Raw genomic sequence first — 130,285 nt, 5'->3', positions numbered from 1 at the left:
CATAGGAAGCGAACCAATTGTTGTCTATACTCAAAATATACCGCGTCATGGCCCCATATCGGATTAGTTTGTAGCTCGTTCTGGTGTAATAACGAGACTCCCCTGTTCCTCTGTGGGGAGAAAAAATTAGGTCTCCCTGCTTGCTCTTTTCAAGATAAAAAAGTAGAGCTTCCCTATCAGAGCGATTTAGGGTTTTTAAAAAGACTCACATATATTCATTACCACCGCCTTTGAGGGGCACACAACAGCAAGAATTAGATAGCATCCCCTTAATCCGTTTTTTTTCTCAAGCACCTGGTGTGAGTAACTAGAAGAGATCACAACATAAAGAAGTTTCCTCCCCCACCATCATAAGAGAGGGGGGGAGGGGGGGGGGGTTTCTCTAAAAATCATTTTTCTAGGTACCGGTTGTTACCATATGACCTTTCAATTAATTGGCCTCAAAATCCATATGGACCAACAATAGCTAGGATATGCACATAAAATCTGGCAGTGCCATATGGCTAGTGCTAGCTAGTACAGCCGGCTCCTAATAACCTCATACGTGTCGGCTCCTAACCCTCATTTGTGCTGGCTATCCAGTTGTTCAGTATATCCATGTTGGCTGCCCATGCTAGCACGAATGCGACTGTCCATGCTGGCTAGCCTATCACAGTCAGCACAAATAGTCAAAACAAAAATTGGCAAACAAAAATTATTTTTCTAGACCCGGAAGGCCACCCCTAAGCCACCCTCATGTCTTTGGCACGAGTCACAAGTTAGGTGTTTTCACACGAATTGCGCGCACGCGAGGTATCTAGCCTTTAAACTGATGATTTCCCCGTAACGTGATCCCTCCCTACCATTCCATTTATACTTGGTTGCTATATGCAATAGGAAGTTCTACTCCTTTTGACCTTTGCTGTCTAAAGCTTTGGTTCATTATTTAGACATCTGTGGTTTGAAATAAAAAAATCAACAACAAAATTGTAGATCTCGATAACGTATAATTTTTATATAAAGTTTGTCTCCATCCGAGTCCTTATGAAAAAGTTAAAGATTTTTTAATACAATATGAAATCAAAATTGCAAAGGCCAAAACTTATCTGTGCCAGCTCCGGCATAGATGAGCCAATACGGCTGAGTATTTCTCTAATAGTATCCATATATATAAATCTCTTCGAACAAAGGTGAAATTGCTCACCTTATTCTCCTCCGATAAAATTGCTAGATAAAAGGGTGAACATGCTGGTGTCCATAAGTTAAAATTAGTTCATGGTTTGTATATTGCTGAAGTAACCAACGAACCATTGGGATACATCAGCATCCAATACTTTCGTATATGTGGCCGGTGGCCCTGGTCTTGGAAGAGAGATGGCAGATTCAAACCTTATCATAAACTTGGGGATCTTTCACGCTTTAGAAAGATTCTATATTTTTGCAGTGGTTAGCATCAGAAAAAAATATTCAAATATTCCACATAATCTTGCCATGCATGAAGTCGTTTTGAACATTATCTGCTAAGCATGTTCCATCAGCTAGGAACTTTTACCAAATGAACATGGACACATGCATGTATGAAGAACTATGCGTCTATGCCAACATTTATTATCTGGTGATTACATAATGTAACAGTTTTAGAGCAACCCCAACAGATTAAGAAAATCAATCCCCTTTCCCTATATTCTTGGTTAAAGGGGATTGAGGGGGAAAACATAGCTCCAACAGATTGAGAAAATAATTCCCTTATTTTTCTATAATTTTTTCTCAATTGAGAAAACCAACCCCCTCTCCCCTTTAGAAAGGGGATTCTACCCACTCCCCTTTCCTTATCCCCTTTCCTTCTTTCTCTCCCCACCGCAAGATGCCCTACCAGCGAGTCCTCCTGGCCAAACGATGTCGCCACCCCAGGCCACCTCGCCGGTATGCCGTGCCGGCCTCCTGTGCCTCCCCTTCGCGCCGGTGTGCCGCCATGGCTGCCCCCTCCTGTCGCGCCATGGGAAAGAGAAAAGGAAATAGAGAAAGGGGGTTTGTTGTGGTACTTATCCCTTTTATGTTGAAAATATGTTTTCAATCCCTTTTAACTAGTATAAGGAAATGAGATTTTCTCAATCTGTTGGAGTTCCTCTCACTATCTTTTAGGTTAGGGGCAGTGTTAACACTTAGTAGGACACTATTCTGGATTGGTCTGACCCGTGAACATTGTCCGTTAACAATTGAAATTTTAGTGCAAAATCTAGGTCTCAACAGTGATACCAAATTGATTAAGTTATGACTAAAGAAAACTAAACACAAAGACGGATCAACTCTATCACAATTTACCACATATGCTGATGGTTCCAACTTTTGCATTTCATCGCCCTCTTATAAGAATATTATCAGTGCATCACTGCGGACTCCCGTGTGTGGAGTGTGCAAGTAAAATTCAAACCCGACACGTCAAAAAAGAACAAAATAACATAATGAAAAAACAACATTCTCGAAAAACAAATGAAAAGCAGCTAAACGACGACAGAGACAGCATTATGCCCTATAGCACGCTCTAACGGTCGTTTTGAAGGAGCATACGTGTGCAATCCACACGTCCAAGATTCTTATGCTTATTGCCCAAATGGCCACGACCTCGCGAATCTTTGTCCTCTCTCCCTATCTCCTACAAGCACCCACTATTTCTCCTCTTCCTCTATCGGATCGGATGAACTCTATAAAAGGGCATCACACCCTGCACTCGCAAAGCACACAAAGACACAAATTAACATCAACATTGTTTGCTAGCAAGTTCGAGTTAGCTTAGAGAAATCAAGAAAGACGGCGGCGGCAATGGCGGAGAGGGTGTCGAGGCTGTCGACGGAGAAGGCGGTGGTGATCTTCACGCGAAGCCAGTGCCCGATGTGCCACACGGTGTTGAGCCTCTTCTCCGAGCTCGGCGTGTGCGCGGCGGTGCACGAGCTGGACAAGGACCCCCGCGGCCGCGACATGGAGCGGGAGCTCGCCCGCCGCCTCGGCCGTGCGCCGCCCGTCCCCGCCGTCTTCGTCGGCGGCAAGCTCGTCGGCTCCACCGACACGATCATGTCGCTGCACCTCGCCGGCAAGCTCGTGCCCATGCTCAAGGCCGCCGGCGCCATATGGCTCTGAATCCCTGCATCCACCGGCGACAGCAACTATAATCACTCACAAGTCACACCCCTAAATTTTGTACCTTGCGTGCATGCACCTGACCAATTGCAGGCACGTAAATTAAGAGCTATGTATACACATGCACATATTTGCATGGGTATAAGTATACACGATTATAGAGTGTGTTCACTAGTCAAGGATAAGAATAAGATGCACACCTGTCAGGACCGTCCGATCGTAATGGATGGCTAGGATATAAGCCAGTGATAGGGCAAGTTCTAACGTGAAGGTAACAGAGTCAAATGAACATGTGAGAGGTTTTGTTTAGCTGCTAATGTGTAACCTAGCAGTGCTGAAAAGGGTGTAAGGGACTTGTTTGTAACCTCCCCCTTTGAAGTTTCTCCAATGAGATACGAATTTTGGACTAGCGCTCTTCCTGTTCTTGGATTGTTTTCTTTCATATATATGATCAGCGGAGGACATGCCATTTTGTCTAAAAAGTAAATAAACATTTGAAAGTATAAATGACTACTTGCAAAAGATGAAAAACAAGCATATTCTTTTTGTTTGACAGTATGGATCGTGCAATGGAAATTCTATTAAATGCACACTACTAAGCTTGTATGGAGTCTTTTGCTTCTCATACTTGTTAAAGAGAGTTGAAAAGTAAAGAGCGACTCTAAGGAATATTAGTTACAGAAACCTTTCTTTCCTTTTGCTACTTGCCCTCCAATGATGCCTGTGTCTTTTACTGCTGCTCTGTCTTCATTTTCTTTTCTACACAAAACAATTCAAATGAAACTTTGTTACTCAACTTCGACATCACGACATCACGATAAGCTTCTGCATCATCTTTGTTACTCAACTTGCTAGGCTTGTGGTGTGGCTAACTTCAACCCTTTCCTCTTCCCAAAAGTACGATGTTATTGCAGAGGTAGCCACTGAATTGACGTACGACATCGAGCACTTCCAGCACCTAACTAATCATCGGCACGAGATGCTGTACAGGAGGGCCTTGGGCGCCTGCAATAGGTTCCTGAGGGTTGTCAGCTGCCGTGACGGTCGCGGGGACGTCGTGCTTCCACCATGGGTTGCCTAACCCCATTCATCCTCTCCACCTCCTACCCACCAAGCCAGTACGTCCTCTCAGCCACCCGTTCATCCGCCGTACTCGGACCCCTATACTGCACCACAGGCACATGCACCAGTGGCCGGGACGTCCTAGGGCACACCGGCACCACCACCGTTTTGGCGTGCCGCCGCCGGTCCATCCACTCTTCCACAAAACGTGACCCCGACAGGTATGTTAATGTTATTTTGTCGTACACCATTAACGAAATGTTGTCCAATTCACCTTACTAACCAATAATTTCTTAACACAGCCCCACAGATGTACGGAGCTTACAGTGGCGTGAGCTCTTTTCAACTGCACTAGGCACAGAGCTACACCACTACGGTAGGTGAAGAATACATGTTTTCTATTCCATTTTAAATACGCAGCTAAACTAACAATACCATTTCCTTCATTGCATAACAGGGTTCGTAGACCGTGGGGGGGCTTCAGAGGACTCCGTCAAGGAGGAGGGACAGAGATCCAGCGTCCATGCATGGGTGGACAAAATTTTCAGACCCGAGCCTGACGTGATCGGTGCCTCACAGTTGCATGACGCCCCGGAGGATCCTACACAGGACACGACCCAGGACCTCGCGACACCACCTACGGCCGCAACAGGACGTCCGCCTCGCAATGTTGCCCCACGGGAGCCCTTAACGTACGACCTGCAGCAGACCAAAGCAGCGCAGCGAGCAGCGAGGCGTGGTGGTGGTCGCGGTGAGCCTCATTTCAAGCGAGGACACATTTAGGGCGTAGGACCTCTTTTATCTTTTGTACGCCGGTTCAGGCTATCATGTGTACGATTGTATAGCGTACAATGTGTGGTCATCCGCAGACTACTCTATCTAGGCCGGGAGTTAAATCATTTTCAATTATTTCATTCAATCACTCTACCTCTCTCAAAAATGTCATAAAAAATTAAAGGAACCATATTCAAAACAGAGGTATAGCCTCAAATTACGAAGTTACGTATTGCAATGGAACTACATATGTAACACCCAAAATTTCAATAATTCAAACTCATTAAAATTTGCTGAAATTAAGGTGTTATTTAAATTCTAGGCATTTAAATTCATTTTCCTTAATTCAATTAATTCATCATAGGATTTATTTGTGCATTCATGCTGGTGCATTTATTTTGATTGCTTGAGTTTGAATCAAAGTTTGAATTTTCAAACTTGAATTCAATTTCCAAATCATTTTCTATTTCTCTTTCTCTTTCTTTTCCTTCTTCTTCAACTGGGCCGCATCTTCTCTTCTTCCCCTTTCTTTTTCTTCTTTCGGCCCAGCACCCCCCCTTCATTTCTTTCTTCTCCCGCGCGGCCCGTCTCCACCTCCGGCCAGCCGCTCGGCCCGCTCCCACCTTCTTTCCTCCGGCCCAGCTCCTCGCCGCTTCGCCTCCTCCCCGCTGCTCACGCGCGCTCGCGCCGGCCCAGCTCCGCTCGGCCTGCTCTCTTCCTCGGCCCGCGAAGCTCCGCCGGCCCTCCTCCTTTTCTTCCTCTCGCGGCCCAGCTGCGCCGGCCCAGCTCCCCACCTCTGCAGCTCGCCGCCCGCTCGCGCTCCCCCGCCTCGCAGCCCACGAGCGCGCCGGCCCGCGACACCGCTGCGGCCTGCCTTCGCCCGCGTCCGCTGACAGGTGGGCCCCACCCGCCTTCTTCCTCCTCCGGCCGAATCCGGCCGGACTCCCGCAACCGCCGCGCGCCTTCTCCGCCCCGGACTCCATCCGCTCCGTCTCCTCCGGGGGGATTTAAACCCGCGCCGGCGCTATCTCCTAGCGCCTATAAAAGCCGCCGCCCCTCCCGGTCTCTTCCACCAGCGCCCGCGCCCCAAAACCCTAGCCGCCACGAGCTCCAGCGCCGCCGCCTCTTCCTCGCCGTCTACCGCCGCCGTCGGTGAGCTCCGGTCGACGAGGACCCCCAAAACGGGATCGCCGTGTTCTTCTCCTTCTTTTGGTGCAACCCGCGCGTCAAACGGTGCCCCGGAGCGCTGTTTCGGTCGACTCCGGCGACCCGCCGCCGCTCGCCGTCGCGCGCCGACGCTCGCCGCCGCCGCCGTTCTGTTTCCGCCGCCGCCCGCGAGTCATCGACGACCGAGGCCGTCCGATCTCGATCCGACGGTCGAACGCGGGTCAAGTCAGACCGCGTACCGGTCAACGTCGCCGCGCCGCGCCGCTTTTGCTCTTTAGCCCCCGCAGTTTCCGCAAATCAACCCGCGGTCCAGATCGCGTTGAAAATATTTACAGATCTGCCCTCTCATTTTTCGGTTTAACCCTTGAGCTTTCCAGAAATCAACCCGCCGTCCGGGTTTGATGTTTTTACGCGTCAGACCCTCGGTTTATACGCATAATTACGTATAAGCCCTCGTTTTTCGCGGATAGGCCCTAAAAGTTTTGTTTTTCTTACAGAAAAGTCCCTGGATCTTGTTTTAATCATATCTTTTGCATCTTAACTCCGTTTTTCGCGTTCTTTATATCCACATGTTCGTTTTAAAGCGTAGATCATCTTTTCAAGCTTGTTTTCTCTGTTTGACTATGTTTGGTGTACTGTTTTCTTACTTTTGCCCATGTTTGCTTGTATGTGCTCGTGTGACGCGTGTAGACGCCGCGCAGTTCGAGGGAGTTGCCGATCAAGCCTTCGAGGAGTACGAACAGCAGGAGCAAGGCCAAGAAGGCAAGTTGTGTCCTTGATCACTACCTTGTTGACCTATACACCTTTACTTTCTCGTACTCAACAGTTATGCTATGCACATGTTAAGATTAAATTGATGGGTCCCAATTAAGGTTCGCCTAGATTGATTTACCTTTGCCTTGACCAACCGGTTTACTCTATGTTGGGTAGCTCATGCTTAGTGCTTACTTGGTTCATGGTGGTTTAACTTCACGCAATGCTTAATCTTGCTTTACTTATGTTATACCTTTCATTAAGACAAGATCATTATTTGTTAATCGGAACATGGAGAACCACCCAGGAAAACAGTGCTACCACAAGACTAAATGGCTCTGGTCTTGGCTGATTAATTAGAAACCTTAGTCTGGGGTGACCTTACTCGGGATGAGGCAAGAGGGGGGACTGAGTCGTTGCATTTACCTGGGATGGGTGGTGCACGCCAGACACCGAAACCTTAGCGGGTTACCACTGACTAATGAATCTTTGTAAAGGCCTCGTAGCGTCCCTATGCAATCACACCTCGGAAGTGTGGTATGGTGCCTTGCAAACACCGCATGGTTGGGTCCAAAGTTCTTATGAACTTTTACGCGACTTGTGGGTAAAGATGTGCCACCTCTGCAGAGTGTTAAACTGATCGATCAGCCGTGCTCACGGTTAAGAGCGGCCTGGACCCTCACATGATAATATTATCGGAAGATGGACTTAACTTGTTATCATTTCATGCATTTGTTGCTTTATTTATGTTCTTGTTTAATTTCGGGTGGTATGAACTTATACTTAGTTAATTGCTAATAAAACTTGACCAACTTAATTAAAAGCGAATGCTATTTATGCCTTAGCCATACCTTGATTTAGCCTTACACTACACTTTTCCCCACGACTTGTTGAGTACCAACCATAAGTGTACTCACCCTTGCAAAACCGCTGTTCAGACCAAGTTAATTGGGAAGAGGAGTACTTCCACGACTTCGAGGAGTTCTAGGCGTACGTTTCTTCAGTCAGCTGCCTGTGGAGTCGTCGTCATCTTTGGAGTTCTGCTGCGTAATAATTAGGCTTTGTGGTTTATGTGAGACTTTCGGTCATGTAATAATGGTTAATACTCTCTTTATTCGATTTAGGACTGTCTTTGCTATTCACTATTGTCGTACATGTGTGTAACTTGATCCTGGCGCACATGTATTTAATGCACTCGATTTTGTCCTTAAAATCGGGTGTGACAAAAGTGGTATCAGAGCCGTGTTGACTGTAGGACGTTAGCCTAGTTAGAAAATGGTCGTATTTAAGGATTATAATAATCTAGTAGCCATTCCTACCTTTCTTAATTTAAATCTACTTGATTATTCTTAAACTTGATTTGTCTCATCCTTATTGCTATTTTATTATCTAGCTTTGTTCAAAATTTTATTCTAAAAAAAATCTTCTTTCTTTCTGCTAGATGGCTCGCACCCGGTTGACCGCACGCAAGAGCACCCGTCTGCCGCGTCATGGCATCGCGCCGTCGCACGCCCCCGTGGATCCTTGGGACGAGGAAGAAGAGGAAGAGATCTTCCAGCATCCGGGGGATGACTCTGACGAGGACGCCGTGACCGTGGAGCTGGAGACCACGCCGTCACCAGCACCGTCGCCAGCACCGATGCCCGCTCCTGCACCAGCCCCGACGCCCGTACTGGTCGTCGACTTGACGGATGATGAGCCCGAAGCAGATCCCAAGCCCGAGACATGGATCAAATGGGTGAAGGAACATTATGGCCAAGGAGTGCACATGGCCGACATACTCAGGTGGACTTGTCACCGCTTGGGGTACGGCATGAGGCCACTCTACAAGTGCTCCCGGTTCACCCACCCTCGCTATCCTACTTTTTGGGAGGTGAAGGTTGTCCTTCGTGAGGAGCACGAAGGAGGATGGGAGGTGAAGGCTATTCACCATGATGTGACCATAAGGAGGACCATGGAATCCGGCATTGCCGAGGCCGCCAGGAGGGCACTTGAGGTCGTCTCCCACAATGAACGGCCGTGACTGCAGCACACTTACCATCGGTTCCTTCCTTACCGAGCTAGTAGGGAAGCAAGAACCTTCATCGCTACTAATGATGGGGTTGACATGGCTACAAACTTCCTCCGCAAGTACACGTCGGCAGCTCTCACCGCATTGAATGAAGCAAACAACCACATCCAGGAGCTTCAACAGGAGGTTCAGGAACTCCGGTGGGAGAGGGATGCGAATATGGCTGCCGCGACGGGAGCACCCCCGCCGCAGGAGTTTGCTGTTCATCCCGCTTCGTCGCCGTCGCCTAAGCGTCCCCGCTACGACTCGCCCGGCGCCGCCGCAGAAGACCTCTAGGAAATTAGGAGTGTTTTAGTTTAAGTTCTTGCAATCGTTAGACGTCGTTCGAGTGTGTTAGTTAAAGTGTGCTTAGATGTTTGGTTTTGTGCTACATGTTTGAGTTGGATTTTGTAATGAGTGCGGTATGTGGGGCAATTGCCACACGATACTGGTCTTAATAAATAAAGTGCTTAGTTGGGTTCTATTTCTGTTCTAAATCAGTACTTAATCTTCCTTAATCGTGATCTATCCTCTGTCTAAATCTATCTATCATGCAAGCTAAGCGACATTCAATTCTGTTCTCGACATTATCTGACACGCCAGTACTGTTTTATTTATAACTCGAGCTACGGAAGTCCAAATGACATGAAACCAGTGGGGTTAGTTTCATAACTTCGTGGAGTATTTTCTGTAAAAGTTTCAGAATTTTTGGATTATCTGTCTGGGAGACGTATGCAAAATAGTAAAGCACTCAGAATCTGAAACCGTCAACCGACACTGTCAGCTTGTTAATTTTGTAACTCGAGATCCAGAAGTCCGATTAAGATGATTCCAGTTGGGTTGGTTCACAAATTTAATAAGTTACGACTTGGTAATTTATCAGAATTTATGGACACTTCTTCTGACGGCCACACCTAATTAAATGAAGCTAACAGAATCTGTTTTACTTTTACATCTTGTCGCTTTATCTTTCTCAGTTATTCTTTCACACATCTATCTAAATCTATTGTCTCTAACGCTCAGATGGTAAACACCAGGTCCGGATCAGGAGTTGACCGTCCCGCAGTGCCTCGCCTCAGGGACAACAGCAGCAATCCCAACACCGCTCCGCAACAGGATCAGCAAGCACCTGCAGGGATGGAGCAGTTTCTAGCAGCTCAGACTCAGCTTCTCGCCGGACTGACCAACACCGTGGCAGCTTTACAAGCTCAGCTGAATAATAATAACAACAACAACAACCAGCAGCAGCCACCGCCAAGGGACAGGCACAGGGAGTTCATGAGCCACAAGCCCCCGACGTTCTCACATTCTCCGGATCCGTTAGATGCTGATGATTGGCTGAAAACGGTGGAGAAGATGCTGAATATCGCCCAGTGTACTGACAGGGAGAAGGTCCTGTATGCTTCAGGACACCTGGAAGGGCCAGCTGCTGATTGGTGGGATGCTTACACCGCCGCACATGCCAATGCTAATGGCATTACTTGGGATGAATTCAGGACTAGCTTCAGAAGTCATCATATTCCTTCTGGATTAATGAAGCTTAAAAAGAAGGAGTTCCTTGCTCTTAAGCAGGGGAACATGACAGTGGCAGAGTACAGGGACAAGTTCGTCCAGTTGTCCCGATATGCTCCCGAGGATGTTGCTGATGATGAGCAGAAGCAGGAGCTGTTCTTGGATGGGTTGATTGGGCCACTCCAATATCAGCTTATGTCGCACACCTTCCCCAGTTTCCAGAAGATGCTCGACAAGGCAATTGGCCTGGAACACAAGAGGAATGAGCTCGGGGAGATGAAGAGGAAATTCAATTCCCAGTCGTCTTCAGGAAGCAACACTCGCCCTCGCTTTGCTCCACAGCAAGGGACGCCGTTCCGCGCAGGGGGTCCGAGTGGGAATTTTGGGCAGCAGTCATTCCAGCGCCCTAGCCCTCAGTTCCAGCGTCCAGGGATGCAGACTATGCAGACTCCGCGCCCAAACTTTACGCAGAACCGCCAGATGACCCCTACTGGCACTCCAGCAAGGCCCAATGCTCCAGTGGGACCTACTTGCTTCAAGTGTGGCGAGGTTGGTCATTATGCCAGCTCTTGTCCTAAGAGAGGTGGACCAGCTACCCCCGTGCAGAACAACAGTGCTCCTCGGCAGAATCAGATGCAGCAACCGAGGAATGGGAACCAGACCCCACAAGGCAATCAGGGGCAGCAAAGCTTTGTTCGTGGCAAGGTGAACCACATGGAAGCTGAGACTGCTAAAGAGGCTCCAGATGTAGTGCTCGGTATGTTCTTTGTCAACTCTGCCCCCGCATCAGTTTTATTTGACTCTGGAGCATCGCATTCTTTTGTCACTAGTCATTATGTAGCCAAGCATAATATACCCATGCATACCATGAGGCATCATATGCTAGTGAGTTCACCTGGGGGGTCAATGAAGGCTCAATACATCTGTCCACAAGTTAAACTGAGAATAATGGGTATAGAGTTTCCGGCTGATCTTATCGTCCTTGAGTCCGGTGGAATCGATGTAATTCTGGGAATGAGATGGTTAGCCACTTTTGATGCAACGATTCAGTGTGCCAAGAGGACAGTTCTGCTAACAGGTCCTGATGGAGAGAAAGTGGAATTTGTAGCTACTATACCTTCAGCGGCAGATTGTGTAGTTAATCAGTTGGCTGGAAAATCCTTGGAAGATATCAAAGTGGTGTGTGACTACCCGGATGTGTTCCCCGACGATTTACCAGGTATGCCACCTGACCGCGACATTGAATTTGCTATTGATCTTTTACCTGGTACTGCACCTATCTCCAAACGTCCTTATAGAATGTCAGTTGAACAATTAAAAGAATTGAAACAACAACTAGAGGAATTATCAGCAAAACAGTTTATTCGGCCTAGTTCATCACCGTGGGGAGCACCGGTTATCTTTGTGCCAAAGAAGGACGGTACTCAGAGGATGTGTGTGGATTATAGAGCACTGAACGAGGTGACCGTCAAGAACAAGTACCCATTGCCTCGCATTGAGGATTTGTTCAATCAGATGAGAGGAGCCAAGGTATTCTCCAAGATTGATTTGCGATCGGGATATCATCAGATGAAGATCAGGCCGTCTGACATACCCAAGACCGCTTTTACTTCCAGATATGGTCTCTTCGAGTACACGGTAATGTCGTTCGGGCTGACAAATGCTCTAGCTTACTTCATGTATCTGATGAATAAGGTATTTATGGAGTACCTGGATAAGTTCGTTGTGGTGTTCATTGATGATATTATGATTTACTCCAAGAGTGAGGAAGAACATGAGGAACACTTGAGGTTAGTGCTTCAGAAATTGAGGGAACATCAGTTGTATGCTAAATTCAGCAAGTGTGAGTTCCGGATAAAGGAAGTCTCTTTCCTTGGTCATATCATCTCCGATGGTGGAATTTCAGTGGATCCAGGCAAGGTTAGGGATGTCTTGAAGTGGAATCCGCCGCAGACAGTAACTGAGATCAGGAGTTTTCTCGGGCTTGCAGGCTATTACCGCAGGTTCATTGAGGGATTCTCCAAGATAGTAAAGCCCCTCACTACGCTACTAGAAAAAGGAAGGGAATTCAAATGGACAAAGGCATGTCAGGCAAGTTTTGAGGAACTGAAGAAGAGGTTGACCATAGCTCCAGTATTGGTAATGCCAGATCTACATAAGGGGTTCGACATATATTGTGATGCATCTCGACAGGGTTTAGGCTGTGTTCTGATGCAGGAAGGTCATGTGATCGCCTATGCTTCCAGGCAATTGAGGAAACATGAGCAGAATTACCCGACTCATGATTTGGAGTTAGCCGCAGTGGTGCATGCTTGAAGATTTGGAGGCACTACATTCTGGGGACTAAGTGTCAGATCTATACTGATCACAAGAGTCTCAAGTACATTTTCACTCAGAAGGACCTTAATCTGAGACAGCGACGATGGTTAGAGCTCATCAATGATTATAATCTGGAGATTCACTATCATCCTGGTAAGGCTAATCTGGTTGCAGACGCTTTGAGTCGGAAGGGTCATGTTAACTTAGCCTTAGCATTCCAGCTACCTGATGAGTTGATGAAAGAATTTGAGAGGCTCAACTTGAGCGTCGTTGCGCATACCGAGGGAGCAACGATGGAAGTGGAGTCGACTCTAGAGCAAGAGATACGGGCAGGACAACTTGAGGATGCCAAGGTCAAGGAAACTAAGGAGATGGTAAAGGAAGGAAGAGCCACTGACTTCACGGAAGACTCTCAGGGAACCTTATGGGTCAAAGGAAGGATTTGGGTACCCGATGTGGGAGATCTCCGAGAGACGATCTTGAAAGAAGCTCACGATTCTGCTTATTCCATCCACCCCGGCAGTACCAAGATGTATCAAGATCTTAAGCAGAAGTATTGGTGGCCCGGAATGAAGAAAGATGTAGCTGCACATGTAGCCATTTGCGACATATGTCAAAAGGTCAAGGCTGAACATCAGAGGCCAGCTGGGTTACTCCAGCCATTGAAAGTGCCGGAATGGAAGTGGGAAGAAATTGGGATGGATTTCATTGTGGGTTTGCCTCGCACCCGAGATGGGTATGACTCTATATGGGTCATCGTGGATCGATTGACCAAGGTAGCTCACTTCATACCGGTAAGGACTACTTACACCGGATCCAAGCTAGCAGAGTTGTATATGGCAAGGATTGTGTGTTTACATGGTGTGCCTAAGAAGATTGTGTCTGACCGAGGTACTCAGTTCACGTCTCGCTTCTGGCAGAAATTGCATGAATCTCTGGGTACAAGGTTGAATTTCAGTTCCGCTTATCATCCTCAGACAGATGGACAGACCGAGAGAACAAATCAAATATTGGAGGATATGTTAAGAGCATGTGCACTGAAGCATGGAGGTAGTTGGGACAAGAGTCTACCTTATGCAGAGTTCTCCTATAATAACAGTTATCAAGCCAGTCTCAAAATGTCACCATTTGAGGCTTTGTATGGTAGAAAGTGCCGAACACCCCTTTATTGGAGTGAAACAGGAGAGAGTCAGCTATTCGGGCCAGAAATTATACAAGAGGCAGAAAGACAGGTCCAGATCATCCGAGAAAACTTGAGGACTGCTCAGTCTCGACAGAAGAGTTATGCTGACACCAGGAGAAGAGAATTGACCTTTGAGGAAGGTGATTATGTGTATCTCAAGGTATCGCCCATCAGGGGTATGCGCAGATTCAAGGTCAAAGGGAAGTTGTCACCTCGATTCATCGGTCCGTTCAAGATTCTTGAGCGAGTGGGACAAGTGGCCTATCGACTCGAGTTGCCTAACCAGTTGTCGGATGTACACGATGTGTTCCATATCTCACAGCTTAAGAAGTGCCTCAGAGTTCCCGAGGAACAGTTGCCAATGGAGGAATTGGATGTTCAGGATGATCTCACTTACACGGAACACCCCATTAAAATTTTGGATACTATGGAAAGGGTTACAAGAAATCGGACGATCAGAATGTGCAAGGTTCAGTGGAGTCACCATACAGTGGACGAGGCAACTTGGGAAAGAGAGGATGAGTTACAGAAGGAATTTCCCCATCTCTTTGCAGGATCTTCCGAATCTCGAGGACGAGATTCTTCTTAAGGGGGGTAGGATTTGTAACACCCAAAATTTCAATAATTCAAACTCATTAAAATTTGCTCAAATTAAGGTGTTATTTAAATTCTAGGCATTTAAATTCATTTTCCTTAATTCAATTAATTCATCATAGGATTTATTTGTGCATTCATGCTGGTGCATTTATTTTGATTGCTTGAGTTTGAATCAAAGTTTGAATTTTCAAACTTGAATTCAATTTCCAAATCATTTTCTATTTCTCTTTCTCTTTCTTTTCCTTCTTCTTCAACTGGGCCGCATCTTCTCTTCTTCCCCTTTCTTTTTCTTCTTTCGGCCCAGCACCCCCCCTTCCTTTCTTTCTTCTCCCGCGCGGCCCGTCTCCACCTCCGGCCAGCCGCTCGGCCCGCTCCCACCTTCTTTCCTCCGGCCCAGCTCCTCGCCGCTTCGCCTCCTCCCCGCTGCTCACGCGCGCTCGCGCCGGCCCAGCTCCGCTCGGCCTGCTCTCTTCCTCGGCCCGCGAAGCTCCGCCGGCCCTCCTCCTTTTCTTCCTCTCGCGGCCCAGCTGCGCCGGCCCAGCTCCCCACCTCTGCAGCTCGCCGCCCGCTCGCGCTCCCCCACCTCGCGGCCCACGAGCGCGCCGGCCCGCGACACCGCTGTGGCCTGCCTCCGCCCGCGTCCGCTGACGGGTGGGCCCCACCCGCCTTCTTCCTCCTCCGGCCGAATCCGGCCGGACTCCCGCAACCGCCGCGCGCCTTCTCCGCCCCGGACTCCATCCGCTCCGTCTCCTCCGGGGGGATTTAAACCCGCGCCGGCGCTATCTCCTAGCGCCTATAAAAGCCGCCGCCCCTCCCGGTCTCTTCCACCAGCGCCCGCGCCCCAAAACCCTAGCCGCCACGAGCTCCAGCGCCGCCGCCTCTTCCTCGCCGTCTACCGCCGCCGTCGGTGAGCTCCGGTCGACGAGGACCCCCAAAACGGGATCGCCGTGTTCTTCTCCTTCTTTTGGTGCAACCCGCGCGTCAAACGGTGCCCCGGAGCGCCGTTTCGGTCGACTCCGGCGACCCGCCGCCGCTCGCCGTCGCGCGCTGCCGCTCGCCGCCGCCGCCGTTCTGTTTCCGCCGCCGCCCGCGAGTCATCGACGACCGAGGCCGTCCGATCTCGATCTGACGGTCGAACGCGGGTCAAGTCAGACCGCGTACCGGTCAACGTCGCCGCGCCGCGCCGCTTTTGCTCTTTAGCCCCCGCAGTTTCCGCAAATCAACCCGCGGTCCAGATCGCGTTGAAAATATTTACAGATCTGCCCTCTCATTTTTCGGTTTAACCCTTGAGCTTTCCAGAAATCAACCCGCCGTCCGGGTTTGATGTTTTTACGCGTCAGACCCTCGGTTTATACGCATAATTACGTATAAGCCCTCGTTTTTCGCGGATAGGCCCTAAAAGTTTTGTTTTTCTTACAGAAAAGTCCCTGGATCTTGTTTTAATCATATCTTTTGCATCTTAACTCCGTTTTTCGCGTTCTTTATATCCACATGTTCGTTTTAAAGCGTAGATCATCTTTTCAAGCTTGTTTTCTCTGTTTGACTATTTTTGGTGTACTGTTTTCTTACTTTTGCCCATGTTTGCTTGTATGTGCTCGTGTGACGCGTGTAGACGCCGCGCAGTTCGAGGGAGTTGCCGATCAAGCCTTCGAGGAGTACGAACAGCAGGAGCAAGGCCAAGAAGGCAAGTTGTGTCCTTGATCACTACCTTGTTGACCTATACACCTTTACTTTCTCGTACTCAATAGTTATGCTATGCACATGTTAAGATTAAATTGATGGGTCCCAATTAAGGTTCGCCTAGATTGATTTACCTTTGCCTTGACCAACCGGTTTACTCTATGTTGGGTAGCTCATGCTTAGTGCTTACTTGGTTCATGGTGGTTTAACTTCACGCAATGCTTAATCTTGCTTTACTTATGTTATACCTTTCATTAAGACAAGATCATTATTTGTTAATCGGAACATGGAGAACCACCCAGGAAAACAGTGCTACCACAAGACTAAATGGCTCTGGTCTTGGCTGATTAATTAGAAACCTTAGTCTGGGGTGACCTTACTCGGGATGAGGCAAGAGGGGGGACTGAGTCGTTGCATTTACCTGGGATGGGTGGTGCACGCCAGACACCGAAACCTTAGCGGGTTACCACTGACTAATGAATCTTTGTAAAGGCCTCGTAGCGTCCCTATGCAATCACACCTCGGAAGTGTGGTATGGTGCCTTGCAAACACCGCATGGTTGGGTCCAAAGTTCTTATGAACTTTTACGCGACTTGTGAGTAAAGATGTGCCACCTCTGCAGAGTGTTAAACTGATCGATCAGCCGTGCTCACGGTTAAGAGCGGCCTGGACCCTCACATGATAATATTATCGGAAGATGGACTTAACTTGTTATCATTTCATGCATTTGTTGCTTTATTTATGTTCTTGTTTAATTTCGGGTGGTATGAACTTATACTTAGTTAATTGCTAATAAAACTTGACCAACTTAATTAAAAGCGAATGCTATTTATGCCTTAGCCATACCTTGATTTAGCCTTACACTACACTTTTCCCCACGACTTGTTGAGTACCAACCATAAGTGTACTCACCCTTGCAAAACCGCTGTTCAGACCAAGTTAATTGGGAAGAGGAGTACTTCCACGACTTCGAGGAGTTCTAGGCGTACGTTTCTTCAGTCAGCTGCCTGTGGAGTCGTCGTCATCTTTGGAGTTCCGCTGCGTAATAATTAGGCTTTGTGGTTTATGTGAGACTTTCGGTCATGTAATAATGGTTAATACTCTCTTTATTCGATTTAGCACTGTCTTTGCTATTCACTATTGTCGTACATGTGTGTAACTTGATCCTGGCGCACATGTATTTAATGCACTCGATTTTGTCCTTAAAATCGGGTGTGACAACATAATTGAAATAATTGATAAAAATGAAGGAAAAATAATTGATAAAATCAACAAAAATGAAGGAAAAATAATTGAAACGAGTGCTTATAGCCGTTTCAACCAGCTATAACGTCGCCAACCCGGCGGGGGCTCTTACCGCCAGCTAAAACGGCGGAAGAGCCCTTACCACCATTTTGTATGGCGGTAAGGGCCATTCCACCGTTTCAGCCGGCAAGACAGGCCCGCACGTGGCAGCCAGCACCCTTCCGCCGTTTGAACTGGCGAAAGAAGCCCTACCGCCGTTTGGTCTAGCGGCATACATCTATTTTTACAAATTTTTTATTCAACTATTTATTTCTACAAAATCATAAAAAAATAAAAAAAATAAAAAAAGTGCAACAGCCACAGCCAGCCCCAATATTTCCGTGCAGTTTCTCTTTTCTTTTATCAAAACAATATTTGGGCAAAGATGATGATGGTTCTAGTGTGGGGAAAGGAAAGAGTTTACTTTTGCCTTGTGTTTGCGTTCCATTTTTTGTTATCAACAAACAAAGAGATGATTTACAGTCGCATTATTTTCAGGGGAACAAGGTGATGCTCTACTAAGTACTAATACACAAAAGATGCTAGGAAGATGAATTTTCTAGAAAAATGGCATCATCTTCAAAATAATCCGTATGCTCTGTTTGAAAAGAGAGCCAATCACTGGTAGCTGACATCATATTCTTCTTACGAAAGATAAACTCGATCTTCTCGCTCTCGTTTCACTAACCACTAAAGTAACAGTAAACATCAACATGATAAGCATGCATTTGTCGATGAAAAAGATAAAATGAATTCTCTATTGAGTTGCGAAACCATCACACTAGATAAGCATGCATTTGTCGATGAAAAAGATAAAATGAATTCTCTATTGAGTTGCGAAACCATCACACTAAGGGACCACGACACCCTAAGAGGGGGTGAATTGGGTGTTCTAAAGGCTCCAAGCACATATAAAAAATATTACAATTTCTATCTAGATGTGCAGTAGGTTTTTCTATGTATTGCTATCTCTACTGCAAAAGAGTTTTGCACCCTAGGTTCCAATCCTATAAACTACACATGGCAATTCTAGGAAAGGTAAACACGGCATATAAGTGCAATAAAAAATGTGAAAGTAAATAAGGTAGAGAAGTCAAACTCCCGGTGTGGAGACACAGCAATTTTTACCGAGGTATCAGAAACCAAAACTTTCCACTCGTCCTCATTGTTGGAGCCCCTCTCAAGGGAATGCCCACAAGGGCATAACCTTCCCGGTCAAGTAACTTCGTAGGATAGCCGACGGGCCTTCCCCACGCGCAAGTGGATCTCCGCCTAGCCTCTCCCGGATGCTCCTTGCCGCTCTTCACTAGGTAGAGCTTCGGAAAAATGCCTAGAGCCTCTCCTCCCTATCACAGGCACCGGCGGCCACTCCACAAACGCAGTTGGAGGGTCTCGCAAGGCGTACAATCCCCAGATTTACAACTCTTGGTGCGTGCAAACACCGATACAAAGGAGGAGTGCAAACCTCACCTAACTCTAGGCTATTCCCTAAAGCAATGCGCTAATAGGCCTAAACTAGCACTAATCAAGACCTAAGCCTTATGCTAATTGCCTTAATCTTCTCTTTAGCGCTTTGGTGGATAGAGCACTTGTGTGTATGTGAGAACCAAGCCTATAGCTTCTCCAAGCTCTAACACACCTCAAATGGCCGGGCGATGGGGTATATATAGCCCCAACTCTAAGAACTAGCCGTTACATAGCCGTTGTAACTTTCTGCATATCAACGACTCATTCGTTGCCCTAGTCACTGTAGCCACCGTATGAATCGGTGAGGCCCAATTATACTCCAAAACTTCCAAAGCCGATTTTGAGCCGATCTGAGCCGAGCCGACGATCGCTGACTGATTTGGTGATGGTTACTATTACCAGAGTATGAATCGGTGGCAATAGTGCACGCACCTACCTTGGCCCTGCCTGTGGTCACCGACTGATTCGGTGACGGTTACTATTACTAGAGTATGAATCGGTGGTAACGGTGCACGCGCCTACCTTTATCCTATGGTCACCGACTGAATCGGTGATGATTATTGTTACCAGAGTATGAGTCGGTGGAATGTGTCGGTGCATATTTTCAGTAGGATTCGCTTCAAATTTCACGTGTCTTTCTCCCGACTTCATTACCATCATTTCTAAGCCTTAGAATAAGACTATTTCTAGATTTCTTTACTATCATTTGGATGTTGTAGAATTCTTCTAAGTCTTTCTTTTTCTTCTCATTTTGATGGTTTTGTAATTCATCCTTGGGACCTATAAAACACCTACTAGGTACATCTTGCAAACGCATTAGTCCCAATGACTATATTGTCACTAATCACCAAAATCATTATAGCCTAGGGCTATTTTCCTTACATTGCCAATCTGTCAATCATCTACATCCATGCGCTAAGATGCATTTGAAAATGTGGGTGAATCCGTAGCCCTTGATTTCTTTTTTTTCGAACAATATCGGGGGAAGATCCCCACCTACTTTCCATTGATCGAGGAGTTGTTTTTACAACAAAAATTCCCGGCATACTAGGAAGAAATTACAGAGGCCGAGAGGTGGGAGGCCTCAAGAGGTTAGCAACAAGAGAAGAGGAAATCCCGCCATGCTAGCGCATGCGGGGTCATTCTTCAGTCACGGCAGCTCCGTATGTCCAGGTCCCGTGCCGACCCGACAGATCAATTCTTGAGGGGAGATATCCAGCTGCTCAAAAATCTTTGCATTTCATGCCTCCCAAATATGCCAGAGGAGAAGGAGTGCAATGTTAGTGCGGGTGTGATCAGGCAACGGCAGAGTACAACCGATGAGCCAGGGAGTTTTGTGTGACCCTTCCCCTGCAACGATGTTCAGCCTCGACCAGGTGTCTTGCGCACACAGGCAGTGGACAAAGATGTGATCATCCATTTCCAGGATACCTTGGCAAACCTCACAGTAGGACTCCTGTAGCGGCCGGATATGTTTGTGGAAGAGATTGGCTCTGGTGTTCAGGAGGCCATGATAGAGCAGCCAGCCAAAGAACTTTACCTTCGCAGGAAGCTTAGTGTTCCAGATTCGAGCAGCATCAGGGTCCGGATTGTCATTGGCATGGAGCGTAAGGTAAGCGCCTCTCGTACTAAACTCGGCATTGGGCTTGCCATCAAGAAGACGGCTGGGCTTGCCACCAAGAAGACGGCGATCGTCCCGGTCATTGAGAGTGGTGAACTGGAGACAGCTGCAAAGTATGTCTAGTTCTTTCATCGCCGCCCACGTCAAGCGCGGTCTGAGGTGGCGAGAAAGATTTCCAGTCATTAAGGCAGACACCGATCCATCTGCCTGTGTGTAGTGTGAGAACAAAGCAGGGAAGGTATCAGCTAGGGGGTTCCGAAGAGCCACTGATCATGCCAAAAGGAGGTGAACTTGCCGTTTCCAATTTGAACCGTTGTAAGAGAGCGATAGCGGGGCACCTTGGCTCGCACCACCCAACCAAGGAAAGAATCGTCATCTCCTGCGGTGTGCCTAAGGAACCAGTCTTTCCAAGGCAGAGGGAGTGGGTCATGGAGCTTGTGGACAAATTTCAGGAGACAATGATTTTGATTTTCAAGATTCTTAATCCCCAACCCTCCACAATCTTAGTGCAAACCCTCTCCCAGTTTTGTAGGCACTGCGAGCCATTGCATTTGTCCTCTCCCGTCCAAAGGAAAGCTCAACATCTAGCATCCAGAATTTCTCTCACAGTTTTTAGGAGGAGGTGAGAAGACATGAAGTAAATGGTGAGCCCTCCAAGAACTGCATTGACAACGATAAGCCAGCCACCTGTGCTCAACAATTTAGCTTTCTAGCCAGAGAGGTAGCGGTCGAAGCTGTCAATCAAAGGTTTGTAGTCAATCACTTTGAGCTTGTGAGGGGAGAGAGGTAAGCCAAGATATGTTTGGGGGAAACTAGAAATTGAGCAGCCTAGAATGGACGCAATGTTCTCAGCTTCAGCCGACGGCACATGCATTGGAACAAGAGTAGATTTGTGAAAGTTAATAGCAAGACCAGTGGCGTCAGAGAAGTCATCCAAAATGGACTTAAGAACAAACATTGAGATGGCGTCTCCTCTAATAATGATCAAGGTATCATCGGCGTACTGAACAACAGGGCAAACACGAGATTGGTCGATCAGGTGACACAGCTCATCTCTGGTTGAAGCACGTTTTATGAGGCGTTGAAGAACGTCAGCCACCACAATGAATACGTTGGGGGAGATGGGGTCCCCTTGCCGAAGTCCGCGGCAACAGGTGATCCTGTTAGGATTGATCTCTTTCCAGATTTAGTCCAACGGCCAAATCCGAGAAGGATCCCAGTCAGCGCCCTGATCGGGGGCGTCCCAACCATATATGGTTGGTGGGCCCCGTCGCGCAGCGCTATAGAAAGAGATGGCAGTCGGGGCACGCGAACCAACGTTCGCCGTGCCACCAAGCCATCGACACCCAAACCCTAGACCGATCTAGAGGGAGGCACTGAGAGCGACGGGAAGCTCACTGCCACACCCGCCACTCTCCTCACCGACAGACTGCGCTTCACTACGCACCTCTCCTACCCCGACAACGCCCAATGGCGTCCTCGACGACCACTTCACTCAAGACCGACGGTCAGTGTCTCTTTCTCTCTCTCCAGGATGTCACCGTGTAGATCTAGTACATCATGTTGTTTATCTAAATCAAGTAGTAGACCCGCTAGATTAGTACCTAGAAGTTCCTGTTAATTCTATCAGATCCAGCACCCAGGGACGCCGTTGAGCATGACAACTGTTCGACCACTCGACAAGATCTCGCCAATCCAACCACACCACAGTTCGTCGAAACCATGGGATTGTAGAATAGCGTCAAGGCTGCTCCATTCGATTGAATCAAAGGCTTTTTTGAAATCAAGTTTGAGCACATTTGTGACAGCAACTAAGGAGATTCGCAGCATATATGAAGTTTTCAGCAATGCTGCGTCCATGGATGAAGCCAGTTTGGTCCGCATCCACAATTGTCGGAATAGCCGTTCGGATCCGGTTCGCCAGTACTTTGGTGAAGAGTTTCATTGGACAGTTTTGAAGAGAGATCGGCCTAAACGCGTCCACCATGCATGCGCTATCTTTTTTGGGCAGAAGAACAAGGTGTGCACGGTTGAGGCCATCCAAATCCAAGGTGCCATCATGGAAACAGCTAAACAGATGTAGCCCGTCCTCACGGATTGCAGCCCAGAACTGTTTGTAGAAAGAGGGCCCAAAACCGTCCGGACCTGGGTTTGCATTCATGTCCATGGCAAAGAGGCTTGCGAGATTTCCTCAGAAGAGAACGGCATGGAGAGGAACAGCCCAGCAACAGTCATTGTCGGATAAAGATCAGAGAGATTGAAGCGCCATTCTACCTCCCGCTTGGATCCCAGAAGCTCTTTGATAATTATACAGGATCAGGCTCTTAGCATGTGGGCAAGAAAGGTCTGCCCATCATGCTCCAGGCAGTGTATCAGATTTTTGCACCGGCGCCCGGAGGCAGCAGTATGGAAGAAGCGTGAATTTTCATCCCATTCCATCGCCAGACGGACGTTGAATTGTTGGTGCCAAAAGGCAAGGCACTCGGTGTTGATGGACTGTAGAGCCTGAGCAGCAATACATCGTAGGGCACCTTCACTGGAGCTGAGCGTGCGTATTTCCTCCAGAAGATCAAGGGCATTAACTAGAATCCTTATCATTTTCCCTTTGGTCCAGAGGCCTCAGACGGAGGGACCAAGAACGGCACTCCCGGCGGCAATTCTTAATGCGTTTAGAGAAGGCTTTAGCACCATCCCCGTGAACAGGTTACTCAATAGCTGCCGTCACGGAAGCTTTAAAGTTGGGCTGTTGCATCCAGGAATTCTCAAAGCGAAAGCAAGAACTGCGGGGAATCTTCGTTGATGCAGACACATCCAGTGGCACATGATCTGAAACGTAATGCGCCCTGGATGACAGAATGGTGTTTGGGAAGGCGGCATCCCAAGCCGTGTTGACAAGGCACCGATCAAGCCGCACCAGGGTTGGATCCTCTCAACGATTACTCCAGGTGTAAGCACAATCCACCAAAGGAATCTCAATGAGAGCCAAGTCATTAATCAGTGAGTTAAACATAGCGGCTTCAGTGTTGTTGAAAGCATCGTTGTTCTTATCTTCAGGAGCACGGGTGAGGTTAAAGTCGCCGAGGATGATCCATGGACCAACAACCGTTTCAGCCACCATCGCAGGCTCTAAAGTTCTCTTTCTCATGTCACGAGGTTGGAGCATATACGTTGGTGAGGGTAAGCTCTGTGCCATCAGCATATAGTAGAAAGCTGGTGGAGAGGAAGAAATTCTGCTCTACCACATACGCAGTGAGGCCCCAACCCCCCCCCCCCATACACACCATTGGAATGGTGAGCAGTGTAGGAGGATAAGCACATATGGAGAAAAGATCTCTGTTTGGCCGTAGAGATTTGTTCGAGCTTCGTTTCCTGGATACAAGGAAAGGTGGGACGAGCAGAAATAAGCTCAGAGAGAACATCATCGAACCATCGTGTTTGTCCTAAACCACGGACGTAGAAGAATGAGATGAGCTTATTTAACATAGAAACAAAGCACCACGTCACAAAACAAACTTAACATTAATGATGGCACAAACGTGAGAGTGTACAAGTTACACCGGCCACCTCTAAACCGGGACCCCAACCACAACACATAACAACCTAACACAAGACACCCTAAGAACAAGGACCTAAACAATGAACAAAGCACCCCAAACCCGGGGGGGGCGGGGCGGGGGGATGAGTACCAGCACAAACATCGAACACAAGCTAGTGACAGACACATCGCTCATCTAGGGAGTGCAACATCACACACATGAAGCCACCTCATCTTCCACCTCAGAGAGGTGTGGAAGACCGCAAACACACCCCAGGAACCCCAGCTTGGAGGAGGAGATGGGGGCGATTGGAGGGCGTTCCAGAACGCCAGAGTGAGCCAGCGTCGTCTTCATGCGCTCCGATGCCTTGGCGAGGTCAAGCTGCACTGCCTTCACCTTGGAGGCCTTGGAAGTAGCGTCAGTGTAGTAGGGCACTGAAGGGTACTGCGGGACCCCCAGAGCACGGCATGTGCCCTTCCCCCCGCAGGCATCCTACCACATGCTCCGAAGCACGGGAACGTTGAACGAGCACTGGAGCCCGGCCTGGCGTCGAGGCCAGACCAAGCCGGGGAGAAGCCATCACGTTGTGGGGCGTCATCGTCGACAAAGGCGGGTGCAAGATTTGGATCATGGGTATTCAAAATTCCAGATGGCAAAAAAAATTAACAGTCTAAATTATAGTTTTATAACACAGAATTAAGTGGTAGAATCATTGATTAATAAAAATTAATCACAACTTGAAATTGTCCAGCTACTAATGATCAACGTATCAAAGTGGCAACATGTGAAATAAATAGAGGATAAAACAGCAAAATGGTAACAAGGATTACAACTTACAAGCTACAGGACAACTTTCCGATCCTTAATGCTTTGAAAATGAGTGATGATGTCCTTACCCTTAACTTGCAAGAAGAATTCCCTTTCAATCAATGTGACCAAGTAACCATTCAAATATTTCTGACCCATCTTGCTTCTTCTCTAGTTCTTTATCAAATTCGTTATAGAAAAGATCCTCTCAACACCAGTAGTTGCAACAGAGAGAACAAGCATCAATTTGAGAAGTTTATAAACAATTGCATACTAAGGAACCTTTCCCTGTTTAACTAGCATCATAGACAACTCTGCTAGACTTCTCAAATTTTTGAAGTTTTCATCATTTCTGACATCATTGATATAGTGGTGTGGCTGAAAATGAAGCTGGTTCATTTCTTCAAATTCAAAGTCATGTGGATAGAACCCAGCAAGCTTAACCAAGTTCTCAACATTAAAAGTAGAAAAGGAATTGGTTGGACTGAATGATGTCATGCATCTAAGTAGCTCTGTGTTTACCTCATCAAACTTATTATTAAGCTCTTGAACATGCCTATCAATGACACCCAAAAATATATCAGCATGAAACCGGTGATAATTCATGGCACCTCTGTAGAACTGCTTTGATCTTTGCTTAGGAATATACTTCCCATTCATGTCAACAACTTTAACATTGTGCTTCTCACAAAAAGAAGTGACCTTAGTAAGGAATTATTGCCATCCAGAATCTTGTCTCAAAACATCCAGTTCTACCTTTGTGAACTCCAGAAGATCCATTGCATTTACGATATCTTGCTCCCTCTTTTGCAAAGCATTGCACAAGTCATTTGTGTATCCAAATATTTCATTCATCAAGTGTAGTAGGAAAACAAACTCAAAGGACTTAAATACGGTGAGCATAGTTTGAGCTCCATTAGCCTTAGCCCCTTTACTTTCATTCCCAATCCTAAAGAGAACATTCTTGATTGAAGGATACAAGAACATAACATGCATTATAGTTCTGTAGCCATCGTGTATCACCTAGCCTTGCTAAGCCCATCTCTTGATTCAAACCTTGCCCGGTTTCAATTTCACCCAATTTCAATGCTTCAATCATGTATTCAGCTTGAGCAATGCGAAGCATGCAGATCTTTTTACAAGACATTCCTAGAACATTCAACAAATATGAAAGTTGCCCAAAGAACCAATCACAATCAATATTCTCCTTAGCAATTGCTACAAGTGTTAGTTGAAGTTGATGGGCGAAGCAATGAACATAATAAGCAGAAGGGGACTCATCCATAATTAGTTTCTTCAAACCATTAACATGACCCTTCGTATTACTAGCTCCATCGTACCCTTGACCACGTACCTTAGATAGGGGCAATTGATATTTGATAAGCAAGGACTGAATTGCTTCTTTAAAAGTCAATGATATAGTATCTTCAACTTGGACAAGACCTAGAAACTGTTCAACTGGTTCTCTTGTTTTATTGACAAAACGCAAACAAAGAGCCAATTGTTCTTGTAGGTATGCATCACTTGACTCATTGGCAAGAATTGCAAAACACTCATCACCAAGTTCGTCTATGATAAATTTGGTTGTTTCATGAGGACAAACATCAATGAGTTATTTCTGGATCTTATGGTCTATCATCTAACAGTTTTGTCGTGCATTCCCTAGTACCACCAGATTAACCTCTTCAAAGTTTCCTGCCAGCCATGCTAAAAGTTACCGAAAATTCTCTTTGCTGAGTGAATCCTTTATTTCATCATGACCACAAAAATCCAACCCTTGACGCAATAGAAATATTATGCACTTAAGTGACCATGTCAAGCGAGCTAGATACTTAACCATGAACTGTGCAGTGTTTGATGCAATGGATTCATGGATTGATGCCTTAGGTCTTATGAACAATCTATATTTCTCTTCAGCTTCACTATAAGCACTATCGATAGCACCAACATGCTTACGAATTCTCCTTTTCATATTCCAATTTCTAAACCCTTCATCAACAAAAGCATCTCCACTAGCAAACTTACAACTATCCTTGAATAAATAGCAAACAAAGAAATATGCAACATCTTTTTGCACGCTATACTCAATCCACTTGAATTCAGCAAACCACTTATGTTGGAAGCGGTGCATACCTCCACACATATATTGCGGAAAATTCTGCATCATCATGTTTGGTTAACATCACCCCATTGCAATGTATACTCTTCTAACTGAATCTTGGTCATTGATAGGATAGCTTGAGATAGGAGCCCTTAGTCCAGGATCATGCTCAAGGTCATAGTCATCATTGTCTTCATCACTGGATTCCAATTCATCAACTTCTATTATTGGGGGGCTCTCCTAGCTGCCGTTGCGTAGCTCTCACTGGTTCAAGTGGTATTGTGCTTGTTCCACTATCAAAGGTTTGTCCATTACCACTCTGCCCTTGGAATATCACCATCTGCATCTGGCTTTCATTGCAAGACTGAGGAACACTCTCAAGTTCAGGTTGTCTCTTCTTTGCAGTAGCTCTTTCCAAGAAAGCTCTCAAATCAGTAGTGGCACTATTCTTCCTCTTCATGTTTCAGACCTAAAATTAAAATCACATAAGTATCAATGCTACTGCTGACTGCTGTGACATACTCACATTGTCATGAATTTACAAGCATTGGCAAATTGCAATAACAAATCAACCAATTTAACAATTTCTATGCAATCCCAATTCCCAATTTTACAGACAACAAAAAATGCTCACCTATATCTTGTTGTAGTCCGAGGCTTGAATGCTTGATAGAGTGCTCCCTGCTCGGCTGCTCCCATGCTCCGGCACCAACCACCCACTGCCCAGATCGGCAGACCGCTGCCCTGCCGCTCCGTCGGCTGCTATGGCACTGCGCGCGCGGACCACCATGCGTAGTGCACCTGTGCCAAGAGCGCCGTCGTGGCGCCGCGCCTCCACCTCCATTGTCACCGACCGCCGCCAGCTCGTAGTCCAGCCTCCCCGCTGCTGTCGGCCTGGCACCGTTAGGGTCACAGTGGAGAGTGCGTTGAATCAATTGAGGAATGAGGAAGAGGAGGACTGAACAAGCAGCTCTGTGCTCTAAGAGGAGGGAGTTGGCCGACTGGGCCAATTGGGTTGTTGGGCTAGCGCAGGGTACAGGGAAGGAAGAGCGGTCCAGGACTCCAGGTGGATTGAATTTGTTTTTACTTTTTGATGCATATACATAGGATACACTATATATAAAAAAATTGCAAAAATAATGGGTATTCAGTTGCATACCCTTGAATACATGTGGGCCCGCCCCTGGTCGTCGACATCGTTGGAGAAGTCGTGGTCATCGGGCTCCAGAGCATTAGCGGGATGGTCCCACTGACCCACCACCCGTAACTTGGTAATACCGGCAATCTCGCCCTAGGGGTTGCGGATGAGGAGCGGCGTGACCTTCCGATCGTCATCGAGGAGAACAAGCGCCCGGACAACCAAGTAGTTGGCGATGTCATAGTCATGGTGCTCGTTCACCTCTCGCGGTAGCTCTTGTTGACGCAGCACACCTGGCCAAACACCCGGAATGCGGTCTCGATGCCCATCTTGTTCCAATGCTTGGGGGGAGTTGGTGGCGGCAATCTCCACCAGGTGCTAGTAGGGACACACAACGTTGAATTCCATCTCCTCATGGCAAACGAGGCTCAGCTGGAAGCCCCTAATATTGATGGGCCCCCGACGGATTGTCACCTCCTGGAAGAAGGGGTGCCTGAACACCACCATCATGGCCCCATGTGATGAGGTAGCCAGTCAAATAGGAGGATCGCCGCCACACTGCTCGAGGGAAAGGCGGATGAAGAGCCCAAGGTCGGGGCAAGCTGGCTCCACAAAACCGTAGGTGAGGCGCCTGCTGGACTCCATGTCCACGAAGGGCATGTAGACCTCGGTGATGTTGTGTTGATGAAGGGTAGCATCGGCAGGTGGTGGAGAAGCACGAGCGGGAAGGAATGGGGTGGCAGCGCACCAAGCATGGGGGTGGTGACTGGTTGTGGTGGTAGAAAAAATGGGGGTGGGGTGAAAGTGGACAGTAAAGGAGCGATTGCGTGCAAGGCGGGGGGTGGGTGAGCGAGAGTGTTGGTGAACGAGTGACGCGAGGTGTAGGCACCTGTCGATGGTGGGCGAGTGCCAAGATGCGATGTCATAGGATGGCGAGCGGGGTGTATGGCGGGGCAACGACGCTGAGCCTTTATCACCTGATAAGCGACTAGTGGTCCTCGACCAGAGCAAGCGTGAGAATGGGCCCGCCATCGAGCAGGAGATGCTTTGGTGGCCGTTGCGGAGACACGTCCGGCACCGAACGAGATCCCGGCAATCGGTGATGAGGTGATCAGTGGTAAGCACCTAAAGCACTAGGTGTGGAGAGAGGGGAATGATTGAGCATGTCAAAGCTTGTGTTCTCTTGTCGTCTTTATAGGGGTGGGAGCAGCGAAGAGTAGTGCATGAAGGTATGGTCGTGCTGCGTACAGATGTGATGGATGAAAGGAAATGGCGACGGGCGTCGTGTGCACGCCGGCCTAACTCTGACCACCGTTCGACGCGCGAAGTGACATGGCACATCTGCGCGATGAATGCACTTAGGCGTCAACGTCAGTGAACTCCCTGCAAGGTGGTTAGAGGTGGTTAGAGGCTTGAGAGATCATGTGGGGACTGTTGACATGAATAGTGCTATCATCCTACGCAGGGAGAGCATATGGGTAGAAGGGGGAGAGGAAGAGGAGTGGGGAGAGAGGGGCATCTGGGAAAGCCACCCTAATTTCGGCGGTCGGCCCATGATAATGGGATGGGCCGGCCTGGTTGCCGTGCTCAGCCGTTTGAAATTTGAATTGCCCCGCTATGATGTCAGCGCTTATGTCATGCTGGTTGGAGTTCTTCTCGCCGGCAGCCATGGCTGCGGCGAGCGAGGAGAAGAGGAGGAGGGATACTCTTCCAAGACGACATCACCCCCTAGTCATGATGAATCTATCAATGTTCCCACTAGCTACCACAGTCGAGAAAACTCCAGGACTAACCTGACGAACCTCGAAGCGGAAAGGGGGACAGAGAAACAAAAATTCAACACGTTCTTGACCTCACAAATAGAAGCAGAGTGCAAGTCCGGAGCCAGCCGTAACCAGAAGACCGCATCCTCGCTAAGCTTGGCGTTGCGAGTTGCTGAGACAACGAGGGCGTGGAAGTTCAGCAAAGCCGAGCTGCAAAAGTACACACCTGAAGCAGTAAAGGCGAGATATGGTCGCGGAGGCGTAGGCCTACGCCCCACGGCAGAGAGGTTACAAGCATCTGTGCCCGTGGTTGTGGTCTAGGAGGGCGTCCGCCATTCAGCACCAGCACACGTCGCCGAGCCTTTCTTGGAGATGGACGCCTGCTTCAGGTGGTGCCGACATGGGACCGGAACGTTGGCAGCCAGCGAGGTGAAGCAGGGGAGGATGTCGCTGAGAAGCCAAAGGAGAGACAGGAGCTTGGATGCGAGGCGGGGATACGCGACGTCGGCCCTTGGACGGAGGGGAGGAAGGGATACGCGGCGTTGGCGTATCCCTTGATTTCTTTTGAACTTTCAAAGATTATATGGTGGTCTTATTGCTGCCAAAAGATGTTGATCTCGTTTAGTGGGAAAAGGAAATAAAGGTGTAAACATTGTTCCGGCGAACGAGAGAAAACTTCATGTGGGAGCATGTTTGTAAAAGTTGGAAAAGGGAAAGGAAAATTTTGACCCTCACGCCACGGCGGGGATTTCTATATACCTTCCGTAAGGTAGATAAGCAAAAATCTTCTCTAAAACCTATATTTTAAACCTATGTACAATATTTTTTTTAACATCCATCAATATTTGTTGATATTCCTCAATATTTTTTTTAAAAATCTGACTTAATTGTTACCGACATTACGTTAGCCAACATTTTTTTACACTTTGTCTTTAACTTTTTTTTACGTACCAACATTGTTACCAACATTTCTTGACGTAGCAACATTTTTTCTTTAACTTTTTTACACTCACCAACATTATTGCTCAACAATTTTTTACGTGCACCAATTTTTTGTTTGCATTTACCAACATTTTTTTCCTTAATATTTTTTTGATATTCATCAACTTTTTAATGTAATAAATGTTGAGATGGTTCATCTAAAATGTTGAAATAGTTTGTTGGGTTGTTGTGGGCCAATTATTGGGCTAATGCTAGGTTATAGATGTTTTGTTACCTGTCTACGAGAAGACGGAAGATATAGGAAACCGGGCCACGGCCCCTATACGAATAGGCCCAGTAGACTGACTGGCCCATGCGAGCAAGAATTTAGTCTGCAAACCGATGGGCCGATGGCCCAAAGGAGAGAGTTGAATACCCATTTTGTTCAACAGGCACAGCCAGCCCCCAAATTTTTTTTCTTTTTTTGAAACGAAAGCCCCAATATTTCGGTGCAGTTTCTCTTTCCATATCAAACAATATTTGGGCAAAGATGATTCTAGCGTGAAAAAGGAAAACGCTTACTTTTGCCTTAGCTTGTGTTGGCGCGTTCTATTGTTTTATCACCAAACATAAAGATGATTTACAGTCGCATTATTTCCAAGGGAACAAGATGGTGCTACTAATATAAAAGATGCTAGTAAGATGAATTTTCTAGAAAAATGGCATCATCTTCAAAAAAAAAAGGACACGTACTCTGTTTCGAAAGCTAGCCAACTACTCGCTAGGATAAACTTATCTCGCTCTTGATCGTTTCACCAACCATTTCAGTAACAGTAAATGTCAACTTGATATGAATTTTTTGTCGACAAAAAATTAAAATGAGTTTTATCATTGAGTTGCAAACCATCACACTCCACGCCAGCCTGTCAATCATCTCCATCCATGCACTAAGATGCATCTGACACTGTGGCTGAATCAGAACCTTCTACCCCAGCAAGAATCCAGAATGATCAAAAAAAAAACGTGCAGAAAACAGGTGAGGCAGCTCACAAACGCATATACAATCTCAAGTAACATGCAACCGCCCACCTCAATTTGGAGACCATCCATGTGAGTTGGTAGTACGTGAGTGCTGTCACACAATCCAGTACAGAGAGTGAAGCAGTGAGTGAACCACACATTATTGAACAATGTCAGTAGCCCATGCATGCCCAGATCCAGATGGGCCAACAGAGACCTAAATTTAGACGGCACAGCAGCTACCCTAGCACCATACACAAGAATGCAATGGTCCATCATCAACCAACTCAATTCGTTGGGCCGTCGGATCTTCGATCGGACGGTTCTGTGAGAGGTTGAGGATGCATATGGGCACTGCATTTCGTTCTGATCGTTGTATTCATTGGCACCGAATGGTACGTACAGTGTTACTGTGCTATGGTCATGCTTGGAGGGAGTTTCTGGACCATATGTGCTTGCACATCGTGCCATGGGTCATATGGCATTGAATTAGTAGGCTGGCGCCCTGGCCCATCCTTCATTATTGTGATAGTAACCTCAGTTTGATAATTGATTGTACTTGTGTCATTGTGTGATGATCTAATATACATGCGCATGCTTTGTGATTATTTATGCATGATTTAGCATGTGGATTGTGGTGTCGTCATCGGTGGAAGTGCTCATGTATGACTGTAGAACAAGTATTTTTGGGGTTGTAAGGAGATTTTGTGATATAGGTACAGGTTCATGTATGATTTGGCTTATGGTTGATGTGGGTACACATGTAGGTGCACTTAATGCCGTTTTTCCTTTATGTGACTAACAACAAATGGTGGTGAAAGCTGTTGAGAAGGAGAATGCCGGAGTTGGAAAGCATGTCTTCTTGGCACATGCATAAACACCTATTCCCAACACCTGTCACTATTAGAGCAACTCCAAAAAATTGATTTTCCCCTTTCTTTCCTTATAGGGAATCCCCTTTCATAATTTTCTTATTTTGAAGATGAGTGCTACAGCAGGTCCCCTTTCCCATTTCTATCCCCCTGACATGTGGGACCTAGATGTCAATGAGAAAATCAATCTTCCTCCTCCTCCTCCTCCTCCTCCTCCCTCTCTCTCTCTCTCTCTCTCTCTCTCTCTCTCTCTCTCCCCTCTTCCCTGTACTCTCATGGCAGGATTGCAGCGGCGCTTGATGGGGCAGACGGTGGCAGGCGGGCAATTGGCCAGCACATGGGCGGCCAGCACACGAGCGCGACCCGCTGGCGTGCAGGTGAACGCAGTGGCGGCCAAGGCCGAGCTCACGTAATCTAGCCTTGTGGCGCACGGCGTCCAATCGTGGAGGTCCCAACTACGTCGGCACGGGAGGTAGCCCTCCGGTGGAGTTGGGCTAGGAGGCGATAGGCGCACGGGAGAGGAGGCGTCGGGCGCACAGGAGAGAGGAGCGGGAGGATAAAGGGGAAGAAAAGGGAGAGGAAAGGGAGAGGAGTATTTCCCATTTAGAAAGGGGAGAGATGAGTTGCCACCTGCCAGCAGCTTGCCGGCCAGGCAACACCATCCAATCCCAATCCCAGGAATCAAACGCTTGAGATTGCTGCCTAAGCCAGGCAGCTTTTTCAGGATCTCAAGCAAACAAGTTCTAGAGGGGACTGAGAAAAAATAAAGTGGAATGGAAAGGGGATCTATTGGAGGGAGATTTTTTCCTCCAAAATCTATTTATGGCTAAACAGTGGAAAGGGGTTTTTTTTTAAGTTGCTCTTAGGCCAACAGGCACTAGTGCCTATGCCCCACCATGTCAACCAAGTAGCCAGGCATGAGCGTGTGCTAGAGGAAAAAGTGCCAGCGTGGATAAGCACAAGTACTTGGACTATCTATGATGGCACTAATGCGGGTCAGAGTTGATACTGTTTCATGCCAACCCACTTTAAGCCTAAAAGGATTTTGAGGTACCGTAAGGGGTGAATAAGTTTTTATGAGAAAAAACAACTCCTATGAAAATTAAATCAATCAATAAATAAAATATTACAAAGATCACTCGTGAAAAAATATTATAAAAATATTTCAATACATGAATATCAATCAATAAATAAAAATATCTACATTAACATAAATAAAATAAAAGCATATAAGTATTTTAAATTAATAAATTTAAATTAAATAAGGTATTTGAAAATAATTAACATTACTAGATATATCAGTTTGAAACTAAAAATATATTTATAGGATGGTTTAATAGGTGTTTATTCTATACGAATATGATATCGGATACTAACCATTTCCATATTTATCTCGAATACAAATTCGAATCCGAATTCAGGTCATGAAAAAATGAATTCGAATAAATCCACTTTAGCTACTAAATTAAAAGTGGATGCATACGTAAGTATCCATATTTACATTTTAGTGGATACAGATATCCGATAATTTGGATATCTACACACCACTTTCCACCCCTACGGAAAAGTTAAGTGCTACTGCTATTTAGGTAACACGCAGGGGCGGATCCAGTATGTGGTTGCCACCCCCCCCCCCCCCCACACACACACACACACGCACACACAAAAAAAAATTAGCCATGGATGAAAAGGAGGAAGAAGAAAATGAGGAGGAAGAAGAGAAAGAGGGGAGGAAGGAGGAAGGAGGAAGAAGGGGAAAATAAGCCCCCTCCCTTCCAATCCTAGATCCGCCACTAGTAACACAGTGATACTTTAACCTGGGTAACACAAGAGATGTACTCGGCAGGAAATGAGAACTTTCATGGATACTATTTCCTCCGTGCCAAAAAGAATGCAACTCTCGCATCACGAGAAGTCAACTAATTTTAAATTTGACCATATTTATACAAAATTACTAATATTTATAGTATAAAATAAATATCAGTAGATTATTCATTTCATACTAAATCTATTTGGAGACGTGAATGTTAGTATTTTTTATAAATTTGATCAAATTTAAATGATTTGACTCCTCAAGAAGCGAGAGTTTGCGAGAAGTTGCATTCTTGAGGGTACTTGTATTCTTGGGAGTACCCCGCACAGAAGATCCCGGATTGGCCGCATACGGTTGGCATGACTGCGCGTGCGTAGTCCGCAGGCAGGATTTGCGCCCGCCAGTTTGCTACGCTCCAAGATCCTCACTGAAAACGTCGCAGGTCGCACCCACTCTTGTCTCCATTGCAAGAAAGGAGACGAGTCAAACAGATTAGCCCAAAGAGGTTCAGGTGATATGTTTCAAAAAAAAAAAGTTCAGATAGACAAGATTATCGTGTACAAAATGTGCTTAAGATGCCCTGGGTGATAAACCATATACCGCACTTAGGATAAGGTCCCGATCCTACGCCTATAGTCAAGAGAAAACTCTATGGCAAAGGTGGGCCACGTGGAGTTGAGATCCACATTTGGAAATCGGAAATTTTACTGGAATTTCATGAGAAACAGCTAAATTCCTAGTGATGGAGTGAAGTTTGCAGAGATTTTATCAATGCAAATCCAACGACCGGAAGTCAGAACGACCTAGTGAATTTCTAGTGTCATACTCAGAAGGTAGGTGCACTTACAACTCAAGATTTTAACAATCAATCTTAATTTACACATTATACCATATAAATTTGATATAATTGAATTTGTACGTAAGAACACTTCCATATAGCGTCAACCTTACGGTTATACACATTATATAATATATTTAAGATATCGATAATCAAAGTATGATATGAAAACCCTTAGATATCGATACAACACCTATTAACAATTTATAGCTTCGTGCAACTAATTCATTCAAACAATTGTTCGTAATCCGAGTGCCAAAATTACCAAAGTTGAGAAACGTAGATGCGTTTTCGCACGGAGTAGAACTGTAGAAGATGACTTTACGGCCACCTTCTAGAAACTGTCAACGGAGTCGAAATGCGTTGCGAATTGCATTCGTTCATGATTCCTTCATCCCACGGTCCACGGATGAGACTATTGACTGTGAAGCGGTGAACAGGAGTGAGTGACTGACTAGCGAGGAAGGAACAAAACCGGCCACCTCAGCTGACAAGCTCCCCTGTTCATCCCCCGGCCCGGCCAGAGAGGACGAAAAGGCTGCCTGCCTGCCGCCGCCGCCGCTGCTGCAGATCGCACAGCCTTTTCGCAGCCTTTCTGTCTGCAGCCTCTCTCTCTCGCCCACAGACACACTTCCACTCCCTCTCTCTCGGGCCACGCCGCCGTGTTGCAGCGTGGTGCTGCTTCTGGGAATCTTGGTGAGCAGTAGTAGGCGCTGAATCCTGAGAGAGCGAGAGGTGGAAGGGGGGTCGCATCGCATCCATCGTTTTCGCTGCAGATTTTGGCTGCGGCTCTGCCCCCCGTGCTCCGCCACCAACCCAACCCAATCCCAAGAGGTACGGCTCCTCATCTTCTTCCCCGTCTTCCTCTCGAGATCGTTCTCGATTTCTTCTCCGATTTCTCCGCCATTGCTGGTGGCTGGTTGCTGGCACTACGACGCGATCCGTGTGGTTTTCGTAAGCGGATTCCTCGGTTTAGGGGGCAAAAGAAAAAAAAAAGAGTCAGCATTTTCTCTGAATTCTTTCTACTGCCCGTCTGGGATTCTGTCTTGTTGGGAATGCTGCTTCTTGGATTCCGGAAAATGCGAAATGCGTCGCTTCCTCCCGAACAAGAGCCTTGATTTCTCCTCGATTCCTGCCCCATGTCTTCATGATTGAGCTTTTTTACTCCCCTTTGCGGTTTCTTGGTCTTCCTCCCCTGCTTGGTGGCGTTTTGGGGACGGATTTTTTCCGCTGGATTTATCTGCGCTTCTTGGTCTCAATCCCCTGTCTTTCGCCATGATTCGGTCTCTCCACCAACTCCACGTACTTTTTTCCAACTGAGTTTCGCATTGACTTGACTTGTTTGCAGCTGACACAGGCTGATGTCCTGTCCGGCGGTTCGATTCTGAGCTGAACGGAACTGGAGAGAGAAGCGCAGTACTGAATATGTTTGGTTTCTCGCGGCGCCGGGTGAAACTTGGAAGGTGAATCTTATGCCCAAAATTCTTTTATTTCATCGTGTGATGTTTCCTTTTCCTTGTCCACCTTTTGTACTCTTTTGTACCTGCTGTGCTGTGTGATGAACTGATGATGACAGGGGGAGGGGGAGCTTTTTAACCCTGAAACTTGCTTTCTTGTGTACTTGAATATTAATAAATCAATTTTGTTTGGGCACTTAAATCAGCACCTTTACCTGAACTGCTATGTTTGATACTTATCGTCTTCATGATTATCAGTACATCTTGTGAGCATTTCATTCTTTTGGTAGGCTGTTAGTTGATTTGGTTTTACTGACTACCAAACTGCTATGTTCAGAGTAGTACTGTAGAAAAAAATTGATGGGATACATTTTAAGTTCATGAAGTCATACAGCTTCCATATTCTTTTAGCATTGCATCCAATGAACGTCAAATTTCCTTGTTAAATTTTGATTCTAATCAGTCCTATTTCCACATTTGCTTCTATTGCTTTATCCTTTGTCTTGATTGTTTTAACCGTTGGGAATTTGATTTTCTTTTCCAGGTTGAAGGGTGACCAGAGTGATCCTTTGAACAGCTCCAGGAGTACTACTGGTCCTGCGAAACAGCTCAGCTTGCCCAATGTAAGCTTTTGTGACTGAAGCAATTGTATCTAGTATTGACTTTCTTGGATTTTGGGCACATCTGGACTGTTAGCTACTGGAATTTTCTTTTCAGGGGGATGATGCTGTTACGACATCAGTGAGCGGCCGTGCAGATGACCTTTCCTACCGCTGCTCTTCTGATACTTTTGATCTCGATGGTCGTTCTTTCAATATTTCTGAAAATTGGACTGTGTTGTCTACAGAGGGAGAGAAACCTATTCCTCGTTTCTATGTAATCCACTGAAAATATAACTAGAATAAGTTATATGTCTTGATAAAATTTCTATGTTTTTAATTAACACATCTATAAATTTGTTTGAACAGCATGCGGCGGCAATTGTAAGTAGCAAGATGGTAGTGTTTGGTGGTGATTCTGGTCATCACTTGTTAGATGATACAAAGGTAGTGGGATTGTTTCGATTGGAAGTCTGCACTGATTATCATGTTATTGTCAATCATTTTTTGTTAATTTACTGTTCATGTTAATTAGATACTGAATTTAGAGAAGCTTATCTGGGATCCTGCACCACCTAAAGTCCGCCCATCACCAAACGGACATTCTGCGAAGTTGCCAGCCTGTAAAGGTCATTGTCTGGTATAGTTCTTGTAAATCACTGCTGTTGTGCGGTTCTCAAAACCGAAGTTACTGATATGGTCATTCCTTCAAGAAGAAAATTTACCTGTATAACATTATCAGTTATATTTCTACTTGTCCTCTAGTATTTTTGGTATGCATTTATATTATCAGACAATGTAGCCATTGTGATATACTTTGCTGAAATTTTTACACTGGATGCTATAACTTGCACTTGACATCATCTGAGACTCGAAATTTGGAGCACTGGTTAGGGATCGATTATCCAAAGAAACAAAGGATTGTTCTGAATGATACATTGCCGTACTCACTCATTTTAACACTGTAAGAAACATTTATACATGTTGTGTGATATACAGGTTCCATGGGGAAATAGTGTCATTCTTGTCGGAGGTAAAACTGAGCCTGCTTCTGATCGTTTATCAGGTTTGCAGACGCTAAATACATATAAGTATATGATGTCTTCCTCTACCAGATAATAATTAATAACTCCGTTTCTGCTGCAGTGTGGATTTTCAATACTGAAACAGAACTTTGGTCGCATGTTGAAGCCAAGGGTGACATCCCTGTAAGTTATTTGATATTGAGAGTTATGCTTTGGCAAAATTTCATGTTAATTGACGAATTATCTTCTGGTCCTGACTTAAGGCAGCAAGAAGTGGCCACACAGTGATCAGAGCTGGTGCTACATTGATACTTTTTGGAGGTGAGGACACAAAAGGAAAGAAACGGCATGACCTTCACATGTTTGACCTGAAGTCATCAACATGGCTTCCATTGAACTATAAGTAAGTCATCCTAGAGTTTTGGCCACTAAATTTTTTGTACCAATCTATCGTTGTCCCAACTCTCAACTCTCATCATCTACATGCATCTGATTTGTTTTCAATTTGTGGTTAGATTTAATTTGCATTTTTGGGTTACTGATTAAAGATCATTGTTGTAGAGGCGCTGGGCCTTCTCCGAGATCCAATCATGTCGCTGCACTGTATGATGATAGGATCCTTCTGATATTTGGAGGCCACTCAAAATCCAAGACCCTTAATGACTTGTATTCTTTAGATTTTGAGACAGTAAGTTCGTGAGCTTCTTTTATTCAGTTCATCTCAATAAATTTTCCATGTTGCAGGCTACTTATAGTTTTCTCTTCCTAACAGATGGTATGGTCAAGAGTGAAGACTCATGGTCATCACCCATCACCCCGAGCAGGTTGCAGCGGAGCTCTGTGTGGAAATAAGTGGTACATAGCTGGTGGTGCGAGCAAGAAAAAACGTATGTCAGAAGCTCTCTACTTTGGATACAGTAACTGGAAAACGAGTTGGTGGTTTTATTAAGAAAAATGCATGTACTGTTAGGATGATGTCCTATCGCTTTTGCGATTTCTAACAAGATATTAAATTCTCAGGACACGTGGAAACCTGGGTTTTTGATATCCTACAATATAAGTGGTCTGTTTGTGTAGTACCCCCTAGTTCATCAATAACTTCAAAGAAAGTAAGTCCAATTGGTTTCTGACTCTTATTTAATTTTGATAGTGTTAAAATATTTGAGGAGTACTAAATAGTGCAAAAAAAAGTTAACCTTCATGTTTGAATTCTTGCTGATAACAATCCAAAAGATTCACTTCAAAAGCCTTCTTTCATTTCCATTGCGCAAAGTGCGGTTCTAGTGTCTCACTACTTTGTTACATTATTTCAGGGTTTCAGCATGGTTCCTTTCTACCACAGGGACAAGATTGCTCTTATTGCTTTTGGTGGGAACAAAAAGGAGCCATGCAACAAGGTTAAACAAATGAACTTCTTTTAAAGAATGAATTGTCATTTTGAAAAAATAAATAAATTGAAGTGTGGCTTCTCATGATTTTGGGATCTGAAAAAAAATTTCATTCCGTGTCTGGATCATTTATGATTTACGTTTTCCACTTCATCATGTGCAGTTAACTAAAAAAGGTTTTGAATGTCAAAGCTTCATATCAACTTGAATTGCATTGCTAACCATATGACCTTTTGCAGGTTGAAATATTAGTGGTACTGCAAAATGAGCATTCTTTTAGTTGGCGGTCAGCCCCAGAAGTAGACCGCGTGCTGTATGAGTATTCCCCAAGCAATAAGGAGCTTGTTGATCATCTCAACAAATGTGCCCCCTTGTACTCTAACAGTTCTGTCGCAAGGCATAGTCTCACTTCTGTGATAGAACACCCACCTAGAAGCGAACCCCTCTCCGAGTCATTGTTGAAGCAACCTGATTTGGGCACTTCACCCCATGGGCATTTGGATCAAGTAGAAGAGTGCAGCTTAGCTCAAAAACTGCAGAAACAGATCGATGATGACAGATATGATGATGGTGATGACTCTTCTTCCTGTCAAGAAAGCACTGTAAGTACTGCACCCACTAGTCACTTGACAAACATATTATGTGGTTCGTTGCATGATAGATTGTCTTACAGCCGAAAGGGCATCGGAGCACAAGGACTGGAGCTGGTATTCAGAATGACATGGCACAGGTAGGAACTATGGTGACTGGGGGATCAAATGTAAGAAGGATCGCTAGATGCTCTTCAGACGTGAGCCAGAGTCATCTATACAACACAAAGATAGCGGATTTGATACGAAGAAACGCCATGCTTGAAGACCAGCTTGTGGCAGCATTGGCAAGCAAAGACCAGCTGGAGAAGAGCCTATCTTCGGTCATTCACAGCAGGGAGCAGCTGGAGAAGATGCTCGCCAGCAAGGATAAGGAGGCGGAGATCTTAAAAGAGAAGATAGCAGGCCTAGAGCTGGCACAGGAAGAATCGAACAGCCTCTCAAACACTGTCCATGCTGATAATGTGCGCCTTGAGCGTGAAGTGGCGTTCCTGAAGGCCGTCACAGATGAGACCCAGAAGGCAAGGGAACTTGATATTTACTTGTAATGTTTGGTTATCTTGTTGTGGTCTGTATTTAGTTGGTTTTGTTCTCGCAGGAGCTGCATTCCACTCGCAGAGTTTTGGTAGGAGAACAATCACGCTCATTCCATCTTCAGGTAATCCATTTGAAACATATTTGACACATGCATTGAGAAGTTAAAACATACCAAAATTGTTTGTCATGCAACTCAACAAATATACCAACATGCAACTCCCTTTGCCAGGTTGAAGTGTTCCATCTCAAGCAAAGGCTGCAGATACTGGAGGGAAGATCAGGGACGCCCACTAAACAACCCCATAACATGTAGTGGTCACATCTCTACATTTGCAGACCGCAATCGTTGCGAGTCTGTAATATTGCTTTGTAAATCCTGTGTTTATGCGACAATAAGTTTCGATGTGCTACCTTGTTACATGAGTTGATATTGATATGTAATTCGCGGGGATAAGATAAAATTATAAATAGCTGATGGATTGAACGCAAGCTTTACTTGATGTTTCAAGTGCATATCGCATGACTTATACTCCTAAGGTATTACTATCATAACAGAATGACAGATAGATGGTATCTCCTTTCTCAAATCCCAGTTTAAATTAACGTTGTTTTTGCACCACGACGACACAACCTGTAATTCTGAATTTACATCTGTGTACAGTGTTCATTACCTGGACTAAATTCTAGTATTGTATCCGAAAAGGTGAAGAGAATTTTGTTGCATTATTAGGTGCTCGAGCAAATGCCCGACTACAATATCACAAACTGGTTTCAACAACCCTAACTATAAAATTGGCTTAGCTACTTGAGTAGATGCATTCAGAAAGAAGGCAAGTCAGCAATTTAATCCCATCCTCCACAAATAACTTAGAATGAAATGATGCCTTTGTCTACACATTATCCACTGTACATTTGCCATCACAACATCATGACCCAACATGAGGGCGAATTACACCTGGAGACCACAAAGTTACCCAAGCATCTATTCATCTTCTTCATCTTCATCATCGTCATCTGGTATGGCTGTGTCATCGCCTATTCCTTGCAGCAGTGTATCCGCATCTTCGCCGAGCTCTGCCAACCTTGCACTTAGCTTCTCGACCTTAGTTTGTTCCTGGCCAAGGCAGACGAGAAGATCATTCAGTTCCGCCTCGCTGTCTTTCTCAGCCTCTTCCTTGGCTTGTGCTTTGATCGCTTCCACGTCAGGATAGGGCACACTGCCTCCCTGCCGCAAGGTTTTCACCTCGGCATCCAAGCGGTAGTTGGCCTGCTCTAGGCTGTTGTACGCGTCTGATAAGCTCTTGAGGTCAGACTCCACTTTTACTGCAAGGTTTCGTTGGTTGTTAGCTTCAGCTTCAATCTGGGACTTTTCAATTTTGAGTGCCTCTATCTGTCGTTTTGCTCCCTCAAGTTCTTGTCTGAGGGCTTCGATCTGGACCCTTTCTCGGCCACTGCTAGGTTTCTGGGCTGTATCTGCAGTGTTACCGCCACCAGTTTTCACTAACTCCTCTGCTAACATTGCATTTCGAGCCAGTAACTCCTGGAAATACAATTAACAATGTCATTGCTACCTTCTTACTTTATGACCATATATTGCCAGGTAGAGCAGTGTCTAAAAGCACCAGCAACATCAGTCGATCAGTTTCAGAAATCTGTCAATCTATATGCAACTATTTATAGCCATTTAAACAAGGATATTATACAATACAAGGATGGCCACTCAAAAGTTATATTGAACACAACCATGCTCCTAAAATATTATCCAAAAAGAACTTTTTCAAATGTCAAGTTAACTTTGTTTGTAGGAACCAACTCTACCTAATTAGAATATTAAATTAAGAGTATTTTTACAACTTAGAACATAGTGAATAACCTAGTTTAAGAATCACATGCCAAAAGACCCTTCATGTTTGCTAACTGGCTCAATCTTTACTTTGGATTAATGAAATATAAACTATGTTCAGGAACCCCAAAAAGTACTTTCATTTCCTTTTTATTGCGATGCACAAGAGATTATTTCTTATCTTCAAACTTTTGAAGTATTAAGTAAATGGGAAAGTTTTTTTTTTCTGAGAGCGCACAGCAAATGGAAGCCTACCTGCATCTCATTGCACTGTTTCTCTACAAATGACTTCAATCGCTTGATATACTCTCCATCAACCTCCCCATTCTTCTGCTCCAACTCAGCAGGTAGAACTGCAGTTGCAGTTTTTGTCCGACTAAATATGTCCATTATGTTTTCTCTAATATCAGCCTCAAGCTTACTAAGGAAATTAACAAACTGTGGATCAAATATTTCTGAGAGGACAGGGTGTTGATCATCTTTATTTGTTTCATCCTCCTCAATCTCTTGGAAATCTGACATGCTATTTAAACTTGATCGAGAAAGCTCCTTGCGGTGCTGCTGCTCTGATGATGGATGTGCCAAGCTTTTTCGCAACTCATCAAACCTCAAAAAGTATGTTGTGAGGCCAATCTTTTGACTTATAGCATCTGCAACAGCAAAGGCATCACGGCCCTTCTCACGGCTAGCATTGTACAGGATGCAAGCACCTAGAACAACAGCAGCTAGTCCACGAACACAAGCAGTGTAACGTTTACTTGAAGCAAGCTCTAATACGTAGTTCAGATGCACTGCTGATTCCAAAAGGCAGTTGACAGCATTTGAACAATCAACAAGCCATACGATGAGTAGCCGAAGAATAACAGGTTGAATGTATGATTCTTCTGGGTGGCTACTTTGGTCGTTTTCTCCATCTGCAGAAGCTGCAATGGACAAACATGTAACAATGCGGTGCAGTAGCGGCTCCGTGCGTCCCAATGATGGTGTAGGTGTCTCAAGCTGGATTTGCAGTACCTGAAGAAATTTCAGCTATTACAAAACCTTCTGTCGTGTTATACAGACAAGGGATATAAAAGAAATATACATATCAGACATGCTATTGAATCTTGCCAGTTGGCATACAATTGGCAAAAACAGGCACTGACGCCCGCGAATAGTTTAGAGCAAGAAAAGTAACATGAGTAACTAGTAGTTACTTTAATATCAAGAAGAATCATAACATAGTAAGCAACAAATTTAGTAACTCTCAACAAAAGCAAGGAAGGATATCATAGTACTATGAACAACACTAGAAAAAAAAAATCATGTATCAACTTAGTCCAATATATTTTTTTTTAATATAAACAACAGTACTGAGTCACTCAATAGTAAACTTTTAGCAGTTGGGTAGTTGCCTCTCTACATACAGGTAGAATGACACTGAAAATAAAAGGTTGAAGGCTACATACACGATCCTTGCTTTGCAAGTTTTCCTTGATAATGTGAGAAAGAACGCTAGATGCTCTGCAACATGCCTGCATATTTTAGGTTCAAATGTCAGTGAAACTTGCTTACAACAAAGCTAAATAGAAACCACTTGTAGAAATTTCCTGTAAAGTCGAGTTTTTGGATTACAAGACTTCACCTCCATATCTCCATTAGCATCACTTGAAACCAGAGCTTGCAGAAGTATACTGTCATTAAATAGTAATGTAAGTCAATTTTGCAATTGATGAATGATGAGATCAATACTACAAAGAGTCACGTAAGTGCGGCAGAAGCAACAAGAGCATTGTCAGAATGGAATGACAAAATTATCTAATAGTGAAGATATATGTTACTCTACCCTTGGCCAGGCAGTAATTTATAAATATAACAAAAGGCAGCAAAGTGTAATGTTCCCTGTAATGTAAACTGCAACTTCTGTATAACCAAAAGACCAACCTTCCAAAAGGCATGTCACTAGCAGGCCCGTGCGTATCTCCTTGATTCGGGTGTGGAACAATAGTTGATGCTAATAATGCCTGGCCATTGGGATTTTTCTGTTTCACAAATGGCAAAACCACAGATTGTTATGCACTTTGTCAAGGAAACAAACATTGAAGGCCAATAGTTTAACACGAATACTAGCCAACAATTTCATGTCAAGACTTTAGAAGCACAAATTATTATAAAACTTAACAAGTATTCCTTGATTACTAATAAAACAAAAGCATACCTTGTGTTAGTCATATTTCTAGTTTGTCTATAATGTTATGTAGTCTTATGCTAAGTCTTCCATTCCCACTTTTCATATTTTATTTCTGAAAATATATGTGCTAGCAACGACTACTTGTGATCATAATATCATAAAGTGAACATTTACTTCTATGATTCCCTGCCTTCTTAGTACTTGCTATAGTTTAGACATAATTAAAGAAGTCAGACAAATATCAGAAGAATAATCACCTCACAGAAACACTTGAATACATAATCAGCAGCAACAAATTCCTGTGCTATAGAGGTCCGCAAGACTATAGACAAGATTGCATTCAGTGCAGGCTGAACATGAGGCTCTTCTCCAACTTGCTTTTTCGCAAGGGAATCAAGATTCTGAGGATTTCTCAACACCAAATTGCCAATACATCGCAGTGCCTAGAAAAAATACATGGTCAGTGCCGAACAAGGTAGCATAATTCACAAGTTGGAAAAGACAAATACATGGACCAAATAGTAAGTAGGAATGCAGTCCTAAGAGAATTACCATACAGCGGAGAGCAACAGGGGCCCACTGACTCTCAACGCCCAATAACAGAAGATGGTCCAGAATATTTTTCTATCATTAAGGGGGATCCATATGAAGCTTAGTTCCAAGTCATATAGATGTCACATAAATAATATGAAGGGACAAAAGGATACCTGAGCCAATGCAGCTTGATTGGCGTTCTTGTTAGCATCTTTACCTGATTCGCCGGATGGGCCCCCCATCAAAAGCAATTCAACAGTATTTAAAGCACCAAGAAGATTTACTGTCTAAAGAGACACAGTTTATGGCTCAAGTAAATATGTAGCTAAAGCAAACTAAGACAGAACTTGACATATAATCCAAGAAATCTATCATCAAAAATAGATAGGTGAACCATAATATAATACCTTTTGTTGAGTAAAATTAAATGCACTGCCTCTCCTGATCTTTAGTATTGATATCAATGGATCAAAGCCCATTGTCTCTTTTAAAAGCATCTGATTGTCGGCACGAAGTAAAGAAATGGTGTCAAAGAAAGATCTGAAGAGTTAAAACTTTTCAGAAAGGTTTTTGGGAAGGACGAACCTGGTTGGACGAACTGTGTCGAATTAAATTATTAAGCAATTCAAGGCAATCCTGCTCGAATAAGGAACATATTAGCACTCACTAAACTTTATATACCTATAGAAAATTAGAAATATCTCAACTGAACAAACAATGCAGCCAATTTCAGACAAACACCAATAAACAAATTTTCAAAAGGCCAATCAAGATAATGACCTGAACAACTACACCACCATCAGAATAGCCCTCCTCTCTTATAATGCTAAATATCTTCTCAAACACACCCTCAAATACAACAATTTTTTGAATTTCCTGGAAGAAAGAGAATTGATAGTCGATTTAGTTATACAAGTGTAGAGAAAATAATTAGTACCGTAACATTGAATATTAAAAAGGTTTAACCTCTGCATCCCGGGTCAGATAAGTAAGGAGCAACAGTGCTTCATTCCTTATGACCTGCAAAACATAACCAAAAATAGGAAACCATATGAGTAGCAAGATACCAAAAGGACTGGTGGTGCTTATTATTACAACAAACTTGGATCAAAAGGATAGAATAAAAAGTGCACCTCATTAGAAAGTAATACGCTGTTATCATTTACAAGATAACTGCATCTTTCAAAATACTATCCCATACTTGAGAGTCTATAACAGAATTAGCCGCAAGTAAATTAAATATTTTGCAGTATTAATGGAATGCCTGAGTGCACTAGACCTTTAGAAAAGGATATGTCAGACTAAATGACCGAATAGCATTGATTTAGGACCATTTTAGTCAGAGGCACGCAAATGATTTTTCATACAAAACAGCATACAGCCTTCCCACGGAGCTTTAGACTGTCCTAAGGCATATATACAAGGACAAATAATAAATAAAGCACATAAGGAATGTCATGAATGGCATGTGTTCTTCCAAAGAGAATGTGAGAAAAAATGTGTAGGGGAAGTTACAGATGAGACCTCACGATCCATAAGCATGTCCATTAGAACTGTTATACCACGAGGAATCAATAGAATTGCCTCCTGTAATCTGAAACACCAAAAGAAAAGCAGTTACATGGGATTCTAATGTAGTCATGGCATCTCAACAGGACACAAAAGACTTACTGGGCACCTTTTCAGCGAGTTTGTAAGTAGAGCTGTTAAAAGCTGGATTGTGTAGTATCTCACATAAAAGTCTTCCTCTGACTTCAAACCAAATAGGAGAAGTCAGGACTCAGGACACATGAAAGGTGTTGCCAGTTATATACTTTGAAGGCAAAAGATGCTAACTCACCAGTAAGCTCAAAAGAAGAGAGATATTCTCTGTTTCTCGGGAAAGCAAATCGGAGTTGACAGACGCAGGTTGAACCTCAGTCTTGGGCCCTTGTGACGTCTCAATAGGAGTCAACGCGCTCACAAAGGTCTCCAAGGCACCTCTCACAAGCTCCACATCCTCCCGGCCCTCTTTCAAAACATTGAGGAGGATAGGAAAACCTATTTTGCGAATTAGATAGAAAATGTAATCATACGCCAATCCCATCAAAACATCTAGAGAACAGATAGCTTGGCTCTAACAGAAAGGAGGTACCCATTGCTCCAAACGACATCTGTGCAGAGCGGCTCTCTGCCACGAGCGACTGCAGCTCAGTCATAGCAGACCTCCGGTCGTCGGGTATCGTGCCATTGCTTATCCGGTCAAGATATTTCTCGACGTAGCTGCACCCACAGGGCACAATGATAAGATTAACTGGCAGTATAGGTGATGTACAGCAATCAAGTGCTACTTTCACTGGGTAACAACAGCCAGCACGAGTGAAGTAAAAAAGCAAACATGGAATTTGCAACTAAACCCACCTATCTTCCTTGGACTCGGGACCCTCATTGCCGAAAACGAATTTCCCCATGCCCTGCGAAGACACACGCCAACAGAAACCGGAGGTGAGCAAGCATCAGAACGGCTCGGCCAGCCACTAGGCACCGGGAGACTGAACTTGACTGTCACTACGACAGATCATCCCGTGCAAGAACTGAAAATTGGTGGCGCGGTGGCCAGCAAGGCAGTGACTCGTCCCCGCGGCCGCCGCAGCGGGGAACAGGTCGTCGCCGGGGGCCACCCCGGGGCGGGGTTCGGTTGAGGGGGGCGCGAGGGAGGCGGACGCGCGCACCTGCATGATGTTGCCGGCGCTCCCGGCGATGCCGCGGAAGTTGATCGACCGGTCCATGGATCGCCCCTTCTTCGGCCACGGCGGCGCGCCCTGCGTGGGGTTGGGGGAGCGACGAGGCCACGAGGGAGGGAACGAAGGGAAGGAACCGCTCGGGCGGCGGCGGATCAGCTGCCGCGGGGAAGGTGCTCGGCGGGAAGGGGGAGTCGCCGCCGCCGCCGCGCGGCGGAGGAGGAGATCGGAGCGGGGCGGTGGTGGGGTCGGATGCGGCGGAGGCGAGTCGGGGCAAGCTGGCTTGGCTCGGGGGAGACGAGGCGTGACGGTCGGGTTCACGGGGGGATTGACGTCTTTGCTTAGCGGGATGACGTGGCGCCCTCGCGGTTTATGATTAGAGCAAATGGTAAATGCCTCCCTTCAAATCAAATGGTTTAATCTTTTATTTACTTTCTTACGGTTTAACAAAAATTACAAGTTTTCCTGATAGCGTTGACCGCCTGACAAGGCTCTCGCCAATCATCCGGAACTGCTTGAGTACCTAGCAATCCGATATACGGATTTGACCTCAAGAAATTTGTGCATGGGAATGAGTTTTAAAACCCATAGTTGGAGAAGGTTTAGTTTCTTCAACTTCCCTTTTCCTATCTTAAGTAGTATGTAATAAAAAAGTATAAACATACTAACGCTAATAGACGGTCTCCTGCATTGACACGTAATCTTAAGATGACTTAACAGGTTATCTTATAAATTGTCCGGTAGAGTTATATAATTTCTTAATTTGTGTATATGAAAAAAGAAATATTACGAGTTGGATGTCAACAACAACTCGTACAATGGTTGTTGAGTTGTCTCGTAGTCCTACAATTTAGCTTATGAGGTTAAAAAATCTACGTAGCACTGCACCATACGACCTACGAAGCAGCGGCGGAGGTATAGATTTGTAACATTTGATCGGATGTACTTGTTTTTGCTAAAAACGAAATAAAGAGATTAAAAAGCTCGCAAACAGGAGTAAGCCCATCATCCGGCTTTCTCGGCATAAGCTTGTGCAAAGTCGAAGAACCTGATCGGTAATCTCCTCCAGTCCTCCTTTCCGGCCATCTCGTTGATATGGCATCCGCCGCGGCCGCCCGTTCGACCGCTGCCGTAGCTGCTCGGGCAGCCGCCGCCCGTCACGTTGCTTCGGGCACTGGCCGCTCCAGTCCTCTCTTTCCTCGACGTGGGTTCGCGGCCGTCACCACCACCACCACCCTCCCAGCCGCCTGGACTCGCCCGCTGCCGTCCCACGCCGCCGCCGCCCCCATGCCGTCGGCCACCCGCCTTGTCCGGCGCGGCCTCGCGAAGATCTCCGACAACTACTTTATCACGGATCCCTGAACTACGTGCCCCTTTGCTGGGTTGACCCCGATGCTCCAGGTAACCAACCACGCCTCCTCCGCGACCTCGCTCGGCCCTGCTTTCCTCCACATCGCATCACGAACGATCTAATAATCCTTGCTGCTTGTTGTGCGCCGCCGCGCCACGGCAGTCGACCCGGCCACCCACTTCAGCCACGGCGAGGAGGACCTCGCGTCGGAGGAAGCCATGTGGGCGCTGTACGAGCGGTGGTGCGCCTTCTACGGCGTCAAGCGCAGCCGCGACGACATGCTCCGGCGGTTCGGGGCCTTCAAGGAAATGGCGCGCCGCATCCACGAGTTCAACAAGTCCGGTGCGTCCTACACCATGAAGCTCGGCGAAAGAGCCGATCTCACGGCAGAGGAGCGAGACAGGTTCTACCGGTCGAACTCTTTCTGAAGCTGGAGAAAATTCATCTTATCCTCACTAATCAGCCATTGCCATCGATCCAATGACTGATGCTAGAATAATAATCTTATGCGGTTATGTATCATCTCCATTGACTTAGCGTGTGTTTAGTTCGCTTGCCAAACGCCCTGCACGATGATGAACTATGTGCATGCTTTAGATGACTTAGCAAAATGTCAAAGATGCGCTTATTCATTTGGAAAAAAAAAATAATGACACACTACAAAATTTCCACATCTATGATTTTTAGCAGTTTCTATTGAAACTCTCAATTCTTAATTTAGGTTCGTATACTTTGAGGCTGAGGAATAATGGTGCGCTAAGGCTTTACTTGACAGCTCTTCATGGTCAGTTTGTTTTGATCTGTGGCAATATATGCATTCTGCAATGAAAACTGGCCGGTGTTGGTGCCCCCGATGCAGGGTAGTGGTAGCAATGTTGGTGCCTGGAATGAAATCATCTTTAGCATAATAAAATTAAAGGGACTGAATACCAAATTAGCCCACTTCTCATGAGTTGGTGAAGGGATGGGCTGTTGATTTTGTGACATTTGTTTGTCAAACGCGCTCAGGTTAGCCTAGACACTAGAGGTTCGTGGGAGACATTTCTAATTTTGTTTGATGATGCTTTTTTCTTTTTTGCAAAAAAAAATGTTTCATCTTGATATTTCACTTGCCAATTCAACCTTCCCCCTTCCCAGCAGAAATGCAACTTGTGAACTGAAATGTCAGTAAAAGGAATTTCAGCAGTGATCAACCAAGATGTTACCTTAAGGCACCTGGCTTATTATTGCACTTGTTTACTGTGTACAGTTGCCATGGACAATGGCACTGCATGGTCTTAACCCTGGCCCTATGTGCCTAATCATTATTACAGGTTTAGAAAATGTTCGAGTTCAAGGATCATTGGTTGATAAGGGGCTATCTGCCTAACCATTCTCCTCGAGATTTTTGCTCTTTGCAGCAGTGTTCGTTTACTACCACACTCATCATTTTCAGTGAGTTTAGGGTTAGGAAGTCGTCGGTTTCGTTGTTGTTTTGCATACAGACTGAAACATTTCAGCCCGGGCCCTAGGCTAATTCTGGGTCCACCCCTGGCATGAATGGTTGCCTAGAACTAGTTTGCATTATGCAAAAAAAGGGTGAAATATCTGGGCTGTTTTTTAGTGTGTGTGCTTTTTGTTATGCAACTGCACCAAAGGTGTTGGCGTCTGTTGACGGTGGGCGAGCGCCAAGACGCGATGTCAAAGGATGACAAGCTGGGTGTGCAGCGGGGTGGTGACGTTGAGCCTTCATCGTCCAATGAGCGACCGGTGGTCCTCGACAAGAGCGAGCACGAGAACGGGCCCACCATCGAGCAGGAGACGCTTCAGTGGCCATTGCGGAGACCCGTCCGGTGCATCCCGGCAATCGGCGATGAGGTGATTAGTAGCTAAGCGCCTGAAGCACTGGGTGTGGAGAGAGGGGAACGATTGAGCACGTCGAAGCTTGTGTTCGCTTGCCGTCTTTATAGGGGCGGGAGCAGCGGAGAGTAGTGCATGAAGGTATGGCCGTGCCATGTACAGATGAAAGGAAACGGCGACGAGCGTCGCCCGCATGCTGGCCTGACTCTCACCACCGTTCAGCGCGCGAAGCGACGCAGCACATCTGCGCGATGAATGCACTTCGGCATCGGCGTTAGTGAACTCGTTGCAATCTAGGTGGTTAGAGGCTTAAGAGATCATGTGGGGGCTATCGCCATGAATAGTGTTGTCATCCTGCGCGGGGAGAGCAGATGGGGTAGGAGGTGGAGAGGAAGAGAAGTAACTGTTGGGGGAGAGAGGGGCATCCGGGAAAGCCACCCTAGTTTCGGCGGCCGACCCATGAGAATGGGATGGGCCGGCCCGATTGATTGCCGTGCTCAGTCGTTTGAAATTTGAATTGCCCCGCTATGACGTCAGCGCTTACATCATGTTGGTCGGAGCTCTTCTCGCCGGCGGCCATGGCAGCGGCGAGCGAGGAGAAGAGAAGGGAAACTCTTCCAAGACGACATCGCCCCCTAGTCACGATGAATCTAGCGATGTTCCCACTAGCTGCCACAGTCGAGAAAACTCCAGGACTGGCATGACGAACCTCGAAGCGGAAAGGGGACAGAGAAATAAAAATTCAAAGCATTGTTGACCTCACAGATGAAAGCAGAGTGCAAGTCCGAAGCTGGCCGTAACCAAAAGACCGCATCCTCGCTAAGCTTGGCGTTGCGAGTTGCCGAGACAACGAGGGCGTGGAAGTTCAGCAAAGCCGGGTTGCAAAAGTACACACCTGGAGCAGCGGAGGCGAGAGATGGCTGTGGAGGCTAGGCCTACGCCTGGCGGTAGAGAGGTCACGAGCATTCATGCCCGTGGTTGTGGTCTGGAAGGGCATCCGCCATTCAGCACCATCACGCGTCGCCAAGCCTTTCTTGGAGACGGACGCCTGCTTCAGGTGGTGCCGACACGGGAGCGGAACGTTGGCGCCCAGCATGGTGAAGCAGGGGAGGATATCGCTGGGAAGCCGAAGGAAAGGCGGGAGCTTGGATGCGAGGTGGGGATACGCGGCGTCGGCGTATTCCTTGGACCGAGAGGGAGGAAGGGACACGCAGCGTCGACGTCTCCCTTGATTTCTTTTGAACTTTCAAAGATTATCTGGTGGTCTTATCGATGCCAAAAGATGTTGATCACGTTTAGTGGGAAAAGAAAATAAAGGTGTAAACATTGTTCTGGCAGACGAGAGAAAACTGCATGTGGGAGCATGTTCTAAAAGTAGGAAAAGGAAAAGGAAAAAATTTGACCCTCACGGGCCGGGGCTCCTTTATACCTTCCGCAAGGTAAAGCTTAATATCATATTAAGGCTATGTATAATTTTTTTAATATCCATCAATATTTGTTGACATTCATCAATATTTTTTAAAAAATCTAGCTTCATTGTTACCAACATTACGTTAGCCAATATTTTTTTTACACTTTTTCTTTAACTTCCTTTTTACGTACTACCAACATTTTTCTTTAACTTTTTTACACTCACCAATGTTATTGCTCAACAATTATTTACACGGCCACTTTTTTTTTGCATTTATCAACAGTTTTTGCTTAATATTTTGTTAGTATTCATCAAATTTTTTATGTAAAAAATGTTGAGATGGTTCATCTAAAATGTTGAGATAGTTTCTCGTCGTGGACTAATTATTGAGCTAATGCTAGGTTATAGATATTTAGTTACCTATCCACGGGAAGACGGAAGATATAGGAAACCGGGCCACGGCCCCTATACGAATAGGCCCAGTAGACTGACTGGCCCATGCGAGCAAGAATTTAGTCTGCAAACCGATGGGCCGATGGCCCAAAGGAGAGAGTTGAATACCCTTTTTGTTCAACAGGCACAGCCAGCCCCCAATTTTTTTTCTTTTTTTGAAACGAAAGCCCCAATATTTCGGTGCAGTTTCTCTTTCCATATCAAACAATATTTGGGCAAAGATGATGGTTCTAGAGTGAAAAAGGAAAACGCTTACTTTTGCCTTAGCTTGTGTTGGCGCGTTCTATTTTTTTATCACCAAACATAGAGATGATTTACAGTCGCATTATTTCCAGGGGAACAAGATGATGCTACTAATATATAAGTAAGATGAATTTTCTAGAAAAATGGCATCATCTTAAAAAAAAGAGAGGACACGTTCTCTGTTTCGAAAGCTAGCCAACTACTCGCGCTAAGATAAACATGTCTCGCTTTTGCTCGTTTCACCAACCATTTCAGTAACAGTAAACGTCAACTTGACATGAATTTTTTGTCGACCAAAAATTAAAATGAGTTTTATCATAACCTAAATTACTTGGTCAGGTGCGTGTCGAGGAGTGGTACTAATCAACCTGAAGCCCTTTCTATTGAGCACCAGGTGTCAAGTGAGCAAACTGCTACTACAACCAAGGCAAAAGGGAAGAAATCAGCTGCTGCAACCAAGGCTAAAGGAAGACAAAAAGCTGTTGCAGCTAATGCTAAAGGCAGACACAAGTTGCTGTGATGGTGTTTTCTTGTACTGATGCTGAACTTGTAATGTGGGCCTGGAGACCTTTGCTTAGTCTGGATTATGTCTCTATGTACTGCTTGTGACATCTCTTCTCAAAACTCATGTATTGTTGATGAAATATCTATGCACTGATGTTCCTTTTGTGAACTTGTTTGCTTTGTGTACATAGAGATAACATGTGACCCTGTATCAAAAAAGGGGCAAAAACGTCTTTTCGTGTACCACTTGACAGCAGCTTAATGTGAAATGGAACTGAAAACTTTCCGTTGGCAAATACGGCACGAAGTAATCTTTGGATGGCAAATCAGGAGGCGGCAGAGAAGTAAATAACGCTGAGGGGTAATGATGTGCAGTATTGTGTTCCTCCAATGCAGTTGGCCCGCTCGTCAAGTGTGGAGTCCTCGTGTTTGTGATAGAAATGTACAGTGGATAATCTGTAGAGACAAGGTGTCATTTTACTCTATCTATGGAGAATGAGAGTGAATTGTTAATTTACCTCCATGTTGGATTTCTTTCAGAGGAAATACAACTAGTTGAGCCACTTTCAGCATAGTGTGGCATTTTGTCTCAATCACGCATAATCAATTCAGAAGGCAACTTCCCGTTTATTTTTGCTCTTTCAATTCACAAGGCAGAACAAAACTTGAATCTAACCCTCTACACATGCAAATTTAAATTTGAAAGATTGTGCCAATGGGAGGCAAGCAACAATATTGCTATGTTACATAGTGCCACAGAGAATACAAGGAAAATGAAAGATATTTTCTGCACAGAACCTTTGCACTCTCTGAAACGTAGTGACAGCAAAGCCTACTATCACATAAGCACTAGCTGTATAACTGACATCCAAAGCGATGTTACAAATTCAAAAGTTGCCATGAACCAGCAAAACAACTTTGTTTGTTCAGCTCAGTTTGTGGGATTTCAAACTTTACAGCAGTCACTGCAGTAATCCAGCCTTTTCTTGGGAGGAGGCACTTCAACCTGGCAAAGGCATCATCACCAATCAGGATCCATTGTAGAATTGCATCATATGGGCACTAAATGCCACAAAATATTGCTTAAAAAGATAGAAAGAAATCAGATATCATCGTGGAACAAACTGTTTAAACATGACTTAAGAGTACTGGCGATGAGCACACAAAGCATAGAACACAGTGAATGGAAATTAGGGTGACCAAGTTCGTTTGTGTTACAGCTTTCTAGTATGCTCGTCTTAAGTCCATAGCAGGCTGAACCATTTGGACAATGCATTTTAGTTCATGGCATCTATGAGTACTGCAGGTATAAATTTGAGTTCCATTTGGAAGACCTTTAAACAAAAAAATGATGCAATCTGACTTGACCCTATACACTCTTAAGTCTCTAACCGATCCATAGAAGACCTAACCTAAATTATAAAACCAACAACAAGTAGAAATAATAGTACCATCACTATGTTGAAAGAATGTGATAGGCACCGATATAGAAAATGCAGCTTTTGTAAGAAAAATGCTAACCTTCCATCACATCAGTAAGCATCAAAGAGTGACCTTATGGAGTTCCAATGCTTGAATCAATCTGATCTGATCATGCACCTTTTATGGCTCAATCTTTCCTGTTTAGTATAATCAGAACAAAACGAAAAAATATATATTAATTTACTTTATCAGCATTTTAACTACAGATCAGGACTTCGTTCAACAGATGAAAATAGAGAAACATCGATATCATGTGCCCCGTCCCTGCCGTAGGTTGTATTGTATCAATCTATGATGTGACAGTCAATAAAATCTTCAATTGGGCAACAATGCACTGGGTATCATCTGACACTTCAAACTGTTATACCTGGAACAAACTATGAAGAGGATTGAATATCACATATAACATTGTATCATCTGGCATATTAATTTCGCTCCAACATTCTAAGCTATCTTAACAGAAAACTCATAATGGCCAGCCACTTTTAATGCCACAAAGCCCTTTATCCACAATAACTCATAAATGGAATTGTTAAACTTAGTTGATAGCTTAGATTAGTGTAAAGAAGCACTTGAATGGTTTCAACAGCATTAAAGATATACTAGTGAATAAAACTTACCATACATCTTCAACTGAACCATCACAATTAGGCGATATCTTCACCGGAAAACAAGCACTTTTTGCTATTCCAAACGCCCCGCCTTTGCTCCCAACATCACGAGCAATGAGAATAAATTTTCCCGTACCCGAGTCTTTTACGACCCAAAACTTTTTCCCTTTCGATGTTTTCCCGTATGCGGTCAAAAGGACTGAATGGTTCAACTTCCCACAACTACCCATATCATCGGCAATTCCCTAATGTGAAATAGAAATACGTTCGTTTAGATTTCAAAAATACATTTGGTGCTTACAAGATGTTGATAAACTAATCAGCTATTTGAGTTAAATATGCAATAACATTAATATCAGGATTGAATTGATTTCAGTGGAATGGCAAGTATAATCTAAAATAAGTTTTCAATATTTTCTATCTAACTACCTTCAAAATGAATGAAAATTTCTAATTGCATTTATTCTCTTGTAATATGTAGGTTAATCACTTACACCACAATAGTATTCTAGACGTTCATCGAAACATATGTCAACACAAATTGGTTGGTTTGCCGCAGCTTGTCTTAGTGAAAATTCACAATTTTTAGGCACAAATTGGTAGCCATCAATAGTGACCTTTTCAGCCTGCATAGAAACAAGAGAAAATATAAATTCAGAAGTCATAACTATGAATTAAATATTTAACTTGTTAACAGTAGGCATACATGAATTTTTTGACATGGGCCTCTCCTGCCAACATATGGATAAAGGGCCTCAGGTACTATCCCACCATTTCTACAAATGTAATCAAAGGATAGGTGTGGATATCCACGACCATAATCATAGAAACCATTACTTAGATTGTTGCGATCAAGAACTTGTTGTTCTAATAACTTAACCAATTCTCCTGTTCTTATAGCATTTATTCCCTCCGTAGCTCCAATCGCTGCATGCGCCCAGCAATCTAGAGACAAACAAGCACATATCAAGTAAAAAAGCAATATCAAATATGCATTTATTTCATAAGGCACCATATAAAAGCAGTACCTTCAAATATTTGTTTATGAGGTGCAGTTACTGCTCCCTTTTTGAACCAGTCAATCGAGTCAGGTGGAACATGTTAGATGTATATGTACAGTTGATATTTTACCTTTTCTACTATGGGGTTATATATATATATATATATATATATATATATATATATATATATATATATATATATATATATATATATATATATATATATATATATATATGGGCCTAGTGCCCCTATTATGAATACAAGTGCTATTCCTAACATGGTACGGAGCCAAACTAGGGTTAGATTTCTTCTCGATCTGCCCTAGGGTTCCTTTTTTTTTACTCGCACGTTGCACTTGCGTGTTCTTTTCTGCTAGTCTCCCACCGCTGGCTCGTCTCCCATTGCCGCCGCCCCTCCGCCCGCCTGCACCCGTGCGCTGCCGTTGCCGGATCTCCCACCTCTCGTGCGCCCGTGCGCCGACGCCGCCGGATGTAACGACCGACCCCTAAGCCTTTCCAGTTAGTTTTGATCTCAGCCCTTAAGCTTAGCCAGCTGTCTTGCTTGACCACACCTAAGTGCTCAGTTTTCCACCGGTCCCGACCCCTGAGATCCGACCCCTTTCCGCTTCGCTCCTCTCCCGACCCCGGCAAGCTCGGCCCACCGTCGGATTCTGCTGATCTTCCTCACCCGTCAGATCTATCCACAGGTGGACCCGTGAGATCTTTTTCCAGATCCCCCGCGACAGCTGCACTCGAGTTGCATGGCCGCCTCAGAGCCTTCCTGCCGCGTGGCTCGTCTTCTCCGACGCCTGCTGCTCCGTTTTGTCTCTGGCCAGCGACCGAGTGGGTTCCCGCGCCCCCTTTCCCCAATAGCAGCGGAAGCCCTCTGCACCCCTTTCTGCAGAGCCTCGTCTCCCGCGCCCATCATCACGCCACCAGATCCCGGCCCCAGAGCCCGATGTCGCCCGTCTTTTCCGTCCTTTCAGCCACAGTTGCGCCGCCCGGTCGTCGCTACACGACGATTCCTCCACCGCCAACCCCGACCGCGGCCGCGACAGTTCCTTTCCCCGCTCTGTCAGAAGCCGCCCGACAATCTGTTGTTCCGCGCTCTCCCCCGCGCCCGCGTCCGCCTGTCTTCTCACCTGAGCGCCCTCGTTTCTAGCGCCGTTAAGCCGGTCACTTCGATCAAATCTTCCGCACGACGACGCCCGCTTTCCGCCAAATCTCAACCACCAGTCTACCCGCCCCTACGCCGCCCTGACGGCAGAACGCAATGATCGCTGGCGTCACCCCGGAGTTCTGCCGCACCGCCTCCTTTGCTCAATCGCCGCCCCGGCAGAGCACTCCATTGCCTCTCCCCGGCCTTCGCGCCGCTCCCCTTCTCTCTCTCCGCGCCGTTTCCTTTCCTCTGCTCCAGCAGCTATAAAAGGAATGCCCCCGTCGCCGGAGTTTCCTCCGCCCTTGTTGCCTTCAGCTTTCTTTAGCTCCCTGCTCAAGCTCCTAGCACCACCCACCCAGCTCTTGAGGAGTTCTTCTCTCAGTTCTCTCTCAGTTTTCTCCAAGTCACCCAGCAGCTTGCTCCTCAGCGCTGTGTAAGAGCTCTCTTGTGATCCGCAAGAAGCAGCGCCGCCGCCGGAGCATTGCCAGTCTTAGCCCTTGCTTGAAGCTTTAGTCACTCCGCCCAAGTTCTCTTCTTCCCGACCCCAAGCCTTCCTTTCAGGAAGAAGGTGAGTTGCCGACCCCAAGTCCGCCTCGCCCGACCCCTCCTATCCGCCCGACCCCAGTTCCGTCTCGTCCGACCCTGTCTGTTCTGTCGACCCTTATCCGCCTCGCCCGAGGGCTTGGCTGTGATCTTTTTCTTCAACTCGAGGGTGTATGTGTAAAACTTGGAAACCTTCAGCGCTTGCGTCTGAGGATCCCAGTTATCACATCCTCTAGTTCAAGGATCAGACCACTAATTCCTTCCTACCCTCACCTTTTGTTTATCCTCAGCTCTCGAACCACCATCACCTCCTGCTCCTTGTTGCAAATTTCTGGGCTCAGGCAAGCCAGTGTTGCTGTTGAACTAACCGTCTAAGCTAACCCTTGCATTGCATTCGTGTAGAGCTGCACCTCGCCGACGGCTTCTACGAGCTTCACCCAGCGCCAGAAGAAGAAGTTGTAGCCGAGCTCCTGCCCTCCGAAGTCGAAGTCGCCCCCGAAGTCGAGCAGTTCCCGTCCTCCTTGCTTGAAGGCAAGCCCCGGTTGCATGAAAGTCCTATGTGTTTTACCAGACTTGCGCATGCCTTCTGTAACATGCTTGTGCATTTACGTATAGGAGTTGTGTGAAACCCTAGATGCATGACTAGTTATCCCAGTGATCTGAGCACTAGTTGTTGGACCGAGTAGCTGCATTGCTTAAGTAGGAGACGGTAAAAGTCGAGTGATTTCCTGTCACTCGCGAGTTATAGGAGTTGCATGTTACTCTCCTGTCAGAACTATAAGGACGACGGACGGGGCAGGGTTTTGGGTAACTCTTTGGTGGTCGGATGGTCGCCCCGTCTGTCTATGCAATCTTGCTAAGGCCCGACAGCGGTGGTGTTCGTGATCAAGTGTTTGAAAGTACTAGCCTCATACTTAGTATGGGATGAGGAAGCCTAGTATCGGATTGAACCTAGACGTGAGCGGTCGCCCCATTGTTCTTGGAACGGAGTTTCCCCTGCTGGTTGTCGCACGTGGTGGCAATGTGTGGTCACAGGACGGTAGAGGCCGGGTCTGTGGAACCTTGCACCAAAGGAAATGGGCCCGACACGGGTTAGGGGATTGATGGGGAAGGCCGACACAGGAAGCGACCTCCGGGTGCGTGGATGTCGTGAGGCTAGGTTCACCATGCATGGTTAAGGAACTCGAATCGATTCGTCTGCCTCTCACAGTTTGAGACTGCTTGATCGCTATGTCACCCTGAGTAAATAAGGAATCTGATGATGGCAATGTTGTTGTTACATCTACACCTTTTGTTGGTTCTATGAATGCTTAGAATAGGTCGCACAACCTAGACTGGTAAATGAACATAGAACCTGAGCTAAAAACTGATATAGTGTTAATTAGTGCTTTTGGCAAACAAACCCCACAGCCAAAGAGCCTTGCATGTCTAGAAGGAGGAGTAGCCCTCACTCCCATCGGTTAAGTCTTGTTGAACTTAGTAGCTCAGCCTTGTTGTGGCTTCTATTTTCAGGTGAAGTTGCTGCTTCCGACCCCTCTCTGGTTGGTGCTTGGCCGCCCCAGCTCCCGCCAGGCTGGACGGTCGAGTGGGACCCCTCCTCGGACGGCGAGGAGAGGACTCAGTGATGTTCTGGCTGGTCTCGCCCGGACATCTGACCCCGACGAAGTCTTCCGCTAGTTTTCTCTGTTGTTTTCTTGAATCTTGTAAAACTCTGATGTTGGATTTTATGACCGAACCAAATGGGTAAAACTTGTTTAACTCAGTGGGCTTGTTGTATTCTCTGTAACCGCTCACCTTTGTGTGGGTTTGCTGAACTTGATCCTGTTTAAGTGGTTAAATCGGATGGAAATCTGACGGCACTTCGCATTAACTCGGTTTAGGCGGGAGTGTCGCATGTTAGGCGACTTAACTCTGCTTAATCTAGTTAATCCGAGGTGGTTCCGCCACAGCTGGTATCAGAGCCGTGTTTAGCATTTCAGAGAACCCAATGAGCCCTAAACACTTCTTTGAAAGGATAAAAGCTGCAAGAAAGTTTTGAAAATCTCATACGATCGTTAAGGATGACTTAGTGCGAGAGGCCCTAGGGGATTTTGGGGTTGTTTCAGGTGACTAATAAGTACTTGGTTATTTGCTAACTCCTCCAGCACTTCGCCACATCTATCATACGTGTGCCGAGTTCCGCATCGCGAGTATGCGAGGGTTGATAGGGAGCTCCATTCAAAGGACCCTATCTTCGCGGTTGTTTTCGCCCACGTCTATTACACGTGCGCAGGTTCCGTATGTGTTCCCTACGAAGGTTGGTACGGTTCGATTCCAACGAACCTATCAGCACGGTTGTTTCGCCACGTTTGTCACACGTGTGCCGATTCCGCATCACGAGTATGCGAAGGGTTATACGGATCCATTCAAAGGGAGCCTATTTCCACGGTTGAGTGCTGTCCATGCAGCCTTAAACGCATGGGTGCCGTTCCTATAGTGAGCGGTAATGTTTGGGAACGCTTTCGTGGGTGCTGGCACGGAAGGTTCGTGTGTGGTGTTTTTCTGCAGGTTGCTAACCGCGTTCGTTTAAGAGACGTTACTAGAACCGACTAGTTATTATAGGGAGAGACGTATTGTTGCCTTGTCACCGGCGCTGACCGCGTAAGACCCAAGGTTGGGCAGTTGTATTTGGTTAAGAGTACGGTAGGTCGTGCATGCGGCATATCTAAAGAGGTTGTACGGTCCCTTTTCTCAGCAGCAACCCTGTCCGAAAGAGTTCTTTTGATCTAAGGATTTCTAGCTTCTCTTAGTTGCTCTCGGTGAAACCTGTCTGCTTTTCTATCCGACCCCTGATCCTTGAAGTCATCTCACGTGGTTTCGGTTTTCTTGGTTCCAGATGGCTGTTCCCGGACATGTTGTTTTTGGAGCGGACGGTACATTCCAATCAACGTGCCTGCATTTCGAGGGGTTTCCCGCGATTTTGTGGGATATGCTGAAGTGGTTTGGGTATCAGTCCCCGCCCCTGTATGCCGGACGATTATATATGGAACAGGGCATTCAGACGTGCCAGGTGCAAGCGTTGGTACCACCTCCCCTTGTACGGCCCGACTGGCCCTCTCTGGGCATAATAGCCTATGGTCTTTCTCCGGAAGATACATGGGAGTCCGCCGCCCTTCAGTTGCTCACCCAGTTCTGTCAGTTGCACCCCGTGGAGATCACGCTGGACCCGATCGGTCTTTTCCCCGTCAGGAGTCGGCTGGACCCGGCCTGGCTTGACCGCGTCGGAAACATCGAGGTGTTGGCCACCACCTGTGCTATGGTCACCATCTCCACCAACGTCCGGTGCATGGCTGCCCTCTACAGGTTGATAGAGCTTCAGGGAAGAGCCATGACCCTCTTCGCCTGTACGGCTGCATATACCCACGGTTACCTCCAGGCAGCAAGAAGAGACCTGGTAGGCCGAACTTACCAGCTGATTCAGCGTGGTATCCAGATCCACGATATGCAAGATCGGATCTCCGAGCTAGAAGGAGAAGTCGCCGACCTCGTGGACGGCATGATAGAGCTCTCGGAGGAAAAGATGGAGGTGGAAATGGAGCTAGCAGTCGCCAATGCCCACCTGGAGGAGCACCAAGCCGAGCTCGAGGATATGCATGCCCTCAACATGCAGCTCGAAGCTCAGGAGGACCCTGAGGAAGATGAGGGAGCGTCCAGCATGGACATAGAAGAAGATGTCGCCCCTTCTCCGACTCATAGTGTCCATTGGTAGCTTAAGGGTTCTCAGGGAACCTTCTTTCTTTTTGTTGTACTCCTCGGCAGCCTAGATTTTGGAAAAGCTGTAATAGGTTAGCCTTGAGTTGAGTACTCCCTGTGTTGAAACGTTGTTGTGTATAAAGTTAACCCCGGTGCATAGTTCTCTCCTCGTATGGTGTGAATGCTAGGGTTGAGTAAGTTGCGCCGTAACCCTATGCTGTTTTCGGGGAGCCTGTTCAGTTGGCCGACCCTAGTTTGCGAGCCAGAGTGCGCCGACCTTGAGGCAGTCTCCGCCTCGTCCGACCCTTTTCAAGAACGGACCGTGTCCGACCCCTTGGTTTGAGTGGATCAGATCCTAGGAGTCTGTATGTGGCATGTGTTGCCTGAAGTGAGGTACCAGGTCAAGTAGAGGTTACCTATGCCGAGAATGCGAGGAATGTGCTTCCCTACGAGGACGTGTGATGCACCACTGGCAAGAGTCGCATTAAAGGATTTAAGCTATACGTTCCATTTGTTGGAGTACACCTAAGATTATGAAATTAATGGGGCGTTAACTCTTGCAGATGGCGCACCGCACTAGGTCTAGTTCTGGACCCAGTGGTAGTGATCAGCGCCAGGATTTTCCCCCGCCCCCATCGCCATTGGAGGCAATCCTAGCTACTCAAACCGAGCTGCTAAGGCATCTGGTGCAAGGACAACACCAGCAGCCACATGGTGGAAGAGCACAGCAGCAGCCGCATATCGCGCGGTATGAGGACTTTCTGGGGACGCAGCCCCCGCTGTTCCAAAAGACGCAAGAACCGCTCGATGCTGATGCATGGGTTCGCACGATCGAATCCAAGTTCGAGCTCCTCACCGCTCCATGCCCCGATCACAACAAGGCGCGGTTTGCCGCTCAACAGCTGCGTGGCTCCGCACGGCTTTGGTGGGACCACTACCATGTCATGCTGCCGGCTGGCCACGTGGTCAGTTGGAGCGAGTTCAAGGGCCACGTGGTCAGTTGGAGCGAGTTCAAGACGGCGTTCAAGGCGCATCACATTCCCGAAGGTCTCCTGGAGCGCAAGCTCAACGAGTTTCTGGCCCTCACCCAAGGAACTCGGGATGTGCTCCATTACGCCCAAGCGTTCAATGACCTATGCCGTTATGCTGGCTATCATGCGGACACAGACAAGAAGAAGCGGGACAGATTCCGCCGAGGACTGAGCTTGGAGCTCAGGGAAAGGCTGAACCCCATCAGGGTGGATACCTACAACGAGTTGGTCAACCTGGCCATCTCTCAGGAGGACTGCATGCAAGCTCTCAAGACCGACCAGAAGCGGAAAGCCTCTGTGGCATTTCCGAGTCCACCGACTCGAAGGTTCCGAATGACTCCTCCACAAGCCCCTGGCCGACCCCAGCAGTCAAGGAATTGGATCGCCCGACCCCCGCCGGCGACAATGCCTCGTTTTCCAGGCTTCCAGCCGCAAGTGCCCCGGCCGATCCTGCCAACGCCACCTCGCCCGGCAGCCAGCAATCGTTGTTTTACCTGCGGCAATGAAGGACATTTTGCAAGGGACTGCCCCAGGAACAAGAATCAGCAGCAAGGTCAGAACCCCATGGCAGCCAGAGGAAGGAGGCCCAAGGTGCAAGTCCGACAAGGCCGACTCAACTACACCAGCTTGACCGAACTTCCCGAAGGTGCGCCAGTAATGACGGGTACTTTCCTTGTTTTAAATCAAGCGGTTGTTGTGTTGTTTGATTTAGGAGCCTCTCATAGCTTTATCGGGAGTAAGGCAAGGGAAAGATGTGGGCTAAGTGTCGGTCACACTAAGGAACCCTATGTGATCGCCACTCCTGGAGGAAGGATAACGTCGGATCAGGTCGTTATTCTTGTGCCTCTCCAGCTAGGCCCCACCCTCTTCAAGGAAAACCTTATCATCCTTGACCTAAAGGGCATAGATGTCATCCTTGGTATGGACTGGATGGCCCGACATCATGTTGTTTTAGATACATCAGCCCGATCTCTTTACATCAGCTCGCCCTCTCATGGCCGTTCTACCCTATCTTTGACCCATCCTGAGTCTCCGACTCCTTGTGCCTACCCTCTGTTGGGAGCCCGTCTAGAAGACCTCCCTGTTATCAGTAAGTACCTTGATGTGTTTCCAGAAGATTTGTCGGGTATGCCCCCTGATAGAGAAGTGGAGTTTTCCATAGAGTTGATTCCTGGCACAGCCCCGATATCTAAGAGACCCTATCGGATGCCACCCGTTGAGTTAGCCGTGTTGAAGACCCAGGTGCATGATCTGTTGGAAAAGGGCTTCATTCGACCCAGTACATCATCTTGGGGTTGCCCTGCCCTGTTTGTGAAGAAGAAAGATGGCAGTCTACGTATGTGTGTGGATTACCGACCCCTCAATGCGGTAACAGTCAAGAACAAGTACCCACTGCCACGTATTGATGTTTTGTTCGATCAGTTAGCCGGAGCAAAAGTGTTCTCCAAGATCGATCTTCGTTCTGGTTATCACCAAATAAAAATTCGACCCTGTGACATACCCAAGACAGCTTTCTCTACCAGATATGGACTGTACGAGTATCTAGTCATGTCCTTTGGACTCACCAATGCACCCGCTTATTTCATGTACCTTATGAACTCGGTGTTTATGCCTGAGCTGGACAAGTTTGTAGTGGTGTTCATTGATGACATCCTAGTGTACTCGAAGAATGAGGAAGAGCATGCCAACCATCTTCATATAGTTCTCCAACGGCTGAGAGATCACCAGCTTTATGCAAAGTTCTCCAAGTGTGAGTTTTGGTTAGATAGTGTCAAGTTTCTGGGACACATTATCTCCAAGGATGGTATCGCCGTGGATCCCAGCAAGGTACAAGAAGTCATGGAATGGAAGTCTCCTACCTCAGTACACCAGATCAGGAGTTTCCTTGGACTTGCAGGTTACTATCGGCGTTTCATACCGGATTTCTCCAAGATAGCTAAGCCGATGACCGAGTTGCTGAAGAAAGAGGTCAAATTTGTGTGGGACACCAAGTGTGAAGAGGCCTTCAAGACCCTGAAGCACTCGCTGACCACCGCCCCAGTTTTGGCTCAACCCGACCCCTCTAGGCCGTATGACGTATACTGTGACGCCTCTGACACTGGACTCGGATGTGTTCTTATGCAAGACAGCCGAGTCATTGCCTATGCCTCACGTGCGTTACGACCTCATGAACTAAGCTACCCGACACATGACCTTGAGTTAGCAGCAGTGATACATGCCTTGAAGATATGGAGGCACTACCTAATGGGAGCTCACTGCAACATCTACACCGACCACAAGAGCCTCAAGTACATCTTCACTCAAGCCGACCTCAACATGCGTCAGAGAAGATGGCTGGAGTTGATAAAGGATTATGAGTTGGAAGTGCACTATCATCCTGGCAAGGCAAATGTAGTAGCCGATGCCCTCAGTCGCAAACCCCATTGCAACTGCTTGTTGTCAACAGCTTTCACCAAAACCCTGTGTCACGAGATGGGAAAACTAAGTTTGGAAATTGTTCCTCATGGAACCCTTAGTCACATCATACTTGACTCAGTTTTAGAGGACCAAATTCGGTCAACACAAGTTAAGGATGAAGAAATAAAACGGATCATCAGTAAGATATCAGGAAAGGATAAAGGATATAAGCAATTCCGTCAGGACAAAACGGGAGGTGTGTATTATGGAAACCGACTAGTCGTACCCGCTGACCCCGAGTTGAGGAAGCAGATCCTGGATGAAGCTCATCTCTCCAAGTTCTCGATCCATCCTGGCAGCAATAAGATGTACCATGATCTTCGTCAAACCTTTTGGTGGAGTGGAATGAAACCAGAGATAGCTCGTTATGTCTCAGAATGTGACACCTGTCAACGTGTCAAGGCCAGTCATTTGAAGGTAGCAGGAACCCTGCAGCCGCTACCTATTCCCTCTTGGAAATGGGAATACATTAGCATGGACTTCATAGTTGGGTTACCCCTTACAACTCAACGGTGTGATTCCATCTGGGTTATAGTGGACCGTCTGACCAAGACGGCACATTTCCTTCCTGTTCGTACCACCTACACAGTCAAGCAATATGCAGAGTTGTACCTCGACCGTATCGTTTCCCTACATGGTGTACCCAAGACCATCATCTCTGATCGAGGAGTCTAGTTTGTGGCCCGTTTTTGGGAGCAATTACAAGCATCTATGGGCACCAAGCTCATCCGAAGCTCAACGTATCATCCCCAAACCGATGGCCAAACCGAGAGAGTCAACCAGATCCTTGAAGACATGCTAAGAGCCTGTGTCATCCACTATGATAAAAACTGGGACAAGTGTCTGCCCTTAGCAGAATTCTCCTACAATAACAGCTATCAGGCCAGTTTGAAGATGGCACCGTTTGAGGCCCTGTATGGTCGAAGATGCAGGACACCCCTGAACTGGTCCCAACCAGGAGAAAGACAGGTATATGGCCCTGACTTAGTGGCAGAAGCCGAAGAGCAAGTGAAGGTGATTCAAGCAAATCTCAAGGCCGCCCAATCCCGACAGAAGAGTTACTCCGACCGACGGAGAAGACCCCTGCAGTTCGACCTTGGTGATCACGTGTACCTTCGAATCTCCCCGACCAAAGGAGTGCAACGGTTTGGAATAAAAGGCAAGTTAGCACCCCGCTATGTTGGCCCTTATGAGATTGTGGAGATATGTGGACCCGTTGCTTACCGGATCCAACTCCCAGAGCAGCTATCAGCCATACATGATGTTTTTCATGTGTCTCAACTGAAGAAGTGTATCCGAGTTCCAGCAGAAATCATAGAGCAAGAACAACTTCAAGTAGAGCCCGACCTGACCTACGCCAAGTACCCAGATCGAGTTCTTGACCAAAAGGAAAGGCACACCCGACGCCAAGTGGTAAAGATGTACAAGATCCTCTGGAGAAACCACACCGAGGATGAAGCCACATGGGAAACGGGCGAGTATCTGAACAAGCATTTCCCAGGTTTTCTATCCCATCAAGGAGGTAAGCAAAGCACACCCCTTTTGATCCTTGAATCTCGGGACGAGATTCTTTTTAAGAGGGGTAGGCTGTAACGACCGACCCCTAAGCCTTTCTAGTTAGTTTTGATCTTAGCCCTTAAGCTTAGCCAGCTGTCTTGCTTGACCACACCTAAGTGCTCAGTTTTCCGCCGGTCCCGACCCCTGAGATCCGACCCCTTTCCGCTTCGCTCCTCTCCCGACCCCGGCAAGCTCGGCCCACCGTCGGATTCTGCTGATCTTCCTCACCCGTCAGATCTATCCACAGGTGGACCCGTGAGATCTTTTTCCAGATCCCCCGCGACAGCCGCACTCGAGTTGCATGGCCGCCTCAGAGCCTTCCTGCCGCGTGGCTCGTCTTCTCCGACGCCTGCTGCTCCGTTTTGTCTCTGGCCAGCGACCGAGTGGGTTCCCGCGCCGCCTTTCCCCAATAGCAGCGGAAGCCCTCTGCACCCCTTTCTGCAGAGCCTCATCTCCCGCGCCCATCATCACGCCACCAGATCCCGGCCCCAGAGCCCGATGTCGCCCGTCTTTTCCGTCCTTTCAGCCACAGTTGCACCGCCCGGTCGCCGCTACACGACGATTCCTCCACCGCCAACCCCGACCGCGGCCGCGACAGTTCCTTTCCCCGCTCTGTCAGAAGCCGCCCGACAATCTGTTGTTCTGCGCTCTCCCCCGCGCCCGCGTCCGCCTGTCTTCTCACCTGAGCGCCCTCGTTTCTAGCGCCGTTAAGCCGGTCACTTCGATCAAATCTTCCGCACGACGACGCCCGCTTTCCGCCAAATCTCAACCACCAGTCTACCCGCCCCTACGCTGCCCTCACGGCAGAACGCAATGATCGCTGGCGTCACCCCAGAGTTCTGCCGCACCGCCTCCTTTGCTCAATCGCCGCCCCGGCAGAGCACTCCATTGCCTCTCCCCGGCCTTCGCGCCGCTCCCCTTCTCTCTCTCCGCGCCGTTTCCTTTCCTCTGCTCCAGCAGCTATAAAAGGAATGCCCCCGTCGCCGGAGTTTCCTCCGCCCTTGTTGCCTTCAGCTTTCTTTAGCTCCCTGCTCAAGCTCCTAGCACCACCCACCCAGCTCTTGAGGAGTTCTTCTCTCAGTTCTCTCTCAGTTTTCTCCAAGTCACCCAGCAGCTTGCTCCTCAGCGCTGCGTAAGAGCTCTCTTGTGATCCGCAAGAAGCAGCGCCGCCGCCGGAGCATTGCCAGTCTTAGCCCGTGCTTGAAGCTTTAGTCACTCCGCCCAAGTTCTCTTCTTCCCGACCCCAAGCCTTCCTTTCAGGAAGAAGGTGAGTTGCCGACCCCAAGTCCGCCTCGCCCGACCCCTCCTATCCGCCCGACCCCAGTTCCGTCTCGTCCGACCCTGTCTGTTCTGTCGACCCTTATCCGCCTCGCCCAAGGGCTTGGCTGTGATCTTTTTCTTCAACTCAAGGGTGTATGTGTAAAACTTGGAAACCCTTCAGCGCTTGCGTCTGAGGATCCCAGTTATCACATCCTCTAGTTCAAGGATCAGACCACTAATTCCTTCCTACCCTCACCTTTTGTTTATCCTCAGCTCTCGAACCACCATCACCTCCTGCTCCTTGTTGCGAGTTTCTGGGCTCAGGCAAGCCAGTGTTGCTGTTGAACTAACCGTCTAAGCTAACCCTTGCATTGCATTCGTGTAGAGCTGCACCTCGCCGACGGCTTCTACGAGCTTCACCCGGCGCCAGAAGAAGAAGCTGTAGCTGAGCTCCTGCCCTCCGAAGTCGAAGTCGCCCCCGAAGTCGAGCAGTTCCCGTCCTCCTTGCTTGAAGGCAAGCCCCGGTTGCATGAAAGTCCTATGTGTTTTACCAGACTTGCGCATGCCTTCTGTAACATGCTTGTGCATTTACGTATAGGAGTTGTGTGAAACCCTAGATGCATGACTAGTTATCCCAGTGATCTGAGCACTAGTTGTTGGACCGAGTAGCTGCATTGCTTAAGTAGGAGACGGTAAAAGTCGAGTGATTTCCTGTCACTCGCGAGTTATAGGAGTTGCATGTTACTCTCCTGTCAGAACTATAAGGACGACGGACGGGGCAGGGTTTTGGGTAACTCTTTGGTGGTCGGATGGTCGCCCCGTCTGTCTATGCAATCTTGCTAAGGCCCGACAACGGTGGTGTTCGTGATCAAGTGTTTGAAAGTACTAGCCTCATACTTAGTATGGGATGAGGAAGCCTAGTACCGGATTGAACCTAGACGTGAGCGGTCGCCCCATTGTTCTTGGAACGGAGTTTCCCCTGCTGGTTGTCGCACGTGGTGGCAATGTGTGGTCACAGGACGGTAGAGGCCGGGTCTGTGGAACCTTGCACCAAAGGAAATGGGCCCGACACGGGTTAGGGGATTGATGGGGAAGGCCAACACAGGAAGCGACCTCCGGGTGCGTGGATGTCGTGAGGCTAGGTTCACCATGCATGGTTAAGGAACTCGAATCGATTCGTCTGCCTCTCACAGTTTGAGACTGCTTGATCGCTATGTCACCCTGAGTAAATAAGGAATCTGATGATGGCAATGTTGTTGTTACATCTACACCTTTTGTTGGTTCTATGAATGCTTAGAATAGGTCGCACAACCTAGACTGGTAAATGAACATAGAACCTGAGCTAAAAACTGATATAGTGTTAATTAGTGCTTTTGGCAAACAAACCCCACAGCCAAAGAGCCTTGCATGTCTAGAAGGAGGAGTAGCCCTCACTCCCATCGGTTAAGTCTTGTTGAGCTTAGTAGCTCAGCCTTGTTGTGGCTTCTGTTTTCAGGTGAAGTTGCTGCTTCCGACCCCTCTCTGGTTGGTGCTTGGCCGCCCCAGCTCCCGCCAGGCTGGACGGTCGAGTGGGACCCCTCCTCGGACGGCGAGGAGAGGACTCAGTGATGTTCTGGCTGGCCTCGCCCGGACATCCGACCCCGACGAAGTCTTCCGCTAGTTTTCTCTGTTGTTTTCTTGAATCTTGTAAAACTCTGATGTTGGATTTTATGACCGAACCAAATGGGTAAAACTTGTTTAACTCAGTGGGCTTGTTGTATTCTCTGTAACCGCTCACCTTTGTGTGGGTTTGCTGAACTCGATCCTGTTTAAGTGGTTAAATCGGATGGAAATCCGACGGCACTTCGCATTAACTCGGTTTAGGCGGGAGTGTCGCATGTTAGGCGACTTAACTCTGCTTAATCTAGTTAATCCGAGGTGGTTCCGCCACACCGGATCTCCCGCTGCCGCTCGTGCGACCTTGCGCGTCGTCCGCCGTCCGCATCGTCAGTCGGCCGCTAGGCCTCCCGCTCGTCCGCCGGATCTCCCGCCGCCATCGCCGGCTGCCTGCCCACCAGAGTCTGCTTGTCTGCGAGAGAGAAAAAGAAAAAAAAGAAAGAAAGAAAAAAACTTGCTGCCTCTATTTTTGGGGCGCCTCTGTTTTTTTGGCGCCCGTGAGGCTCTCTCTGCTCGAGGGCGCCTCCTCCGGTGAGGTTTTGTAAAAAAAAAAACCCTCTTGCACCACTGTTTCTCTGCGCTCTCGCTCTCACCGTCGTCTGTCGTTGCTTTACTTGCACTCTTGCTGTCACCATGGCTCTTTCGACTCCTTTGTCTGGTGGTGTTCCAGTGCTACAACTACGTTGTCTGGTGCTATTCAATGGCACTAATTATTGAGATTGGGTTCCTCATCTACGGATTCATATGCGCGGTCTTTGTCTTTGGGAGTTTCTAACTGGCAGGTTGCCTTGCCCACCTCATCCTACTGCTCCTACATACCCGGTGATTCCTGAGAAGCCTGTGATTCCAGAGAAGGCTACGGCTGAAGAGATGGATCGGTTGCTTGCTGCTTATGATGCGGATGTGGTGAAACTGCTTGCTGATTATGATGATGGTCATGCGTCATATGAGTCTCAGTTTACTACATATTGGACATGGGTTGATGAGGATGCTCGAGCTGCTTCTATTCTTGTTGCTAGCATGGAGGATAGGGTTTCGGCTGATATTGTTGAGCTTGACTTTGCACATCATATGTGGGCTTTTCTTCGTCAGCGTTATGAGTCCACTGGTCACTCTACTTTTCTTGCAGCCATTCATCAGGAGCAGCTTGTTCAACAGGGTAATGGTACAGTTGATGATTTCTATGCTCAGATTTCTGCTATTTGGCGTCAGCTTGACACTCTTGGTCTTCAGTTGTCACCTAGCACTTGTCAGTCCTGCCTGGGTTAGCAGCAGGCCCTTGAGCTTCGCCGCATCTACGACTTCTTGATGCCTCTTCGGGATGAGTTTGAGCCACTTCGTGCATAGTTGCTGACTTCGGCTAGTTCTGAGACACAGGAGATCATCAAGGTGCTCAGTCGCCTTGTTTCCTCTACGCCACCGGGAGCTGCGGGTTCTGTGACTCAGCCTTCTGCACCTATAGGTTTTGCTTCTGCTCCTCAGTCTTCCACTCTGGAACCACCTTCCACATCTACTCCAGGTATTTGTCCATGGATTCTTGATTCTGGTGCTTCATTTCATATGACTCCTAATTGCACCTACCTTTCTTCCATACGTTCTCCACCTGGTTCTCCCATTGTTCATACAGTCGATGGTTCTTCTCTTCCTATTGTCGGACATGGCACTCTCCTATCTAACTCTTTTCATGTTCCTGATGTTTCTTATATTCCCGATCTGACCATGCAGCTCATGTCCGCTGGCCAGCTCATTGATCTTGACTGTCGTGTTATTCTTGATCCTGATTTTTGTTATGTTCAGGATCGTCGCACGGGTCAGCTGGTTGGTACTGGCCCTCGTTGTCATGATTCTCAGCGTCTTTGGGAGCTTGACTGCTTCGTGTTCCTTCCGCTACGCCTGTCAGTCTAGTTGGCTCCGCGTTGGCTGCTTCGTCCATCTCGTCTTTTGATTAGTCGCATCATCGCTTGGGTCATCTATGTGGCTCTCATCTGTCTAGTTTGATTCGTCGTAGTCTTCTAGGGTTAGTTTCAGATCATGAGTCTTTACCTCAATGTCAGGGTTGTCGGTTGGGCAAGCAGATTCAGCTTTCCTATCATTCTAGTGAGTCTGTGTCACAGCGTCCTTTTGCTCTTGTTGTTGGGATACGAGGTAGGCTACACTAGCGCAAATCAAAATTTTCTACCGCGTAAACTAGGAAAACTGTCGTATAAGGATCACGGGATTACCACTCGACGCAATGATGTGAAAGATGTAAATTCGCGTTGATGCAGCGAAGTCGATCAACGTAGTCGTACGTAGTCGATCACGTCGACGTCCAGCAGCTCCTCAGCAGCTCGTCCATGTGCAGCAAGATCGCCCTCGTGCCGCGGCTCGTCGGCGGCTCGTCGTAGCTCGTCGGCGGCTCGTCCAAGTGCTGCAGGTGCAACACCTTCAAGGTATCCACATGTGCAGGGAGGAAGCGTCGCAAGCCGGACTGCTAGGTCCGCGAGTTGCAACAGGCGAGGGTGTGGGAGGCGCAGCAGATGTGTTTCACAAAAAGGTGCAAACCCTAGGGCGCCCCCACCCCTCTATTTATAGAGGTTCCTAACGGGCCTCTGGGTCCGAGGCCCATTAGTGCTTCTAAACCTAATCCAACTCGGATCGCATCCGAATTGGGCTTCCAGTCCCTTAAGTGTGTGACTCTATGGGTTCGGATACGTATAGACATGGCCAGAGTACTCCTACTCGGCCCAATAGTCGGTAGCGGCCTCTAGCAAGACGTGCCAACTCCTATACGCACACGAAGATCATATCAGACGAACCATCACAACATTATATAAATGCTATTCCCTTTGCCTCACGATATTTGGTCTAGCTTCATGCCGACCGCTCTTTCTCGATCCTATGATTCGGAATCCCTTTGTAGGTTAACTCTTAACCGTATGTAGCATGGCCATGCATTTTCGGATCCGATCACTCGAGGGGCCCAGAGATATCACTCTCAATCAGAGAGGGGCAAATCCCATCTTGATTGACCATGTCTCATAGCATGCTTCTTGACAAACCCGAAAGGTACCTTTATAACTACCCTGTTACGGCGTAGCGTTTGATAGCCCCTAAGTAAGTCGATCCACATCTTGAATACATGCAACAATCTCAGGTCTAAGGACAAAGTGTATATGTTGTGTAAAGAGAGAACTACTTCTCGTGTTGGGTCAGTCCTAGCACGTGTCTCCACATGTGCCCACATTATTAGTTCAACATCTCCATGTCCATGACTTGTGAAACATAGTCATCAACTAATACATGTGCTAGTGTAATATTCATGTGTGTCCTCACATGAACTCCGACTATGGACAATTTTAGAATAACCATACAAGTAAAGAGTTTCACATATAATTCACATAATTGCAAATCAATTCAAGTAGCCTTTAATGGATATTCAAGGAACACAATATAAATCATGGATACAAATGTAATATCATCATATCTATGATTGCCTCTAAGGCATACCTCCAACACTTGTTCACTCGGATGTCTAGGGTCCTGCTCCCTTTGTTTCTAAAGGGGGCCATCGATACTATATTATATTCATAGATGATTTTTCTCGTCATACATGGATTTATTTTATGAAACATCGTAGCTACAAGACTTTTACTACTATGATCCGCACTCATTTTGACACTTCTATTCATGTTTTTTGTGTTGATTCTGCAGGCGAGTATCTTTCTGTAGCTCTTAATCAGGTTCTCTCTGAGCAAGGCACTCTTACTCAATTTTCTTGTCCTGGCGCCCATGCTCCGAATGGTGTGGCCGAGCGCAAGCATCGTCATCTTCTTGAAACCGCTCGTGCTCTTATGCTTGCTTCTTCTGTTCCGCCTCATTTTTGGGCTGAGGCTGTGTCTACAGCCACTTATTTGACTAACATTCAACCTTCTTCTGCTTTTCATGGTGAGATTCCTTTTGAGCGACTTCTAAACCAGTCGCCTGACTATTCCAGTCTTCATCTCTTTGGCTGTGTGTGCTATGTGTTTCTTGCACCACATGAGCGCACGCAGCTGACTGCTCAGTCCGCTGAGTGTGTTTTTCTTAGCTATAGTTCTGAGCATAAGGGCTATCGTTGTTGGGATCCGGTTGGCCGTCGGATGCGGATTTCTCAGGATGTTGTATTCGATGAATCTCATCCTTTTTATCCTCGTCCTTCTTCTGATGTTTCCCCTACATCTTTGGTTGATCCACTATCCTTCTTAATATTACCTGATACTTCTATTGCTATCACACCTTTATCACGCCAGGTTGCTCCTCCAGTGGCTCCCCCTGTAGTCTCCTCGCCTGCTCATCGTGCTGATGTGTTCTCTTCAGAGTCTACTTCTTTGGACTGTCCTATTGTGGCTCCTGATTTTTCTGTAAAGCCACCGGTGACACATGTCTATACTCGTCGTGTTCGGTCTTCTGATGCGCCGTCTTTTTCTAATGTGCCATCCTCTTATGATGTGCCCTCTTTGTCTGATATACCATCTTCTCCTATTGAGGCCTCTCTTTCAGATGATTCCTCTCCTGAGTAGCTTTTTCGTCATAGTCATCATCTTCGTAGACGTCCTGATTATTATACTCCTTCTGCTTATGCTGCTCCTGTTCTTTCGGAGCTAGCATCTTATCGTGATGCTCTTCCTCATCCCGAATGGCAGCATGCTATGGCTGAGGAGATTGCCGCTCTTGAGCGCACTCACACGTGGGATCTTATTCCTCGTCCTGCACATGTGCGTCCTATTACATGTAAGTGGGTTGATAAGGTGAAGACCTGCTCTGATGGTTCTCTTGAGCGCTATAAGGCTCGTCTTGTTGCTCATGGTTTTCAGCAGGAGCATGGTCACGACTATGATGAGACTTTTGCTCCTATTGCTCACATGACCACTATTCGCACTCTTCTTGTTGTGGTCTCTGTTCGTGAGTGGTCCATCTCTCAGCTTGATGTTAAGAATGCCTTTAATGGTGAGCTGCGTGAGGAGGTCTATATGCAGCCGCCGCCTGGGTATTCTGTTCTTGAGGGTATAGTTTGTCGTCTTCGTCGCTCGCTTTATGGCCTAAAACAGGCTCCTCGTGCTTGGTTTCAGCGTTTTGCCTCTGTGGTCACTACTGTTGGTTTTTCTGCTAGTGCTCATGATCCTGCACTTTTTGTCCACACTTCACCATGTGGTTGGACTCTTCTCCTTCTCTATGTTGATGATATGATCATTACTGGAGCTGAACCTCAGTATATTGACTTTGTCAAGGCCCGTCTCAGTGAGTAGTTTCTTATGTCTGATCTTGGTCCTCTTCGTTTCTTTCTTGGGATTGAGGTTTCTTCTAAATCTGAGGGCTTCTATCTATCTCAAGAAAAGTATATTCAGGATCTTCTTGATCGGGCTTCTCTTACTGATCAGTGGACTATTGAGACTCCCATGGAACTTAATGTTCATCTTCGAGCCACTAGTGATGAGCCTCTTGAGGATCCCACTCGTTATCGACATATTGTTGGGAGTCTTGTTTATCTTGGTGTTACTCGTCCTGATATCTCCTATGTTGTGTATATACTGAGTCAGTTTGTTTCAGCTCCTACTCACCATCATTATAGTCATCTTCTTCGTGTCTTACGTTATCTTCGTGGGACTCTTTCACGTCGTCTATTCTTTCCACGCTCTAGCTCCTTACATCTCCAGGTATATTATGATGCTACATGGGCTAGTGATGCCTCTGATCATCGATCTCTTTCTGCATGTTGTATTTTTCTTGGTGGTTCCCTTATTGCTTGGAAGACTAAGAAGCAGGTAGCAGTTTCTTATTCGAGTGCTGAGGCTGAGTTGCATGCTATGGCGCTTGTGATGGCAGATGTGACTTGGTTACGGTGGTTGCTTGAGGATTTTGGTGTTTTAGTTTCTGTGTCGACTCCTCTTTTGTCTGACAGTACATGAGCTATCAGTATTGCTCGTGATCCGGTGAAGCATGAACTTACTAAGCATATTGGTGTGGATGTTTCTTATACACGATCACAAGTTTAGGATGTGATTATTGCTCTTCAGTATGTGCCTTCAAAGTTGCAGCTAGCTGATTTCGTTACAAAGGCACAGACCCGTGTTCAGCACATATTTTGTCTCTCCAAACTCAGTGTTCTTGACCCACCATGAGTTTGAGGGGGGGTGTTAGATGTATATATACTGTTGATATTTTACCTTTTCTATTAGGGGGTTTTGTGTATATTTTCCCCTCCCTGTACCTGTATATATATGGGCCTAGTGCCCCTATTATGAATACAAGTGCTATTCCTAACATAATATAACCTCTATACATGAAGCCTTGGATGCGACTATTAGGGAAACTCTCATTATAGCAACAATCATCACAAACTAGCATGTCAATGAATAAGTTTCAGTCAAAATTGCATATAACTGATAAATACAGTTGAATCTCAAAGTCCCAAGTAAGTCAAAAGCTTGAGGTTTAGTCATGAGCTCCTTCTTTTTCAAAAATAATATAATAGTGTAGAACCTCCATTCTTAATCCAATGACACAATATGACTTGTAGAAATAAGCCGATGAACGTAAACTATAAGAAGTTCATTCACAAAGACATGTTCGCTATCCATATTTTCATGACTTTCTTCTCTTTCACAATAATAACCCAATCAGATATGAGTGCCTATTAGAAGAAACCACATTCTCAATCCAACAACAACTGATAACATAACTGTACAAATTATTCTCATGTTGATCCACACATCACCCATCCAACTCATTTGGAATAAATCACATTTTCAATCCAATGACAACAAACCACATAACTAGATAAATTATTCCCATGTCGATCCACACATCACCCATCCAATTCCCTTGGAAGAAATCACATTCTTAATCCAAGGATGACTGACGGCATAACTGGACAAATTATACCCATGTTGATCCACACATCACCCATCCAATTCCCTTGGAAGAAACCGCATTATTAATCCAATGATGACTGACGACATAACTAGACAAATTATTCCCATGTTGATCCAGACATGACCCATCCAACTCCTTTGGAATAAACCACATTCTCAATCCAACGACAACAAACGACATAACTGGATAAATTATTCCCGTGTTGATCCGCACATCACCCATCCAATTCCTTTGGAAGAAACCACATTATTAATCCAATGATGACTGGACAAATTATTCCTATGTTGATCAACACATCACCCATCCAATTCTCTTGGAAGAAATCGTATTATTAATCCAATGATGACTGATAGCATAACTGGACAAATTATTTATATGTTGATCCAGACATAACCCATCCAGTTCCCCAGTAGTGCCCCCCTCACGAGAATTTTGATCGGGGTACCTGTACTGAATGGGCGCGCGCGGAGGCGAGGGAGGGCATGAAGGAGCTTGGACGAGCAAGCAGAAGTCACAGCAGTCCCTCCGCATCGAGCGGGCGATAGAGCTAACCGAATTCCTGTGCAAGCAATCTCGGAGAGAAACCTCATCTCCTGCAATGCACAACCGTGCGACGAATCACAACCGAAAACGAGAAATCAAAAGCGGTTGAACATCCCAGAAAAGATCATCGGAGCAAGAAAGCGTCAAACCTTGGAACGGTGGAGGAGGAGCAAGACGAGGTGGATGGAGCGGCGAACGGGTGCGTCGCGCTAGCTTCACCCGCACTTCCCGGCCGGTCCCAGGTGGACGGAGTTGCTGCCCCAGCCGTGCGGCACCCCACGTGGCTCGCCACTGCAGCCTCCCACCGTCCCGTGGTCCCGCCTCCCGAGTAGTTGGCTCTGCCGGCTCCCGCGTCGGCTCGAGCGAGCCAATTGGCTTGAGGGAGAGGGGGAGCGGGGGCGGCTGGGCAAGGACGTGAAGCGATTTGGGAATGGCGGAGGCAGACGATCGCCGGCTTATAGGGGAAGGAGGGAGGGGGCCTGCTAGCCTTCAGTTTTCTTTCAGACGTCGGTTCGCGACTTCGCGTGGCCTGGGCCCGGCTTGGCTTTGGGCTTTTGCTGACTGGCTCAGTCAACATGTTTAGCGCTGGCTGGTTTGTTTAGCGCTGGCTGGTTTTCTTACGTAAAGGAACCTACATCTTCAATAGGGATTTTTTGTAACGAGTTTCAATTGTTAAATATTAATGTTGCAACTATTATTTCTGCATGTTTAACAATGAATGTTGCATAAAACATAGTGTTCATGTTGCGGCGGGAATGTTCTATCCCGGAGTCAAACGACGTAGTCATTTTTTCACATATTTTTTTAATATTGCAACTATAGATTTTTGATGTTGCAGATGTTTTGTTTCGATATTGCAACGGAGTGTCTGATGGAAAAATTCATACCGGACATCTGGGCACTAGCAATGCCATTTTGATAAATTTCAAGAGCATTTAATATGACCGAAGGGGAAGCTCCTGCATGTTTTTTATAATTTTTTTTATTTCAGACTCATTTACTTCACTCGGAGTCGAATCCGGACCTGCTGGGTGCTACTCAGTTGTTATAGGCCTTGTTTAGTTCACCCCCAAATCCCAACTCTGGCACTATGTAAAAAGAAGATTCCCCATCACATCAAACTTGCGGTACATGCATGGAGTACTGAATGTAGACGAAATCAAAAACTAATTGCACAGTTTTGTTGTACTTTGCGAGACAAATCTTTTGAGCCTAATGAGTCAATATTTGGACAATAATTCACAAATACAAACGAAAACGCTACAGTGTTGCTACAGTAATTTGGGCACTCCAAAGCAAGTCCATAATATCACAAAGTATTTACCCCACCGTTTCATGGCACCGTGGCAATAGAGCAATATTTTATTATCATAATATCAACGTTATATAAAGGAAATAGAGATACATTAAAAAATGATAGGTCTTTTAAAATTTACTTTCGCCTCCATCTAGCTCATGTGCCAAATGCTAGGACGGGCAAGAACTCAAATCAAATATAATTGTAACGGTTGCTACAAGTGTTTTAGACTACTGTAGCTGCACAGCACTGTAGCCTAATGTTCGGCTGTACAACACTGCAGCTGCTGCTGCCCGTGTTTTAGCCTACTGTAGCAGCTGCAGCAGCTAACCGGAAGTAGCACAATCAAACACGCTAGCAGTAGCGGTTCCCACGTCCATCCATTTACCCGATGAACGGATCAAATGACTACATAGAGTCGAACAATGAGAATACATCAGGTGAACGATTACTGCGCTCTACGGTGACGCACAGTGCATTCTCATCCAGTAGGCAGATTCCCGAGACACACCAGACCAAATTGCTTAGGTGGGTTATGCACTTGTCATAGAAAAACTTAAATGAAACTAATCACGTTGGAAAAAAAATCACATGGCAAAAAATGGCTTCTCTCGAGTTGCCCCCTAGTCTCTAGATTATAATGGGGGTAATTCCATTTAGAAGAAAGTTGTTATCCATGGCTTTTTATTGGTCCAAACTACTTGCATTTTGAAATCTTGTATTTGAAGTTCAAGACCTGAAGGGTGAGGATGTAAATCTCTTACACTTGCAATATATAAAAAAAGTCTACTATCTCTATTCAACATCCTCAAGATTCCCAATTGAAAGTTGAAATTCATAGATGGAAAGCTCTCCTAACATCTAACGAAAAGTAACATATTTTTTAATTGGCTTAGTTATATATTAGCCTAGAGTTGCAGATGGTGTTAATGTCTCACGACTATATGAAATGAGTATGGAGTGGAACATATATAGATGCTAAAGATTGCATTTCACCTAGTACCCATCCAGATTTGAGTTCGTATTTAGTCCCCAAATAAAATGTATGTTGACCACCTTAGATAATTCCGAAATCTAGAATATTTTTTTTATCTAACACTTCACTATTTTTCCACCCCATAGATCTAAGACGAATTCACAGGATCATTGTTTTAAAGGCGATAAGGCGACCTTGGAAATCTGTGCACGCCTTGTCGCCTATGCGAAAAGACGGCCGATTTCCCAAGATGGGCAGGACCCCTGAACGCCTAGACGACGCCTTTGAAATAATGCCCATGATCACTTGAATCAGGGGAACTTCTTGAGAAAAAGAGAATAATTACGCAATACCCGAGTGTTTTTGAGATTTCCAATACTTTCAACCATCCAACATTATGATCTATGCTAGATTAGATCTAAATTTATGCTAAGAAAATAAAATATGATGTTAGCGAAGGTTCTGCCAACTATTTTTACACAGCACCTTTTCTAAAAAAAGTTACATGGAAATTAATTGTTAGTTTCAATGTAAACTAGCTCTAACAAAATAATAAAAATTTTCATTTGTTGGTACGCTATAAAACACTTAAGTTTTTCTTACCACTATAATCACCATCATAACAAATCTTAACACAAACACGAACCACTAAAAATTATTTTTGAAGAATTGAACCACTAAAATTTATATGTTGGAGTCTTCTAAAGCATGAAATGAAATTTGAACGAAATTGAATGGAACGAAAACGATGTACTAGCCATCAAGAGAAGAGCACGGAAATGACTTCTCCCTACGCTACTCGCTACGGGCCGGAAACCCAACACGTCGCGCACAAAACCGCCGACCAAAGCTCGCGCACACGCGGCGGCCGCCTCGCGAACCCACCCGCCGCGCCCTCTCTCCCATTCCCCACTCCCCCGTTCGCCGGCGGCGGCGGCGGCCGGAGGCCCGAAGGCGCATGGGCCAGGCTCTGCGCCGCGCCTCGGGCCGCGTGAGGCCCCCTCCTGCGCCCTCGCCCCCGGCGAGGCCCCCTCCCCCGCCTCCGCCGCGGGCACCGCCGCCGGCCGCTGGCGGCGCGCCGCAGGACCGGGTCGACACACCCACCAATGGCGGTAAGAAAGCTTCTGCTACTCCTGGTTTCTCCCCTCTAGGCACTAGCTTGCTCGCCCGTGTTAGATCACGTGACGGAGCAACGCCCTGCTACTGGTCGTCGACGCGGCGCTGCTAGCGCCCGGACGTCGGATGGGAAACATCTCATCAGACTTTCCGTTGCAACATCAAAATACAACATGTGCAAAAAAAAAAATATATAGTTGCAACATTGGGAAAAAAAATAAATATGCCGTTCGATTCTGGGATAAAGAACTCCTGCCGCAACCTGAACACTGTGGGGTGTTTGGATCCGTCCATGTCACATCGAATTCGGAGGCTAATTAGGAGAACTAAACATGAGTTAATTATAAAACTAATTACGCAGACAGAGGCTAATTCATGAAACGAATCTATTAAGCCTAATTAATTCATGATTAGCACATGTTTACTGTAGCATCACATTGTCAAATCATGAACTAATTAGGCTTAATAGATTCGTCTCGCGAATTAGCCTCCATCTGTGCAATTGGTTTTGTAATTAGTCTATGTTTAATACTCCTAATTAGTATCTAAACATTCGATGTGACAGGGACTAAACTTTAGTCCTGGAAACTAAACGGAGCCTATGTTTCATGCAACGTTCACTGTGAAACATGCAAAAACAATAGTTGCAACATCGATGCTTAACTATTGCAACATATGTTGGAGCATCCGATTTTTCTTCTCCGTCCGGACGCCTGTGTCTTAGCATTACCGTTTTGCCTAGGTTCCTGGTTCACTGAAGCCTGCATTTCCTTAGGTTAGTAAGTCTTGACAGTATGATGTGGTTGTGGATTGAAGTCTACTTGATAAATTGAGGACCGAGAGTGGGTTGCTATGGCGATTTTGATTGCTTATGACTTACAAGCTAGCGCTTGATTCTGGACCCTTTTTTTGTCTTGTCTTGTGTCAAGGTCCTTAATCAGATTGGAGAAATGTATGCCGGTAATTAGAACAGGAACCGGTATCTTGGTCCATGGTGGGTGCTTGGATATTATGTTAATGTTCAATTGGAATGTGATATGTTTAAGTAGGTAGCGTAAACACTTCACTGAACCTAGTGTGACTCTATTAAGTTGAGTTATGTTGAATTTACAGCTGCGAATTACTAGTGGTTACAAATAGTTTTCAAAATTGAACTTTTGGCCAGAGTTATCACATCATACTAGTATTTTAGAGGATGGAAAGGTATGATAGTTTGTTGTGTGAGTTTGTTTACTGGGTACAGCACAACTCATGCAGTCCCTCTAGATTTTGGCTTAATGAGATGCTGGTGCTGGAGATTCTAGTGTTCCATCAGAATTCTATGCAACTGTTTGTTCGCAACCTTATTGCTTAATGAATTTGATAAGTTGCTGAGTTTGATGTCTTCTGTTGGTCTAACCAACTTCTAGGTTAGTAAACCATTTATCTGTAGGGGGCAAAGCACCTCTACCTGAACCATAGTCTGCATCATTATATATCATTGGGTTCAATTCAATTATGGTGCTACCCACAAATGCTCAAAAGCTCTCATGAAGTAATTGTTGTTTAATTCGGTAGTTTGTGAGGCCACATATGAAATTCTTGATGGGAAGTTGAGCTTTTCCCCAAAATAACACATTCATCTGTAAATGACACTACAGCTCTCTGTGAACTGTAGCTTGTTTTAAAACCTTGAATCAGTTAGGGTCTGCTGATTCCATCCTTGGTACTTGAAGCCCCACAAATATGTAAATCCTTTCTTATTTGATTTTCAAAGTGTCCTCAGGCACCCTAGATGGCCTAGATTACACTGTGTCATATCCATGCCTATTGTAAAGGTGAGCCTACCCTCTCCAACACAGCAGTCCTGTGTGTTCTTCCCTGCAATACAAGTGTTGACATTATTTCATTCAGTCCAGTGCTGAACCTTGCTAGGTACGGATACTAGTGTCAATGTGTTATCAAAGAAAGGAAGAGCACTAAGTAGTTCAGAGTAGACAAGAACTGACATCTCTTTTTTTTTTTAGCGAGGACAAGAACTAACATCTATCTGATCTGCACTCCAGAATATTTTAAACTGATTTGAGCAAGCAGTATTATCATAAGAAATAGGCATCAAACACCTTCTAATGTTCTTGGACATGGTCACTAGTGCCAAACTAGCCGGTAGTCAAGAAGATAAACTTTGAGATTTGATATAGTGTTTTTATGGCATTTGATTCTCTGAGTTGATGCTTTGAAGAAGGTCATTGCCCTTTTGGATTCAAATCTACTGCACTAAAACATTTGTGTGGGTGATTGGGTATGAGTTTTAACTAATCCCATTTGGGTTGTCTTTGGATAACGCTTATTTTAGTAGCTAAACTAAGCCTTCATGTATCCTTTTTTTCAGCATGACATGATTCAATGTTAATTGCAAATAAAATCTGCAATGTAACCTTTTTTTGGAATCTTCTAAAGCACATGTTTACTGGTTTCATAAGTCAGATTGTTGTGGTCTAGTTTTTTATTCACCAGTCTGTAATTTTTTGAAGTGTAATGCAGATGTCACAGTGCCAACAAAAAATGCCCATGCTGTACTTGAGGAACGTGATCCAAGTTACGACGAGATGCTTAAGCACATGGTTGGGAGAATCACTACTAAGCCTGGAGGAAAACCAGAAATGGGTAATGTAAGTCTTCTTACTCCAAAATGCTCTCCTTTGGTAATAAGATGCTGGAGGAAGGAATGCTTGCAACCATGATATATCTGAATTTTGAAAACTCTCATATTCCTTCTTAGATACTGATGTAGTAAGTATGTACTCTTCTTGGCTACCATTATATGGGATAAAAGATGGCGATAGATTACTTTGTTCTACAAATGTTCGAATTGATATGAATTGAATTGGCTGGGTCTCCACCTACACTAAACCCTCATTTCAGGGGAAACTTTGGTAACAGAGGTTGCTATGTTGCAGGCTTCCGTTGTACAGCGGTACGACAGGCCGCTCCCAAAGGTGAGAACATCGAAGGCTGAACCTGGGCAAAGCGGGAGCAGGCAGCTACCATCAGGAGCGCTGAATGTCCAGCACATCCAGGAGATCATCCAACTGTACCAAGGCAAGTCCAGCACCCACCACGGCCCGATGAGCGTGGACGACATCGCCTCAAAGTTCAGAGTCGAGGCCTCCGTCGTCCGGAACATCGTGCAGTCTGTCTCGTTGCCCCAGGACGAAACCCCCAAGAAGAAAGAGGAGTACTGAGAGTCCGTGTGACCCTGCGGCTGACACTAAGCCCTGTTCTCTGTTCTCAAGTTCGTAGTGCCTTTTAGGATTTTGTTTGTTGTTGTTGTTGCTGCCCCCTCTCCTGCTGGCTGCTGAGATGAGACGATGGAAATCGAAAATACGCGTGTTTCCGTACCTGAATAAAGATGACCGTCTGCGTTTTTTTTTACCCGACGGGCTTGTCATGCTTATGAGTTATGATGGATATGAACGTCTTTGAAAAGTGTGCTCTGGAGAACAGTGTGAACAGTCAAAAGCATACAAATCTAACGATGACTTGATGCTTTGCTTTCACATCCCTTGTGAGATGGTTGCTTTTAGCTTCTTCTTTTTATAAAAAAAATATGCAGCTGCTGTACAGGTGGATCAAACCATATTGACATGGCAAGGCAACTGTCGAACATACTACATGGCACATAAGCTGCTCTGGTGCCGTTGTGGCGTTGGTCCTAATCTTCAAGTTGCAATTGCAATCCTGCCAGAACAATTTGGTCAGCAACATCCACTACTGGTTGCAGCAACACGGCAGGACTTGTTTGCTCGTACAAGTTAGCTAGCAAGGCCTAAAGGTACAGTTGGATTAGTTGGCATTCGGGTTACCCGAAAAATTTGGGTCGGGTAAATCGGGTTTTTTTAACTGACACCCGAACTTTGCCCCTGAACAAATAAGAACCCGACTTTTTGGATACCTGATAATTCGGGTTCGAGGTTCCCCGATATACCCGACATACACTAAAGGGAGGAGATTAGAGCGACGATTTGCTGACTTCTGCTGCCGGCCTGCCACCATGTGGTGCTTCTCATCCTAAGCTTCTCGGCGTGACCTGTTCCCATCCTCTGTTGGAGTAATTGATTTGGAGTGGCTCGGATTAAAGAAGCTTGAGGAGGAGGGAACTGGATCAAAGCAACTAACGCACGCAATCCATTCTTCATTCTTGCAAAGCCGGGGAGGGAGGTGGAGAGGAGCTAGGCCATTCGGGTACCGTGGGCAAAAACCGGAATTACCCACAATATATTCGGGTTTCCAGAATTGGCACCCGAAGGTTAATTCGGGTTTCCCAAATTCCGGGTACTTCGGGTTCGGGTTTTTCGGATTCGGATTCGAGTATCGGGTTTTGTGCCCACCCCTCAGTTCGATGCAGAACGGCCTGAAGAAATCCCAACTCATTTCCGGCTGATCCGTGCCCGCACGAATCTCCACGCACGCCGCTCGAAGTCGCCTCCCATTTCGCGGGTCGCCGGCGCGCTGCACGAGCGAGCCCCCGCTTCCAGATCTCGGGCCTTCCGCCCCGGCCCTCCGGCTTGGCTCCGCCGGATCCAGAACCTTCTAGAACCCTGCGCAACGTCCTCCTCCTCCCCTCCGTCCGGATCTCGACGACACCTGGTGGGCGCGGCGCCGGGCGGCGAGATGGCGGTGAGTGAACCCCCTCGTGGAGGATTTGGTAGTGGATAATTAATCCGCTTTCAGCTTCTGGTCCGGTGTTTCTGGCGTCGCGGCTGCGGCGGCCGTCCGAGCTTTAGCGGCACAGAGGCACCACCATTCGGGAATCGTTGCTAGGTGCTAATGTCCGTGCACAAACTAGATGTTTTAAGCTCTTAAATCTTGGCATCTCCCGGGGCTCGTTTTCCCCTTTTCAGTCTGTTGTTGCTTGTCGATCAGCGTCTGTACCGTCTCATGATTGTGGTAGGCTCTGACAATGCTGTACATGAAGGTGCTGGTGCTTATTAGGACTACTTCGATGTGTGATCATAACTGCTTTTTAAGCTAACTGAATTGCTTATCGCGTTATCTTTTTTGTTTAACCTTGTTAGACTGTACAAGGACCAATGGCCATTGGGTCAGCTAGCCACAATGGCATCGCCCCTGAGGAGCCTAAAGTTGTCGTGGCGGAGAACGGGAAGGCTGTCGATGTTCAGGAGAAGGAAATTAGCATGGAAGGCTTCTGCTCCATAAGTGCCTACGATCAGTGGACGCCGCTCTCTGTCTCCGGACAGCTTCCGAGGCCGCGCTACAAGGTCCTCTTTGGTTTTGTTGGCTGCCTGATTGCACTTGCGCGTCTCGTGGACCTGTTGTGCCTTATTGATTCTGATGCATTTGTCTGTGGTGATCGCAGCATGGAGCTGTTGTGATTCAGCAGAAGATGTACGTCTTTGGTGGCAATCACAATGGCCGCTACCTTGGCGACACTCAGGTAGATTGGTCATCTTGTTTTGTAGTAGATTGTGCCTTTAAATGTTGTATTTTTGGTAGTTGCATTTAAGGTTCAAACAACTTGAATTGAGATGTTATAGAATCATCACCTCATTGGTATCAATCTTACTTACAACGGCATTGGTCTTCATACTGGAACCCTTGAATGATCATAGGTTCTGGATTTGAAAAGTTTGTCATGGTCAATGCTGGAAGCTAAATCAGAATCAGCTGAAGCAGTCTCATTTGCTGCATGTGCTGGTCATTCACTGGTAACCACCAAATGCTCTTTACACGTGAATTGAGTGAAATTGGCCATTTTTTCCCTATTGGTTAGCTTATAACTGTATAGTGTATTTGCATCTGGCTTTGCTATCTTCCAGATTCCATGGGGAAATAAGATCCTATGTCTTGCAGGACATAGCAGGGAACCTACAGAAAGTCTCAGTGGTTAGGATAATATGTTTCTTTTCTAACTACTCATTTCTCAGTGTATTCGTTCCTATTTCAGTATTGCTTATGCAATGTATTTGTGACAGTTAAAGAGTTTGATCCACAAACCTGCACTTGGTCTTCCCTGCGTACTTATGGAAGCTCACCGGTATGATTATTCTGTTTGTATTTTATCATCAGAAAAGCTTCTACAGTATTTACACATTCTACCTTACCTAAAATTTGCTTGATTTATTTTCCAAATCTGTGCTGACAATTTTCTATTTACTTTAGAGCTCACGTGGTGGTCAATCAGTGACTCTTGTTGGCGACACTTTGGTTGTGTTTGGCGGGGAAGGTCATGGGAGATCACTTCTGAATGATCTGCACATTCTTGACCTTGAGACCATGACTTGGGATGAATTTGAGACCACGTAAGTTCTATGAAGAAAATTTGTTCAGTTGGCTAACTGACATTAGTAATTTTTTTGGTACAAATGATTGTATTTTTATGTTCTGGGTCTGGGTCCCTACTGGATAGGAATGGTCCTCCTTCCTGTTAATGTTGAACTGGTTTCTTATAACTGTGGAGATCCAAACTTGAAAGTGACATGAGAATGATGCATATTTAGCTTGCAGTTGGTAATTACACTTGGTCTAGGACATGCGATGAAACTTGTATTATACTTGCTCTGCTTTGATGTGCAGGATCAATATCTGACTGTTTTAAAACTATGCTGTTGCTCTTCAGAGGCACTCCCCCTTCTCCAAGATCAGAGCATGCTGCTGCTTGCTTTGCAGAGCGATATCTTCTGATATTTGGTGGGGGGTCTCATTCTACATGTTTCAGTGACCTACATCTCCTTGACACACAGACAGTGAGAATTGATTCTTTTCTCTAAAGATGGTATGTGATCCTTTTGGGAGTCTAAATCAATCACTTTGTTGTTTCAGATGGAATGGTCAAGACCAGAGCAGCAAGGCGTTACTCCAGAACCAAGAGCAGGGCATGCAGGTGTAACTATTGGAGAATATTGGTTTATTACCGGTGGTGGAAATAGTAGGAAAGGTAACATTGAGATATCTCACATGTTTGTTACATTTATGAGTTATGAGACAAATGTGCCTTCTTTTGTACATCGTCCACTTTCTTTGGTTTAGACATCAAGCATTTTCTGATGAATCTGCCTAGCTGTCTATCTTTTGTATGCCAAATCATCTTCTTTTCTCTATTCTCTTGGAGCTGCTCTTTGAATAATATCATTTAACTTTCTAAAAGTATCATACAATAGTTCCAAGCTCACGTGCTTCTAATTCACTTCAGGTGTCACAGATACTCTTGTACTTAACATGTCTACTTATGAATGGTCAGTTGTCACTGGCCTTGAGGCCCGTGCACCCCCTACAAGTGAGGTGAGCTCATTTATATTCTGAGTACTCTATCCACTTGAAAAAAAGTTAGTATTTTGGGTTGAGGAAAAAACTTCCTTCGGGCTGCAAAGTTGAAATTGCAAACTAGTCAATGTTGCCATATATGGATTTAAGGATCTCATAATGGTAAAGGTCATCTGTAGCAAATTTCATTAATTGCATTCTACTTCAGTTATGGACTCTTTCTGCTACTGATGTTCAGAGGCTTCTTTATCACAGGGCTCAAGTTTAGTAATGCACACGATTGATGGAGAAAATTTTCTGGTGTCATTTGGAGGATACAGTGGCCGTTATAGTAATCAGGCATGCATCTCGATGAACACTCTACTGTTTCATATGTCCTTATATTTAGCTGAGAAATTCTTTTTTGTTTAGGTTTATGCCCTCAAGACAAGTCTCAAATCAAGTGTCCCGATTCAACAAAAAACTGAAACGGATATAAATGGCACTACCCCCATATCTATACCAGAAAATTCTAGCAGGAAAGTCATATTTGAAATTGAGGAACTTAAAGATAAGGTAAGGTTCAGTTTCATATATATGGTTTCTGTTCTTTTTTCCTATTAATAATTTGTGTGCTTGAACAGAGTTGCTGGATAGTTTCCTTGGCATATTCATTAATAGAATATGCAATTTCTTTTCACTTTCAGCCTGGCAATAGGGCAGATACCAGCAAAACCTCGGCACAAGTAGTTAAGGGTGAAAGAAACCAAATAGAGGACAGACTTAACCAAGAGCAGTTGCAGAGTCTCCACCTGAAGCAGGAACTAGCTACCGTGGAGAACAGAAATGCAGAGCTTACTGAGGCAAGATTTACTAAATTGCGCAGAAAATGTCAAATTATCAATATTATTTCCTTGCAGTGCCACGCTACTTACATGTTGATCTCTTTGTCCATGGCCTCTGTAGAAATTTCTTGTGACTGCCAATTTAAAAGTCACAATATAAGGCTCAACTAAACATGATTGAAAATATATTTTAAATCAATGCGATTCAATGAAGTTATAGGTTGCTAATGCTTATGCTTGAATTGAGCTCTTAAAAGCCAAATTATGAAATACATTTACACATACAAGAGAAATTGCAACATGTGATATACAGCATCCACCGTCTGTGTTATGACGACCTTACTTTCTGAGGAAGAAACGCCCTTTTAAGTTCTCAGTATCAATTTATATTTCTGTGCTCTGCTCACTGTTATGCAGGAAATCCACCTAGTTCTAGATCAACTTTCTGCTGAACAAATGAGGGCTTCCAAACTTGAGGTAGGCAAAAACTTGTTGGGCAGGATCTGAGTTCATGCTATAGCACTTGGATAATTTGGTCATCTTGATTGATATCTTATGCCATGCCATGAGTGGTTTTAGACAACTCAGGGTCAGGGGCGGATCTAGCACCGGGGCGGACGGGGCTCGAGCCCCTCCTACCGTTGCTAGAGCCATGGAGCCCCTCCTAAGCCTCCCCTACAAATTTACATCCATTGAAGCTTGAAAGGAGAGGCTAGAAGTAGAAGATAAAAGGGAAGAGCCCCTTCGAACAATTTTTTCTAGATCCGCCACTGCTCAGGGTTTCTTTGGAGTTTATCTTTTCCCTGAACTCATGTTGTTGACTTGTTGTCTAGAAATATGGTAAATGAGCATTTTAATTTAAAGCAGGGATAGGTTAATTAGTCCAACTCAGTGTAATCAGGCAAAAAATCAATTATTTGTCACCGACAATCACTAAATTGTGTTCATTGCCACCTTACTTATACAACTGGTGTAAGACTATATAACCAGAACAACTTTGTCCTTTTTCACAAAAAAGAAAAAGAAAAATAACACTAAACTATTTTAACAAAATAATGAAGTGACCCTTTTTCCTGGTGAGTCTCAGTTGTCATTTAGCACCCCTTTAACTCTGACCTGAAAGTTGTACAGTTTATTTGTGTCGCCTTTCATGTGCTGGTACTCCCTTTGTATTGAGATAACAATAACATGATCCCCCCTTGCCAATGGACAGAATGAAGTTTCAGATATTCAAGAACGGCTACAGAAGATGGATGTCCTACAAAAGGAGTTTGAATTGCTTCGTGGTGAAATAGACTCTGGGCCCAACAAAGCAGCTGCAGGCAGCGACCAGCCACCCCGTGGTGGGGGATTCTGGAGGTGGAATGGATAACTCCTTAAGCTGGAGTATCGGAGAGAAGATATTTCTAGAGTTGCATTCATTTCATTGCCATTTTCTCAAAATTTTGATGAAATATACGATATAAATACTTGGATGATAGATAGGAAGCATATATATGGCTTTACTGGTAAAGAACAGAATGTAAGCAAATTGCAGTTCCATCAGTTGTGCAAAGCATTGAAAGTCAATGTCATGTGTTGCCAGCATTTCTGAGTAATGCTTGTCGACATGTCTCATTTCGTTTCTGGCCTGACCATGGCATTGGAGTTTTACCGTGATCACCGAATGGCACACAGGTTGAACCATAAGCAGATTGTCATGTGAAAATGGTTATTTTAGACCACTTGAGCACTGCCCCTGGTAGGGAAAAAAAAGTTTTGAACATGATCTGATATCTGATAGTCTCATGTGCTATCTTTGATCATTTTTCTATCAGAGCACTGCCCCTGGTAGGGAAAAAAAAGTTTTGAACATGATCTGATCTCTGATAGTCTTATGTGCTATCTTTGATCATTTTTCTATCAGTTTTCAATATCCAATAAAATTGTGAAATGAAAGAGCTTTAAAAGACAATACATATTTTTTTTCTTATTCCAAACTGAATAATTTCAAATTATTGATAGTAAAAAAAATTCAAAGTTAAAGTTGCGACCAGAGAGCATGTCAATTTTAAGCAGAAGTTCAGCATTTTTTTGTCAAGTGGTTTCTGCTTCAAATCAATCCCATCAATCTCTTCTCATTCAACAAAAAGATCACTCAATCTTACATTGATGGACCATGATTGAAAATAAACTTAAATAACACCATCATGTATTGATTCAACAAAATCAACCTGCCACACAGGATGGTTGGCTAGGTACACATAAATCAGAGAAGGATATAAATCAGGGGAGACATTTATGGTAACCCCATTGTTCTACACATCCCTTAAATTATCCCAAAGAACAGCAATGTTCTTCCTGGTTTGTCATAATGTTTAGCCAAACATGTTGGGAAGAGGCCTGACTGCCATGAATGCATCAACCATCTGCACAAACAAAAAACTATTAGTGCAATCGACATGCAAAGATTTAAGCATCCCATTCAGCACATGTGGTCAGAGCTGCCTAAGGGACGTCAAGAACATGTGCTCTTGGGTATATCCTTGGGTGCATCCCATATACAAATACTAGGTTATGCAAGAGATGTGCATGTGTGCACACAGCGGTGATAGTTAACCAAGGTGCAAGGACCCGATCATGCGACAACTAGATCCGATAAATCATGTACCTCCTCGGTCACTTGAGCTCTAGCTCTTTGATGCCTAGCAACCAGCTCGGATAAAACTGCGATAAGTCGTTGCTTCACTTCACCAGTCAACATCCTTCCTTCTTTGTACTCCTGGTGTTCAGATTAAAAATGTAAGAGCAACTTAGTTTGTCATAAGTATAGAAAAAAACAGGAATGGCACCATGCAAATTATTTCTAGGAGTTGTAATATATTACCTTCTTTATGTGCTCAAGCTCATCATCATCTTCAAGGAAGAAGTTTAGGTACTTGATTGGAACGTCCACCTGAACATCACAATGAGAATTCACCAGTTAATTCGGTGTTATGTTTACAATAATTAAGTGAAATCTAGAATTAGTACAGGTAGATTACACAAATGAAAACATCTCGCAATTTTGAGAATTTTAGCACTTAAATATGGCATGAAAGGCTTCAATCAAACTATATGCATTCTAGAATTGGTAGCTTCCAGTGGTGAATTCATATTACTTCTTAAGTTTAACTTTTAAATTCCAGGCAAAAGTCGGCATATGGTGCATAATTCAGGCACACTATTTGATAAGCATTAACAGATGTTCAAGAATAAAAACAAGGAAAGGGCTTACATCAAGATTAGCTCCAAGTTTTCGGTGGAGCTCTATTGAGTCCTGCCCACCTGAGAAGGCATATTTATTCACCTGGAAAATAATGGGTAATATTACAAGCCAGTAGAACAAAAGAAATTACTCAAGGGGTAGTATTTCGCCCAGTACATTTTTGCCAAAATCTAAATCTAAATGGTACTAAAACATGTAATTGCTTGGTAAATATTTTTCTAGCTAAAAAGTTAAAGTTCAGGACAAACCTTTGTCTTTATTTGTTTAGCACTATCTGTAACATATATTGCAGTATTTGCATCGCTGGCTGACATTTTTGTGTTCTCCCCCTAAAAAAAGAAAGAAACAAAGCAACTCACATAAATAATAAAGTGAAAAAATGTATAAAAAAAACTCGACCACGGGAGGAGACTCCCTCGGGCTTTGTTCTAAGTGATAAAAATTATAACCATTCATAGTAGAAAAAAGAAAACAAAATCCCTAACTAAGTTAAAATATCAATGCCAAAGACAGTGAACCTGAAGAGCAGGGAAAAATCTTGATTCAATCAGTGATGGTTTCTGATAACCTATTCTGGGAGCAACATCACGAGTCATCCTAAAGTAAGGATCCTGCAAAAATACAAAATGAGTCAAACATTCAAAACAAAAACATAAACATGGAATAGCATTTTGATATCTTTAAATTAAAACAATTTGATACATTTTCATAAATTCTGAGAACCCATAATTTGCATATATTGGAGAGGCACAATTTAAATTTAGTACTGGAAATAACCAAGAAAAAGAACCAGTTCGAATTGTCAAAATATATTAATACTTTCCATAGAATGGGGCTCAATTGAACTTTAGTTCTGAAAAAAGAAACAAAAACTTGAATGCACTAATTCCAAAATTGTGCTGCCAGACATATGCATATGCAAGCAAGCTGATACAAAGCTAATTTTGCTAGTCACAATCATCATATGGAGGTATGTTTGTACCTGGTCAATGGCACATGGAATAAGGCACCGCAGTTGGTCTCTGCCAGAGAAGAGATGAGGAAATGAAGAAGGGAAGGATGGAACTGCCTGTACTGGAGGAAAGGTACACTTTCCTATGTGATCCTCAGGTGAGAATCCAAATATCCCTACAGCCTGTTGCTCAAGCATAAAAATAATTAGTTAGAATGATGGTTAAGGTAAGTAATCAAGCTCTGTAGTTTTCAAAATATTGTTCTTAATTCAACAGGTCTTACCTTATTGTATGTCACACATCTGGCAACTCTAGCCATATTTTCATAGAAGGCGCTGCAAGAAAAGTACAGAGGGTTATGACATATTAGCTTCCCACAGAATAAACAAATCTAAGGCATTTTCAGTCAAAACATTTAAATATTAGTATCAAGAGGAGTAATCTTACCCTCCAACGAAACCAAAATCTGTGAAAATGAAAGTTCTCTCAACATCGAAACCACATGCTATAATGTCTTTAGCATTTTCACGGGCAAGCCTTTTACTTTCCTCAATAGTCAAGTTCTTCCAGTAGAACTTCTCATCGTCAGTTAGCTGTATAACTAGGGGCACCTTGAATGCTTCCTGCAGATATCTGAAAACAAAAAGATCCTGATGGTTAATCAACAACACCCATGGTCACTTACAAAATCAGAACTGAGACTGATGTAGATTTATCAAAGAATAGTGTAGTGGGTGGATCTACTTGCATTTATGGAGAGCTGGAATCTTTTGTCTTACTATTGCTGTGGAATAGACCTATAAAAAATCTTAGCATTCTACTTTAGATCTCAAAGAATGTTTAAAAACCCGCAATTTCCTTGAAGGAACATGTTAAATGAAAATATTCCGGGACATGTTTTGCAAGACATCTGCATTCCTACCCTGTCCATCAGTTGATTTACCAAGTCGGAGTAACTACCACAAGGAGCGCCTCAAATTCCAGAACAGCTCCTATTTTTTTCAATTACAAGGATGACACATGCGTACACACCACCATAGCATCGAGAACAGATCAATTTTCGCTAGGTTCGTCAGTTCACTAATCAAGAGAAGTTTACATGTACCATTAGTGGATCCAAAGTGATATCTTCTAGTGAAAAAACATCACATGGTACGACCTCGCTGACACAGCATTGTCCAAGTACGCAACACATTCAGGAATCAATATAGACCAGAGGAGCTATGGCCGGAGATTTGGGACCGAGGACAATGCTTACTTGGTGAACATGAAGGGGATGAGGTGGCCGAGGTGCAGCGACTCAGACGAGGGCCCCCTCCCCGTGTACAGGTAGAACTTCTCGCCCTTCTCATACAGATCCAGTATGTCGTTAAAATCCCTGTAATAACAAAAAAAAATAGAGCACGCCGAAATTCGTCAGCGCCACCTCCTCTTCCGCGCCGAAAAGAAAAAGGCACGATCTTGCGGGGTGCCTCGGTACCGGTGGGCGAAGAAGAGGCCTCGGCGGAGGAAGCAGTGCGGCGGGCGTCCGGTGAGGCGCGCGACGCGGTCGACGAGCCCGTCGTCGATGCGCTGGCAGCCGAACTGGTCCACGAGCTTGTCGTAGTCGATGCCGCCCTTCCCCGCCGACACCTCCCACGGGTTCACCACCTGCTCCTGCTCCCCCTCCCCCTCCTCCTTCCTCACGGCCCCCGCCCCTTGCTCCGCCGCCGCCATGGCCGCCCGCAGCGCAGATCTCTCCCCCTTGCTCGCCGGCGGCGCGAGGGGATTAGGGGCAGAACAGAGCTAGCTAAACCTCGGGCTCGTGTGTCGCTGACGTGCGGGGCCCGCTGGACAGCGTGAAGCGAAGAGGTAGCTTGCCGTGTGCCCCCCGGGTGTCGGGTCTCGGGTTTTATGCTAACGGGTCAGGGCCGTCGCCCGAAACCGACTCCAACTAAGCCGCCGTGGGCCCGGATGCGGACCCCGGTCAGCAAGCCGCTTTCCCAGTCACATCAAATACGCCAACGATGTGTGAATACGTATTTTAACAAGGTTTACGCTTGCCAATGGGTGGGGAGAGCAGACCAGCCCACCAACTGACCCCATCCTGACCCCGAGCCGCCGCCGCCGGGGGAATCTCTCGCCATGGCGCCGCCGCCCGCCACCGCCGCAGCGGCCGCCGCCGTCCGCCACCACCGGCCGCACCTGCTCCTCCGCCGCGGAGGGGGGCTCCTCCCCTCGCCGTCGGGCCCCGCTACGCTCCCCTTCGCCTCGCGGGGCGCGGCCGCGCGCATCCGCCTCCCGCCGCCGCGGTTCTCTCTCTCGCCCGTCCCCAAGAGCCTCTCGGCCGCCTCCTCCGCCTCCCACGTCCCCGTGCGGTCCCTCTTCACCGGAATAGTCGAGGAGGTCGGCCGCGTGCGCCGCCTCGGCCCGCCGCTCGCGCCGTCCGGCGGCGGCGGCGGCGGCGGCGAGGCTCCAGGCCTTGACCTGGAGGTAGAGACGAAGGACCTCCTCGCCGGGACGCAGCTCGGGGACAGCGTGGCCGTCGACGGCACCTGCCTCACCGTGGCGGCGATCGACCCGGCGGCCTCCACGCTCACCTTCGGCGTGGCCCCGGAGACGCTCCGCCGGACGTCCCTGGGCGAGCGCGCCCCGGGCGACGGCGTCAACCTCGAGCGCGCGCTCACGCCGTCGTCCCGGATGGGAGGGCACTTCGTGCAGGGCCACGTGGACGGGACCGGCGAGATCGCGGCGTTCCGGCCCGACGGCGACTCGCTCTGGGTCACCGTGCGCGCGCCGCCGGAGATCCTCAGGCTGCTCGTGCCCAAGGGCTTCGTCGCCGTCGACGGCACCAGCCTCACCGTCGTCAGCGTCGACGACGAGGGCGGGTGGTTCGACTTCATGCTCGTGCGCTACACGCAGGACAACATCGTGCTGCCCACCAAGAAGGTTGGCGACAAGGTGAACCTGGAGGCAGATATACTGGGAAAGTACGTTGAGAAGCTCCTTGCTGGGAGGGTGGAGGCGATGGCGAAGGCGGATTCTTGAGATGCCATTGTTGAGCTGCTGAATTGCTCATCATTCTATAGGTAATCTTCATCAATAACAGTAATTCTTTTCGTTTTGTGTAATTGGGTTGCTGCCTCTTTTTCTTTGAGAGAAATAGTAAAGCATCAAATTATCGTGGGAATTACTCATCATTTTGAGAAATGTAGAATTATCCACACTCTATTGCAACATATGCAGCCAAATGAAGAAGTTTGTTTTGTTGTTGATTTAGATGAACATTAGCAAGAGGTAAACAAGAGCAAGATTGAGAAAATAAGTGAACAATGATTCTGCCAAAGAAATGCCGAACCACTTCAACATAATCATATTTGGAGCCTCACCATGCCTGAATGTATTGTCTCATTAAAGGATCATGCAACCATGAGCCCATGATCCACAAATTCTTTTTTTTTTACCCCCAACAACAGCAAATTAGGAGCGATTACAAGTGTCAAATCAGTTGCATTTACGCAATCCCCTGACTGCCCTGCAAGTAGTAGCAGGACCAAATACTGGCAGCTTCTTGTCCTTGAAAATATTATGATGTGCCCAAATATATTCTGCTAACAGTAGAGAAACAGTTGGAAAGCAGTTTTGATGTTTGTCTGTCACACCTTGAAATTTTTGGATTTCAGCATGTGATTAGAAAGAACAATTAAACAATGATTTTCTTATAATTTTAAAAAATTTCCAACATTTATTTTCTTGACAGGAAATTTAGTCTAGGATTAAATAAAGTTGTTCCTTGGGTGTTGCCTTCATTCCATTGCATTCTGGTGTTTCATGAGTTCAAAAGCTTTTAAAATGCGTTTAGACGACGAATAGGTTCTTGCGAGAATTTTCCATATTTTTCTAGGATTTATTCTCATTTTCCTAGAGCTAAAATCTAATTTTCAGATGGTTCTAGAAGTCTTTTTAGGAGCTCCAAGTATTTTATTTGGATTCCCCATGTCCCAAGCTATCTCTAGGAATTTTCCTGGAATTTTTGAGATTTTCAGAGTATTTTTCGTGGTTAAATGATTTATCCTATTGGGCCGAGCCCGTGGGCTCGACCCGCTCCGGCCAGCCCAGCTGGGGCCCATCTGTACCCGGCCACCGGCCACCAGGGCTTGCACGGCCGCCACCGCTGTCGCCTCTCGGCGTGCGTGCCAAGCATGCCAGGCCGCCCGCCCCGCGCCCTATAAAGCTGCCGTATCACCCCTCGCCCGCCTCCGCACTGCACCGCCGCCCAAGCCGTCGGCCGAGCTCCAGCGTCACCGGGCATCCGCACGTCGGTTCCGTCACGACTGACGACCCTCGGAGCGAGCCAGCATCACCAGCATCTTCCCCTCATCGAGCCGCAACTCAGCCACTCCTCGCCTCTGCCTCCCGTTGCCGGAGCATCGGTCGCTCGTGACAGCCTGGGCCGGCCGCCGCCGGTCTGATTCCGACCATCTCCATCCATCCTGTCTATCCCCGCCGCCGGTAAGAAGCTCCACGAGATCCCCTCTACTTCCACCTCGTTCTCCCTACCTCGCCCGAGCTTATAGCCGGTCGGACCGCCGCCAATTTTAACCAGCCGAGCCACCATCGGCCATGGGAGCCAAAGCTCCGAGCTTTTGCGGTTTGGCCCTCGAGGAACTAGTTAATTCTCGCTTGTTTATTTGAGTCTTGGCCATCTTCCAGGAAACCCCTTGCGTAGATTCCTATAGTTTCCTATAATGGTGATCCAGTCCAACTCTAGACCTTTTACAGATCTAACCCCGAGGTTTATCTCTTTCGCGAGCACTATTTCTTATGTCTTGCAATACTTCTCTGCTAACCCTTTAGATCTACGTTTAATCATGAATAGACCCCTAGAATCTTTAGATGGTGATAAACCTCGCGTTTTGTATCCGTTTAAGCTCGTTCTTGATTCGTTAGTTTCATCTCAATATAAACTACACGTTAGTCATGATGTTTACCTTAATCTGTGTTTTAAGAATTTATTCTAAAATTAATTTGATTAATGTTTAGTTGAATGCCTTTTCTTAATAACATTTAATTAGGGTTTACATATCGGTTTTTCATAGTTAATATTAATTGGGTTAATGCTATTTAACTGAGTTTTCTAAATAAAATATGATTAAAGTTATACCTCGCTTTTATAAATAAATGTTAATTTGATTAATACCTATTCAGCTTGTTTTCTAATAAAATCTAATTAGAGCTACACCTCGGTTTGCATAGTCAAACTTAAATTGATTAATGGTTATTCAATTTGTTTTCTAAGGGGGTGTTTGGGAAACACCTGTTAAAGTTTAACACCTGTCACATCGGATGTTTGGATGCTAATTAGGAGTACTAAACGTAAGTTAATTACAAAACTAATTACACAGATGGAGTATAATTCGCGAGACGAATCTATTAAGCCTACTTAGTCCATGATTTGACAATGTGGTGCTACAGTAACCATTTGCTAATGATGGATTAATTAGGCTTAATAGATTCGTCTCGCGAATTAGCACAAGGTTTTGCAATTAGTTTTATAATTAGCTCATGTTTAGTCCTCCTAATTAGCATCCGAACATCCGATGTGACACTGTTAAAGTTTAGCACCTCGTATCCAAACAGCCCCTAAATAAAAGCTACATAGGTTATATCTCAGTTTTTTTATTAAATGATTAATTTGACTAAAGTAAATATAAATGTGTTCTTAAATATAATTTTCTTAGTTGAACCTGAATCATAAAGTTATATGTTTAGATGCTTTTACATGCTTCTTTTAAAATCAAATATTTAATTTACTTAAATTGTACTTAGAGTAAGCTTCACATCGTCTTTTCATATGTAAATATAACTTGCTGAATTCCAACTAAGGATATTTCTCTGAAATATCTTTACATTATTTTTCTCAACTAAAATAAATGAAATATGTAGCTCTTGTCTTTTCTTTTATGATCCAAATCTCTCGATAGTGTATCTTTTCAACCATAGTACCGTTTCTAGTCTTTCTTGCGCCCTTGTGTTCTTAGAATCGAGCCCTATCCTTAGTATGCTCTTTTAAAACTTTTCTTTGATTGGTGTATTGTTCTTAGTTATACTTGTTTGTTTGCTTTGTATGGTTGTGTCGATGATTGCTTCGAGTAGAAGGATTGCTGTTCGAAAGCTTTAAAGATTGAGAATTCCAAGAGAGCAAGAGCTGAAAAGTAGTAAGAGCAACTTTTCTTTGGAGAAAGGCAAGTGTCTCTAACCACCCTTCTGTTTATGCTTATTTATAATACCATGATAATGTTAATTGGAACATGGAGTGACCACCCAGGAAAACAGTGCAATCACAAAAACTATATGGCTCTGATCTTGGCTAATTAATTAAAGACTCTAGTTTGGGGTAATCTACCGAAAGGGTAAGAAGGGGAACTGAGTTGTATAACCCGATTCTCATGGGAAGTGTGCTTAACTAAGACACTAAACCCATTAGGGAGGTTTATGCACGCCAGACACCGAAACCTTAGTGGGCACTTACTAGGGAATCTTTGTAAAGGTCTCGTAGCGTCCCTATGCAATCACACCTCGATAGTGTGATAAGTGCCTACTTTTGCACAACATGGTTGGGTTCAAAGTTTTTCTGAACTTTTACGTGACTTGTGGTGAAAGTGTACAACCTCTACGGAGTGTAAAACTAATATATCAGTCGTGCTCATGGTCAAGAGCGGCCTGGACCCTCACATGATTAATAAATTTGAAGATGGATTTAAATCATTTGTTCTGGTTATTTCTTGTGACCTTGCTGAGTACCCACCTTTGCTTACTGCTGCTCACTGCTGCTCAGAAGAGGAAGGTGTGTGAAGTTTTCTGAATATGATGTTGAGTTCTAGGCGTACGCAGTCCAAGTCGATTGTCTGTGAAGTTTGGAGCCTCCGTTTTCACAATTAAGTTGTATATCTCTGGTAGACTTGTAAGTTATTATTTATATTCCTTTACGTGATACTGTTACTGAATGTGTATGAAACTAGATCCTGGTATACATATAGGTAGCACTTGGTTTTGTTTTGAAACCGGGTGTGACATTGTCTCAATACATATGCCTGTTTTTGGCCATATAGGTAATGTTAAATGGATCAGGAAATGTTGTTTGCAAAGTGATAACTGATAACTAGTAACCACAACAGATAATGCAGACTATCTTCCTCGCTTCCTTCAAGACCATACTTGATACGTTGATTGATGCATTTTCCATCACTGGAATGTTGCTAAAAAGTTCAGACTGCTTATTGTTCTACGCAGGGATGAACGAGGACTTGGATTCCATGCCTGTGCTGATTCAGCTTGGGTCCTGAGAGGACGACAAAGGGGCTTCACGAACTTTATGCATCAAGTTTTTGTTATGACGTTTCCCAGATGCTCATTTGGTTGCTCCAGCCTGCAATTGCAATGTCGAATTCTAGTGCGCCTTCCCCTGAGCTTTGTGATTGGGAAGAATGGAACATAATGCTTGGCTACAGCTCCTTTTGCAATTGCAGCTGGCTGTGTAAAGCCCTTTCCTTGACTCCAGAAAATAAGACAGTGTTGACTGTAGCCGCGGTTCGTTTCGGGCACAACATGGATTTGAGACCAGTGGGTAGAAATCTTGCATCGAAATGTTGACGTCCTAGAATTCAAATATTGTTTCGAAGAGCCCGCTGTGCGCCTGAACCGCTGGACTCTAGCCCGCTAGACTAACTTGCTGTGGGCCGCCAACACATATGTGTCCAAGGGAACATCTAAAATCCTGGGCCCTCATCCGGCATGGGCCCTTGGCCGTCGCCCCTCCCGCGCCCTGCAGGGGAGAGAACATTTATTTGAACACGTCAAATTAAGTTAGCCATCATGGCCTCGTGTTGGGCTCGTTGCTGTGCTGCACCGACCGCCTCCGCTTCATGGCCGTCTGCCGGCAGTGGCGCCTCGCCGCGCAGCAGCAGCAGCCGCCGCCGCGCCGGCTCCCACCGGCGTTGCCGTTGCTCCTGAGCCAGAGAACCTTCCGAATCATCCCCGGCGGCGAGCGCCTCCGCTTCATGCTGGTGCCCGGGAACCTGGGCCGCTGCTACGGCTGCTTCGACGACTGGCTCCTGTTCCTGCTCCGTCCCCCGTACGAGCGCAACCACCGCACGTGCTTCTTGGTGAACCCTATCTCCAGAGCCACCATCACGACGATACCACTCTGCTTCGACGATGGCAGACCCATGGCCGTGTTCCCGATGACGAAGATCATCGTGTGCTCACCGGACCTCGTCGCCTCCATCATCGGCCATAACAGCTCCGTCGCGTTTTACCGGTCGGGGGCTGCCTCGTGGTCTGCTTGCGCACCTGATCCCAGGAACCGGGGTTGGTACGTGGACATCGCCTTGTACCGTGGAAGGCTCTACGCGCTCAATGGCAAGGAGCAGCTCTTCGCGCACGAGCTCCGCGGCGGCGGCGTAGTCGAGCCGCCGGAGCAGCTGGCCTCTCGCGCCGTGCGGCGTGTAGTCAGAGCACAGCCGCCTCCGGCGGCGAGGAGGGACACCGCGCTACCTCGTCGTGTCGTGTGGGAAGATGCTGATGGTGAAATGGAGCTTTCCTCATGATCCTCCTGCTGGCTGATCTTGTTGAGGGGGTCAAGATGAAGGTATTTGAAGCAGATCTGGAGATTGGTCGGTGGCTGGAGGTTGACGACCTGAATGGCCAAGCTCTCTTTGTCAGCCCAGGCAGCTCCAAGGCACTTCGCTTGTCCGGCACCAGCCAAATGTTCGCATTTATTTTCCGGGACATGATTTAGCTCGATGTGGCCTCATCAGCCTGGATAAAATTCCGGTATTTGGCTTTTATGACTTGAGGAGTGGCATACTAAGTAGTCAAGCTTTGCTAGATGAACTGTGGAGCTTCAAAGATCACTGCAGGGCGCAGTGGTTCTTTCCGTGAATGAAGAGTAAAAGGATGAGAAGGTCACCACATAGGCCATCTTTTTTGTTTGGATCAGATGGCTCATGAACTATATGATTTTATTTGGAATTGTTTATACGATGATCAGCTTCTCGTGAGTTATACTAGTTAGAGCAGTGAATTCAGGTGCCAGTCCACGATTCAAAGCCTGGTACCCCTTCTTAAGGTAAAGCCCAGGGGACGTCTTCCCCCAGGTCGAGTTTTTTATATAATGATAATATTGAAGATTTGAGTCCACAGTGGTGTACATCACTTGCTAGTTTTGCCTCAGGTAGATACTTCCTCCTTCCATAAATGTATGGGCTTCTACTGTAGTTATAAATATGTAATATTTTTTATCATCCCACTGTTTGATTAAAAATTACTCTTTTATTATGTATATTGTGTATTGAGTTTGTATACTTAAAAACGATTTGAGCATAATTGTAGCAAAAAGTTGTTTGAAAATAAGGTATTTGAGTCCTTTCAAGCTTCCACCAATTTATTTGAAAAAAAACTAGAATTGCACCTTAAAAAAGGATGGAGGGAGTATACCGTTGGTTTTGAAGATGTATCTGTTGGTTGTTCGTGACGCCTCTTGTACCCGTAGAGATTTTATTATTTTAAAAGGGAGATACTAATAAAACAATCTGCGCATCTGGTGTAGTGGTATCATAGTACCCTCCCACGGTACTGACCGGGGTTCGATTCCCCGGATGCGCAAAATAATTATTGCTTTTCTAGTTCCCAAATTTTTATCTTTTTACACTGATCAACAATTTGGTAATTTTTTTTGTCACAAATGATTAACGTGGGGTCCTCTGTAATGCCCCCAATTTCTTTGCTGTACCAGAAAAGGCGGTCACATTTTTTTAGGGGGCTTCAAGAAATAAGAAGCGCATGTCTTCAAGAAATAATATGTCCCAGAAAAAGGCAAGAAAGCTAGATGTCCCAAAGTTACAGCTATCAGTGTTATCTAACTAAAGATGGCGATCGTAGGAGTGAGAGAAGACTGACTTGCTGTGCTCAGCCTAGGATTAGAGGAAGGATTAGAGAGAGATCTACGAGACAAGCCGGCCGCGTACCATGACTACTCAAGCTGCAATTTGGAGACTTTATTTTCTTCTTTTCTAATTTAGTTGGCTTTCTAATAAAGTAGGGTAAAAAAAGTCTTTGGTTTAAAAAGTGCTTCCTCCGTCCCAAATTACCATTCGTTTTGGGTTTTCTAGATACGTAACTTTTGCTATGCATCTAGATATATATTATGTCCAAATATATAGCAAAAGATACGTATCAAAAAAGCCAAAACGAATAGTAATTTGGGACAGAGGGAGTATTTTTGAGATTTTTTTGTCCTTTCGTTTTCTTTTTAGGGAATCAAAATCATTGAGCTACAGAGAAAGAGGTTAGAGAAGTCGCCAGCATAGAGAAGGTGCACGAGTCCATGTTTGTTTAGTTCACGAGCATAATTTTGTTTAGGTCAAGAAAAACTCGAGTGATTAAGATGGACGTTTTGTTGACAGCTAGATAATCATGGAATCTGACAATCCATGGAAAACACATTATACATATATCTAGACTGACTCATACATATCAACCAACACGGTTTATGGAACACCATATTGAGGAGCTAACAGTTCCAACCACCAAATAACAAATATATTAGTCGTCTATGGGGTGGCCGGCGCCAAGGGGTGCGCTGGATCAGTACCACTGACACTCGTTCCCGGTGCTCAAATTGTCACCATCTTTCGGGTTGTTATAACGGTCATGTAATCTAAACAATGAAAAAATCCTTGTACGTGTACCCGGCTAGATCCGCGTTCTATATTATCTATTTCTTCTTAATATAAAGACACGCAGCCCCCTTCATATTCACGAAAAAAACATATTAGTACAGACTAAAATATAAAAATGCTAACAAATATACTAGTTCAGTCTAAAATAAATAAATGAATGAATGAATGAATGAATGAATAAGGTTCTTTGTCTGTGTGTGATGGTGCACTGGAACGAGCATCTTATCTGTATTGTATTGTGTGTATCTAAAATAAGAATGTTTAGTTCTGGAAAAATATTCAGCTTGATTTAGTCCCTCGAACAATTTTAGTTGGTCCAATCTACCCTCTACTAGGATTTGTATTTTATTTTTCCTACACCATGGACAATCTACGCCCTCAAGTTTTTCGATCAATCCAAATTATTTCCCATCAACTATATGGAACCCATGCAAATGACACCTGGCATCGACTTGTCCATGGGTGGGATGACTTGGATTCATCGGCGATTTATCAATCTAAACTTCGCTCCATTCCCATCTTACCTTTCGCAAAGCTTCTGTGTAAGTCGATTACTTATGATTCCCCCGAAAGAAAGAAAAAAAGCCCATGCCAAGTCCTAAACTTGCTAGGACAAGCCATGATGATCTAGAGTTATTTATTTGAGGGAGGTCCTAATCTACAATTAATCAAGATGCCATATTGTATAGACATCGGTTCTTGACCAGAGTTAACCGATGAAGATAATGTTCTGAGACCCGATGGAATCGCGGAGAGAGTCCAGGACGAACACAACGTCTCCACCAAATAAGGAAAAGCGTGAAAATTTATTTTAGTTAGTTTTTAGATTAATTGTAACGGTTCATGTCGTAACCGACTAGGATTTTAGCTTATTCTAGGGTATAAATATAAGCTCAGGGTGTTGAGCAGAATAATCATCAATTCATCAATACAATTTTTTTCAGCTTCACACCACCAAACCCTAGGAGTAGTTGTAGAGTAGCTTCTCGACGAGTTCCTTCTAGCGAGCAGGGTTGCATCAGCTTCGACCTTTGGCGAGCTTGTAAGTAATGTCATTATTGGTCATTACATTACCTGTAGCAAAACTTTCTTGATTAAGTTCGATATTTTGATCCTCTTATCGTAAGGCTAGTTATCGAGTTTGCTTGTTTTAATTAAGTTGAATCATATCGATCTCTTAGTTGTTTCAAGCGTTCATCAGTTATCTGATCTTATCGGCTAGGATTGATCTTGCATGCTTTAATTGCTTTATCTTTATTAGATCCGCTAGATCTTTATCCTTACCCCTCGTGTTACTAGCCCTCGGATCCTTAGCGTCAGAATATTTCTGTTGAGCCAATGCTGTCTCGGTTGGATCCGGTCATCTATCACAGCAGTAAGTTGACGTCTTGAGTCGATGGCCACGTATGCGAGGCCTTATTATCGTGCTCCAGTCCTATAAATCAACAGATTTAAGTCTCGGTTAGGTCCAATCTATCGGACCATGACAATAATTACATTTGTTAGTTTGATTGACATGCATGTGATGAACAAGTTATCCTTTAATGGCTGCTATGTTAATTTTAGATCTATCATAACCCATCGGCTCAAATAGCCGATGACACATACCATTAATACTGTTATTTATTACACGCACCTCATGATTACATTCAAAGTATGTTTTACAATGGTGTTTATTCAAAGTAACTTCACCCATGAACTCGTAGGTTTCGCAGCCGATCGGCTCAAGAATTTAACGTTTACCAAGTTTTTCCTTGTCAATTGCAAGTTAAATTGATTGACACGCCGCATACCTTCAGGAGCCGACTGAAGCCTACATTAGAGTGAAGCATATCTTCCAGGTCCTCACGTGTTGCCGACGCATGGTCTAGAGTCCAGATTTTGTGTCAACAGATTGCTAACTTAATCAACGTTGAGCAATTTGAAAAAAGGATATGAGGTAATGAAAAATGCAGGTCTTGTCAAATTTTTCAACAGAGGCTGCTCCAATTGAAACTGGAAGATGTCCCTAGCTTGTATATGCATGCACACATATCAGTTCAGCATAGAGAAGCTTGAAAAATGCATTTTCCATACAAGTCGGTCACCTACTTAATTATTAAGCGGTAGAGCTCAAAATAGGGCAAGAACAAATTCAAAGGCTCAAAAATGGAGGAAGTTAATCCTAGAGTAGTTCAGGGGCATGAGGTCATTGTCACGTACGGTTAAAACGATAAGAAAATCAGATTAAGAACAACATAGACCAGAGGGCAGGCAAATCAAGTCCTACCTCTTGAAGCGTTGACTGAAATTTGATGGAATTTCAGGCGATTGGGATTTAGCAACTCCAAAAGAAGATGATCGGTCCATATGGATCACACCAAGCCATTTGCAAACAGTAACAATCAGATACAGTACGTAGTTTCCACTTCGGTTTTTTTTTTTCCAAATCAACACTATGAAATGTATCTTAAAGTTCTGGGGACAATGATATATAGACACGTCACTGACGCGGCCCGTCAGGATTCTATTTGAATCACAACAAACAGAACCACGGATACAGTCAAAACCAAACAGATGGTACCGAGCACACAGTACAGCAACTTGGTGGATGCAATGGTTCAAGTAGCAGAAGCTAACACCATGCAATTTATTCTTGAGAAAACGCACAAAGACTGGGGAAGCAAATACTTGGGGTGCGGCAGCAATGGCAGCACGTGGTTGAAGCTCGTCGATCCACCACAAGAAGATCTACGGAGGAGATAATGCGTGATTAATGGCCTCAAGCTTGGGAGCCAAGATCCTGCTCGTGCATATCTCCTGCAGCTTGGGGAGCTCATACAGGTTCAAGTACTTGAGGTTTGGGAATTCCAGTGCGCTTTCTCCTTCCTCAGACCTCTCCATGGGGAAGATCTGCCTCAGATCGCAGCAGCTGGATGTGTGGAGGGTCTCCAAGCTTGGCAGGTACGGCAGGTGTGCGAACCTGAACCATGACAGAGGTAGGAGAGACACGAGCCTTGGGCAGTAGTGCAGGTGGATGCTCCTTAGTTTCCCGAAAGATGGGCAAAGATCAACATCATCATCCATTACAGAAACGTTGGGTTCTCGTTCCAATTGTGGCCTTCGCGTGCTCCAAATGCTTTGGACATTAAGGAGATCTGCCGCCTGAAAGGTCTCCAGTTCTTGAAGGTAGTTTAGAACGTCCGGGATGATGAAGACGGTGTCCATTATCGGGCACCTCTCGACACGGCACCACTTGAGGCCCCACATGACAGTATCACCAGTGTCCCATGTTGGCAGCAAAATGTGCTCGGGGATAACAGTCGTGATGGAAGAATTATCATGCAGGTGCAATGACTCGACCCTGTTCATCACGAAGGTTATTGCTTCGATCACTTGCACGCTCCGCACGTCGGCTGTGCTGGGTTCCTTCGCTGATCTCCACATGGAAATCCAGTGGTTGGATCGGAGCTTCGTGGCGCTGCTGTCGTCGAGGTTGCAGGTAGCTGTAGTCTTGCCAGCAGCAGCTATGTCAGTGCTTATATCTCCATAGTCCGTACACACGCGACTAATCTATGCCCTTCATTTTAGTCATGGTGATGAAAAGGTAGCAAGGACAGATATGAGCTCTTGCCAATTTGCTCAAATTCTCTAAAAACATGTGCAAACGTTAAAAAGCTGCTCCCACCGATCACAAATGTTTTGGTCATTTTAGTCGTTCTATATTTTAAAGGTAGCCTTTTCACCATCATTTTATTTTGACCTTTTTTTATTGGTAGTGCGAGTGCCAATAATTGAGATAAGAAACAAAAGAGACAATACCTAAGGATTTTATATTTGGACTTTCTGTTCAGCTTCTTAATTCAAATGTCAAGGCTAAAAGTACTTGAGATTTACTCCCGCAGATTTAAATTGGCACAGTATACCAGGTCATTTTCTGCCGACAGCATATTTTGTAAAAGAACTTACTGCAAGCACATTTCTGGACCTTGCCTCGTTGGCTCAAACTGCTGCTTACCGATGCTCAGGATCGGTGTTTTAAACAGTAGGCTATAGTACAGCAGCTCCACGGAGCCACCGTTACAATTGTTGCAGCAGAAATAGTGAGGCTATTAGCGGCTGAAGAAGGCTGCTGTTTGTGAGCCTTAGGACTACCATCTCTATGAAAAGCATCTTAGCCTTCTTTCCAGTTGATATAAACATCCCTCCAAGAAAAAAAAACAGCACTCCTAAATTTTCTAAGCTTCCATCGCTCAAAGAAAATTTGTAACAGTATAGCCAATAAGCTACATCTTTGGAGTCATCATGCCATTTAAATGTCTCCATTTACCAGTCTGCCATTTATTCCATGAGAAAATACACGATTCACATCAATCATCCACCAATTAAACTAAACAGCCACGGCGTCCTCAACTCCTCCTCGTTCCGCTTGCATTATTGATGCGTCCAACCGCGACGACATCCACACCGCAAGCCGCCGTTCGTCCTACTCGTGTCATTTTTAACATACAGTTTCATAAAAAAAAACTGAAGTTAAATATCCAAACTCAAAATATTAAAACAATGAATCATGTTTGACGACCATGCATTGCTAATTGCTATCTTTTAAAAACGCCGTGGAAAGCAGCAAAATCCTTTTTAAGTTGCCACCCCTGAGCTCCGCAGGGCGCCACCATGGCCAAGCTCCGCGCCGGCGTTGGGGCAAGTCCGCCTGCGCGGGGCCTCTGCATGCCTCCTGAGCACGCCGGCCGCCCGATCCGTCGTTCGCTTGGCTCCCCCCATCATGCCCAGCGCACCGCCGGCTGCCGCTCTGCTGCCCCTACACGCCGGTCAGCGTCTGTGCTTGGCCGCGCCACAATATGAGGTCCTGACGAGTGGGCCCGCAGGGCCCTACCTTCCAGCCAAAGCATATGGCACCCGTTCCTGTCCAACCTTTTTCAAGGAGACAAGGACACATGAACCTCATTTTCTCTCACATGTCACGTGACCTGCTGCTTGTGTTTAGTAGCAAGAGTAAGGTTTGACACTATGAAAAAGAAGATTCCCGTCACATCAAACTTGCGGTACATGCATGGAGTACTAAATATAGACGAAATTAAAAACTAATTGCACAGTTTTGTTGTACTTTTTGCGAGACGAATCTTTTAAGCCTAATTAGTCAATGTTTGGACAATCTTACTATTACTAATTTGGAGGCTCCTTTTGAAGCTTCCAGGTGAAGCCACCTAGGATTTCTAGGTGGACACCTTAGAAAAAGAGAGAAATCCTAGAAATTCTCACAAAAAAGCAAAACATCCGACCACCCATCGATAGATTCAAATCATCATAGCCATTGGATCTATTATGTTTTCTAAAAAATTACCCACCTATGCCATTATAAAAATAGCCTAAAGTAACCCCTAAATCTATATATAAATTACCCACATCTGTCATTATATAAAATAAACTAAAGTAACCCCCTAATCTTCATCAAAATTACCCACTTATACCATTATAAACAATATTTAAAATAACCCCCTAATTTGCAACCGAATTGCCCACCACTATTACTTAAAAACTTAAAGTAACCCGTTAAATTTGCATCTATATTAGCCACACATGCTATTATTAAAAATAATATGATAACCCTACGTTTGAATCAAATAACCTTAATTAAAAATATACAGCAATATATGATTCTAAATCGTCTATATCTTGCACTATTGGTATATGATATAATAATTAAGGTCTATACATATGATGTGTCACCATTTATAAAGATACAGAGGAAGTGATGAGAATACTGAAAAAAAATTGAACTGCATCACCATCAAGATGGAGATAGAAAGGTCTTTTTTTTGGCAGAAAACAATAACGCTCCCAGAGGTCGAAAGGCCGTATCATTCAAGGTGCAAAAGCTATGTAGATAGTGCAATGAAGAAAATAGACCGATTTTCTTTGGTTGATATCTATGTTCAATTGTGAAGTTCGTCTCGGTTCTTGATTTTTCTTGAAAAGTACATGCGTTTTTCTCCTACCAGATGTTCCACGCGGTGTAAGGTAAGACGCTATTGAAAAATTATTGACTCTCTTTGATCTATTATATTTTCTAAAAAAGTTACCCGCCGCTATCATTGTGAAAATATTCAAAAATGAGCTCTAAACCTATATCTAAATTACCGAGCTCAGCTATTATAAAAAATAATCTAAAGTAACCCCATAATCTTCAACTAATTTACTAATACATATCATTATAAAACATAACTTAAAATGTCATTCTAAAATTTTATCTATATTACCCACATAGGTTGTTATTAAAAATAACCTAAATTAAACATCTAAATCTTAATCTAATTATCTTCATGTGTATCTGTTGGCGCTAGAAATCGGTCAACCGTATCCCCAGCGTCTGACACACGACCCGGGAGAATCTGCTTAACTCCTGTTCGGGTGATTGCCTTGGTGCGGTTCGCGCGGCGTGCCAGCCAATCTGACCTGTTGATTGGCAAGGAAGAATACGTGTCAGATCCAAAAGTCACGATCGGCTAAATTTCCGATCTCGAGGGAGCTTATCAGTGAATCGGCCGATTTGCCGTAATAAAGAAATCGGCTATGAAGCAGTCGATTATCAGGCAGCGTGAATCGATGACTAATTGAAGTAATCAGTACAACGCTACAGTAGCAACACTAGGAACAGATCTAATCGGCTATGCGTAGAATAAGTAAATTAAACAGCAAAATGTGAGAGAAGCCGAAACTGCCGATTCCTAGCTGGATAACTGATGATAAAACTAGAAAAACAGGTAAAACCTACGATTCTAGTAAATATCGATAACTAATGAATAAATCTAAACGAAACAACAGCGATGCGCCCGAAGTTAAAGCTTAGAATTTACTCGATAAACGGAACTTACAAGATCGGCCAGAGGTCAAGTTGATGCAGTCCTGCCAACCCGTACGAACTCGTGAAAAAGAAGAAAGTATTTGGCGAAGTCGCCTGCTTGAAAGTAAGTGCGAGGAAATAGTAATTGGTTGTATTGAGTAGTTGATGATTACAGATCTACAAAGGTGGCTATTTATAGCCCCGTACAGACGACTCCTTATCTGACTAGAACTCTATCCCTAATTCAAATAGAAAACGAATATTTACAAGTACGATTCGTACTAGGTTGGTTATTATATGCTTCACCGGCTGATTTCCTCTTCATCCTTCTGCTCCCTTCCAAGCCCATACCGGCCCAATTATTCCAACCTCCTAATCGGCCGATTCCTCATCGGCAAAGGGTAACCGATCGGGACCCTGGCGTGTCCGATCCAAACCCCAAGGGTTAAGCGAGGCAGAAGTCCTAAAGATTCATCGGCCGATCCTGTACTATAGCATCGGCCGATCTTGGACTGTAGCGCCAACCAACCGATCTCTAACTGTAGCGCCATTCGGCTGATTTCCAACTGTCACCCCCCGCATTCTACTGTACCTTCCCATTTCCTCTTCTCCAGACGCCGATTTCACTTGTGACGAAATCTGGCGTCAACACATGCCCCCCAGTTTCGGAGTAAAACATAGTATTTTACTTCGACATTCTTTTCAACTTCCCCTCCGAAACAGCCGCAATGAAAATATCCTTCCGTTTCGCGGTCTTCCAGCTGATGATTGCAATCTTTTCGAAACGGGCGCCCACGACAACCAATACTCCCGAAAAACTCGAAACGCCGGCGCGGTAAAAATTCCATTTTTACCCTTCATCAGGGACCCTTTAAATAGCAGTTCACCCCGCACCTCCTTTTCGAGCTCACGTCCTTCTTCCTCAGCGCGCGCGCCTTCTTCTTCCCCCAGCACTTTCCCTTAGCTCCGAAGCTTCCTAGCGCCATCTTCCTGTTGCTTCTCCTCCTCCCCTCCAATGGCGGCACCTTCAGGCAACTCTCCCACGCGCAATGCTCCAGAAATGGCGCCTCCGGCGGAAGTGGCGACAGTGGTGGCTCCGTCGTCAGAAGAAGGAGCTTCATCGGAGATCCCAATGGCGATCCCCATAGCGGCCTCATCCTCCGCAGCTGCACCGGCGGTCACGCCGACCACAAGGAACTTCATCCCAGAGGTTATTACCGAATCCTTCCTCTATCGGCAATGCATTTACTTTAGATCTATTTCTTACTTTTGCACCCCCCCCTCCTTTCCTTTTTAGGCGGTTAGACATCGCATTACTATCCATCTTACGGGAAATCCCGGCCTTATCTGTCTCGGACCCATGGGTAACCCAGATCCAACTGAGCTCACCAATTTGGAAACCCACAGAATCCCCTTCAAACAATCCACCATGGACCTGGATCACTGGTTGGGCACCTTTAGGTCTTGGCCGAATGAAACCCCTAGTTGGAGGGAGTGGTACCAACGGATAGCCGAACCGAAGAGGGTCCAATGGGACGAGCTCAAAATCGGCCAATGCATCAACCTGTCTTTGTCCCAGATGGAGCGAAATGAACCATTGGTGATAGCAGCCTCTTACTTTTGGTCTGATGCCCTTAATGCATTCTTGTTTGGGCATGGACCCCCACACTGGCCGATGTGGTTCTGCTGACTGGCCTTGACATCTCCTCCCCGGACACACCTTTCCGCCTCTTAGCCGCAACATCGCATCGGCTGGACACGAGAGGAATCGGCGGGTGGAAAGGATTTATCAGATGCAACAAAAGGGCCGGGTCTGTCGAGAACAGGGAGCACACGTCCTTCTTAATGATGTGGTTGGAAAAACATTTCTTTTGCGGAAGAGCAGCCGGCCCATCAACCAACACCCAGGCTTTAGCCGAAGCACTATCGGTAGGAACCCCTGTTCCTCTCGGAAAACACTTGCTAGGGGCGGCCTACCACATGCTCCACCAAATCGGCACCAAACTTTCGAAGGGAGAGCCGATTGGAAATCCAGGAGGACCCTGGTGGTTCATCAATTTGTGGCTGAACCTGTATATGAGTAAGATCTCTCAGCAGAGGGTGGAACACATGACGTTCCCCAACATTGAATCGGCAGAAGATCCTACTGCTCGACGCCGATGCACATCTTTCGGTGAAGCGGCATCAGCCTTCCCCGGTTGCCTGTACTCTGCTACGAAAGTGGCCGAGTACTTCCGATGCTTTTACAACGGCTTTAATGAAGATGCAACCGTCTGGTTTCCTTATCGCCGAGATGACCCAGTCTTCGAACTCCCAACTTGCTTCGACTCGACCACTGGCCGATTCGACGAAGAACTCACCGATGAGTTAATCAAGCCAGGAATCCTGCCAGCTAACTTCTTTTCGGGGAAAGATGCCCCTACATATGAGTTCTACAATCCCTCTGCTGCAGCACGCCAACTCGGCATGGGTCAGCTGCCGATTCAAGTATATTTTGCTGGCCGAGCCAAGTTCAGAGATGGGCTCACAACAGATCTGGACTACAGTCGGCTGCGAGATCGGATCCCAGACTCTACCACCATTGACCTGAACAACTGGATAGTAGCTCCCTTCGCTGTCCAGCCATTCAAGCTTTGGTGGGCCGAATGGAAACAATTCCTTTTCTGCAACTCCGCATCGGCATACTGCAATCTCTTGGACCCAACCAACATCGACCCAAACGCCGAGGTATTTTTCCTTAGCCGATTTTTATTCTTTTATCAACGCAGCTGAACACTAACGTTTTGCTATTGTTTCAGTCCGAGAACTGTGTCCCCCCAACACACAGCCGGAGTGGTCGGCTAATAGAAGATCATCATCCATACACCACTTTTTCTCTTATCGGCTATGACACCCCTTCCGTGGACGTAATTGCCGGCCGATCGAAGCAAGCGCAGAAAAAGGTCACCAAGAAGACCAGTCGCCGAGTCCGGGCCCGTATAGAATTGGCGGATCCTCCCATGCTTGTATCGGCAGAGACTTCGTCCGCACCACCCCCTCAAGCTACCAGAGAGATCGACACTCAAGTCGTCACGCAAGCTGGGGCAGCCGCCGCATCACTGCTGTTAGAGGCCGTGCAGGTAAACTTATGTTTAACCCTTCCGATTGTCGTTTTGATATTAATCCTTCTTATCTTAGACTGCACAGATTACCCCCATGGACACACAACAATCGGCAGCAACCCAATCAGCCATCGATGCGCCCCCGCCTCCATCCATTGAGGTATAACACAATTTCACCGATTCCCCTAGTATTTGAATAATATGCTTACTCAACCTTCTGACACAGGTCATCGGCACGCCAAGCGCTCCTCAACCACTGGTCTCCTCTCGGGAAGCTGGTCCAAGCATAGCGCCAATCATCGTGGAGTCTTCTTCTTCTGATGAACCCATGGCACCAGCCCCTGAACCGAGGATGACAGCTTCCCAAATGCAGCTTGAGGAGATCCGATTCAAAGAGGTAAGAAATCTTTCAACTTTATTTAGCCGATTTGCTATTACCATCAGCTGATTTATTTTTCTTCTTTACTATTTCCAGGAACAGGACACCCCTGACAACAGCCTCTTCTCTTTTGCGATCGCCCTCTCTGACGACGAAGAAGTCGCCTCCCGCCAGGTCACCTTGAGCTCCATCCCCGACGACGTCCGGGCCAAGCTTACCAACATCCGATCCCTTCTTCAAGGAGACATCGGCCGATTGGTAGAAGATGCTTCACCGATTCGGCAGCTCTTTGGTGACGTCAGCGGACGAGTGCCAGAAGAAGCGGAGGAAGCCTTGGCGCCGGCCGCATACATCGAGTCGATGAGGATCCCGGTCTTCAGAGCCCTTCGTCACATGGCCGATCGCGCCAAGTTGGCCAAGACTCGTGAAGAAGAGGATGCGTACAAACGTCAGGCCCAGGAGGTGCACCAACGTATTCATTTTCTGGAGCACATATGCCGATTTTATACGGCCCTTCCCATGTAGGGGACCACTTTCCGAATTTAGGATCTTTCGACCCAATCAGCAACACTAACTTCCAAACCAGATCCCCAGGGGAGAATTATTTGACTTTGACCTTCTTATCGTACCACCTGGCTACTTTCTTCTTGTTTTCCTCAATGCTTATCAAAGCCCTCAACCGCTGGTCGGCCAACTCATCGAGTTCCCTTTTCATGAGTGATGAGTAGTCATCGGCCGTTAACTGATCCTGGAGCGAAATGCGCCTCGATCCCGCCCTTGATTCCCATGGTAGTACTGCATCGTGACCGTACACCAACTGATAAGGGGATAACTTGGTGGCCCCATGGCAAGCCATCCTGTATGCCCAAAGGGCTTCGGTTGGACATAGATGCCATTTTTTCGGCTGCTCCTCTATCTTACTTTTGATTAACTTAATTATCCCCTTGTTGGAGGATTCAGCCTGACCGTTAGCCTGGGCGTAATATGGAGAGGAGTTTAACAACTTGATCCCCATATCGGCTGTGAATTCTTCGAATTCCCCTGATGTGAACATTGTTCCCTGATCGGTTGTAATAGTCTGGGGAATGCCGAATCGGTAGACGATATGGTCCCTTACGAAGTCGGCCATGGTAGCCGATGTCACGGCTCTTAACGGAATTGCTTCCACCCATTTGGTAAAGTAATCGGTAGCCACCAGAATGAATTTGTGCCCTTTGCTCGATGGAGGGTAAATTTGGCCGATAAGGTCTATTCCCCATCCTCTGAACGGCCAAGGCTTGATAATGGGGTTCATGGTCGATGCGGGCGCACGTTGGACATTTCCGAATTTCTGACAATCCTGGCATCCCTTATAATATTTGAAGTAATCTTCGAGTATCGTTGGCCAGTAATACCCATTATTCCTGATCATCCATTTCATCTTATGGGCCGATTGGTGGGCTCCACATACCCCTTCATGGATTTCTCCCATCAGAGTCTTAGCCTCCTCTGTTCCCAGACATTTGAGTAGGACGCCGTCAATTGTTCGGTAGAACAAATCATCTTCAAGCAGTACGTATTTAGTAGCATGGAAACGCACTCGTCGATCCACTTTCTTAGACGGATCTTTCAAGTAGTCGGCAATTTCTTTTCGCCAGTCATCGGCCGCAAGTTCCAGAGCCATAGTGCCTAGAATTGGCCGATATCCAGATGCGTGCTGGGCGAGTTTGTTGGCATCCTCGTTGTGATCTCTTGGGATGTGCTCGATTACTGCCGATTTAAATTCTTTTAAAAGTTGCAGGCAATCCTCGTAATAAATTCTCAATACATCGTCCTTGCATTCGGACCTCCCCGTTAATTGATCCACAATAAGCATGGAATCTCCGAAGACTTCAACAGAATCGGCCTTGACTTCTCTTAGTAGTTGTAAACCCTTCAATACCGCCCGGTACTCCGCTTGATTGTTAGTGGCGGTGGCTTCTATCAGCAGAGAAAAATCATAACTTGCCCCCCGAGGCGATATGAGGACGATGCCGATTCCTGATCCAACCCCACATGACGATCCATCAAAGTATAAAGTCCAAGGCACTGGCTCTATGAAGGTAGTTTCTGGTCCGCAGTGTTGGGCGACGAAATCGGCCATGACCTGTCCCTTGACGGCTTTCGCCGATTCATACCGTAGGTCAAATTCTGACAAGGCTAAAATCCATTTGCCGATTCATCCTTTCAAGATCGGCAGTGATAGCATGTATTTTACTACGTCGTCTTTGTATACGACCACACATTCCGCCGACAGTAAATAGTGCCTGAGTTTGGTGCCTGAGAAGTAAAGACATAAGCACAACCGCTCCACTGGAGGATATCTTGTTTCAGCGTCCAGAAGCCTTCTACTGACATAATAGATCACTCGTTCCTTTCCTTCGAACTCCTGGACTAGAGCTAACCCAATAGCCTTTTCATCGGCTGATAAGTATAATTTAAATGGCTTACCAGTTTGAGGAGGGACCAATACCGGTGGTGAGACCAAGTACTGCTTGATATCTTCCAGTGCCTTGCGTTGCTCCTCCCCCCATATGAACTCCTGGTCGGGCTTCAACTTTAATAGTGGTGTGAAAGCCTGGATCCGCCCAGATAGATTAGATATGAATCTTCTGATGAAATTCACCTTGCCGATCAAAGACTGCAATTCAGTTTTATTCTGCGGGGCCACGACTTTGTTGATAGCCGCTATGGTCTTCCGATTGATTTCTATTCTCCGCTCGTGTACCATGAATCCTAAGAACTGTCCGGCGGACACGCCGAAAGCACATTTATTCGGGTTCATCTTCAGCCCGTGTTTCTTAGTGCATTCCAGCACTTTTCGCAAATCGGCCAGATGTTCCTCGTGTCCTTTGGACTTGACCACAACGTCGTCGATGTAGATTTCTACCAGAATGCCGATGAGTTTGTGAAATATGTAGTTCATGGCTCTCTGATACGTGCCGCCGGTGTTTTTCAAGCCAAAAGTCATCACCACCCACTCGAATAAACCAAGGTGGCCCGAGCATCTGAAGGCCGTTTTGGGTATGTCCTCTTCGGCCATAAGTATTTGATTGTACCCAGCGTTTCCGTCCATGAAGCTAATAATCTTGTGTCCCGCGGCAGCGTCTATCAGCACATCGGCCGTTGGCATGGGGTACCCGTCCATCGGTGTGGCCTGATTAAGATTCCTGAAATCAACGCACACGCGTAGCTTTCCGTTCTTCTTGTACACTGGTACAATGTTGGAGATCCACTCGGCATAACGGCATTGCCAAATAAATTTCGCTTCGATTAGCCGAGTTATTTCGGCTTTTATGTCTGGTAGAATTTTAGGATTGCACCGCCGTGCCGGCTGTTGATACGGCCGATATCCTGGTTTTATGGGTAGCCGATGTTCAACAATAGATCGATCTAATCCAGGCATCTTATGATACTCCCAAGCAAAATAATCCAAAAATTCTCTTAACAAATTTGTCAGTTTACATTTGTATTCCGGGTCTAAATTTGCACTAATATAAGTCGGCCTTGATTTGGTGCCATCGCCTAAGTCTATCATTTCTAATGAATCGGCCGACGTGAACCCGTGCCCTAGCTTCCCATCTTCTCGGGCGAACTGATCCATTTAATCTGAGTCCTCGGAGCCGACTGCTCGGATCGGCTGTAGGCCAAAATTGGACACCTTCAGAAAATTGGTATCCCATACTCTACCGGATATGCATTTGACGGTTTCGCAACTCCACTGCTGCGTGTCGGCTGCCGCGATGCTGTATGCGGAATCGGCATTAACCACCTCGATGTTGTCGCCGACCCATTGTACAAGACATTGGTGCATCGTCGATGGGATGCAGCAATTTGCGTGTATCCAGTCTCGGCCGAGTAGCATGTTGTAGGATCCCTTACCGTTAATAATAAAGAAGGTAGTGGGAAGGGTCTTACTGCCAATGGTGAGGTCGACGCAGAGGGCGCTGCGAGCGGGAGACACATTGCCCTCGAAATCTTTAAGCATCATGTCTGTCTTGGTCAAGTCATCATCGCTTTTCCCAAGCTTTCGGAGCACGGCATATGGCATGATGTTGACTGCAGCTCCTCCGTCTACCATTAATCTGGTGAGGGGGCGGCCGTTGACATGCCCTTTAAGGAATAATGCTTTCAGGTGTTGCCGTTTGTCGTCCTCAGGCTTCTCGAACGTGGCTATCATTGGCTCCAAAGCCAATTGTGCCATCTGTTCTTCTATCGCCGACACATCCTGTCGGTCGGCAGGAGTCATAAATTCCATCGGCAGTATGAAAACCATACCGATGTCGGCTGCCGATTCATCGCCTGCCGATTCGTCGCCCCCTCTGTCGTTTCTTTTGGGGCACCACACCTGAGACCTGCCTTCCCTCTTGTCCGTCGTGCTCTGTTGTTCCTCCTCCTGCTGTTCCCACTGGCGGAGACGTTGGATCCTTCGTTTTTGAGATTTGGTCAATCCGTCGGGACACCACCTGAGGTTTACTGGTTTGGTTCTTGGCCTGGCGCGTTCCCATTCTGGCTCACGTCCTAAAGGGTTTTCGTCTATCACCCGAGCATCGGCCATCTCTTCGAGCCGACTGTGAACGTTGGCCCTGTTTTCTGGCTGGTAATGTCGATCAAACCTGCCCCCCGGCCTGTCATGGCGTCTGTCTTCCGATCGGTCATATTGGTCACTTCTGCCCCCCAGCCGATCACGCACGGGAGGGCGCCGATCGTCTTGGTCGCGCCGGTTCCTGCTGATCGGTTCTGGTCTCCCGTCTCTGGAGCGAGACCTGTTGAATGGCTGATTGTTACGATGCGGGCCGTTGCATTCAGGGCAATTATCGGCCGAAGGTAGCCTGAGGTTGCTCTCCCAACAGTGGATGAAGAACGGGCACCTCCAGTGATCTTCGTGTCGTCGCATTGCTTCTTCCCTTGATCTTGAGCGTTCATGCTGCCGCTGATATTTTTGGAGCAGGAATTGGGAGGTAATGCGTGGCTCACCCGATTCACCGTCGTCGTCCTCGATCCGCCGCTTCCCCTTGACATCTTCAGGTGTAGCTTGATTTCTGGGGTCTACGGCACCACTCTTTTTGGCCGATTCGGACGTTAGCACCTTCGTTTGGAGTGAATTCCTCCCTGTGTCAACCATGTTGGTGGGGAAGGGGTGCTGGTCCATCTTCATCGGCTTGACCGATTTTGTTGGTACTTCAAACGTAAGTCTGCCCTGCTCAATGGCCGACTGTATCTGCTGCCGGAAGATTTTGCACTCATTAGTGTCATGGGATGTAGCGTTGTGCCACTTGCAGTATTTTATCTTCTTCAATTGTTCGGCAGAAGGTATTGTATGATATGGCGAGAGCTTGATCTGTCCTTCCTGGAGGAGAAGGTCGAAGATTTTATCGGCCTTCGTCGTGTCAAAGCCGAATGTTTCTGGCTCTTTCTTGCCGAACGGGCATGATATTGGCTTCTTTCCCTTGACCCACTCTGCAAGACCGACCTCAGCATCTTCTTCGGCTTCAACCTCTTCCAGGAACGCAACCTTCTTCTGGAAGTTCCTCCGTGGATCGAAAGAACGTACCTCTTGTCCAGACAATCGGTGGACGATCTGGCTTAAGCTCTCGAACTCCTGTGAGGCGTACTTCTCTTTGATGTGGGGCAGGAGACCTTGAAAGGCTATATCAGCCAGCTGTGCGTCGTTTAGAGCCAAAGAGTAGCATTTGTTCCTGATTTCCCGAAACCTCTGTACATATGAGGATATCAGCTCGTCGCTTCTCTGTTTGAGGCTGGTCAAATCGGACAGCTTCATCTCATGCACCCCGGCGTAGAAGTATTTATGAAACTGTCTTTCCAAATCGGCCCATGTAATAATCGAGTTCGGCGGTAATGTCGTGAACCACTGGAAGGCCGACCCAGACAGAGATGACGAGAATAGCCGCACCCGTAGAGCGCCTTGCGCTGCTGCTTCTCCACATTGGATGATGAACATGTTAACGTGTTCCACGGTTGAGGTGTCATCCATCCCCAAGAACTTGGTGAAGTCAGGAACTTTATACCGATGGGGAAACGGCAGTAGGTCGTACGTAGACGGGTATGGTGTCCTATAAGTGTAAGTCTGTACCTTCGTCTTCAAGCCGAATTGTTCCTGAATCACTTCTGCTATACGTGCCGACCAGTCCGGCTGTTGCTGGTAAGCCATCGGCTGAGGGACTGGCACGTGCTGGTATATCAGAGGTGGAATGGCCTGATGCTGAGTGAAAGTAGGTGGCATCTGAGTGAAAGCCGGCTGTGCATTCAGGGTCGGCTGTTTGAATGAGCCACTCGCTTCATCGTATAGTACGAGCTCTGCTGCTTTACTCATCTTCGGTGCGACAGGCTGGTACGGCGGTATGGTTGGTCGAGTGGCTGCTTGGAAAGATGCCTGGAATTGGGGACTTCCCTGACCGACCGATTGATCCTGAACGGCCGTAGCTGATGGTGCCCCCCAAGGCGCTGGGCTAACTGGAGGGAACGGCGCAGAGGACAGCTGGACGAGGTGTGGCTGAAGGTGTTGTGTACCATTATACCCCATAGGATTAGATGATGAGGAAGCGCCTGAACTCCCAACGAGAAATTGGATCGGCCGAGAAGCCGAATACCCCTTGTTTGGTGGAATCGGCTGAGTATATGCCGGTCCCTTGTATCCTTGAGATGTTCCGCTAGCCATGGAGCTGATGACGGCATTGTACACCGTATTTGCAAGCACTGGGGATTGATCAATGAAGGCGTGATAAACGGATTGTTGGACCATCTCGGCCATCCTGTCCGAGTCCTCGGTGATTGTGATTTGGCGGGAAGTTGGAAACGGAGACTTTTTGATAGTCTCCTCGCTTCTAGTGCGACAGAAGGACTGCAGGCAAGCTTTCCGGTATTGTGCCGTCTGTTTCTCGAGTTCTTCCTTCTGGTTGTCCCTGAGATCTGCCTCTGTCACTTCGATGGCGTTATCTTCGGACACTTCAGCAGCTTTCGACATGGTGGCGGTTGTATTGGTCCCACCGGGCGTGCCAAAAGTATGTTGGCGCTAGAAATCGGTCAACCGTATCCCTAGCGTCTGACACACGACCCGGGAGAATCTGCTTAACTCCTGTTCGGGTGATTGCCCTGGTGCGGTTCGCGCGGCGTGCCGGCCAATCTGACCTGTTGATTGGCAAGGAAGAATACGTGTCAGATCCAAAAGTCACGATCGGCTAAATTTCCGATCTCGAGGGAGCTTATCAGCGAATCGGCCGATTTGCCGTAATAAAGAAATCGGCTATGAAGCAGTCGATTATTAGGCAGCGTGAATCGACGACTAATTGAAGTAATCAGTACAACGCTACAGTAGCAACACTAGGAACAGATCTAATCGGCTATGCGTAGAATAAGTAAATTAAACAGCAAAATGTGAGAGAAGCCGAAACTACCGATTCCTAGCTGGATAACTGATGATAAAACTAGAAAAACAGGTAAAACCTACGATTCTAGTAAATATCGATAACTAATGAATAAATCTAAACGAAACAACAGCGATGCGCCCGAAGTTAAAGCTTAGAATTTACTCGATAAACGGAACTTACAAGATCGGCCAGAGGTCAAGTTGATGCAGCCCTGCCAACCCGTACGAACTCGTGAAAAAGAAGAAAGTATTTGGCGAAGTCGCCTGCTTGAAAGTAAGTGCGAGGAAATAGTAATTGGTTGTATTGAGTAGTTGATGATTACAGATCTACAAAGGTGGCTATTTATAGCCCCGTACAGACGACTCCTTATCTGACTAGAACTCTATCCCTAATTCAAATAGAAAACGAATATTTACAAGTACGATTCGTACTAGGTTGGTTATTATACGCTTCACGGGCTGATTTCCTCTTCATCCTTCTGCTCCCTTCCAAGCCCATACCGGCCCAATTATTCCAACCTCCTAATCCGCCGATTCCTCATCGGCAAAGGGTAACCGATCGGGACCCTGGCGTGTCCGATCCAAACCCCAAGGGTTAAGCGAGGCAGAAGTCCTAAAGATCCATCGGCCGATCCTGTACTATAGCATCGGCCGATCTTGGACTGTAGCGCCAACCAACCGATCTCTAACTGTAGCACCATTCGGCCGATTTCCAACTGTCACCCCCCGCATTCTACTGTACCTTCCCATTTCCTCTTCTCCTGGCGCCGATTTCACTTGTGACGAAATCTGGCGTCAACAGTATCATACAAAAATGTCAAAAAGTAAACTAATATATGATTCTAAATTACCTATTTATGTCATTATTAATATAAAAATACTAAGTTAAAGTATATACACATGATGAGTGTCACCATTTAGACCATTTATACATGTATGTGAGGAATCGATGAAAAATTATTGATTTGTATGATAAACATAATATATGGAGGATTGGAGGTGCGATACAAAATGGAAAAAGTATGAATATGGATGAAAAAGTGCATAGAGTAATTATTAATTAAAAATCAATCGCAACTGGATAAAGATAGGTAGATATCTATATAAGTATTATGTTGACGTGTTGAAAAAAATAAGAGAGTAGTATGTAATCAATTTTGATTATTAGCTAGAAGTTTAATTTCTAAATAATTTTCAAATACAATAACTTCTAAAAATATTAGCTCGTACGGGAGCACGTGTTGATGAACTAGTACCCAAAATCCGATGTGAAGACGTCGGTGATGGACGGAGGCCAAAATTGGATTGGATCACATGACCACCATTTTTAGCTTCTTTTGCGGTTTGGCCCTCTCTTTGGTACGCACATGTACGATCCATCATCTAACGTTAGCATCCACCGGCCAGCTGCATGGCGCATGCGCCATAAGGCCGGCCGGCTACTCGGTCGAAACATATCGTGTTTACTATCCACGAACGCGTGAGCATGGCGCATGCGTGCTTTTTCAAAACCTAACCACCGTAGCTGTAAGCTGTTAATAGGCGAAAAGGCTTCTACTATGAGGACTGCTGCCTTGAAGATCTTTATCTGCTGCGATGCATGCATGCGTGCCTGTTTACAAACGGAAATGTACACAACAGCACAGACACGCGAGCTCTATATCTGGCGTCTTTGAAACTTGCGTGTTCTTTTGACTCACGCAGCCACGCACGCTGAACAGCTGCCACGGCCGAAGGCAGAATCTTCAGTCTGAAATAAAGAGACGGCCGGCGAACAGACATGCGAGCTCGTCAGAGGAAGCCCGGGCACCACGCCTGTTGCCGCCATGTCGGCCGCGCGCCATTTCCACCCGCCGATCCGCGAGCCTTGCTGCACTGTACCACCCGCCCGCCTGCTAGTAGCGGCCCGCTCGTGCAGCTGCCAAACACAGGGCTCCTTTTGCGTGTCGTGCTGAAGAAATGGTAGTAGTAAATCGCCGTTGCTTCATTGCTTGCGTATCGGTATCTCGTCGAAGGAAAATGAACAGAAGCATGTTGGAAACGCCGGCCTCCTTTGCCAATTCGCTTGCGAGGTTGATGCGCGGCTCCTTCGGTCCTTTGCCAATGCTCCTCTGCTCCGGGCTGCCACTAGTGCACGCTCCGATAACCAGCGGGTCCGTTCGATGCTCTCTGCTCCGTGTGCTGCGGCCGCGAGGGATACAGGATACTCTGCAAGTGAACTCACATCCTTGCAACCGTGATCGCAAAACCGAGGGTGGAAGGGAGGTTCTGCTTCTGCAATTCTAATCTTACACCTCACGTGCAGATCAAAATGTTTGCTCGCTGCTTGCATTGCATGGAACTGTACTCGATGGATCGGCACACTTCGTGACAGACGTGCTTCCACACCGACCCCGGCCCTCGTCACGTGTCATAGCCGATCCAAAAGCCTCCATGAAAAAACAACAACGATCCTCTTGGCAGCGCCCGACCCCATTCATGGCCGCCGGCCCCCCTGAGAAGACATAAAAAAAGGAAGCCGATCGATCCCCTCGGTAGCTAATCAAAAGCAAACGACGCGGCGCGCAGGGGAACACACGAGCAGGCGAACAGCATCAGCATTAGCATTGGCAGGAGCAGAGCGCCCGTCGCCACAGGCCCACAGCGGCGACGACGACAACGCGCGCGTGGGCACGGCCCCGCCGGGCGCCACCACCCCGTGTTCCTCCGCTAGCTTCCTCCTCGCGCCGCAGAGAGAAAAAGCAGAGCGGCTTCTCCTGACCTCCTCCCCCGACCTGTCACCACCGCTGCGGCGCGGGCAGGTTGATGTCTCGCTGCCGCCGCAAAGACCAAGGAAGCCACGCACGCACGCCCCCTGGCCATTAGCTGCTAGCCTGCCTCTGCTGCTACTCGTCGTGAAAGCTTTTCTCTCCCTCTCCCCGATCGCCATTCGCAAGCCAACGATGCCCCGACTGTTCATGTGCTTTTGCGGCAGCTGGCGCGCGGGCGGCGGGCCCCGGCGCCGAGCAGCGGACAACGTGCGGAGTTCCCAGGCGGGCCACGGACGTCGGACGAGACGGTCGATCGACGACCATGAGTGGACCCGGTCCTCCTTGACGGATAAGCCATGCAGATGCAGGAGTCAAGCGTGAAGGATTCGTTCGTCCAACGATCCGGCTCGTGCATGGACGGTGTCCAGGGAACGGGAACAGGGTCCGCGCAGTGGGGTCGCCAGGCGGGGCCCTGGCTCTGGTGCAGCGGCTTCTTGCCCCAAACAGCATCTCTGACCCACGCCCGATAAAAGCGAGGGGAAAGTGAGGTGGACGTAACACGGGCGCCGGGCCTGGGCGTCTGGCCAAGCTGCAGTGCCGTCGTCCGAGGGGCCCTTTTCCCTTTTATTACTACTACCCCTCCTCTCTACTACCCCTTCAGGTGGTTTCTCATTTAATAAGGCCCTGTTTAGTTACTCCCAACTCCCAACTTTGACACTATGCAAAAAGAAGATTCCCCATCACATCAAACTTGCGGTACATGCATGGAGTACTAAATGTAGATGAAATTAAAAACTAATTGCACAGTTTTGTTGTACTTTGCGAGACGAATCTTTTGAGCCTAATTAGTCAATATTTGAACAATAATTCACAAATACAAACGAAATGCTACAGTGTGCTACAGTGCTGTAACAGTAATTTGGCACCTCCCAAATTCCCCAACTAAACAAGGCCTAAGTTGCCAAGGGAATTATTGAGGAGAGAGATGGAGCATAAAACCAAGATAACGTTTCGCATGCACGAAAGTGGATCGACTCGACATCCAACGCACTCGACAGTCGACACAGTCGGAGCACATGCGTTTCTTCACCAACGCCTTTTGTTGGACCCGCCAGCGGACTGACTCGAGCCATGCCCATGCCCAGGCGTCCGCCATGGCCAGGAGTGCAGGACCTCGCTGTAGACACTGGAGCCTTATCTAGACACTGTGGGTTGGGACCGGCACGAGCAGAGGCAACGAACACGACACGGGAACAGCCAAACAGGAGAGTCTGCTGACAGCTCTCTGCTCTCCGGCCTCCACGCGGCATCTATGCGAGAACAAGGAGCACAGCCACCGTCCAGGTCGGCGGCACGCATGGGTGATCCAGCTCTTTGTCTCGTTTGCTGGATAATGCAGCTAACATGCATGGGTGGAGCCTAATTGGTTCGTTAACCGCGGTGATGGCGACAAGCACGATGGTTCTCTTCTTAGAGAGCACGCATCTTGATAGGTTGTAAAAAGATGGGAAAAGATAGAATAATTCGCCTCAAGCTAGGTTTCTTCTTGTGGTACGAAAAAGTTGTGATTGGCGTTTACAAGGTAATTGTTGACATTCTCGGCTCAGCCAGGTTTGACCTCGGTTCAGCCATAAGCTGGACTGAAAAATGGTCTCTGCATAAAAATGTTAACTATGTTAACTTTCTGGCTGAGCCGACCTCCGTCGGTTGAGCCGGCGTTGACAGATCTGGGCAAGCCGGTCTCTAATAAAATGACCAGGCCGGTTTGACTAAAGTACTCAAATGTAAATTAAACTTCACCATTTTTTGTCTGTGGCACCTCACTTGCGAACAAGCGACGTCGGCTAGCTCCCGTACGTTGTTGGTGGCTGTTGGCACGTCAAGTTGGTGAACCGCAAGTACACGGATTAATTGTAACTTTTTATTTAGAGTATTCCTGTAAGATTTATCAATCTGTGGAATAAAGTGAATGCAACGTTTAACTACGCACTAATTAAGATAACCAAAATATTCTATGGGTATGAGTACGATTAAACGCACAAAAGAACTAATCAATATAGGTTATTCCAGATGGAGATGTTGATGTAAAGAGGTATAGTGCAGCGAGGTAGCCTAATTAGCTTATGCTAATCAGGGCCGGCTCTGGAGCCATGCAGCTCAGGCGATGGCCGGGAGCCCATGGCAAAGAGGGGCCCAACAGCTAGTATGGGCAAAAGGACACCCCCGCAGTCTGTCAGGCCTCCTGCAGTCCTGCGCAGCTGCGCGCCAATCGAGAAGACGGGAGGCCACCACGGCAACTCAGGAGACCAAGGGCACTTTAGTTTTGGACATAGCTTTGCCTAACCTCACTTTGGGCCTGTTTGGCAACCATGTGTTAAAATTTAACACCTGTCACATCGGATGTTTGGATACTAATTAGAAGTATTAAACATAGGCTAATTACAAAACTAATTGCACAGATGGAGTGTAATTCACGAGACGAATCTATTAAGCCTAATTAGTCCATGATTTGACAATGTGGTGCTACAGTAACCAATTGTTAATGATGGATTAATTAGGCTTAATAGATTCGTCTCGCGAATTAGCACAGGGTTCTGCAATTAGTTTTATAATTAGCTCATGTTTAGTTCTCCTAATTAGCATCCGAACATCCGATGTGACACTGTTAAAGTTTAACACCTCGTATCCAAACACCCCCTTTGCCGTGCAAGGCTTGCTTTACCGGTGGCGGGGCAGCTAGGCGAGGGAACCAGACACCAATAAGAACTGTGCTACCTTGCTGGGCAAGGCTACACAGTAACTGGCGAGAGAACCAAACGTGCCGGGTGTTTTGATACGAGATGCTAAACTTTAGCAGGGTCACATCGAATATTCGGATGCTAATTAGAAGGACTAAACATGAGCTAATTACAAAACTAATTGCACAGATGGAGTCTAATTCGCGAGACGAATCTATTAAGGCTAATTAATTCATCATTAGCAAATAGTTACTGTATCACCACATTGTCAAATCATGGACTAATTAGGCTTAATAGATTCGTCTCGCGAATTAGACTTCATCTGTGCAATTAGTTTTGTAATTAGACTATATTTAATACTCCTAATTAGTATTAAACATCCAATGTGACAGGTGCTAAAGTTTAGCACGGTGTTCCCAAACACCCCCTTACTTGCATAGACCCCTAGGCAACACGCCAAGCAAACCAAACTCATCTACTGTCTCCAACTTTTGTGGAGAACAAGGTGAAGCGAGGCTTGCCACTGGATCCAAACGCGCCCAAGAGCTCAGGAAATAAAGTGGTCGTATCATGTACTAATTTTGTTCGAGTCCCATCGGATATTTGATATCAATTAGGACTAAACGTGAACTAATTATAAAACTAATTGCATAAACCGTGGCTAATTCACGAGACGAATCTATTAAGTCTAATTAGTCCATGATTAGCATATATTTATTGTAGCATCACATGTCAAATCATGGACTAATTAGACTTAATAGATTCGTCTTGCGAGTTAGCTTTCATTTATGCAATTGGTTTTGTAATTAACCTATATTTAATACTCCTAATTAGGGTACCTTTGGTTAGACTTTCCAACCTGCTTTTGCTTCTGCAAAAGCCAAAAGTCAACCAAAAGATCTAAAAGTCACAGATGCTTTAGGCCAAAAGCTGTTGTTGCTCTAGTACAAAATCAAAAGGCACCTTCCTCCCTGCTTTCAGCTGCTTTGGGAGCAAAAAATTACCTACCTACCACTGATTATGAAAGATACCGATTCGTTTTCTCCGTTCTATTTCCGTTCGACTCCCGCCCCAGGCGGCCCACCACCCCAGCCGCCCACCACTCGCCGCCCGCCCCACCCGATCGCCACCCGCCACCAAATCTGCTCCGAGGTACATCTCTGACTGCTAGTTCATGTTTCCCACCCCACCATCTTCGTCGTCAGCCGCGCCGCCGCGCACCACACCCTCACCCTCGTCCAGTGCGGCGCAGCCTTTGCATCCCGCCCGCCCTCCACGGCCGCCGGTGAGGAGGTAGACCTCGCCAAGAAGCTCGAGTTCACCATCGTCATGAAGCGGCCGCTAAAGGTCAGATCTGTGCCGTTGCAGTCGTTGCCGCCCACCGTTGCAGCTGCTTGATCGAGTGTTCTCTCTAGATAGCATGGCAATGAATTGGCAACAGAAAGAAAGAGTGTTCTTCTGGTTGCTCTAGCTGTGCATACCTGGAATTATAGAACCAAAGATACATTAGGTTAAACAGATTTCTCTTGTTCTTTTGGAGATGATGAAGCACCACTGATTTGTTTCCATATTTGTCAGATTATTTTCTTGTCATATGTGAGAACATTTTTCCTATGTTGAATCAAAATAAGTTACCCAATGTGGACCAATCACTTTGATAGTTGAAAAACATAGAAAATATTTTTTTTTCCTTTCTAAAATAGTCATTTACATGCGAATTAGTGAACATATTATTTTGTTACGAGCAATTTACATATAAACAGACCCTCAAGCCTTTAAGGGTATTATAGGTATTTCTTACACGGCCTACAGTTTCTCAGCTGGTCTGACTAAACAGTTTTCTACTTTTCCCACAGCTACTTTCTCACAGCTGTTTTTCTATAGTCTAAAGCCACCACAGTTTTTTCAAAAATCATAGCCCAGGCAAACAGAATCTTAGTATCCAACCATTCGATATGATAGGGACTAAATTTTCCAAAACGGACTACTGAATGGCTGAATGATCAAATCGTGGTTCGTGTGGCTGTCGAATATCTCTGTTGCGAGCCCCCTCGCCGCTCCTCAGGCTTGGGCTGCCGGCAACTTACGCCTAACGGTAGCACGGCTGCATGGGACAGTCGCTCTTTTATTTTGCCGCTCTTTTGACTTGTGCTATTAACATTGTTCTTCAAGAATTAAATAGCTATTATTATTATTATTATTATTATTATTATTATTATTATCTTCTTTATCATATTATAATGAAAAAATATTTAGCCTAAAGGCCTCTAGTTCGCCCGAGGGCCCTTAAAATCGTAGAGCCGGCCTGATGCTAATTCGTTGGGACTAACACGCTCTCTCTCACCCACACATACTGAGACACACATTCTCTGTCTCTATCCCTCATGCCAACAGAGTGTTGACACTCGACACTCATAAGGCTCCAAGATCTTGTGATACTTTGTTTCGGGGGAAAAAAAAGAATCTTGTGACCCCTGAACACAATCTGATACTGGAGGTTAAGCTAAAGCTACTCGTACGGAACGCGAACACACCTGCACGTACGGTTTTTTTTAATAAGCACGTACTGTAGGATTACGAGAGTGGGCTCAGAGGATACAAGGCCCCACTTCCCCGCCAGAGGTCCGGAGCACCCTGTTACTGTAGCTTCAATTTTTATTTAAAAAATAAAATGTGAAAAAAGAGGAAATTA

General features: G+C 46.0%; 7 protein-coding genes, 1 long non-coding RNA gene and 1 other non-coding gene across 11 annotated transcripts; 7 read left to right on the top strand and 2 right to left on the bottom strand.

Annotated features, from left to right (window-relative positions):
- Nucleotides 1–2,699: 2,699 nt before the first annotated feature.
- LOC101764705 (glutaredoxin-C15) lies at nt 2,700–3,523 on the top strand. Its single transcript, XM_004962781.3, has one exon. The coding sequence runs from the start codon at nt 2,800–2,802 to the stop codon at nt 3,112–3,114; it is 315 nt and encodes a 104-aa protein (XP_004962838.1). The 5' UTR covers nt 2,700–2,799; the 3' UTR covers nt 3,115–3,523.
- Nucleotides 3,524–35,901: 32,378 nt separating this feature from the next.
- LOC101763229 (acyl-CoA-binding domain-containing protein 4) lies at nt 35,902–41,496 on the top strand. 2 transcript variants are annotated; one of them, XM_014804974.2, is made up of 17 exons: nt 35,902–36,226; nt 36,750–36,855; nt 37,394–37,472; nt 37,567–37,725; nt 37,818–37,895; nt 37,984–38,088; nt 38,448–38,514; nt 38,595–38,656; nt 38,737–38,876; nt 39,035–39,161; nt 39,246–39,360; nt 39,494–39,582; nt 39,787–39,870; nt 40,101–40,463; nt 40,535–40,972; nt 41,050–41,109; nt 41,218–41,496. In XM_014804974.2, the coding sequence occupies exons 2-17, from the start codon at nt 36,818–36,820 to the stop codon at nt 41,299–41,301; spliced, it is 2,088 nt and encodes a 695-aa protein (XP_014660460.1). In that variant the 5' UTR covers nt 35,902–36,226; nt 36,750–36,817; the 3' UTR covers nt 41,302–41,496. The 2 variants fall into 2 exon arrangements, with proteins under 2 accessions (XP_014660460.1, XP_004962833.1); XM_004962776.3 differs by having other exon boundaries at nt 36,741–36,855.
- A 196-nt stretch (nt 41,497–41,692) lies between these two features.
- On the bottom strand, nt 41,693–48,568 carry LOC101762819 (golgin candidate 6). Its single transcript, XM_004962775.3, has 18 exons — nt 48,247–48,568; nt 47,936–47,988; nt 47,670–47,797; nt 47,376–47,575; nt 47,214–47,287; nt 47,060–47,129; nt 46,502–46,555; nt 46,316–46,411; nt 46,121–46,171; nt 45,943–46,032; nt 45,709–45,822; nt 45,554–45,625; nt 45,259–45,444; nt 44,755–44,852; nt 44,456–44,504; nt 44,280–44,345; nt 43,087–43,845; nt 41,693–42,528 (listed from the first exon to the last, which is right to left on the bottom strand). The coding sequence occupies exons 1-18, from the start codon at nt 48,301–48,303 to the stop codon at nt 41,971–41,973; spliced, it is 2,775 nt and encodes a 924-aa protein (XP_004962832.1). The 5' UTR covers nt 48,304–48,568; the 3' UTR covers nt 41,693–41,970.
- Nucleotides 48,569–49,318: 750 nt separating this feature from the next.
- LOC111256830 lies at nt 49,319–50,308 on the top strand. Its single transcript, XR_002677120.1, has 2 exons — nt 49,319–49,656; nt 49,769–50,308. It is a non-coding gene; the product is annotated as an uncharacterized LOC111256830 (long non-coding RNA).
- Nucleotides 50,309–81,070: 30,762 nt separating this feature from the next.
- LOC101762420 (leiomodin-2) lies at nt 81,071–84,821 on the top strand. Its single transcript, XM_004962774.4, has 3 exons — nt 81,071–81,367; nt 83,895–84,022; nt 84,311–84,821. Exons 1-3 carry the CDS (start codon nt 81,214–81,216, stop codon nt 84,593–84,595), a joined length of 567 nt encoding a protein of 188 aa, XP_004962831.1. The 5' UTR covers nt 81,071–81,213; the 3' UTR covers nt 84,596–84,821.
- Nucleotides 84,822–85,800: 979 nt separating this feature from the next.
- On the top strand, nt 85,801–91,056 carry LOC101762004 (acyl-CoA-binding domain-containing protein 4). Its single transcript, XM_004962773.3, has 15 exons — nt 85,801–86,030; nt 86,429–86,632; nt 86,731–86,808; nt 86,984–87,079; nt 87,191–87,257; nt 87,347–87,408; nt 87,534–87,673; nt 87,991–88,117; nt 88,194–88,308; nt 88,564–88,652; nt 88,890–88,973; nt 89,046–89,189; nt 89,321–89,476; nt 89,876–89,935; nt 90,672–91,056. Exons 1-15 carry the CDS (start codon nt 86,025–86,027, stop codon nt 90,828–90,830), a joined length of 1,587 nt encoding a protein of 528 aa, XP_004962830.1. The 5' UTR covers nt 85,801–86,024; the 3' UTR covers nt 90,831–91,056.
- Nucleotides 91,057–91,542: 486 nt separating this feature from the next.
- On the bottom strand, nt 91,543–95,485 carry LOC101761591 (tryptophan--tRNA ligase, cytoplasmic). Its single transcript, XM_004962772.3, has 11 exons — nt 95,139–95,485; nt 94,917–95,036; nt 94,106–94,291; nt 93,942–93,993; nt 93,688–93,840; nt 93,224–93,316; nt 92,954–93,034; nt 92,715–92,786; nt 92,325–92,393; nt 92,109–92,219; nt 91,543–91,866 (listed from the first exon to the last, which is right to left on the bottom strand). The coding sequence occupies exons 1-11, from the start codon at nt 95,372–95,374 to the stop codon at nt 91,816–91,818; spliced, it is 1,224 nt and encodes a 407-aa protein (XP_004962829.1). The 5' UTR covers nt 95,375–95,485; the 3' UTR covers nt 91,543–91,815.
- A 206-nt stretch (nt 95,486–95,691) lies between these two features.
- Nucleotides 95,692–101,271, top strand: LOC101760940 (riboflavin synthase). 2 transcript variants are annotated; one of them, XR_002676992.1, is made up of 3 exons: nt 95,692–96,726; nt 99,794–99,882; nt 100,931–101,271. XR_002676992.1 is itself a non-coding variant. In XM_004962770.4 (2 exons), exon 1 carries the CDS (start codon nt 95,783–95,785, stop codon nt 96,683–96,685), a length of 903 nt encoding a protein of 300 aa, XP_004962827.1. In that variant the 5' UTR covers nt 95,696–95,782; the 3' UTR covers nt 96,686–96,726; nt 100,931–101,271. The 2 variants fall into 2 exon arrangements, 1 of the variants encoding a protein (XP_004962827.1); XM_004962770.4 differs by lacking the exon at nt 99,794–99,882 and having other exon boundaries at nt 95,696–96,726.
- A 1,961-nt stretch (nt 101,272–103,232) lies between these two features.
- TRNAG-CCC lies at nt 103,233–103,303 on the top strand. Its single transcript has one exon. It is a non-coding gene; the product is annotated as a tRNA-Gly (tRNA).
- The last annotated feature ends 26,982 nt before the right edge of the window (nt 103,304–130,285 follow it).

The sequence above is a fragment of the Setaria italica genome, chromosome III, assembly GCF_000263155.2.
Source record: "Setaria italica strain Yugu1 chromosome III, Setaria_italica_v2.0, whole genome shotgun sequence".
Classification (NCBI taxonomy): Eukaryota; Viridiplantae; Streptophyta; class Magnoliopsida; order Poales; family Poaceae; genus Setaria; species Setaria italica.
The sequence above is the reverse complement of the archived record's forward strand: the minus strand, read 5'-3'. Positions and strand labels throughout refer to the sequence as shown.

Coding starts and splice junctions, on each gene's coding strand:
- LOC101762004 (XM_004962773.3), top strand. Junction 86,633..86,730: donor TTCCGAGGCCGCGCTACAAG/GTCCTCTTTGGT, acceptor TGGTGATCGCAG/CATGGAGCTGTTGTGATTCA. Junction 89,477..89,875: donor GAAATGCAGAGCTTACTGAG/GCAAGATTTACT, acceptor ACTGTTATGCAG/GAAATCCACCTAGTTCTAGA.
- LOC101761591 (XM_004962772.3), bottom strand. CDS start 95,374: ATGGCGGCGGCGGAGCAAGGGGCGGGGGCCGTGAGGAAGGAGGAGGGG. Junction 95,037..95,138: donor GGCCTCTTCTTCGCCCACCG/GTACCGAGGCAC, acceptor TTGTTATTACAG/GGATTTTAACGACATACTGG. Junction 93,994..94,105: donor GATTTTGGTTTCGTTGGAGG/GTAAGATTACTC, acceptor CTTTTCTTGCAG/CGCCTTCTATGAAAATATGG.
- LOC101762420 (XM_004962774.4), top strand. CDS start 81,214: ATGGGCCAGGCTCTGCGCCGCGCCTCGGGCCGCGTGAGGCCCCCTCCT. Junction 81,368..83,894: donor CGACACACCCACCAATGGCG/GTAAGAAAGCTT, acceptor AGTGTAATGCAG/ATGTCACAGTGCCAACAAAA. Junction 84,023..84,310: donor GAAAACCAGAAATGGGTAAT/GTAAGTCTTCTT, acceptor GCTATGTTGCAG/GCTTCCGTTGTACAGCGGTA.
- LOC101764705 (XM_004962781.3), top strand. CDS start 2,800: ATGGCGGAGAGGGTGTCGAGGCTGTCGACGGAGAAGGCGGTGGTGATC.
- LOC101762819 (XM_004962775.3), bottom strand. CDS start 48,303: ATGGACCGGTCGATCAACTTCCGCGGCATCGCCGGGAGCGCCGGCAAC. Junction 47,288..47,375: donor CTCTTCTTTTGAGCTTACTG/GTGAGTTAGCAT, acceptor TTTGGTTTGAAG/TCAGAGGAAGACTTTTATGT. Junction 45,626..45,708: donor ATCAAGCTGCATTGGCTCAG/GTATCCTTTTGT, acceptor CCTTAATGATAG/AAAAATATTCTGGACCATCT.
- LOC101760940 (XM_004962770.4), top strand. CDS start 95,783: ATGGCGCCGCCGCCCGCCACCGCCGCAGCGGCCGCCGCCGTCCGCCAC.
- LOC101763229 (XM_014804974.2), top strand. CDS start 36,818: ATGTTTGGTTTCTCGCGGCGCCGGGTGAAACTTGGAAG. Junction 36,856..37,393: donor CGCCGGGTGAAACTTGGAAG/GTGAATCTTATG, acceptor TTTCTTTTCCAG/GTTGAAGGGTGACCAGAGTG. Junction 38,089..38,447: donor CCTGTAAAGGTCATTGTCTG/GTATAGTTCTTG, acceptor TGTGATATACAG/GTTCCATGGGGAAATAGTGT.